This window comes from Notamacropus eugenii, chromosome 2, assembly GCF_028372415.1.
Source record: "Notamacropus eugenii isolate mMacEug1 chromosome 2, mMacEug1.pri_v2, whole genome shotgun sequence".
Taxonomy (NCBI): Eukaryota; Metazoa; Chordata; class Mammalia; order Diprotodontia; family Macropodidae; genus Notamacropus; species Notamacropus eugenii.
Window position 1 is genome coordinate 520,452,372 of NC_092873.1, and position 144,179 is coordinate 520,596,550.

The 144,179-nt window shown below is 37.9% G+C and overlaps 2 protein-coding genes and 1 pseudogene across 4 annotated transcripts in view; all 3 read right to left on the reverse strand.

The window, feature by feature from the left end:
* Nucleotides 1-15,633: 15,633 nt before the first annotated feature.
* On the reverse strand, nt 15,634-67,605 carry LOC140530241 (cytochrome P450 2J2-like). 3 transcript variants are annotated; one of them, XM_072649674.1, is made up of 9 exons: nt 67,153-67,605; nt 64,806-64,968; nt 45,333-45,482; nt 38,676-38,836; nt 36,658-36,834; nt 28,514-28,649; nt 23,360-23,547; nt 20,343-20,481; nt 15,634-16,965 (listed from the first exon to the last, which is right to left on the reverse strand). In XM_072649674.1, exons 1-9 carry the CDS (start codon nt 67,363-67,365, stop codon nt 16,784-16,786), a joined length of 1,509 nt encoding a protein of 502 aa, XP_072505775.1. In that variant the 5' UTR covers nt 67,366-67,605; the 3' UTR covers nt 15,634-16,783. The 3 variants fall into 3 exon arrangements, with proteins under 3 accessions (XP_072505775.1, XP_072505776.1, XP_072505777.1); XM_072649675.1 differs by lacking the exon at nt 20,343-20,481; XM_072649676.1 differs by lacking the exon at nt 64,806-64,968 and having other exon boundaries at nt 16,646-16,965; nt 67,153-67,278.
* On the reverse strand, nt 62,382-63,261 carry LOC140530243 (ras-related protein Rab-28 pseudogene; annotated as a pseudogene).
* Nucleotides 67,606-105,985: 38,380 nt separating the features above from the next.
* Nucleotides 105,986-144,179, reverse strand: part of LOC140530242 (cytochrome P450 2J2-like) — a 44,128-nt gene continuing 5,934 nt past the window's right edge. The window contains exons 3-9 of the mRNA XM_072649677.1: nt 137,437-137,586; nt 135,370-135,530; nt 131,946-132,122; nt 120,024-120,159; nt 115,401-115,588; nt 111,882-112,020; nt 105,986-107,394 (exon numbers count right to left, since the gene is read on the reverse strand). Coding sequence (XP_072505778.1) covers nt 107,213-107,394; nt 111,882-112,020; nt 115,401-115,588; nt 120,024-120,159; nt 131,946-132,122; nt 135,370-135,530; nt 137,437-137,586 — 1,133 coding nt within the window. The 3' untranslated portion in view covers nt 105,986-107,212. The remainder of the gene's footprint in view (nt 107,395-111,881; nt 112,021-115,400; nt 115,589-120,023; nt 120,160-131,945; nt 132,123-135,369; nt 135,531-137,436; nt 137,587-144,179) is intronic.

Sequence of the window (144,179 nt, forward strand, 5' to 3'; positions counted from 1 at the left end):
AAATCCTTTTTGAGTTCTTCCATGGTCTGAGACCATTTCATATTTTTTCTTGAAGGTTTTGAATGGAGGAGCTTTGAACTTGATACATTCCTCTGGTTCAGAGCCACTCTTGGCTACATCATGACACTGCTCAGCCCTGTGTGCTGAACTCTCCCCCCATTTATAACACCACCCCCAGTACCATGGAAATATAATGGGCATAGGAGTCAGCTTTTTAGAAGGTGATTATGACACCCAGGGACTTTTCTATCATCTGACCAGGACAGATACCTAGTGTGCTAGAATCATAGAAGTTTGTATTGAATTTCCATCTGTATTTGTGTTGAATTCTTTCACATCCTCCTCTTCCTTTTTCTCTTTTTTCAGCTTTTCTCTCTCCTCCTTCACTTTCTGTCTTTCATTCTCTTTCTCATCCTCTCTTTCTTCTTCCACCTCTTTTCTCTTGTTTTTCCTTTCCTTCTTCTTCTTATCATTTTCATTATTTTTATTTCCCCTTCACTAAAGGCCTATCCACATACCTGTTAATAACTGCTGATATTTCTTCTTCTGGCAGGAATAAAAATGATTGTAATGAGGAGAAAAATAATAGCTAGCATTCAATATGGCACCTGCCATGTGCAAACACTGTGATAAGGGTTTTTATAAATATATTTTCATTTGTTCCTCACAACAATTCTGTGAAATAGAAAGTATATGAGGAAAGCAGAGATTGGGAGACTTTCTGGGTCACACAGATAGTGTCTGAGATCAGATCTGAACTCAGATCTTCCTGACTCCAAGTCCAATGCTCTATTCATGTGCAATGTATTTGCCTAGATGACCTTACTTTAGTTCTATATTCATTGTGCACCTATTTCATGCTCTCAATATAGAGAGCTCAATCAAAAGAGTAGAGTTCATGTGTCCTTGATCCATGAGTGTTGGAAGAAATCATTTATTCTTTTTTGATTTCAGTTTTTTCATATATGAAATGGAGTAAATACTTGTGGTAGCTACCTCATGACATTGCTTGGAGGGGAAAAAACCCAAAACATTGTGTAAGTCTTGCGCTACCATATGCATCTAAGCCGTAGTTCTATTGCCATTTCTTAGCATTATTATTTTTCTAGGTAAGAATTTATATTTTACTGGGTTGATTCATTCTTTTAATAAGAAGAAAGTCAATTGTAACAAAATGCCTCGCAAATTGTCAACTATTTTTCCCCATAATCCTGTGTGGTAGTTAGTGCCAATGATATTGTACCCATTTTTCAACTGAAGATGCTGAAACTTAGAGAAATGATTCACTCCCAGTGAACTTGGCTGATGAGTCCAGGATATGGAATCTAAATAGAGATTAAGCATTCTTGAACTGTGTAAGACATAATTACAAAATCTTGGAGTTGGAAAGGAAATTAAATTGTGTCAAACTCAAAATGAAATGGAGCAACTAACCCAAATGTAAGGATCCCAGGGGGCTATATATTGACTGAAATTATCTATGTTCTATTGTACTTTTTTATTTTGTTAAATGTTTAATTTACATTTTAATCTGATTCTACAGTACTGAGGAGTGACATGGGCTACATGCTGCCCACATATTTGACTATTGTGCATATTCCCAAAAGGTGATTGTATTTTGATTGTATAAAATTAATTTAACTTATGTATATAGTGTTGTGAATATACAAAAAATAATTCTGGATATGATAATGATTTGATACATATCTTCCTGTTATTTATGAAAAAAGTGATATGCAGAGAGATGAATTCATAGGGATGAAATGCCAGGACCAAGACTTAATCTCAATACTCCAACAATAAGTTCTAAGAGAAGATAGTAACAGTGATAGGGTAAAAAGAAAGATTGAGAAAGAAAATAGTTAAAATAAGATCGAGGGAAATTCACAGAGAGTAATTATAACTTTGAATGTATATGAGATGAACTCACCCACTAAATGGATATAAATAGAATGGACTAAAAATCAGAATCCTATGACAGATTCACAAACAGTTGAAATGGAGGATTGGAGTACAACTTAACATACTTCAGCTGATAGAAAAAGAGGCAGAGTTAGCAATTATTATCTCAGAGTTATGGTTAAAATAAATTTAAGTAAAAGAGATAAAAAGAGTACCTACATTTTGGTAAAAGGTACCATAAACAATGAAGCAGTATCAATACTGAATCTATATGCACCAATTACTATAGCAACTAACTTTCTAAAATAAAAATTAAATGAGTTATAGGTGGAGATAGATAGTATTGCCTAATTGTAGGGGTCTTTAAACTTTTCCTCTCAAAAATAGATAAATTGAACCAAAAATAAGTAAAAAAGAAGTTAAGGAAGTAAATAGAATTTTAGATAAACTATATATGATAGGTATCTGGAGAGAATTGAATGGAAATAGAAAGGAATCCACCTTTTTCTCAACATAGTACCTTTATAAAGATTGGCTATATATTAGCCAATTTTACATTCAACAGCAGAAATATTACAAGTATCATTTTCATATCATAATTCAATAAGAAGTATATTTAATAAGGTGACAGGAAATATAGATTCAATACTAACTGGGGATTTAACAACTTAATCTGAAAGAATGAGTTAGAGAACAAATCATAGAAACAGTTAATAATTTCATTAAAGAGAATAACAAGTAATGAGAAAACATATCAGAACCTATGGGATACAGCAAAAGCAGTGATCATAGGAAAATGTATATCTCTAAATGATTACATCAGTAAAAATAGAGAAAGAGCAGACTAAAGAATAAGTCCTGCAATTAAAAAAAACTAGAAAAAGAACAAATTAAAAATCTTCAATTGAACACTGAATTGCAAATCATAACAATGATGAGATTAATAAAATTAAGAGTAAAAATTCATTCAATTAATCAACAAAACTAGGTGCTGGTTTTATAAAAATATAAAGTAGATAAAATGTCCAATGTGGCTAGACAAGAGAGAGAAGAAAACTAAATCACTAGTATTAGAAATGAAACAGATGAATATACTACTAACAAAGATGGAACATAAGCAAAATAAGAACATATTTTACTCAATCATATGTCATAAAATTTACCAATTTAAGGAAATGGAAGAATATTTACAAAAAATATAAATTGCCTACAATAGCAGAAGAGGTAATAGAATATCTAATCAGACCTATTTTAGAAAACTAAATTGAACAGGCCCTCAATGGGCTTCCTAAGAGAAATGCACCAGGACCAGATGCATTTACAAGTGAATTCTATTAAACATTTAAAGATAAACTAATTCCAATATTAAATAAATTATTTGGAATGATAGGTAAAGAAGAGCTCATATCAAACTAATTTTATGAAACAAATATGATACTGATATCCAAACCACAAGGGGCAAATACAGAAAAAGAAAATTGTGGACCCATTTCATTAATGATTATGATTGCAAAAATCCTAAATAAAATTCCCACTTAAAGATTACATCAATGTATTGCAAAGATTTTATATCATGATCAAATAGGATCTATACCAAGAAAGCTAGGGTGGTTCAGCTTAAGGAAAACTATTAGTAAAATTGAGTATATCAATTAAAAAATTGAAAAAAAATCTTAGGTTTATATCAACAGATGTGGGAAAAGTTCTTGATATAGTACAATACTCATTTCTTTTAAAAACATTTTAATATATTGGTATAAATGAATTTTTCCTTAAATTGATAAGCAGAATTTATTTAAAACTATCAGCAAACATTATTTAGAAGGCCTTTCCAAGAAGATCGTGTATGAAAGTAGAATGCCCACTGTCATCAATATTATTCAGTACTGTGTTGGAAATCCTAGCAATAGCAATAAGAGTAGAAAAAAGAAATGGAAGGAATCAGAATAGGGAATGAGATGATAAAACAATCCCTTTTAGCAGAAAGCATAAGTGGAAAATACCAAAGAGTCAATTAAAAAGTTATGTGAAGTAATTAATAATTTTAGCAAAGTAGGAAGATTTAAAGTTAATCCATATTAATCATCAGCCTTCCTATATATCTAAACAAAACTATGGAAGAAGGGACAGTAAAAACTGCCTATTTAAAATAACTCTAGAGGGGCAGAGCCAAGATGGCAGAGTAGAGGGATGAACCTCATCTAGCTCTTCCCCCATAGCCCATAAAATACCTGTAAAAAATGAGTAAACAAATTCAAGGGAAGTAGAAGCCACAAAATGACAGAGTGAAACAGATTTCCAGCCCAAGACAGCCTGAAAGGTTGAAAGGAAGGGTCTATTGCACCAGGCTTGGAGCAAAGCACAGCACAGCACAGCCTGCTGTGTTGACTGGAGCAGGCTTCAGGGCATGTAATCATGGGTAGCAGCTACAGTTCCCAGGTTTCTCAACCTACAAATGGCAAAGACAGCTTCAGAGGTCAGTGAGAAAGCTCTTTCATCTGGGTGAGAGGGAGCTTGATCCAGCCTGAGGTCTGGGTGGCAGCAGCCACTGTGGCAGCAGCACAACTTCTACTTTTGTAGCCCTCAGCCTGAAGATCCAGGTGGAATAGAGCAGCCGATCTGGGTCTCAGTCCTGAGTGGTGGTGCTGGGGTGAGAGGGAGCTCTGGCATAGTGGAACTGGTGGTATCTGTTGAGAGGCAAACTTACTCGCAGTTCCAGGGTAGAAAAGAGTGCTTGTGGTTGTTCATAGACCAGAGCAGGAGTAAACTACTCTTCTTTGATTGTGTCACCTTGGAGGAACTGAGAACTTACAGGTCCCTAGAGATATCTTAGGGAACAGCTGCACAAAACCTCTGAAGCCTAGGGTAGTATACCTTCCACTTGACAAAAGACTCAAAAAGTCAAGTAACTGGCTGGGAAAATGCCCAAAAAAGGGAAAAAAATAAGACTATGGAAGATTACTTTCTTGGCAAAAAGGCATTTTATTCTGTTCTTTCAAATGAAGAAGAACAAAATATACCATCAGAAGTAGACATTAAAGTCAAGGCTTCTGCATCCAAAACCTCCAAAACATGCAATGGAGTGAGGTCATGGAAGAGCTCAAAAAGGATTTTGAAAATCAAGTAAGAGAGGTGGAGGAAAAATTGGGAAAAGAAATGAGAGCCATGCAAGAAAATCATGAAAAGCTAGTCAATGGCTTGCTAAAGGAGACCCCCAAAAATGCTGAAGAAAACATCTTTAAAAATTGACTAATCCAAATATCAAAAGAATCCAAAAACCTAATGTGGAGAAGAATGCCTTAAAAAGCAAAATTGGCCTGATGGAAAAGGAGGTTCAAAAGCTCACTAAAGAAAATAGTTCTTTAAAAATTAGAATGGAGCAGATAGAAGCTAATGACTTTATGAGAATTGAAGAAATTATAAAACAAAACTAAAAGAACGAAAAAATAGAAGACAATGTAAAATATCTCATTGGAAAAAACAACTGACTTGGAAAATAAATCCAGGAGAGATAATTTAATAATTATGGGACTACCTGAAAGCCATGATCAAAAAAAAAGAGACTCAGAGTGATTATAAATAGCAATTCTTCTGTTTTTTTCCAGAAACTCTGAGGATCTTTCCTACTTCCCCTACCCCACTGATGTTTTTTTCTTTTCATTTGACTAGGTAAAGCCATCCTTCTCTGCCTCATTTTTACCTAGCCTTACTCACTGAGTGGGCATTGTTTCAGTCAAACTGAGACCTTTTAAAATCCTTAGCTTAAAAAGGCCAAGATCTCCTATTGCATCCTGGGCCATCTACAGTCACTCTTATCTATATTTTGCTACTGGACCCAGATGGTTCTGGTGGGAAAAGTGAGGCTGATGACTTTGCACAGAAATGCCTCACTTAAATCCAAATCACTTGCATGTAGTTCCATCATTTCCTGATGTCATGGCCTTCTTTGAGAATGAAGGACAAACACAATAACAGATAGTTTAAAATACCACAGAATTCATCTGCCCAAAAATTGAGGAACCATATAAATAAAATTATAAAAAACCTTTTTATTCCAATCAAATCAGATTTAAATAATTGGAGAGATATTAATTGTTTATCACTAGGCTCCAGTATAATAACAATTACAATTGTACACAAAATTATTCATATGTTCAATGCCATTCTAATTAAATTACAAAAAGTGCTCTAGTGAGTCAGAAATGAATCATAATTAAATTCCTTTGGAAAAACAAAAAAGTCAAGAATATTAAAGGAAATAATGAAAAAAAGTACAAAGGAGAGGGATTTGGCAAAATCAGATCTTAAACCACATTATAATGCAGTAAATATTAAAACTATCTGGTACTGGCTAAGCAATAAATCAATGGAATGGAGTAGATATACAACTTACAGCAGCAGATAAACACAGAATATTGTATTTGACAAGTGTAAAGCATTAGGAATTTGGGGGTAAAATTGATACTGCTATTTGATAGATTATTTGATAAAGATTGTTGGGAAAGTGGCAGCTAGGTGGTGTAGTAAACAGAGCACCCAACCTGGAGTCAAGTCAAATTTGGCCTCAGACACTTGACCCTTCCTAGCTATGTGACCTTGGGCAAGTAACTTAACCCCAATTTCCTTGCTCCTCCCCTCCACAAAGATTGTTGGGATAACTGGAAAGCAGTATGGTAGAAACTGGGCATGGACCAACCAATTTATCACACAGTTTACCAATATAAGTTCAAAATTGATATGTGATACAGATATAAAGGGATATCTTTTTAAAGAAAATTAGAAGAACATGGAATTAGAAAATTTTTAAAGCACATTAGAAGGACATGGAATATTTACTTATCAGACTTATGGATAGAGAACAATTTATGAATAAATAAGAGACAAAGAGAAAGATAAAAATGGACAATGTTGATTACATTAAATTAAAAAAAAAATTTAGTACAAGTAAAATCAATGTAACCAAAACAAAAATGAAAACATATAATTGGAGAAAATCTTATAGACAGTTTATAAGATAAAGGTCTCCTATTTAAAATTTAAAAAAGAAGTTTGTCAAATCTAAAAGAATATGAGTCATTCCCCAACTGATAAATGGATGCGAACAGGCAGTTTTTCAATGAGGAAATCAAAACAATTTATAATCATAGGAAAAAATGCTCTAAGTCATTATTGATTAGAGAAATGCTGATTAAAACAACCTTAAGGGAAGGTGACCTACCAATACCAGGTGTTAAATTGTATTATAAAGCAACAGTCCTCAAAACTGCTTGGTACTGGCTAAGAAATAGAGGAGTGGATCAGTGGAATAAGTTAAGTACACAAGGTAAATTAGTCAATGACTATAGTGATCTAATGTATAATAAACTCAAAGACCCCAGTTTCTGTGATGTGTTCACTATTTGACAAAACCTGCTAGGAGAACTGGAAAATAGTATGACAGAAATTGGACATAGACCTATATCTTACATCGTATACTAAAATAAAGTCAAACTGGTGCAGGATTTAGATAATAAGACTGATACTATAAGCAAACTGGGAGAGCAAGTAATAGTTTACCTGTCATATTTATGGAGAATGGAAGAATTTCTGACCAAACGAGATAGACAGCACTATTAAATGAAAAATGGATAAATTTGATTGCATTAAATTGAAAAGATTTTGCACAAACAAAGCCAATGCAACCAAGATTAGGAGGGAAACAGGAAATTGGGAAAGAATTTTTACAACCAGTATCTCTGATAAAGGCCTTACTTCTAAAATACATAAAACAACTGAGTCTAATTTATAAGAATACAAGTCATTCCCCAACTGATAAATGGTCAAAGAATATGAACAGGCAGTTTTCAGATGAAGATATTGAAGCTATCTATAGTTATATGAAAAATGCTCTAAATCACTACTGATTAGAGAAAGGCAAATCAAAACAACTCTGAGGTATCATATCACATCTATCAGATTGACTAACACGACAAAATAGGAAAATTATAAATGCTGGAGAAGATATGGGAAAATTGGAACACTAATGCATTGCTGGTGAAATGGTGAACTGATTAAAAAATTTTGGAGAGCTTTTTGGAACTAGCCCAAAGAGCTATAAAAATATGCATACCCTCTGATCCAGCAATACCACTTCTAGGGCTGTATTACAAAGCTATCATGAAAATGGGAAGAGGACTTACGTGTAAAAAGATATTTATAGCAGCTCTTTTTGTGGTGGCCAAGAATTGGAAATTGAGGGGATGCCCGTTAATTGGGGAATGGCTAAATAAGTTGTGGTCTATTAATGTAATGGAATATTATTGTTCTAAAAGAAATGATGAGCAATAGATATCAGAAAATCCTGAAATTTAGATGAACTGATGCTGTTAAGTGAGCAGAAGCAAGAGAACATTGTACACGGTTACGGTTACGTTGTGCGATGACTGACTTTGATAGACTTAGGTCTTCTCAGCAATGCAAGGTTCTAAGATAACTCTAAAAGACTCATAATGAAAAATGCTATCCACATCTAGAGAAAGAATGATGTAGTCTGAAGCAGATTGAAGCATGTTATTTGTTCACTGTCTATCTTTTTTTCTCTCTCTGGGTTTCTTTTATTTTTAATTTTGTTTCTTTATTTCTGTGGTTCCTCCCATTGGTTCTAATTCTTTTTTAAATTCATTAATTAATTTGTTTTCAGTTTTTTACAATCACTTCCATAAATCTTAGATTTTTTTCCCCCTCCCTACTCCCTCCTTCCCCACTCCCTCCCAGAAATGGCATGCATTCTTATTTGGGTTCTACACATACATTCTTACTAAATAGATTGTCACCTTAGTCATGTCGCATAGAAGAATTAAAATGAATGGGGAAACCATGAGAAAAAGTAAAACAGTTTCTAATTCTTCTTTACAACATGACTTTTGTGAAAATATGTTTAATGTGAATGTGTGTACAAACATATATACATATATATGCATGCACATATATGCATGCATACATATACACACATACATATGCACATATATACTTGCACATATTCACATGCATGCAGACACACATACATATATATACACATATATGCAAGCATGTACGTAGGTATATATGTTCATCCAGTGCAACTTCTACCCAGCAAATAACACCAACAAAATATACTGAACAGCTTTTGCTTGAAGACATGAGGAGGAGGAGGAATCATCTCTGAAGGAAAACCATGTCATTTTTGGACAGCTCTGATGGTTAGGAAGTTTTCCCTAGCATTAAGTCAAATTGTATCCCTCTGCAACTCTCACCCTGTGCTGCTTGTTCCAGGGCTGAGGCCTTTCCTATTAACAGGTCTTCAAACACTAGAAGACAGTCAACATGCCTCTCTTCACCCTTCCCCCCCAAATAAGTTTTCTTTCACCAGGTTAAACACTCCAAGTTCCTTTAACTGATCCTCTTATGGGAGGAATTTGAACCCCTTCACCATCTTCATTGCCCTCCTCCTACTCCTTTCCTTTCCCCCCACTCTCAGACATGGAGGAAGAAAACTTCAAAGATCTATTTTTTCTATCATATTTCTTCTGGACACAAGACCTTTATAATGGGCTGGAATTCTTCAGGAATGATAAAGTACAGGATTCAAAAATATCTTTAAAGAATCTTGGAGATGAAAAATATTTATCATAATTCAAAGAACTCACCAAAAGTTTGAAAGACATTGAAGTGGATAGGAATTTGAGGGTGATCAATGAACACATGGCCTTGGCTGACCAACACCTCCTTGATCAGTGGCAATCCAGTTACCACAATAAAGGTAAGACTGCCCACACGCATGCAGAAAACATTTCCATATTTCCTAGCAAACTGAAAGAAAATTAATTTGAGTTGCAAACTTCCATTGCCTTTCAGGCTATTTTTTTTGTCTCTATTGTCATCAGATGACATGTAAAACATCAATTCTAATGGAGTCCACTCAATTCAGTCTCACTTTCCATTGAAATCAGTTCAGCTCACCCCAACAAACACTGAATCATCCAACTACATCCCAAGCCCTGTCCCATGAGTTGAGCAGACAATCACCAACACCAAGCAGTTCTTTCCCTTGAGAAATTGACATTGGAAGGAAATGATCTGTGCATATATAAGTAAATGCAGAACACATATAAAGGAAATTCTAAGTGATTTGAGCAGAGATCAGCACTGGGGAGGGATCTGGAAGGTTTCCTACAATAGATGGCTCTCTAAAACTGAGCTTTGATGGAATTAGGTATTCCAAAAGCTTCAGGGGAAGAGGCAGTACACTCCAGGCTCTGAAGTGACTACTACATTCAAGGCATCATGCAGGGACAGGAATATGTGACAAAGAACTCAGAATTTAATATGAGGGAAAGACCTAGAGGTCAACACTTGAACCATTAGTAAGTTCATTGGAGGCAAACTCCCAGAGGGCAGGGCCAGTTTTATTTTGTTTTCTTAATCTCCAGCACCTGGCATAGTACCTGACACTTAACAGGTGCTTATGAAATGATTGTTAATTGATTGATTGGGTCTTTCTTCCACTGATATCCATTAAAGCCCATTCAAAACTCAGTACATGGTCTTTGAGAGGGACTAGAGGAAGAATCAATCCATGCTTCTGCCAACATGTTCTGGAGTTTCTCTGATCTTTGGAAGACTTGCCCTCAGGTCACAGATACTCCAAGTCTTTCACTACACCCTTATCTGATGTCATGAGAGACTGGAAGGGCCCAAGAATATTGTTTTTCTGCTTCAAGGACCACAGATAGTGAGGGACCTCAAGTAGATAGGATATGGTGACTATTTTCAGGAATCAGGGTGTTTTAGATTTCAAAGAGAAAAAAAAATGAGGTGAAAATAAGGGCTTATAACTTGAAATCTAATAAGATCTGGATTCAGGTCCTAGCATTGACCCCAATTTGGAACCAGTTACTGAACCTTTCTCCAAGATTTAATTTCTGCATACATAGCTATTTCAAAGGGGTGTTCTGAGGTTCAAATGGGATCATGCATACAAATTTCTCTTCAAATGTGCAAGGATTATATTAATTTCACCTGAGAGGCAGCATGAGCTATTGCCTAGAGACCCAACATCAGCATCATAAAGACCTGGGTTCACCTCCCATTCCTGAATCATGAAAGCTCTGTGATTCTTGCCTAGATACTTAACTTTTGAACCCAGGTAGGAGGTCACCTATCACTTTATAGAAATGATAGTAGTAGTTATGGTGATAAAAATAATAGTAATAGCTGACATTTCTATAACGCTTACTGTGTACCAAGCACTGTGTGAAGCACTTTACAACTATTATGCCATCGGATCAGAATCACAGAAATGGAATTAGAAGGGATCTCAGCAACCAGCTAATCCTGACCACATACAATGTCAACAATGACACACCCCAGAGGTGATGAACATGTGACTTTCTCCAGGTCCTATAGGTCAGAAGGGGATGTTAACCCAAGACCTCTAAGCTCCAAACGAGATGTTTAAAGCTGCTTCCCAGCAGGGCCAGACCAGTGATGGACACCCAGGCTTGTGGCTGCCCAATCCAGTACATCCCCAGGGCCCTAGTTCCCATGCTCTCCTCAGAGCCAGTGGATTCTCACCCTCCCTTCTCTCTCCTTGCCTTTTCGATGGTGATTTGGGGATTTTTTAAGTCCATCTGGAACAAGTTGCCCAATATGGGCAGCCCAGCAGGGCCAGGGGGGTAGTTGGAATGCTGCTTCCTCCTCTGCAGATACTGTGTCAGGATCAGGAGGATGGCAGAGAGGAGAAGGAGGGTCTGCAGGGGGGCTCTTTCCCAAAGGGAAGGGAGAATGGTTCCCAGAGAGAGCTGCATCTTTCCCCAGCTCTGGCCCTAAGGCCAGACAAGTCAAGCTCCTCCTTCCTCTTCCTCTTCCTACAGCAACAACAGCAGCTATGGTGCCAGCAGTAGCAGCGTTCATGTGAGAGAGAAAGGTCAACTTTGTCCCCTTGGAGCTGCTGCCCAGGCTGGCTTTATAGGCCAGGCAGTGAGAGCTCCAGGGAATGTTAGCCTCTCCTCTGTGCTCTAGCCCTCTGCCAGGGCCTGCCTGCTGGGGGCAAACATGTGCCTCCCCCCCCGCCATGCTTCCATGATCCTTCTCACCCCCATAAAGAAGACTGGGCTTGTCTGCTGAGAATTAGAGAGGCAACTTGGCCAGAGCAGCCTGGGAAGGCTCCACACACAGGCAGACCCACGCAGGGGGACCCAAATCACAGGGCCAGATCTATGGGGCAGGAAATGACCTAGAATATCATTCCCCTTGTTTGGGAGAGCAGCAAGCTGAGGTCCAGGGAGGCCAGGAAACTGACAAGCTTCCAAAAGTTTCAGAACCTTCTTTGGAACCTGTCTCAGCTGGCTTCAAGTCAGAACTCTTCTCCCTATGACAACCTGCCTCCTAACGGGCTTGAGAGCTAACACAGAGGGGCTCTAATTCTGGGGTACAGGGACCCCCAAGGGGCATGTGCATAGATTTCAGTGGGTCTGTGAACTTGTATGGGAGAAAATAACTTCAACTTTATTAGAGTAATTAAAATAAAATTCCAATAGATTTGGAATCAATTGGGATAACTAGAATAAATTTCTGAGAGAGTTAGAATGAACTGAAATAAAACTGAATAATTAAAATAAAAATACAGTATTCTTTGAATAAATGTAATAAAATGCCAATATAATTGAAATAAATGGAATAAAATTATAGTATAAGTAGAATAAATTGGAATAATTTTAACAAAATGCCAATACAATTGGAATGACAGAAATGAAAGTCTCAAATAATTAGAATAAATTGGAATAATTAGAATTAAATTCTAATATAACTGGAATAAACTGGAATAAAATTTCAATAGAGTTGGAATAATCGGAATGAAATTCCTACATAATTGTATTAAATTGGAATTGAAGCAAAATTCCAATGACACTAGAGAAAAAAATTGTATAATTTGAATACAATTCCAATATAATTGGAATGAATAGGAATAACTGGAATAAAATTCCTATACATTTCAATATAATTGAAATTTCATTTGTAATTGTACGTATGTTATTTTACATGTTTACTATTCTAAGAAAGGATCCACAGATTTCAGCAGATGAAGAGGTTCAGGACTCAAAAAAGTTGGAAACCAACTTCTCTTATAGGCAGGCACTTTCAAGTGCTTGGAACTACTTTTCAAACTTCCTTAGTCTGTGAGGTTGGCAGCAGGAGCCAGGGGTGAATGGAAATCCTTGCATTTTACCTTCCAGTGGTCTTCATGAACAAGTGTCAACCCACTAGGTTTCAAATCAGAGGTCATGGGCTTGAATGTCAGTTGTTCCAAATTTGCTTCCCTGGGCCTCAATTTCCTCTTCTGTAAAAAAGGAATTTGAACCACCAGCAGTATGAAGCACAAGACTCCTGCCTGAAGCATCATAACTCATCACTCTTGAGTAGGAAGAGGGACAAATTAAAATATAATTTAGAAATATTTAACAAAATAAAGATAACATGCAACATAGATAATGCCAGTATGTTGTTTTCTAAGCCTGCAGGTTGACACTCCTGCACTAGATAACTACTGAGGTCCCTTTCTACTCAAAAGCTATGCTCTTTCATTATGGAATGAAAGGCTGTGTCCCCTGTTCTCAGGTATTGTGTAAACTAGGTAAAAGATAGGTATTTGTGACAAAAGACTAATCAATGATCCACAGTTTATTAATGAATCATAGAATATTTTGTCTGGAAGAAGTCTTAGAGATCATAGGATAAGAGGGTCATAGATTTGGAATTAGAGGAATCTCTAACATCATCTAGTCCAATGTTCCCATTTTACAGAGGAGGAAACTGAGGCACAGAGGAGATGGGACTTGAGAGTGGGAACCATCATCAATCACCATTTGCTTCCACAAAATTTTGAATTTCAAATTTCTCCCCGTCTCCCTCTTCCCCTCACCAGGACAGCATCCATTCTGATAACCCTTTCCTCCAATCTGCTCTCCCTTCTATCAAGTCCCTATCCCCTTCCCTTCCATTTTCCTGTAAGGCACTCTCTTTTTAATGCCTTGTAGAAAGGAAAACCTTCCCTCCCCTCCCCTCCCCTCTCCTCTCCTCCTTTCCTTTCCCTTCCCTTTCTCCCTTCCTCTTCCAAAACCTTAAACCTACTGCACTCCAAAACTGGTACTTCAATGGGCCCCCGCCTGAGGGCTCCTCTGGAGACTCCTAGCTTTAGAGTGATTATCAATAATAACTGTTGCTGCTTCCCACACAGACTGATGTCTTTCTTTTTCTTGACCTCATTAAAGGGGCCATGCCCTGGCTACTTCTTAAACAGGCCTATTGAATGAATGGCATTGCCTCAGCCTAAGTGAGTACCCACAAACACCTTGGCCTAAAAGGCCCAAAGTCTCCCAGTGCATCCTGGGTCATCTCCAGTCATCCTGAGGAATATCAGGTCACTGGATTCAGATGGCTCTGGAGGAGAAGTGAGGCTGGTGACCTGCACAGCCCTCCTTCACTCAAAACAAAGTCAAGTGCAAGTCATGTCATTATTTCTCTGATGGCATGGTCTTCTTCGTCAATGAAGAATGAACACAATCCTTTATAATCGAGCTTCCAATCTTATCTTTACCCCAAAACTGCTTCCTCCAAATAACTTATGATCTCCTAGTCATCAAATCCAATGGCCTTTTCTTAATTTTTATTCTCATTGACCTATATATAAATGGAAAATGTATATCTAAGATTGCTATTAGTAATTAGATAGTTTGTAAGAAAGATTGGGGTCGACCTGAGTATGATATGATTCTAAAAAGTAAAACCATTAAGAACAGTTAGAAGAATAATTATCTTATGCAAGAATAAGAACTGACACAGAGGAATATATATATGAATGCATGTATGTATACATATTTGGAAGAGTGTAAAAGTCTTCTAAATTTAGAAAGGCATAAAATACTAAGGGGATAGGGAAAGAGAGGATAAGGGAGGGTTCTTTAGAAGGGAGTGAGAAGGAACAGGTTAAGGGAGGACAGAAAGGTGTTTAAATTAATGGGAATGGCAAGATAAGGGAAGGATTATTGGAGAGGGGTAGGTTAAGTAATAGTAGGACAAAGTAGAAGCTAGAAGGAAAAGTATATCTTTGTGTTTATATATTTATAGATGCATGTATGTGTATATATACAAATATGTATATATGTGTACATATACATATATACATATACATGTACATATATAAATACACACAAATATATATTATAGGTATACATATTATACATATACATATCTATATATCTACACACACACACACACACACACACACACACAGACACAGTCATACCTGCACTTAATTATAGCCTTGTGGGAGGGGTAGAAGGGAGTAAAAGAAAAAGTAAAAAGTTCACAGCAGAGAACAACAGAAAACTTCCAAGGAAGCAAAGAAAAGGTGACCAGCTCTCACCATAGTGCGTAATATCCAGTACATAGACTTTCTTGAAGTAGACATTTACTGCAGTATTGTTTGGATCCTCTCTCACCTTCTGTTGTGCACAAGGCAATGTTTCTTTTTCTTTTCTTATTTTGAATAATTTTAGTTTTGCTTTTCCAGAATTTTTTTTAACTTTCAGGCTCTGATTTGGAAAATTTCTTTTCATTTCCCCATTTGTTAACTGGGCTTACCACTACTTACCTTAGAGGGCTACTGTGGTCTTGAGTAAAAATATGCAAATAAGAGAAAGTGAAGCAAAAGAATTCCAAATGTGATTACTTTATTAGTGATGCCTAGCCACTTGACAACAAAATGGGTTCATGGCAAATGCATTTGGTACAAGCACCTCATGGTAAACTCACAGAGCATTTGTATAGGTATAAGTGAGGAACATTCGAAAAAAAAAAAAACAAATAATAAATCAAGAACACTGATCATAATCATTCAAATGATTGTTCACATACTCTAATTCTCTGAGGTATCATAATTATATCATAATTGTATTATCATCATGGAAATATACCATGTGTAAGTATTTCTGGAAAGTACAGGGAACCTTTACAGAAATAGGAAACCTTAACAGATTGGCAGTTCTCAATGTGTGAGCATTCACTATAATTAATACTGGAGTGATTATGATTTATCTATAACAAGGCTGTTAATAGTAATGAGGAACCCAGCTCATCAGCTGAAGGAGTACTATTTCACACTGTGAAAGTCAAGGGAAATAATGAACATAAAAGTGAGTGATTTGGAGATGCAATAATCAGAAAGTATATTAGTCCTTTTCCACGTCAGGCACTTGGTTGAATTCTGTAGATCCAAACACATAAAGAAAATAGTCTCTACTCACAAGGAATTTACAGACTCTAAGAATCTCTAAGGATCACCCTCATAAACCTGTGGATGCCTCCTAAAACTCACAAAATCTCTCTGAATCCTTTGCTAAAAATCACATCCAATATATGAATTATAAAAGCAGGAGACCAAAAAAGTAGCCAAGCAAACAAAAAAAAATCCATCTGATCACCCTGCTTGATACAGGGGAGGAAAAGTATTGGTTCTCTGTTTATAGCTTCACAAAGTTTTAGACTTAAAGTTAGATTTAAAGATCCTATTTCTCTTCATTTTAGATGAGGAAACTGAGGCGAGCCTTATCTAAGTCCTGTAAGGATTCTTTATGCTTTCCTTTTGGTGGCATTGATGCCTCTCTTTCTTGAGAGTGAGAAGATTCAAATTGGGTGACAGCTACCCTCCATTTGTCTCTTTCTCCTCTCCTCCCTTCACTTCTCTCCCTTTCCCCACCCACACTCTAAAGGGCAAGGTGGTGGACCCCTGTGAAGATGAGGGATGGTTTGAAGTCTTTCCCCATCACCTCTTAGAAGACCACCCTATCGACAGTCCTAGCTTGGACTACATCACTCGAGGAATGGCGCAGATTTGGTAGGAAACAGGAGAGATAGTTATGCCAGCTCGGAAGTCGAGGCTCAGCTCCGTGTTTGGGGGAGCCTGGAAAGTGAATTTCTGAAGCAGGCTGGTGAAGAAAAGGAAGAGCTCAGTACGAGCTAGCTGTTCTCCCAGGCAGACCCTCTTCCCTGAAAGACAAGTAGATGAGAAAGGAGTAAGTCCACTAACGCTTGGCACAGACAGTGGGTCAAGATAAGGGATGTCAAGGGCTTGGTTCTCAGTCCTAGCATTGGGATGGACCTTAAGACTACTCAGTTATTTTTCCACAGCCACAGTGGTAGTAACAGTCAGAGGTTGAATCTGAACCCAAGTTTTCCTTGCTCCATGCCAGGCACCATTTCTATCATGTCATGCTGTTGCCAACACCAGAGACTTAGTACAGATGGAATACCACATCAGGGAACAGAGGATCTGGTTCATCTCCTACCTTGGATGCTTCTCACCCAGGTGACCTTGGACAAGTCACTTAACCTGACTTGGCCCAAGGTTCTCATCTGTAGAATGACAGAGTTGGAAAAAGTGACGCAAGGCTGCTTCCAACTCTGGGTCTAAGATCCTGCTTCTGTGTAGCCTTAGGAAGAACAGGTCCCTTCTCTAAATTTAAACCAGACAGGTTCAGTGGAGAGAGTGTTGGATCTGGAGACAGAAAGCCCTCAGTTCACTGATACCTAGGAATTGTGTGGCCCTGGGCAAGTCACATAACTTCTCTCAGCCTCAGTTTACTTGTGTGTGAAATGGGGATATCTCATAGGGTAAGGTGTAAAAGTATTTGTCAGCCTTAAAGGACTAAATAAATGCTAGTTATCATCATTACTGCTGTGCCTCGTCCTCGTCATTTTGCTCCTATCTGTTGGCATGTGCCTCACTGGGGTGATGAGAAAGCTGAATGGGATAGTATAGATCAGGTCTTTGTTAGACTTACAGTATCATTGTACTCTGATCAGCATCATGAAAAAAACCTCTGATTGTGGATTCAGAGAACCCAGCTTGGGTCTCACCTCTGAAACTCACTAACTGGGTGATATTGGGCAAGTCACAGGCTCTCAGGGCTCAAAGAAGGTCTGTAAGACCTGGGCAAACAGAGAAAGTTCCTGCCTGTCTCTGGCAGGTCCTATCAAGGAGGAAGATTGTGATGGATAGCAGGTCCATTATCTCAGAAACAACTGGACTTGAAGCTATACACTCTGCTGAAGGAGAAAGCTTAGGAAGAAGCAGACAGAACTGAACAGACCCCATTATTTGTGAAACCAGCCTTGATTATGTCTGGATACTAAGTGAACACCTGGTCACCTTTTCCAAAGGCATGAAGGAGCTGTCTTCACTCCTTTGTTCAGGGAATCCATTGTCAGGAAACTCATGTTATTTGTGATGGGGGAAAGGGCCAGTTTGGCCATCAGGAGACTAAGGCTAACCCCTTCAGTGCCGTGACAAGACCTGGCCAAATCAGCTGTTTGACATCAGCAAGCTATGGCTTAATGAAATGATCCTGAGACTTCTCAATATTCCCAAGATGCCAGCCTTTAGTCTACTGTTCATTTTCTGAGAAACTTCAGGCAAGCCGCTTGCCTCCTTGCACCTTCCTTTTGGTTTATAGAGAAAAAGAGATGACGCAGACTCATATCCAAATGGACAGAGGGCAGACCTTGGAGCCAGGAGGATCAGAGGATCAGAGGTCTCAGAAAATCACTGAGTCCAGCTTTCTCATTTGACTGATTTGGAAACTGAGTCTCAGAGAAGTTCAGTGATATGATCATGTCTTCCTCTCACCCTTTAAATAATAAACACAAGATCTTCTAGAATAACAAGAGATGATCTCTTTTATGATTTCACATTTACAAAGTACTCTACATTTCATTCAGATTTTACCACGGTCAGGTGAGGCATTAACTAATTAATTCATTAAACAAACCCTCAATAATAATGAGTTAATGCTTCGGAAGCACTTTAAAGCTGGCAAAGCCCTCTAAAAACATCATCTGATTTAATCCTCAAAACACCCCTGGGAGTTAAGTGTTAACCATTATCCCTATTTTACAGATGAGAAAATCGAAGCAAGCAGAGGTTAAATGACTTGCCCAGCTAATGAGTGTCTTAGGCCAAATCTGAGCTCAGGTCTCCCTGACTCCAAGCCCAGCTTGGCCAGGCCAGGGGGAGTAGACAGTGGAAGGGAAAGGCAAGATGAGGCCAGGTCTGGAAGAACATTCAATGTCAGGGCAGTTAACATTTGATTCTAGAGGCAATAGGGAGTCCTCAGAGCTCACTGAGTGGGGCTGAGAGCAGGGGTAATTTGGTGAGGCCTACACATTAGGAAAATCACCGTGGCAGCTGGATGGAGGAGGGATTGATTCAAGGAGTGACCTGAGGCAAGGATAGGAGCCGATTGCAATGGTCCAGGTGAGAGATGAGAAGTAGGCCTCAGAGGGAACGTGGGATTTAGGAAACTATGAAGCACTAAAGAAATCATATCATTTTAATAAGATCCAAATGTATTTTAATATTTAAAAATAAATCTATTAAATTTTATATTTTATTAATAAATTAAATTTACCTAATTAATTTTTTATTAATAAATTAAATGTATTAATTTTTAAATCATTTATTTTTTATAATTTTAAAAATAAATTATTATTTATGTTTGTAAGTGAAGGAAATAAACAGAATTTGATGCCTCAGGAGTCATCTAGTACAAGTCCTGAAGGAAAGACTCCCCCAAATAATGCTCGACAAGTGACCATGTTGCTTCCAAGAAGGATACAAGGCCTCCCAGCTTGTCTGGGACATTGTTGTTCTAGTCTCCATCCCTTTGCACGTCCCAGCACCTTCTCCTCCCTCCTGACCATTCAAACCCCCAACTTCCTTCCAGGCTCAGTCCAGAGCTGCCTCCAGTTGCACAAGCCCTCTCCTGTGAAATTCCTTTGTATTTACTTAGGGTCAAAATTTCACAGATTTCAGAGTGTAGGGGATCTTTCAGGACACCTACTCCAAGCCCCTGACTTATTAGAGATGAAAAAAACATGTCCTGAGAGAGTCTGAGTCACTGCAAGTCAAATAACTAAGAAGAGGCACAATTTCGACTCGGAGCTTCTGGCTTTGGGTTCCTGAAGTTCTTTTGTCATGGCTTCAGAAGTGGAAGGAAGCTTATTGGCCCTTTAGTCCAATCCCCTCATTTTATAGATGAGGACACCGAGGTCCAGGAAACTTAAAAAAGTTTGCCTGAGTATACCCAGAGAGTGAGGACTAGAGCATGTGGGTGGTGGCTGGGCCTATGAGAATTCCAGGATCCTTGCTGAGGGCAAAACTGGACCTTAGGATGATTTTTCTCATTCAACCACATTGCTAGCCAAAGGTCTGCTATTTTAAATTTAGTTCTGCGTGTTAATAGTATATGCCCCATCACATGGTTTTGGGTGTCAAGAAGTAGAGGCTGCAAAGCTTTTTAATGTTAAAAATGTTGAAGCCTCCTGACCTAGGCCCCCACGCCCCCTTCCTACTGAGTGTGTCTCACCTATTGAGAAAGGCAGAAAGGACTCTCTCTTCTTAAATTGTCCGTTCTCCAGAAAATGTTCTGGATTGAAGTTTTCTGGGGTAGCCCACTCCTTGGGGTCTCTGTGCAAGGCATGCAGGTTAGTTATTAGCATGGTCCCCTGGAAAAAAGAGGAAAAAATAAGAACAAGCAACTTTGAGGTGTTAGGGGCCTGGCCCACACTCTCATTTTACGGAAAGATAACTGAGGGCTAGAAAGTACAAAGATCCACCCGAGGTCCACATAACTCTTTAGCTGCCCAGCCTGTTGCAGAACTCAAGACTTCTTAGAGCATGGGCTCCCAATGTACTTGGGGTCACAGACGTCTTTGAAAGGGTGGCAAGGTCTTTGGACCCCTTCTTAGAGTCATGTTTTAAAATGAATCAAATAAAACATAGGATTACAAAGGAAATTGATTATATGGGAATAAAACTGTCAATCTAAACAAAGCAAAATAAAAAATTGAGTTCATGGACCCCAAGCTAAGGACCCTGTCCTTAGAGAGCCATAAATTTAGCATTTGAAGGCATTGTAGAGGTCATCTGGTTCATCCCTCTCATTTTACAGATGAGTACACTTAGACATGGAAAGGTAGCTTCACTCAAGTTCTCCCAGGTAGCATCAGAAAGGAGAGTTGACCCAAACTGTCTTATTCTAAATTGCCACTTTTAGGCAAGGTTGATGCCCAGCAGTACTGAGCAATTTTTTTTTCCATTTGACCTCTGTCCCATCTGGAAGCATATCCTATCTGATATCTCCTTATGAATTAGATGGAAAATGAGTAAGCTGAACAGATAGCAATATGCCTTAAATTTATAAATTCCTTTAGATATCTTGTAAGAAATGATATCAGATACCATGACAGACTGATGGGACAGGATGCAAGGGTGCTCATTCAAAATCCCTGATATAGGTTGGTTAAAAGACAGGATTATAGATTTAGGGCTAGAAACCTCCTCATTTTTACATTTGAGGAAACTGAGGCTGATAGGTGAAGTGATTTATCCAGCTGCATAGGAAGGTTCTGAGGGTGGATTTGAATACAAATACTCCTGACTCCAGTTCCAGGTCAGCATCCCCTGGGCCTTGCTGGGTTGGAACCTCCAGCTTCCTTGTATCTAACTATGAGGACATACCTGGGTGCCTTTCCATAACCTGATTTAGAAGGAGCTTTCTCATGGGAAGAGCTCGGAGGGTTAGGCAAATATGAGGGAAGAGAAGAAGACAATGATGTAGGTGGACCCAGTCCTTCTAGTATTCTGTCTATATGAGGGAGTGGACATGGTCTTGTTTCTGGGTCTGAAGTTCCAGCAACAAAAATGACCTTCAAATGACATCTTAGGAGTAATCTCTGTTTTCCCAAGTGGATGATATCATGGTGTTAGGTCCAGGACAGACTTGGAGCCCATCCCCATCATTTTGCACCACAAAGGGGTTAGGTGACTTGCACAGGGACACACAGCTCAGCATTTGAACCCTGGTCTTCCAGCCACCAAGTTCAATACTCTCCCCACTTTTCCAATTTGTCTCTCTGCTTCCATATTTAAACTAAGTCTTAACTCTTAAACACAACTTATTGCATTTCCCTGAAATGTTCCCTTTCTTCTTATCTCTCAGGACTCTTTAAATTCCATCAGTCCTTCTTTCAAAGTCCACCTTGCTCACCTCCTCTTCTGTGAAGTAATCCTTGATTGCTTCATCCTCTGATGAGCTCTCTCTCCTCCTGATTCATCCAACAACTATACCTGATACTAATTATCTGTGTGACCATGGGGAAGTCACTTCCCCTCTGCCTGACTCGGTTTTCTCATTTGCAAAATGGGAGTGATAACAGCAACTCCCCCAAGTGTTGTTGTGAGAAACAAGTGAGATATTTCTAAAATGTTTTGTAAATCGTAATGTACAACATACATGTGCCTATTTCTATTATGCTCTATATTTTTCATAGGGCCTTACACATAGTTATCAATTCAGTAGATGAAAAAGAAATGAAACAGGCAGAAAACTTATATGTTAAAGTTCAGCAGAACTTAGCCTGGCACGTAGTAGGTGCTTAAGAATTGTTTATTGCATGGAATGGTGAAACTGTTAGGAAGGAAATTCTTTGGATTTAATGGAGCTCTATGAAATTGACAATTGTTACAAGGATTTGTCAAGCATGATTTTCATTTAGTCTCCAGGGCCTAAAGTGATTTCTTTAAAAGTTGTCTCCAAAATTAAAGGCTGGGCCTTAGGAAAGAGTGTTGGTTGAACTGCCCTGATCTGGTCCCAGGAATGAAGTCTGGGGTATAGTATATGCAAATAATTCCTTCAGAATTCTGTGCTTAGTGTCTATGTGAGTCTATTTACCTACTGTGACTGAGAAACCATTGCTGTCAGGGCAAATCTGATTTATTTTGTCCAGAACAAGTATGGGAAAGTCCATGCTAGACATATCATGCTCATATGACTATAGAGTCCAGAACAATTGGAAGGATCATCGAGTCAAACCCTCTTATTTTTCAAATGAATAAACTGAGGCCCAGAACTGTGTCATTCACAGGGATGTTACACATAGAGAACCTAAGTGGACATAAGTAATTCAAACACAGGATTAAAACTAAGCTTTAAACCCAGTCCCTCTGCCTCCAAATCCAGTGCTTTTTTTTCCTCATTCAACTGTGAGAATCAATGATTTTAAGATTCTAATTCAATGTTTTTCATGCTGTTTTAAATCATAGATCCCTTTGACAGTTATGTGGTGAAGCTGATGCTCCCTTTCTTAGGGTAATTCCTTTTAACGTATAAAACACCATACATAGGGTTACTAAAAATATATAGATTTATGTGGAAATAAATGACCAAAATAAGTATTCTTTAAAGATTGCCTTCATGAAGCCTAGAGCAAGACCTTTGTTCTACTATTTATGTTTTTTGTTTCACCTTCTGTTGCCCTCCTCACCCCAGGGAAGATGAAAGCCATGAAACCCCTTCAGGTTCATGGGAGGAAAAGGCATTACCTTTGGCACATGGTATCCAGCCACTGTGGTATCAACCCTGGCCTCCCTGACCACATTGAAAGGAAGAATATCACCCATTCGCTGAACTTCATGAACAGTTGCATTAGTGTAGGGCAACATTTCCTTATCTGCCATGGTGGGCGGCCTGGATTGGCCAATCACTCTGTCAATCTCAGCTTGTATTTTGCCTGGAAAGAAGGAGAGTTTTTGGAGTTGCAGTTATTGCTCACATTTAGATAGTGATTTGGAATTTGCAAACTTATAAATATTAACTCAGTTGGTCTTCACAACAATGCCCAGAGGACAGTGCTATTATTATCCTCATTTTGTAGATGAAACTGAGGCAGACAGAAGTTGTGACTTGCTCAGATCCATAAATCAATACCAATCCAATCAAATCAGAAGAATTGACCATGGCTTCCTTTCCCTTCCCATCTAATTTTCTCTTTTATGTGGTAGAATCACAGCCACACCTATGGTTGGATGAAAGTAGTTGGATGAAAGTGGTTGGATATAAGTTTTGGTAGACACTTCACCAAAGGTGACTAGAAAGGTGGAGACTTAAAAAGGGAAGGGGGAGCTGATAGAAGGGAGGGCAAATTGAGGAAGGTTACAGTGAGAAGCAAAACCTTAATGAGGAAGGACAGGATGAAAGGAAAGATTTAAGTATAGAATGGAGGAAAATAGGATGGAGGGAAATACTCAGTATGCATAACTGTGAATGTGAATGGAATGAACTCTCCCATAAAGTGGAAGCAGATAGCAGAGTGGATTAAAAACCAGAATTCTACAATATTTACAAGAACAAGAAGGGAGTTACACATTTTATTTTCTCTCTTGTGTTTCTTTTTCTTTTTGTTCTGATTCTTCTTTCACATCATGACTAATGTGGAAATATGTTTAACATTATACATACATATATATATATATCACATTGCTTGCTGTATCAGGGTGGGAGGATGAAAGTACTAAGTAAGAAAAATTTGAAGTTCAAAATCTTACAAAAATGAATGTTGAAAACTATCTTTATGTTTAATTAGAAAAATAGTATTAAGTGTGAAAAAAAGGAAGTGGACACATCTCCTGGTGATGGACTTCTCAATGAGTTTAGTCACTAAAAGGAGAATGAATATTTCACAATGGGTAAGGGGGATGGATCAAGTGAGTTTTTATTTTTCAGGACAGTGGGACATGGGTATGTTTGTAGGCATTAAGGAAGCATCCAGGTGACAAGGAGTGATTGGAGATAAAGGACAGAGTGATAAAGATAGAGATGGCAATCCACTGAAGAAGATGAGATACAATTTTTTGTGCGTGTGTATGTATCTAGAGGAGTTGACCTTGGCAAGATGAAGTGTAATCACTTCATGTGAGATAGGTGTGAAGGAGACAATAGTGGGAGAAGGCATCTGGGTGATGTGAGATGTTGTTATTTGTCCTTCATTCTCAAAGAGAACCATGGAATCAGGAAGGTGATTCCATGGCTTAAAAGTGAATCAAATTGAAGTGAAGGAAAGCTGTGTAAAGTCACCGGCCTCACTCTTTCCTCTGGTGCCATCTAGGTCCAGTGGCAAGATTTAGAGCAATGAGACTAGAGATAACACCGAATGCAGTGGGAAACCTTGGTCATTTTTTTATGTGAGATGAGGAAGGGAAAAGAAGGAGCTCACAGTGAATGACCTCCAGATTTACAATAAAATGACCTTATACAAAGTGAATTGAACAGAAGCAGGTTAATGCTGTACACAGTAACAGCAATATTATAAATAACTGAATGACTGAACTATTCTCAGCAATATAATGATCCAGGACATTCCCAAAGGACTCATAATGAAGCATACCATCTGGCTCCAGAGAAAGAACTGATGTTGTCAGAATACAGACTAAAGCATGCTATTTTAACTTTATTTATTTCATTATTTATTTGGTTTCTTATACAAAATTACTAATATGGACATGCTTCACAGGAATGCACATGTATAAGCTATGTCTGATTGCTTACCATCTCCAGGAGGAAAAGGGGGAGTGAATGAGGGAAAGAATTTGAAACTCAAACCTTTAAAAATGAGTGAAAATTGTTTTAAACATGTAATTGGAGAAAAAAATGAAACATTATATATATGTACATAATGATTTGCAATAAAATATGGGGCAAGTTTCTCAGCTGAAAATGTTGGAGGAGAGTGAGCTATGCTCCCATGAGAAGTGTTGAGATGGTTTGGAAGAACTACTGCAGTGAATGGGAAGTAAAGAAATTGGGGAATTATAAAAGGATTGTCTTGAAGAAAAGTTATGAGACTTTGCAAGATAAATTTGTAATGGACACAGTCAATATGGTTTTATGACTTTACTTACATTCATTTCACAGCACATGAGAGAGAGTTAAGATCAGAAATAGCAGAAGTGAACTGAGCCTGAGGCTTGAGAGGGCAAGAGAGATGATACCATAGTGGGGAAGTGTTGACTGAAATGATTCACCAAAAGGTCAAGATGGAAAAAAGAGGTGACTGTGGCTAGTGCAAAGATAATGGCCTGGAAAGACACTAAGGAGTAAAGAGACTGGCAGTCAAAGAAGGCAGAGGGAGAGGTGAAATATCAACAGATTACGATCAGATAAAGATATTTCAGAATGCATAAATTCATAAAGTGGTATATTTGTGGACAATGATCAGATTACCCATTTAGAATAGCTTATAATTATATGTTAACATATAATGAACACCATATAATATTTTATAGTAATTGTATGCAATATAAACTATATTAGAGTAGTTGTAATTAGTTTGTAAGTTCATATTTAAGAAACATGTACTACTTGTGCCTGACTTGGGGTACAACATCCCAAGCTTGTACTGAGCTGATCAGTCATAGTCTTATGCATTGTAATGTTTTCTTTAATATTTGATGTCAATTTGGTCCTCTTTGAGAAGGAAGGACAACAGCCATTATAAGGAAGTTAGTGCTCGTTGACAATGTGATTTGAAGCACCAATGTGATCCTTAGCCTATTTCCCATTATTCTGCCATGGTCGTTGTAGAAGCAAGAGGTGACCACAGAGGGCTGAGGGTCATTTTCTATCATTCTTTGTGTCATGAGATGCTATGGCCTTGGAGTTCAGCTCCAAGTATTCAGCCTCCTGGGATGAGTTATTTGGTACTTAGCTAAGATGGCCTTCAGCATAAGTGTCCCAACTGTTGGGACTATGCTCTATGCCTTCTAATTCAATTCAATAAACACTTAAGAACCTACTGTATCACAGGCACTATGCTAAACCCTGGGGATGCAAAAAGAGGGTGCCATTGAGGAACTTACCTTTCAACATGGTAGAACCTGCTAGAGCCAATCATTCCACTGACATAGACTTTGAGATTTGGGGTCACTTCTGCATCACAGTGTGGCATTAAATGAGGACTTTGTAAAGGTCTTTCTTACCTCAAACTCAAATCATGTTTCCTGCAGCTTCCATCCATTGAAATCACTTGTACCCACAAGGGCCAAATGCAATAAATTTACTCTTCCTTTTACACAAGAGTCCTTCAAATACTTGAAGACTGCCATCATGCCTATCTTAAATCCATGATATTTTTGGCCTCATTTTCAGCACTGGAAAACTGAGACCCAATGAGTTATTTTACTTCTGTTGATTTTCTCTTATTTATTCTGTCTATATCCTGTTTATCCATAGCTGTGTGAATGTTTTCTATCTCATTACACTTTGAACTCCTTGAGAACAGACCCTGGTTGGATTTTGTTGTTATTTGTTTGTTTGGATTTCTTTATATTCATATTACTTAACACTGTGTGTGGCACATAGTAGGTACTTAATACTCATTAACTCACTTAAATGCCTTGCCCAAAGTGTCATGACTAATTAGATGGGAAGTGTGAACTAGAAAATGAACTTCTGACTCTTATCTTCTGTCACCCCCAGATCCTTGCAAAAAGGGATTACTTCATTCTTTGTACTTATGTCCCCAGTGCTTGGCATATAGTAGACACATAATAAAGTCCTTGATTTGATTTCCATGATGACAAATATCTGCTTAGAAGGATACTTTTTTATTGTCTCAGATGGGTAGAAGGGATGTTCAGTTCTGGGTATTACTTTAAAGGGAACAACAATATGTCTAGTCCAAGGGTTTCCAAATTAGAACTGTGGATTTCTCCAGGAAGTAATTGCTAGGGATCTACAAATCCATATTTGGTCACTGGGTCCCTATTCTGATCTTTGGATCAAGGAAGATATGACATGTCACAGTATATTAGGTAAGAAAATAGAGCTTTTGACCATGCCTGGGCTTTGATAACATGGAGCTCTTGAGGGAGAGGCATTCCTAGAGATGGAGCCCTGGGCTGGAAGTCAAGATGACCTGCATTTAAATCCCACCTCAGAAATGCCCTATCCCTGTGACCCTGAGGACATCACTTAATTTCTCTCAGCCTTGGCTTTCACATCTGTAAAATGAGGGGATTGAACCTGATGGCTTCTAAAATACCTTCCCACTCTAAGTCTAAAGACCTTAGGAACTTCTATAGAATGAATTAACTATGCATCCTTCACTTCAACATTTCTATTTTGAAGTCTATGGAAATTTATCATATTTAATAGCATAAAACACATTTTAAAATGTTTTTGTTATCATATGAATTTTCAATAAAAAATAATCAGTGCACCAAAATAATAACTAATAATAATAAAATAATATGTGATACTTAAATAATACTTTAAGGTTTACAAAGCACTTTGCGTTTGTCGGCTTATTTGATCCTCAGGACAATTTTATGAGGTAAAGTTTACTATTACCCCCTTTTTTATAGATGAGGACATAGAGGGTGAGAGAAGTTATGTGATTTGCTCAGTCGCATGTTTAGTAAGTGCCTAAGGCAGGATTTGAACTAACGTCTTCTTGATTCCAAATTCTGTACTCTTTCTAGGACCCTAGCCAGCAACCAACATCAAAAGGGGAGCTGAAAGAAATTTTGATATTAAAAAGCAGTCCACATGATTTTGAAAAAGGATAATCATTGCTCTATTCCAGTGAGAATTAAAAGAAAATGATGTATGTACAATGCCTGACAAAGTTTCAAGCTCTTAGAGGGAACATTTCTGGGCAGAATTCTACAGGAGTGCATAGTCTGGAGCCATCACTGTACCTTGGATCTCTGGATGAAGGGCCATATACAGCAGTGCCCACCTCAAAGTGGTTGATGTTGTTTCTGTTCCAGCAAAAAATAGGTCCAGGGTGCAGAAGATCAAGTTTTCTTTTTTAAAACTAGAATGGATGTCACCCTCAAATTAAAAAAAAAAAAGCAAGAATCAGTTGATTAATGCAAAAAAGTATAATAATGGCTCTCTATAGGCATGAGAAACTACACCCTCATTGGAGCCTTGGAAAGGTCAAGGTAGCAGATACTGGGCTTCCCTTTAACCCCAAGAATACAGTAACTCTTCCTAAGAATGAGAGCTTATATTTCTTTTTTCTTTGAAATATTATTTTTAATTACACGTAAATAATTTTAACACATTTTATATAGAACTTAAATTTCCAAATTTTTTCCCTTCCTCCCACACCTCCCCCTTCACTAAGGTGGTGAGCTACTTGGTGTAAGTTGTGTATTTGCATTCATTTAAAGCATATTTTCATAGCAATCATCTTGTCAAAAAAGAAATAGAACAAAGGGGAAAAAATGAAATAAAAATAGAGTGAACAAAAGTATTCTTTGATCTGCCTTAAAATTTCATCCATTTTTTCTCTGGTTATGAATAATGTTTTCCATCATGAGTCTTTTGAACTTGTCTTAGATCACTGTCTTGAAGAGAAAAGCTAAGTGAATCATAGTTGATTGCTGATACTGTGTACAACATTCTCATGATTTTTCTCACTTCATTTTGCATCAGTGCATATAAATGTCTTTCCAGGCTTTTCTGAAATCCACCTGTTCATCATTTCTTATAGCACAATAGTGTTCTATTACATTCATATACCAAAATTTGTTTAGTCATTTTTTGACTGAGAGGCAACCCCCTCCACTCAATTTCCAATTCTTTGCCACCACAAAAAGAGATATTATAAATATTTTTGTACATGTCCATCTTTTTTCACTTTATTTAATGATCTCTTTGGATTACAGTCCTTCTAGTGGTATTAGTGGATCAAAGGGTATCCCAAGATTGATTGCATTGGGAATAGTTCCAAATTGTTCTCCATATTGGGTGGATGAGTTCCCAAGTTCACCAACAGTGCATTAGTATCACAATTTCACCCCATCCTCTACAGTGTTCATCATTTGCCTCTTCTTTCATATTAGCCATTCTGATAGATGCTGCAACTCTGCTTTAATTTGCATTTCTTTAAGCTATCATGACTTGTAACATTTTTTCATGTCTATCTTCCATTATAAATAATCCTTATTGATGGTTTTGGATATATGCGACTAATCATTTTAAGGAAAGCTCAATCAATTCCTATGCTTTTTAATGTTTTTAACTGGAATGGCTGTTGGATTTTGTCAAAAGTCTTTTCTGCACCTATTGAGACAATTATGTGATTTCTGTTAATTTTATTATTGATATGGTCAATTATACTGATAGTTTTCCTAATACTGAATCAGTCCTACATTCCTGGTAAAAATCCCACCTGGTCATAGTATATGAATTTTGTGATATACTATTGTAATCTCCTTGCTACTGTCTAAAATGTTTACATCAATATTAATTAGTAAGTTGGCCTATAGTTATCTTTCTCTGTTTTGCTTTCTTCTGGTTTACGTGTCAGAACCATATTTGTTTCATGGAAAGAACATGGTTGAACTCCTAAACATATTTTCCTGAATAGTTTATATGGCATTGGAATTGGTTCTTAAATTCTTTCATGAATTCAGTTGTAAATTCATCTGGACCTATGGATTGTTTTTTTTTTTCCTTAGGTGTTCTTTGATTGATCATTTTATTTTTCTAAAATGAGTTTAAGGAATTTATTTCATCTTCTTTTAATCTAGGCAATTTAGATTTTTTTGTAAATATGTATACATTTCACTTAGATGATCGGATATATTGGCACACAATTTGCAAAATAATGCATAATTATTGCTTTAATTTATTTATCATTGGTGATATATTCAACCTTTTCATTTTGATATATTTAATTAATTTTCCTTCTTTTTTAAACAAATAAAATTATATTTTACCTATTTCGTTATTTTTCTTCTTCATAAAGTCATCTCTTAGTTTTATTTATTAGTTTCTTACTTTCACATCTTTTTATCTCTTATATTTGCAGGATTTCTAGTTTGGTGTTATTTGAGGATTTTAATTCATTTTTGTCTAACGTTTTTAGAGGCATGCCCAATTCATTGATTTTTCTTCCTCACTTTTATTGATGTAAGCAATTAGAGATACAATATTTCATACAACTACTGCTTTGGTTGCATCTCATAAATCTCATAAATTTTATCATGCTGTCTCATTACTGTCATACTCTTTGCTGAAATTTGATGGTTTCTGTGATTTGTTCTTTAACCCACTCATTCCTTAGGATTAGATTATTTAGTTTTCATCTTTGTGTGTATGTATATATACATACATATACATATATGTATGTATGTATGTATGTATGTATGTATGTATCAATCTGTCTTTCCATAATCCCTTTATAATACAGTTTGTATTATATCACGATCTGAAAAGGATGCATTTAATGTCTCTGCTTTTCTGCATTGAATTCTAAGGTTTTTATGCTGTAATACATGGTCATTTTTTGTGTATGTGCCATATAAGTCTGAGAAAAACACGTATTGTTGTCTATTCCCATTTAGTTTACTCCAGAGATCTGTCATATCTAACTTTTTCAAAATTGTAGTGTGTGTGTGTGTGTGTGTGTGTGTGTGTGTGTGTGTGTGTGTGTGTAATCCCTCCAACTACTCAAATACTGAGAAAAGTTTCAAGAGTTATAAATATAATCTTTCCATGTAGGAATGCAAGCAGTTCCACTTTAGTAAGTCCATTAGGATTTCTCTTTTCTGTTTATATGTTCATGCTTCTCTTGATTCTTGTGTTTGAAAGTAAGATTTTCTATTCAACTCTGGTCTTTTCACCAAGAATGCTTGAAAGTCCTCTATTTCATTGAATGACCATTTTTTCCCTTGAAGTATTATGCTCAGCTTTGGTGATTTTAGGTGATTCTTGATTTTAATCCTAGTTCCTTTGACTTCTGAAATATCATATTCTAAGCTCTTCGATTTTTTATTTTAGAAGCTGCCAGATCCTGTGTTATCCTAATTGTATTTCCACAATACTCAAATTGTTTCTGACTGATTGCAATATTTTCTCCTTGAACTGTAAACTCAGGAATTTGGTTATAATATTCCTTGGAGTTTTTCTTCTCTTTCAGAAAGGTGATCAGTGAATTCTTTCAATATTTATTTTACCTTTTGCTTCCAGAATATCAGGGCAGTTTTCCCTGATAATTTATTAAAGATGATGTCTAGGCTCTTTTTTTATCATAACTTTCAGTTAGTCCCATAATTTTTGAATTGTCTCTCCTGGATCTATTTTCCAGATCAGTTGTTTTTCCCAATGAGATATTTCACATTATCTTCTATTTTTTCATTCTTTTGGTTTTGTTTTGCAATTTCTTGGTTTCTCCTAAAGTCATTAGCTTCCATCTGCTCCATTCTAATTTTTAAACAACTATTTTCTTCAGTGAGCTTTTGAACTTCCTTTTCCATTTGACTAATTCTGCTTTTTAAAATCTTCTCCTCATTGGCTTTTTTTGACCTCCTTTGCCATTTGGATTATTCTATTTTTAAAGGTCTACGTTAGCAAGCTTTTGATTTGCTTTTCATGAATTTCTTGAATCGCTTTCATTTCTCCTCCCAATTTTTCCTCCAACCCTCTTACTTGATTTTCAAAATCCCTTTTGAGCTCCTCCATGGCATGAGATCATTGCATATTTACTTTGGAGGTTTTGGACCCAGAAGCCTTGACTTTTAGACCTTCCTCTGATGGTATGCTTTGTTCTTTCTCCTCCAAAAGGACAGAAGAAAATATCTGCTCAGCAAGAAAATAACCTTCTATTGTGTTATTCTTTTTACCTTTTTTGGCATTTTCCAGCCAGTTACTTCACTTTTGAGTTCTTTGTCAAGAGGAGAGTATACTCTGGGTACCTGTAAGTTATCAGTTCTTCTAAGTTAGCACAATCAAGGGAGAGGAGTTTACTCCTGATTCTTTTCTGCCCAGGATCTGCCAGTAGAATTCCCTCTCCACAACTGCTTCCAGCTCCACCAGACCAGTCAGCATTCCTTCTCACCCCAGGGCCACCACTCAGGGCTGAGATTCAGATCAGCAGCCCAATTCTGCTTGGAGTCTTTAGGCCAGAGCTCCAACAATGGAAGCTGCTGCCACCTTGGGCAGCACTAGATTGCTGTGTTCCCTTCTCATGCAAGTGAAAGAGCTTTCTCACTTTCCTTTGAAACTGCCTTTGGTGTTTGTGGGTTGAGGAATCTGGGAATCATAACAGCCTCTGGTGGTGCCTTGGAGCCCGTTCTGGTCCTGTCCCTGCTGCTCAACCAAGACCAGGCTGTGCTCTGCTTTACACCCAGTGTGATAGACCTTTCTTGTCAGCCTTCCAGGATGCCTTGGGTTTGAAGTCTCTTTCAATGTCCTTTTGTGGCTTCTGCTGCTCTAGAATTTGTTTAGAGTTATTTTTTGCAGGCATTTTATGAACTGTGGTCTGAGAGCTTCTAGAGGTAACTCCTTTTACTCCACCATCTTGCCTCCACCCCCCAATATTTTCCCTTTAACCTAGGAATTTTGAAAATTGACTATGACATTCCTAAAAATTTTCTTCTTGGCATTGCTTTCAGGTTATGATCAGTGGATTCTTTCTTTTTCTACTTGATTGCCTTTGGTCAGAGTTCCAAATTGTTTCCCAGAATGACGGTATCAGTTCACATCTCCACCAACAGTACATTAGTGTCTCAATTTTTGCCCATCCTCTATAGTATTCATCATTTGCCTTTTCTTTCACGGTGGTACCTCAGAGTTGTTTTAATTTGCAATTCTATAATAAATAGTGATTCATATAACTTTTCACATGCTTATAGACAGCGTTAATTTATTCTGTCCGTATCCTTGTGGCATTGATGAATTAAGAAATAACTTGTACTGATTTTTAAATTTCAAGGAATTATTTTCTTTAGTTAGCTATTTTATCTTATTCTATTTGGCCAAATTTTAATTTTTAAGGAATTGTTTTCTTCAGTAAATTTTTATTCTTCTTTTTGCATCCTTATTTTTTCATGATTCTCTAACATAGCTCTCATTTCTTCTCTAAACTTTTCTTCTACCTATCTTATTTGATTTTTAAAATATTTTCTTAGTACTTTCAGGAGGACTTTTTGTCTTGAGATCAATTCATATTTCCCTTTGAGGCTTTGTATGTCAACATTTTGATGTTTTTGTCCTCTTCTGAGTTTCTATTTTGTTCTTCCCTGAAACTATAGTAGCTTTCTTTGGTCAGAGTTTTTTTGCTTGTTTGTGTGTTTTGCTCATTTTTCAGTCTATTTTGTGACTATTTAAAGTTGAGCTCTGGTCCTGGGGCTTTGCCCCAAGCTTCTTGTACTGAGGACCAGGTATTTTGTCCCTGGTTTACCTGTTTCACAAGGACTCTGGGGCTCTCAGCTTCTGTGTTGTAGTGGAACCACTTGGCCTATTAGTGTCTGTTGCATCAGATTTCAGGGCCTGGTACCTCATCTGTTGCATCCTGGCTGCAGGCCTCACAGCTTTTCTGTTGTGCCACTACCCTGTTGAGCCAGGTATCTGATCTGTGCTGGGGCTAGGACATCCCATTGGCTTGTCCTTACAGTGTCTGCAGTGAGCTGTGCTCCCATTTTATCCAAGAGAGACAAGCCTGTCCTGCAGTTCTTTTTTTTTGGGGGGGGGGGGGAACCTGGAAACTTTTCCTTTTGTGGATTCTGTAACTCCAGAATTCATTTTAAGAAACTTCCAGCTTTTTCTCTACCATCTTGGTTCCACATCTGAGAGCTCCCATTTCCTTTGGGTTTGGAGGCTTATGCTGAATACTTTTCTCACCAAAACCACATAGATACATAGGATCTGTGTTTTACAGGTGAGAAGACTGAAGATCAGAGACAATGAGTGAATTGGCCAAAGTCACAAGGCTAATGAATGACAAAAATGGCTCATGTGTCCTGTCCCCTGACCAAAATCTACAACTCCTTGTTACATCATGCAACTGCCCAACCATATGTGTGTGCAGATTCCCACCTTTCCAACCCCCTCCAATGCCACACACACACACACACACACACACACACGGGATTTTTCTACCATCTGGCCAGGATATGTGCTGAGTGTGCTAGACCCGTAGAAACTTGTATTGAATTTGCATTTATATTTGTTTGTATAAAATTGTTTCTATATTATATTATTTTTATTATATATATTATTAATATATATTATATTCCTTCTCCTCTTACTCATTTCTCTTCTCATTTTTTCTCTCCACCTCCTTTAATTTCTTTGGTTCTCTTTTTCCTCCCTTCTCATCCTGCTCTACTCCTCCACTTCTGTCTCCTTCACATTGTCTTTCTTCTCTTTAGTATCATTCTCATTTTTATTATGCCGCTACCCAAAACTACATGTCTATTATTAGCTGGGGACATTTATTTGTCTTCTGGCATGAATAAAGCTGGTTACAAAATAGAAAATAATAATAGTTTGCTTTTCTTATGGTACCTACCATGTGCCAAAAACCAAGATAACATTTTCCAAAGTATAATTTATTTGATCCTCACAACAACCCTGTGATATAGGATTTATTATCAGACTCATTTGAAGTTGAGGTAACTGAGGCAAAGAAAGATTCTGTGACTTTCCCTTAGTCACATGGCTAATGTCTGACATCAGATTTGAACTCAGGTCTCTCTGACTCTAAGTCCAGTACTCTATACATGTGCAATATAGTTTTCATGCTTTTAAAATAGAACACTAAGTCAAAAGAGCTGGGTTTATATGCCCATGCTCCATGATTGCTGGACAAGTCCTTTAATCTGTTTTGGGTTCAGTTACTTCATTTGTGAAATGGAGATGATGCCTGTGCTAGCTATTTCATGGCATTGGTTGGAAAGCAAATAAAAAATCGAAATATTTTGTAAGCTTTGAACTGTTATAAGCATCTAAGTAGCGGTTTTTCTTGTCGTTTCTTAGCATTATTATATTTCTAGGTAAGAACAGATATTTTATTCCACTGGTTCATTCTTTTAATAGCAATCAAACCAATAGTATCAATATGCTTTACAATTTGTCAGATACTTTCCCTGTAATACTATGAGTCAGGTAATGTCAATTCTATTGTACCCATTTTTAAAATGAAGATACTGAGACTTAGAGAAATGGTTTGTTCCTAGGTAAACTTGGATTATGAATTCAGAATCTGGAATTCAAACAGAGGTCCAGTATTCTTGAACTATACAGGACATAATAAAAAAAATCTTGAAGTTTGAAAGGAACTTCAATGGTGTCAAACTCAAATAGAAATGGGTTCTCTAAACCATACAGAAAAAAGCCTGGGGCTATATATTCATTTACATTATTTTTGTTCTAATAATTTTTATTTATTTTGTCAAATATTTCTAAATTATACACACACACACATTTGATACTACTAGGAGTGACAAGGGCAACAGTGCTGCCCACATATTTAACAGTTGTGCAAATTTCCAAAGGTGGTTATATTATTAGTAAAAGATTGGTAATTTAATTTATTTTCATAGTGTTTTATGCTTACAAAGAATATACTCACCTAATTCTTGATAGATTAGGAGGTACATAGGTGATACAAGTCAAGTACAGAGAGATGAATTCATAGGGATGAAATATTAGTGCCAAGACAATTCCAATCAGAGTAGGTTCTAATGAAAAAGATACTATGCTTGGAGACAAAAAGATATGGATTTACATCCAGCCTCAGATTCCTAATAGCTTTGTGGTTGGAACAAGTCAATTAACCTCTCTATGCTACAGTTGCCCTTTCATAAAATCAGGGGATTAAACTCAATGAGCCCTCTGCTCCTTTCCAATTCTAAATCAAAATTGTGGGTTCTCTACTAGCAAGCTCAATTATTTATACTCTTTACCTCCCCGTGTGGTCATTGAGGGAAGATATTTACATTATGAGAGAGATGTAAAATTTGTAACACACTTATCCCCCCAGTTCTATATTTTATTTTTTTGGTTTTAAACACACAATACCCACTTTCTGTGTTGTTTTCATTACCTTGGACAGCTCTTTCAAGTAAGCATCAATGAAGTCCCGGGTCTCCTCTGGGTTCAGGTCTTCCTTATGTTGTTTGATCACATCTTCTACAAAAGACTCAAGCTTCTTCCATTCTCTAAAGAGTTTCTGGTGAGATCCTGGCAGGAATTTCATTATCCGAGGAAACACATTGAAAAGCTAAATAACATAAAAGGGGGCAGAGTGGGGAGATATGAGGGTCATTTCCACTTAATCTGTCTTATCTTTTCATCTTCCTTCACTCTAAGTCAAGTAAGCTTCTTGACCTTATTTTGTGTTGTGGAATTTACATTAATTCTGTGTCTTAATGATTTAATGACTTCTGAAGACCACTCCCCATGTATCCACTGTCTATCCTCTCACACTTTTGCTCTCCTAACACCTTACCTGACATTCAACCATCTCTTGTCTCATACATCAGCACTTTATCCATACCCTGATGCACCTAAATAGTTCTTTCAAGATGTCACCATTCTAGGCAGCATCATAACCTTCAAAGAAGGCAGGGGAGAGATACTTTCTAAGGAAATTGATAGCATTTGGACTCATATTTCCTTATTAGCCCCACAGTATTCCCTTCTGAATTTCTATTTTTTCCTCTTAGTAAAATGAGACCTAATGCTATTCCCCTTTTCCACAATTTTATTCCATAGCCAGATTCCTGAGGTGTTAAGTGAAATTGTGATCAGTGACTCTTTGGCTGAGGCTTACTCTAACCCTAACCTACTAGGAAAAAGAGTAGGTGATGTCTGAGGAGGAAGGTCTGAATTATAACTCTGCCTCAGACTTTTATTAGTTGTGAGGCAAGTCATTAACCTCTCCCAGCATTAGGTTCCTAATCCACAAAATGACTCAAAGGGTCATTGTGAGGGATGTAAAGAAATCAGTCAATTCACAAGCATGCATTAAATATTATATACCAGGAACTGTGCTAAGTGATGGTCATACAAAGGAAGGTCATACAAAGTCCATGTTCTCAAGTAGTTAAAATTGTAATAAGAGGGATACAATGGAAATAATCACGCATATGTAAGATATATACAGAGTGGCTGAAAGATAATCTCAGAGAGGAAGTCACTGGCAGTGGAAGGGACTATGAAAAATATCTTGCAGTAGAAGGTGAAATTTGAGCTGATTCTTGAAGCTAAGAAGGGAAATTGAGGAGGGAGAACATTTCAGGCATGAGGGACAACCAGTGCAAAGGCACTTAGGTGGGGGATAATGCATATAAAACTGTTTACAAAGCATAAATAAAGGCATTTAAATTATCTGTGTCTATCTGATTGTGTCTCTCCTCTACATCTGTCTCTTTCATTCTGTTTCTCTAGTTGTCTATGCCTCTTTTCTCTTTCTCTAAACTTTCCTCTCTCTCCTTTCTACCTTCAATGCCTCTTCCACATCTCTCTCTCTCTCTCGCTCTCTCTGTCTCTCTGTCTCTGTCTCTCTCTTTCTGCCCCCTCTCCCATCCCCTCAAACTCTGCACATCATACAGCTTTTCCATGAAGGTTTTCTTGGTTTCAAATGTTAACCCAACCCATTTTCCCCAATGGATTTATTAATTTACCTATACACTTATTTGAGAGCATGTTGTCTCCTCCCACAGAATATAAACCACCCAAGATCAGGGACTGTCTCATTTTTGTCATTGTATCCATATCTCCTAGCCCAGTAGCAATGGACACCCAATAGGTGCTTAATAAATGTTTGTAAATTAATAATCTTGGTAAAGATCTTTAAAAAATTAAAACTATGGAAATGTGTTTCTTATTATTTGGAAATAAGAGTGATCTGGAAAAGCACTGAGTCCTCCAAACATATTCTTTCATGTCACTATTTAGAAAAATCTTAGCTCTTTCCTCTTCCCTTTTCACTCTCTTTTACACAAGCTGACTCAGCTCCTATCAACCTCTCACAGTAATGCTTATTTCCTTTCCCATGGAGGAAGTATGTGGTCATATTGAGATTCTGTCAGCTATGCTCAAGAGGGGATGGTCTATTACCTGACACTCCCACTTGTTTGTGAGGATCATGGCATTATCCAAACTCTTCAGCAGATCCCGGAACTGAGAATCATGATACTCAAAGCGATGTCCAAAAGTTATGGAGCAGATGATATTGGAAACTGCATTGTTGATCTGAAATTGGGGATCAAAGGGCTGTCCTGTGGGGTGGAAGATAAAGGGGATATGATACTCATCATTTCACCTATATTCTTTAAAGGAAACCAATAGAACTTTCTACCTTTTTTTAAAATTAGTTTTATTTATTTTCAGTGTTCTACAATAACTATCATATAACTTAGATTGTTATTTTCCCCTACCTCTCCCCTCTCTCTCTGAGATGGCCCACAATTTTGTATATATTCTATACATACATTCCCATTAAATACATTTTCACTATAATCATACTGTGTTGAAGAATTAAAATGAGTGGGAGACATCATCTAACAAACCAAAACGCAACACATAGACACACACACAGACAGACACACACACATACACACACATAAAAATGATCTGCTACATTCTACAATTGAATTCCACAGTCCTTTCTCTGGATGTGGAAGGCATTTTGCCTTAGAAGACCATCGGGAATTTTTTTTAAGTCCTTGCATTGCAATGAAGTTTCAAGTCTACCAGAAAAAAACCTCTCGTACATTGTGGTTGTTACTGTGCACAAAGTTCTCCTGGTTCTGCCCCTTTCACTCAGCATCAAATCATGTAAGTCTTGCAAGACCTTTCTGAAGTCTTCCTGTTCATCATTTCTTATAACACAATAGTATTCCATTATATTCATATGCCCTAATTTATTCAGTCATTCTCCAATTGATGGGCATCCCCTTGATTTCCAGTTTTGGGCCACTACAAAGAGTGCTGCTATAAATATTTTGTACATGTAGGACCCTTTCCCATTTTTATGATCTCTTGGGGATACAGTCCTAGAAGCACTATTGCTAGGTCAAAGGGTATGCACATTTTTGTCACCCTTTGGGCATAGTTCAAAATTGCTCTCCAGAATGGCTGGATCTGCTCACAGCTCCACCAATTTGTGTGTTAGTGTTCCAACTCTCCCACATCCTTGCCAACATTTATTGTCTTCCTGTTTTATCATGTTTGCTAATCTGATAGGTGTGATGTGGTACCTCAGAGTTGTTTTAATTTGCATCTCTCTAATCAAAAGTGATTTAGAGCATTTTTTATATGACTATAGATAGTTTTAATTTCTTCCTCTGAAAATTACCTGTTCATATCCTTTGATCATTTGTCAATTGGGGAATGAATTGTATTTTCGTACATTTGACTCAGTTCTCTATATATTCTAGAAATAAGACTTTTATCACCTATATTAGCTGTAAAATTTTCTTTCCCCAATTTTCCACATCCCTCTGAATTTTGATTGCTTTGGGTTTGGTTGTGCAAAACATTTTCAGTTTAATGCAATCAAAATTATCCATCTTGCACTTCATAATGTTTTCTATTTCTTGTTTATTCAAAAATTATTCTTTTCTCCATAAATCTGATAAATACACTATTCCTTGCTCGACCAATTTGTCCATAGTATCAATCTTTATACGGAGATGGTGTACCCATTTGGATTTTATTCTTGTATATAGTGTCAGTCATTGGTCTATGTCTAGTTTCTGTCACACTTTTATCTAGTTTTCCCAGCAATTTTTGTCGAACAGTTAGTTCTTATCCCAGAAACCAGGGTCCTTGGGTTGATCAAACAGTAGATTGCTATATTCATTGTTTACTGTGTCTTGAGTACCTAGCATATTCCATTTATCTTCCTTTCTGTTTCTTAGCCAGTACCAAGTGGCTTTGATAATTGCTGCTTTAGAAAACAATTTGAAATCTGGTAGAATTAGGTCACCTTCCCTAGCATTTCTTTCAATTAGTCCCCTTGATGTTCTGGATCTTTTGTTCTTCCAGATGAATTTTGATACTATTTTGTCCAGCTCTAGATAATAATTATCTGATAGTTTAATTGATATGGCACTAAATAAGTAAATTAATTTAGGCAGAACTGTCATTTTTATTATATTGGCTCAGCCTACCCATCAGCAACTGATGTTTTTCCATTTACTCATATCTGACTTTATTTGTGTGAAAAGTGTCTTGTAGTTGCGTTCATACAGTCCCTGGATTTGTTTTGGCAGGTAAACTCCCAAATATTTTATATTGTCTACCCTAGCTTTAAATGGGATTTCTCTTTCTCTCTCTTGCTGCTGGGTTTTGCTATTAATATATAGAAATGCAGAAGATTTGTGTGGTACCTTTTTCTCTTAAATGTTTTTCCTCACCCTTGTCATACTCAACAGCACATATCTGCTTTATTATTATTGACCATAATCAGCTTCTTCTTAATGAGATGTGAAAAAAGAAAAGAACATGCCCACTTTTTAATGTTTCAGTCAAAACTGGTGATTTAACTGGCAAATTTTGTTTCAGGGTAGCTTACCTGTTTGTCTTTGGGCAAGTTACTTCAGCTGTTTTAGCCCCCATTTATTCTTGAATAAAATGAGAGGGTTGGACAAGATGACCTTTGAGGGCCCTTCTGGTCTCTCTCTATGGTTTTATATAGGATTAATCACTTGCAAAGGTGTTCCCATCTATGTGGAAATGAGCATGTGCACACATATGCATGTATGTCCACATAGATAAGTGTATATATACCAATACCTATGATCATATACACCTGTAGGCTACTTGTATGAATGTGAGTAGTAGAGGTGATATTACAGTTGAAGATACTGAAATGAAAAAAAAAAAAGATATGAGAAGGTGAATAAGGAAGGAAGGCAGTAGAACATAGTGCATAAGGTACTAGACCTGGGGCCAGGAAGACCCAGACTAACTCAAGACATTGACTGTAATCCTATCTCAGACCTTTACTAGCTGGTAGAACTTAGTTCTAGTGCCTTCCCACTGTGGATTATTTCCAGTTTCTCATGGTTACATCACATTTTCACACAGTTGTTTGTATTTTGTTTCCTGCCTTACATTAGGAACCCCTTGAGAACTGGAACTCTCTTTTTATATATTCCCATGATTTAGCACAGTGACTGAAATGGAGTAAGACTTGATAAATATTTGACAGATGGACCTTGGGCAAGTCACTCAACTGCTCCACTCCTTAGTTTTCTCATCTGCAGAATGAAAGGAAAGATTGGATTGATGGGCTCCAAAGTTCATTCTTAGTCTAAACCTATGGTAATAAGAAGAAACAGCAGAAGAGGAGGAGAAGGGGAAGTGGAGGATGGGAGGAGAAAGTGAAGGAAAAACAGAATCATAGAAAGAGGAGGAAAAGCAGAAGAATGAATGTCTACAATAACAAAACTGTGAAAAGTAAGGTAACTTGGATAAACTTAAAAACTTGGATCAATGCAATACCAACCAGAATTCCAGAGGACCAATAATGACAGCTGCTACTCGTCTGCTGACAGAGATGTGATGGACTTGGGTTACACAATGAGATGTATGTTTCTGGGCATGGCCAATGTGAGAACTTATTTTGCTTGACTATGTATATTTCTTACTTGGGTTTTGTTTTAACAAGTTGGAGGAGGAAGAAGGATAAAAATAATTAATTAAAGAAATAATCAAACTTAAAAATTGAAGACAGTATACATATATGTACATATACATGCATACACATGTATATATATATACACATATACACATACACATATGCATATACTTGTGTGTGTGTTTTGTTTCACCAAGGAGTAGAAAGAGGAGAGCAAGGCAGAAAAGAAAGAAGAAAAAGAGGAATAAGAACAAAAATACCAAGAAAAGGAAATAGATGATTTAGTAAGTAGAAAAGAAGGATGGTTATGAAGAAAATAAAGTGTTAGAAAAGGGCAGCAGGAGAAAATAGAGGCAGGATTTGTATACATGCATATGTGCAAGGAGTTCCTAGATTGGCCTGGGATAGGCAGGACTCCAGGTGTGACATTTGAATAGTTGAGGCTTTGGGGGTCTGTGTAGTGATGGAAGAAAATGGTTATTATGGCATTCAAGAGAATGAACCATCAAGGGCTCGTTTCTTTGCTTATTGTCTCTTCCTGGAGAACAATATTGGGTCTTTGAAAACCTTCCCTGCAGGGGATTCATGAAAGATGGCAGGGTAACTCAGAAAACTTTAGACTTTCTAAGTTTCATCCACAAAAAATGACAGAACTTTCCCTAAGAGCAGCAGAAATTAACACAGGGTAAACAAATTGTTCTCCTAAAACAATTTGAAAAGACTCAACCTCCAGGAGCAGAGATTGGGCTTGAGTGAAGTGCAAACACCTCAAATATGACTCTGCAGAATCAACAAAGGATGAAGCCCTAGGGGAAGTTGGGTTGAGGAGCAGCATCAGCCTCAGAAACTTTCACTTTGCCCAGAGTTGTGTGTGTTTGTGGGATTGGGGGTGGTGTGGTATGATGACTGAGTAGACATAAAGCAGAAGAGTGAGGAGAGATCAGGGAAATAGGGTGAGACGGATAATGAGGGAAAAATAGGAAGAAAAATACACAAGTGCTGGGGATGGAAGCTCAATTCCAGGTGGACAGTCTCGGGCGGGTAAAGGTGGGAACTTCTAAATCTTAGAGTTCTCACGAGGCCCCCCCAGGAAACAACTGGGAATCGAGGTGAACCGAGCTATCTCATGTATTTCCACCTCTTCCCGTGAGAAACGTGATGGGAGAGAGCTCTCCCCGCCCTCGAGATTGTCCCGGATCTGGGCACACTATTGTTATCTAACAGCACGGTATTCAGATGCAAACTATGCTGCTGGAGAGTTTAAGTAGGATCAGGAAAGCCTGAAAGCTCTCTTGGGCGGAGGGGCGCGGAGCGGACAGGACAGAAGGCTCCACTTTTCCTCTCTCTTCTCTCCCCTCCCCCTCTCTCCCCACTTGTACTTCTACTTCCAATCTCTTATTGTAAGATCTTTGCCTCCTTGGGAGATTCTTTGCTCCCTCCTAAGGAAGAATTCCCCTGCACTTGTAACTAGACCCTGAAATAAAGCTCAACCCTTGTTCGACTCTGGAACGTCCTTTCTCTCATACGAGCATCTGGTTTGGCCAACTGAAGACCTCCGATAGAGGTAAGGGAAGACTCAGGTAGCCCTCAGGCCTCTAGGCCTGGCACACAAGTAATGGTGGCTTAGAATGGTAATGGAATGCATTTAACTATAAAATAGAAATAGATAGCAGGTTAAAATTTTGATTTCAACAATATGTTGCTTTTAGGAACATTGTAAAAATGAGAAAAACACACAGTGATAAGATAAAGGGCAGGAGTAAATTGAATTATTTTTAAAAAGCAGGGATGGCAATCATGGTCTTAGATAAAGTTAAAATATACTTAAGAGTGAAAAACAGAGAAATCACACTATTTTTCAGCAATATTATTCAGTATAGTTTTAGACCATTTAAAATTCCTAGACAGTATAAAATATTGAGCTTATTTCTGCCAAAACAGACAAGAGAATGATATGAACATAAATATAAAACACTTTTTATACAAATAAATTCAAATTTAAATAATCGAATTAATATTTATTGTTCATGGGTAGTTACAGGCAACATAATTTCAAAAATGACAGTTTTTAAAAATCTATTTATTCAATGCCATTTCAATTATATTACTAAATTTTATTTTAGTATTTGGAAAAAAATAAAGTTCATTTGGAAGAGCAAAATGTCAGGAACTTTAAAGAAACCAAGAAAAAAAGATGTAAAGAAAATAGATTCAGAAATATCAGACACTAAACTATATTATAAGGGAGATCATTGTTGATGTGCAAAAGGAAATTTTGATTATTTTAAATTAAAATTTTCATGTATAAATAAAATACATGTAGTCAAGAATAGAAGGAATGCAGAAACTGGGGGGAGGGGATTTCATAGAAAAGCTCTCAGATAAGATAAGATGTGATTGGTTTGGAATACTACTGTGGTGTAGGAACTGATGAGCTGGGTGATTTAGGAAAAAAACAAGGAATAACTTGGAACTATGAAGTAAGATGTTAGATGAGAGAAATAGATGATGAGTGGAAATAAGATTAGTATGGTCTTACATATATATGTATAAGTATATATGTGTGTGTGGGTATGTTTATCACTGTGTATATGTGTATATGTATATACATACATATATATTTGTGTGTATGTTTCTATGTGTATATATATATATATGTATGTGGACATACATATATCTGTGTATATAATTGCAGCTGTCTTTAGGATGTGTGGAAGGGAGGGGGTAAATAAAGCAAAAAGTCCACAGCATAGAATAAAAGAAAACCAATAAGGAAGGAAAGAAAAGCTGCATAGCTTTGAAAACAAGATGTAGAACTAATTATATAGGTTTGCTTGAAGTGGATTTTATTGTTTTATGTTGAATCCTCTTCTATGGTTTTCTTTGTACATGGCAATGTTTTTCTTTTCTTTGCCCATTTTGTATTTAAGTTTAAAATAAATTAGAAATTATACTGAAAATGTTCTGGTGGGGGGGGAGTATGGGGAATATTTTGTCAGTCTCCAGTCGATGGATGACCTCTCTTCCCCTACCCCTCCCACCCATAGTGACAGATTCTCTTTAATGATCATTTGGCCAAAAGGACAATCAGAAGCGATTGCAAATATCCCTGCCTTCCTGGTGCTCACCTTTTTCTTCTTTGATAGCCTCAATGAGATACCTGGCCTCCTCCAGGATCCGGTCCTCCAGGGTCTTCTTTCCCAAACCAAAGTTCCTTAGGGTCATTAAGGCAAATCTTCTTTGTTGTCTCCACTCTTGGCCATTAGACATGATTAAGCCTTAATAATGAAAATAATAATAATAAACAACCTATATCAATATTTCAAAAGATCTGTCATTTTACCAATGTGGTTATTACCTCTACTGACACTGGAATTCAATTGAACAAGCACTTTAAAAAGAAATCAAAATACCTACTATATGCCAAACACTGTACTGGGTATTGTACTGTTAATGTATTTTTGTTTCTTAATGAGAAGATTTTTTCCCATCCATTAATAGGTCCGTGTGACCTACTAGAGTCACATGGAAGCACAAGTCACATGAGTCTTTGGTGGGAGGACCTGGTCGAATCAGTGGAACAGGAGAGGGTGGAGTGGGAAGGGTGGAGCAGAGCTTAGAGGAAATTGGTCACAGCAGGTAGAACTGAGAGAGAGAATGAACAGACAGATAAATATGAGTTTTTGTTTGTGGAAAAGCCCTGACTTGGGGATGGTGTTGCCTGTGCATTGTTATTGTGTATAGATTTGTATATGATGGATTTAGCTTTCTGGTGTTGGGATTCATCTTTACGGCATTTGAATAAATGTTTTGGTTATATATTTCATGTGCAGATTTGGTTGTATTTTGTGATTCAGAATTACACTGGCATAATCATAGCTCCCATAGGCACTGTGAATATTGCTTTGGTGCTACAATAAAGAAATAGAAAGGAACTTACACAGTAATTGGGGAAATAAAACTTAAAGTTTAATTGTAGGGTATATGAAAATACTTGGAAATCTTAAAGGCAAAGCAGAGGGAGATGACAAAGACCAGAGGTCTTCAGGGTTTATACATACATAGTCCATGTGCCTTGGGGTCTGTAAGTATGGGCTTCTGATTTATTCAGAGAAGACTGGCTATTAGACAACCTTCTGCTTTGGAGAGGCCATCTATGGACAGGGGGAGGAGTACAAGTCTTGCTCTGGTTGGCCAGATCCAGTATGAGCAGCCTAAACCATCTCATTTCTCCCTTGCTCACTTTATCAGTGTCATAGAGCAGACAAGAGCAGTGATGTCTTGGCCTATGGGTGTGGAATATGCCATAAACAGGCTAGTTCTCCTCTGTTTGCTCAATGTCTTCTGGCACAGATAAGTCCCTTCAATCTTGCTGACAATACAGTATTAAACAGTCATCCTTATTTATCTCTTCCCAAGAATGGGAGGGGGTGGTAGTAGAAGAAGGACCTTGGAATACTTCTTTCCCAGGAAGTATCTTTGCTATGAAGAACTTAGGGACCAAAGCACAGAATTTTTTGGCAAGTGCTGAAAGATGAAATTGTTTAGACATGGGGAGGGGTAAGACTGGTTCTGTATAATTACCTAAACCCACAGGAAAAAAAAGAGAGGGTGATCCTTCCACAGTGGAGTCTAACTAGGTAAAGAAAAGGGGAGAGGAGAGAATAAACATTTATTTAGCACCAAATATGTGCTAGGCACTATGCTAAGCATTTAAAAAATATTATCTCATTTGATGTTCATGACTACCTGGGAGGTAAATTCGGTTATTTTCTCCACCTTACAGTTGAGGAAATAAGTTCAGTGCCATGCCCTGGATCACACAGATAGTAAATGTCTAGACTAGAGAGACTAGATTTGAACTAAGGTCTTCCTATCCCAGTTCTCTCTCCTCTGTATCAACTGAGTGCCTCCTTCCACCTGATGGGGCTTCTAGGCAGCAGGAGGTCTTACCTGGTGGGTCAATTAACACTGAATAGATAGTGGCTTAGTGAAACTACCATTATAATTACAGGCCCTGGGACAGGTTGAATGCAAGGGGTCAATAACCCCTTAACCAACTTACTGAAGAGATTCATGACCTACAATTTAGTTTAGGTATTGGACTTCAAGTGTGACCATTTATACCACATTTCTAATCTTTATGGCACCACTTTTGTTTATCGTTAACACTTTCCATCAGAAACTTCATAGTGAATGATAACATTGCTACTACCCATGGACTTCACATGCTCAGGGGACTGGGACGTTGCCTGCTATCTGTGTGTGTGTGTGTGTGTGTGTGTGTGTTTGTGTTTATCTATGAGAGAGAGACAGAGAGAGAGAGAGACAGAGAGAGAGAGAGATTTTCTTCGCCCCTAGTTGAACCTGTTCAAGGCTTCTCACATTCTTATGGTCATTGTTGTCCTGCATGTGCCCTAAGGCCACTTAAGTGTTGGGGAGTCTATTAAAAAGGTTTAGGATTTTGCAATCAAGGGGTGAGATGTGATAGGAGCAACATCTATTCAATTGGAAAGTCCCTTCCTTGTAGCTGAGGTCAATTTTCCCCTAAAAAGACAATGATCTTCTCTATATATCTGCCTGTTCTAAGAGAATAAGGCTCAAACCTTTGATGTAACTTTGAGTTTTCCTGATGGTATTCATACATGCTGTATGAATCAGAAGCCTCTACTAACTGGATGTCCTCTATATTGAGAGGAAATAAACTCCATCTAATAAGATCAATGCTTTATATTTGCTGAATATTCATCCTTTTGTAAAAGGTTGTATCTTCTATGAATGAATATCTCATTTTGCTTTAATTCTAGGCCTCAACTTCTAGACTCTTCTGACTATTGAAAATTACTAGGGTACTAATTACTAAGATCCAAACACACACTCAAAAGAAGACAAAAAAGTCAAAGCTCTTACATTCATAGTCTCATTGAAAAATATAAATTGGTATCAGGACATGGAAGGTCTTATAAAGATTTTTGAAGATTAGGTAATTGAAATAGAGGAAAAATTGGGAAGAGAAATGAGAGTGAGGCAAGAAAATAATGAAAAATGAGTCAACAGCTAGGTAAAGGAAACATGAAAAATATAGAAGAAAACAGCATCTTAAAAAAACAGACTGTGTGTGTGGGGTGGAACCAAAATGTCTGAGTAAAAGCAGGGACTTGTTTCAGTTTTACACCCAGCGCCCTCCAAATACCTGTAAAAATGACTCTAAAACTGTTCTAGAGCTACAGAACCCACAAAATAACAAAATGAAAAAATCTCCAGCCCCAAAAAACCTGGAATATCAACAGGAAAGGTGTATCACACCAGAAAGGGAAGAGAGTTCAGTCTGGCATGGGCCAAGCTGGCACAGACTAGCCAGAGCAAGCCTCAGGGGACTGAATCCCTGCTATCTGTGGCAGTTTTCAGACTTCTCAACCCACAAATGCCAAAGACAGCATAGAAAATCAGTGGGAAAGGTGAAAGAGGTGTAGGTGAAAGAGGAGAGTGTGGTCTGACTGGGGTTCACCTCAGTGCTGGAATGGTGGTGGTGGTGGGATCATTGGTAGTGGCAGTGGTGGTAGCAGTGGTGGCAACAGCAGCAACACTGGCTGTTTCTAGGGTTCTAGGCACATAGAGTATGAGGGATCAAGCAGTTGATACAAAAGCAATGAAGTCTTGGACAGTACACCCACCCACACCAACACCCCTACTAGAAACAGAGTCTTATGTTGAAAAAGCATTAGGAAGCCAATTATTTGGCAAAAAGATGAGTAAATCGCATAAAAACACAGACTATAGAATTTTACTTTGGTGACAAAGAAGATGAAAACTACAACCAGAAGAAGACAATGAAGTCAAAGTTCCCAGGCCATGGAAGAGCTCAAAAAGTATTTTGAAAATCAAGTAAGAGAAGCAGAAGAAAAATTGGGAAGACAAATCAGAGTCATACAAGAAAAACAAGTCAACAGTTTGCTAAAGTAGACCCCAAAAATACTGAAGGAAATAACACCTTTAAAATAGGCTAACCCAAATGGCAAAATAAGTTAAAAAAAAAAACAATGAGGAAAAGAATGCCTTAAAAAGTAAAATGCTCCAAATGGAAAAGGAGGTCCAAAAGTTAACTGAAAAAAATAATTCCTTAAAAGTTAAAATGGAGCAAATAGAAGGTAATTACTTTATGAGAAATTAAGAAATTATAAAACAGAAACAGTGAAAAAAAAAGAAAATGCTAAATATCTCATTGGAAAAACCACAGATTGGAAAATATATCCAGGACAGATAATTTAAAAATTATTGAACTACCTGAAAGCCATCATCAACAAAAGAGCATAGATATTATCTTTCAAGAAATTATCAAGTAAAACTGCCTTGATATTCTAGATCCACAGAGTAAAATAAAAATTCAAAGACTAAACTGAGCACCTCTGGAAAGAGATCCCAAAAAGAAAAATGCCTAGAAATGTTTCAGTCAAATTACACAATTCCCAGGTCAAGGAGATAACATTATAAACAGCTGGGAAGAAATAATTTGAGTATTATGGAAATATAATCAGGATAACACAAGATATAGCAGCTTCTACATTAAGGGAGTGAAGGGTTTGAACTATGATATTCCTCAGATCAGAGGAGCTAGATTAAAACCAAGAATCACCTCCCCAGAAAATATAAGTATAATCCTTTAGAGGAAAAAATGGATATTAAATGAAGTAAAGGCCTTTCAGGAATTCTTGATGAAAAGACAAGAGGTGAATAGAAAATTTGACTTTAAAATATAAGACATCCAATACAAATACAAGAATCAAGAGAAGCATGAAAAGATAAATAGGAAAGAGAAGTCACAAGAGATTTATTAAAGTTGAACTGTTTATATTCCTACATGAAAGATGATATTTGTAACTCATGAGACCTTCCTCAATGTTAGGTTACTTGGAAGAAATAGTAGATAGATAGATAGATAGATAGATAGATAGATAGATAGATAGATAGATAGATAGATAGATAGATAGATAAATGGCACAGGGTGAGTTAAATACAAAGGGATGATATCTAAAAATAAAATTAATGAGTGAGAGATGAATATATTGGGAGAAGGAGAAAGACAGAATGGAGTAAATTGTCTCATATAAAAGAGGCAGGGTCAAAGGAGAAAATAGAATAAGTGGTGGACTGGATAGGATGGAGGGACATACACTTAGTCTTTCACAACATGACTATTACGGAAGTGTTTTCCATAACTAAACATGTATAACCTATATTGACTTGCTTGCCTCATAATGAGGATGGTTATGGAGGAAAGAAAGGAGAGAATTTGGAACTCAAAATTTTAAAGACAAATGTTAAAATATATTTTTATATGCAACTGTGAAATAAGATATCCAGGCAATGGGGTATAGAAATCTATCTTTTCCATCAAGAAAGTAAAGGGGAAGAGGATAAGAGGGGGGTGATAAAATGGAGGGAAGTCTAGGGGAAAGGATAAGCAGAATATACACCATCTTGGGGTGGGGGAGGGGAGAGATGGGGAGAAAATTTGGAACTCACAATCTTGTGAAAATAAATGCTGAAAACTAAAAATAAATAAATTATTTTAAAAAACAACAACATACTAGGTCAAATGATAAAGGAAACTGAAAAGCTCAATGAGAAGAATTCCAAAAAGCAGAATTAGCCAAATGGAAAAGAAAGTCCAAAAGTTCACTGAAGAAAATCAAAAATTAAAATTGAGCAAATGAGGGGGCAGAGCCAAGATGGTGGAGTGGAAAGACATACATATAGTAGCTCTTCCCACACAGCCCATAAAATACCTGTAAAGAAAGACTCAACAAATTCTGAAGCAGCAGAAGTGGAGAACAACAGAGTGGAGGAGATTTCCAGCCCAGGATGACCTGAAAGGCCCCTGGGAAACGTCTATCGCACCAGACATGGAGTGGAACCCAGACCAGTCTTGGCCGCATGGCACAGCTCTGGGAGGAAGATGCGAGTAGGCCTCAGGGATGGAATCCCCAGTTGTAGTAGCAGCAGTTCACAGATCCCTCAACCCACAGGAGGCAAAGGTCAGTGACAGGGCTTTTTTCAACTGGCCAAGAAGAGAGAAGGGCATTCCCATAACTCCAGCCTCAGGCACATCCACAGAGGCCACATCAGGCAGGCAGCAGCAGTTCCCACAGCAGCCCCTACAGCAGCCTGCATCCATTGTTGGATTGTAAAACCCCTGGGGGCACTGAGCAGCTGATTCTTACCTCAGCCCTCTGTAGAGGCCCTGCAGCAGCTGATCTTTATCTCCCACTCAATGGCAGCCCTGCCCCCGCAGCTTATCTGAATCTCAGCCCCCAGTGCTGGCTTGGCAGAACTGGAGGAGAGGTAGTTGTGAAGAGGAAACTCTACTAAGATTCTGGGCACAGAAATCTCCGGTTGCTCCCAGAAGAGTGTACATGCTTGATTGTGTCAGCTTGGAGGAACTGAGATCTTACAGATCCCCAGAGTATACCCTACTCTTGACAAAGGACCCAAAAGTGAAGTAACGGGTTGGAAAAATGCCCAAAAAGGGGAAAAATATGACTATAGAAGGTTACTTTCTTGGTGAACAGATATCTTCTCCCATCCTTTCAGACGAGGAAGAACAATGCTTACCATCAGGGAAAGACATAAAAGTCAAGGTTTCCGTATCCCAAACATCCAAAATAAATATTCAATGGTTTCAGGCCATGGAAAAGCTCAAAAAGGATTTTGAAAATCAAGTAAGAAAGGTGGAAGAAAAATTGAGAAGAGAAATGAGAGAGATACAAAAAAATCATGATAAGAGGGTCAACAACTTGCTAAGGGAGACCCAAAAAAATGCTGAAGAAAATAACACCTTCTAAAATAGGCTAACTCAATTGGCAAAAGAGGTTCAAAAAGCCAATGAAGAGAAGAATGCTTTAAAAAGCAGAATTAGCCAAATGAAAAGGGAAGTTCAAAAGCTCACTGAAGAAAATAGTTCTTTCAAAATTAGAATGGAGTAGATGGAAGCTAATGACTTTATGAGAAATCATGAAAATATAAAACAAAACCAAAAGAATGCAAAAATGGAAGATAATGTGAAATATCTCATTGGAAAAACAACTGACATGGAGAATAGATCCAGGAAAGCCAATTTAAACATTATAGGACTACCTGAAAGCTATGATCAAAAAAAGAGCCTAGACATCATCTTTCATGAAATTATCAAGGAAAATTTCCCTGATATTCTAGAAACAGGTGGCAAAATAAATGTTGAAAGAATCCACCAATCACCTCCTGAAAGAGATCCCAAAAGAGAAACTCCTAGCAACATTATAGCCAAACTCCAGAGTTCCCAGATCAAGGAGAAAATATTGCAAACAGCTAGAAAGAAACAAGTTGAGTATTGTGGAAAAACAATCAAGAAAACACAAGATCTAGCACCTTCAACATTAAGGGATTGAAGGGCATGGAATATGATATTCCAGAAGTCAAAGGAACTAGGACTAAAACCAAGAATCACCTACCCAGAAAAACTGAGTATAATGCTTCAGGGGAAAAAAATGATCTTTCAAGGAAATAGAAGACTTTGAAGCATTCTTGATGAAAAGACCAGAGCTGAAAAGAAAGTTTGACTTTCAAACACAAGAATCAAGAGAAGAATGAAAAGGTAAATAGGAAAGAGAAATATAAGGGACTTAGTAAAGTTGAACTGTTTATGTTCCTATGTGGAAAGACAATATTTGTAAGTCTTGAAACTTTTTTCGGTATCTGGGTAGTTGGTAGGATTACAGAAACACACACACACACACACACACACACACACACACAAAAGAGACAGAGAGCACAGGGTGAGCTGAATAGGATGGGATCATATCTGAAAAAATGAAATTAAGCTGTGAGAAAGAAATATATTGGGAGGAGAAAGGGAGAAATAGAATGGGGAAACTTATCTCTCATAAAAGAGGTAAGTAAAAGACTTTTCCATGGAGGGAAAAAGAGGGGAGGTGAGAGAGAAAGCATCAAGTTTACTTTCATCACATTCAACTCAAGGGAGGAATAAAATGCACACTCACTTTGATATGAAAACCTATCTTACAGTGCAGGAAAGTGTGGGAGAAGGAGATAAGCAATGTGGGGGGGATGATGGAAGGGAAGGCAATGGGAGGAGGGAGCAATTAGAAGTCAGCACTCTTGGGGAGAGACAAGGTCAAAAAAAAGAATAGAAGAAATGGGGGGCAGGATAGGATGGAGGGAAATATAGTTATTCTTGCACAACATGACTATTATGGAAGTCATTTGCAAAACTACTCATATATGGCCTATAATGAATTGCTTGCCTTCCCAATGGGGATGGGTGGGGAGAGAGGAAGTAAGAGAAGTTGGAACTCAAAGTTTTAGGAACAACTGCTGAGTATTGTTCTTGCATACAACTAGGAAATAAGAAATACAGGTAATGGGGTATAGAAACTTATCTTGCCATGCAGGACAAAAGAGAAGATGTGGATAAGGGAAGGGAGGGAAGTTAGAAGGGAAGGCTGATTGGTGATAGGAATAATTAGAGTGCTTGGAGTTTTGGGGTGGGGGAGGAGAGAGATGGGAGAAAATTTGGAAATCAAAATTTTGTCCAAATTAATGTTGAAAACTTAAATAAAAAAACTGCCTAAATGAAAGCTAATGATTTTATGAAAAATCAAGAAACAGTTTAACAAAACCTAAAGAACGAACACAAATAGAAGACAACATAAAATGTCTCATTGGAGAAACAGCTGACAAAAAAATAGATCGAGGAGGGATAATTTGATTATTATTGGATTATCTGAAAGCCATCATCAAAAAGACCCTAGATATCTTTTAAGAAATTATGAAGGGAAATTGCCCAGATATTCTAGAAGCAGAGGCTACAACAGAAATGGAACGAATTCACTCACCACTTCCTGAAAGAGATCCCCAGAGGAAAACTCCTAGGAATATTATAGCTAAATTCAAGAGTTCTCAGGTCAAGGAGAAAACATTCCAAGGAGACAGAAAGAAACAATTCCAATATTTCAAAGTCACAGTTAGGATAACACAAGATTTAGGAATTTCTACATCTGAAGACTGCAGTGCTTGGAATATAATATTCCAGAAAGTAAAGGAGCTGAGATTACAACCAAGAAACACCTACCTTGCAAAAATGAGTATAATCCTTTGGAGGGGTGGAGGGGTGGAGGGTGGCATAGGGGGATGGACAGTTCACAAGATAGAGAACTCTCAAGCATTCTTGATGAAAAGACCAGATTTGAGTAGAAAATTTGAGTTTTAAATACAAGACTCAAGAGAAGCAGGAAAAGGTAAACTAGCAAGGGAAAGCATAAGAGACTTAAGATTAAATTGCTTCAATTCTTACATCGGAAGATAATATTTGTAACTCACAAGTTGTTTTGCTTTTCATTAGTAGGGAAGTTAGAGTATATAGAGATAGAGGGCACAGGTATGAGTTGAATATGAAGGGATTATATTGAAAAAAATAAATTAAATACGGAGAGTATTGTACTGGAAAAAAGAAAAATGGAGGGTAAGATGGGGTAAATTATCTAACATAAAAGGGGTAAGAAAAAGTAGAGGAGAACATGGGGGAGTGAAGGGAGTGATATTTATCTCAAAAAGGGAATGACATACACACTCAATTAAGTATAGAAATCAATCTTACTCTACAGGAAAGTTGTAGGGTAAAGGGCATAAGAGAAAATGAGGCAAGATGATAGAAGGGAGTGCAGATTAAGAGTGGAGGAAGTAAGAAGCAAAACACTCTTCAGATGGAACAGGATGAAAGGAGAGAAAGAATTAAAAAAATAGGTCAGGGGAAGAGGATGGAAGGAAATACAATTAACAATAATAACGGGAAAAACTGAAACAAATTTCTCTGGAAAAAGTGTCATTTCTCAAAAATATAGAGAATTGAGTCAACTTTATAAAAATAAGGGTCATTTTCCAAGTAATAATGAATAAAAGATATGATCAGATTTCAGATGAAATAATCAATGGTATCTATAGCCATATGGAAAAAAAATAGTCTAGTTCACCATTGATTGAAGAAATGCAAATTAAAACAATTCTGAAATACTACCTCATCCTTATTATATTGGCTTACAGGACATAAAAAGTAAGTGACAAATGTTGAATGCATTGTTGGTAGATTTATGAACTGATTCAACCATTCTGTAGAACAATTTGGAACTTGGTCTGAAGGGATATAAAATCATGCATACTCATTGACCTAGCAATACCACTAGCAGGTATGTGTCTCAAAAGAGATAATAAAAAGAAAACAAAAGAAGAAGGCCCTCCATGTATATAAATATAGCAGCTCTTTTCTGGGGGGAAAGAATTAGACAATGACGAGATGTCTATCAATTGTGGAATGACGGAACAATTTGTGCTATGTGATGATGACAGAATACTATTGTACTATAAGGAATGATAAGAAGGATGCTTTCAGAAAAAAACTGGAAAGACTTGCATGGGATAATGCAAAGTGAAATGTACTGAGTACAAAGTAACAGCAATATTGTAAGATGATAAGCTATGAATGACTTAGCTATTCTTAGAAATGCAAAGATCAAGACAACTCTGAAGGAATTATTATAAAAAATGCTATCCATCCCAGAGAAAGAACTGATAGTGTCTAAATACAGAGTGTAGTCTAACTTTAAAATTTTTGTAAATTTTTCTTGAATTTTTTTTGTACGTGTGTCTGTTTTCTTTTTTCCACAACATTACTATTATGGATATGTTCTGCATGACTATACATGTATAACCTATAGGGAATTGCTTGTCTTCTCAAGGGGGAAAGTGGGGACAATGAAGGGAAATAATTTGGAATTTAGAGTTTCAAAAATGAATAGGGGGGTGGAGCTAAGATGGCAGAGTAACAGCATGGACTTTCTAGGGTGCTTCCCACAAGCCCAGCCAAATACCTGTAAACAATGGCTCTAAACAAATTCCAGAGTGACAGAACTCACAGAATAACGGAGTGAAGCCACTCTCCAGCCCAAGAAAGCTGAAAGGTTGCCAGGAAGTGTCTATAACACTACACTGGAAGCAAGGTGCACTAAAGTGTGAGCCATGCAGGCACAGAGGGGAACCTGAGCAGGCCTTGGGGGGATTGAATCTCTTGCATCTGTGGCAGTTCCAGGCTTCACAATCCCAAAACACTGGGAAAAAATTGTAAAATCAGTGGAAAAAACATGTGGAATGAGTGTGAAAGAGCAGAGTGGTCTGGACCTGGTCCCGGGGGGGGGGGTGGAGGGGGAGGGGCAGAGTAATCAGCAGCAGCCACAGAAGCAGCAGAGGCAGCTGCAGCAACTGTTTCTGGAGCTCTAGGCCCACAGATTTTGGGGGGGACCTAGCAGCTGACAATACACACCCCACCCCTACAGCAAGCAGAGAACTACCTTGACAAAGAGTTCAAAAGTCAAGTAAATGGCTAGGAAATTGAGGAAAAACTGGGAAAAAAAATCAGACTATAAAATCTTACTTTGGTGACAAGAAAGACCAAAACATGCAAACAGAAGACAACAAAGTCAAAACTCCTTCATCTAAAGCTTCTAAGAAAAATATGAATTAGTTGCAGGCCATGAAAGAGTTCAAAAAAGATTTTGAAAATCAAGTAAGAGAAGTACAGCAAAAGTTGATTAGAGGAATGAGTGATGAAAGAAAATCATGAAAAAGGAGTCAAGTACTTACTAAAGAAGACTGAAAAAATGTTCAGGAAAATAAGACTTTAAAAAATAGACCAACCGAAATGACAAAAGAGACACAAAAAGCCAACGAGGAGAAGAATGTTCTAAAAAGCAGAATTGGCCAAACAGAAAAGGAGGCCTAAAAGTTCACTGAAGAAAATAATTTCTTAAAGAATTAATTTCTTGAAAAATCAAGAAATTATAAAACAAAAAATAATGAATGAAAAAATAGCACACAGTGTGAAATATCTCATTGAAAAAACAACTGACCTGGAAAATAAATCCAGGAGAGACAATTAAAAAATTATGGGACTACCTGAAAACCATGTTCAAAAAAAGAGCTTAGATATCATCTTTCAACTAATTATCAAGGAAAATTACCCTGATATTCTAGAACAAGAAGTTAAAATAAATATTGAAAGAATTCACTGATCACCTCCTGAAAGAGGCCCCAAAAGGAAAACTCCTAGGATTATTGTAGCCAAATTCCAGAGCTCCCAGATAAATGAGAAAATAATGCAATTAGCCAGAAAGAATCAATCTGAGTATTGTGGAATTACATTCAGGATAACACAAGATCCAGCACCTTCTACCTTAAGGGCTTGAAGGGCATGGAATATAATATTTCAGAGGTCAAAGGAGCTAGGATTAAAACTAAGAATCACCTACCCAGAAAAACTGAGTTTAATACTTCAGGGGAAAAATGGTCATTCAATGAAACAGAGGACTTTCAAGAATTCTTGATAAAAATACCAGAGCTGAATAGAATATTTGACTTTCAAACACAAGAATCAAGAGAAGCATGGAAAGGAAAACAGGCAAGAGAAATCATAACTGTTGAACTGTTTACATTCCTATGTGGAAGGTCATATTTGCAACTTGAGGCTTTTCTCAGTATTTGGTAGTTGGAGGTATTATATACATATAGATAGAGGTTGGGGATGAGTTGAATAGGAAGGGATGATATCTAAAAAATAAAATAAATGGTGAGAGAGGGATTTATTTGGAGAAGAAAGAAAGAAATAGAATGGGGAAAATTATCTCTCACATAGTAGACACAAGGAAAAGCTTTTTCAATGGAAGGGAAAAGGGGGGAGGTGAAAGAGAAAAAGTGAAGCTTACTCTCATCATATTTGACTTAAGAAGGGAATAACAGGCACACTCAATTTGGTATGAAAATCTATCTTACATTACAGGAGAGTAGGGGAAAAGGGGATAAGCGAGATATTGGGGCGATGATACAAGGGAGGGCAAATACGAGGAGGAGGCAATTAGAAGTAAACATTTTTGAGGGATAAGAACAAAAGACAGAATAGAACAGATGGGGGGCAGGATAGGATGGAGGGAAATATAGTTAGTTTTTCAAAACATGATTTTTATGAAAGATTTTTTATTATTTTTTATGGAAGACCTGCATAATTACTCATGTTTAACATATATTGAATCACTTTTCTTCTCTGTGGGAATGGGTGGGGAGGGAGAAAGGGAGAGTAGTTGGAATTCAAAGTTTCAAAAAACAATGTTAAAAATTGATTTTACATGCAACTGGAAAATAGGATATATAGGAATGGGATTTGGAGATTTATCTTGCCCTATGAGAAAATAGAGGAGATGGGGATAAGGAAAGGGAGGGGTTTGATAGAAAGGAGGTCAGGTTGGGAGAAGGGATAATTGGAATGCACTCTGTGTTGGGGTGGAGGGAGAAGAGAGATGGGGAGAAAATTTGGAACTCAAAATCTTGTGGAAATGAATATTGAAAACTAAAAATTGATAAATTATAAGAAGAATGTTAAATTGTTTTTATATTTAACTGGGGGAAAATAAAATACTAAATAAAAGTAGAATGGAAAATAAATAGGGAAAAAAGTTAAAAAGATGCTTAACAATGGTGGTACCCTAAAAGAGGAAAGAAGCAAAGAGATGTGTCTGGGCCAAGAGAATCATGGGAACTAATACTGGTTGTAAATTTCATATTATATATTCTGATAGACAGATTCACCCCACTAAGTGTATTAAGACATAAGTTATTGGTAATGTAAAACGAGGGGAGAGGAGCTAGTCGAAAGTTAGCAGAATTGTTTTGATGGTGTCATATGGAAGAGTAACCCCATAGTCATGGTACAGCTGGTAAATGTTGATCAAAATTGATAAAGCAATCTTACCTGAGTTTTACACAATACATAATGACAGCGATACAGTAAAAAAAAAATACAATATCAAATATTCACTATCCAATGTGTTTCAAGCTACAATATGAACAATTTAAGACCTTTTTTAAATGAAAAAATACTCCTATTAGAGCTTTATTTTAAGCATTTTCAATTAGATAAAGCTTTGTACAATTTTGATCACTTTGTATATACCAAAACAATTCCTTGTAAATTATTTCTAGAAAAAATACATTATGGGGGGAGAGCCAAGATGGCAGAGTAGATAGACACACATACACTAGCTCCGAACCAACCGCCCATAAAATATCTGTAAAAAAGAACTTCCAACAAATTCTGGAGCAGCAGAAGCCACAGAACAACAGAGCAGATGAGATTTCTGTTCCAGAGAGCCTGAACACCTTTTGCAGAAGGTCCTCACGCTTCGGACCCGGAGCCCAGCTCTCCTTGGCCACACGGCACCGAGAGGAGCGGATCTGAGCAGGCTTCAGGGATGGAATCTCCAGTGCCCACACAGGTCCTTCCACCCACAGGTGACAAGGGTTGATGAGAGAGTCTCTTTGGCCGGTCGAGAGGGGAGTGGGGTGCCCCCATAACTTAGGCTCCCTCAGGAAGCAGCAGCTGAGGCAGGAGCAGACCTGGGCTCCCCAAGCAGGCAGGAGCCTGGATCCATTGTTGAAGGTCTCTGCATAAATCCCCTGAGAGAACTGAGCCCCAAGAAGTGGCCCTGCCCCCACCCAAGCACCTGAACTTAATCTCACACTGAATAGCAGCCCTGCCCCCGCCCAAAGCCCTCAGGCTGGGAAGCTGCATTTGAATCTCAGACCCCAAGCACTGACTAGGCAGATCTGGAGGCAAAGTGGGTGTGAAGAGAATATTTAGAAGTCAAGTCACTGGCTGGGAAAATGCCCAGAAAAGGGAAAAAAAAAATAAGACTATAGAAGGCTACTTTCTTGGTGAACAGGTATTTCCTGATGAGGAAGAACAATGCTTACCATCAGGGAAAGGCACAGAAGTCAAGGCTTCTGTATCCCAGCCCACTCAGTGGGCTCAGGCCATGGAAGAGCTCAAAAAGGATTTTGAAAATCAAGTTAGAGAGGTGGAGGAAAAACTGGGAAGACAAATGAGAGACATGCAAGCAAAGCATGAAAAACAAGTAAACACCCTGCTAAAGGAGACCCAAAAAATGCTGAAGAAAATAACACCTTGAAAAATAGGCTAACTCAATTGGCAAAAGAGGTTCGAAAAGCCAATGAGGAGAAGAATGCTTTCAAAAGCAGAATTAGCCAAATGGAAAAGGAGATTCAAAAGCTCACTGAAGAAAACAGTTCTTTCAAAATTAGAATGGAACAGATGGAGGCTAATGACTTGATGAGAAACCAAGAAATCACAAAACAAAACCAAAAGAATGAAAAAATGGAAGATAATGTGAAATATCTCATTGGAAAAACAACTGGCCTGGAAAATAGATCCAGGAGAGACAATTTAAAAATTATGGGCCTACCTGAAAGCTATGATCAAAAAAAGAGCCTAGACATCATCTTTCATGAAATTATGAAGGAAAACTGCCCTGAGATTCTAGAACCAGAGGACAAAATAAGTATTCAAGGAATCCACAGATCACTGCCTGAAAGAGATCCAAAAAGAGAAACTCCTAGGAACATTGTGGCCAAATTCCAGAGTTCCCAGGTCAAGGAGAAAATATTGCAAGCAGCTACAATTCAAGTATTGTAGAAGTACAATCAGGATAACACAAGATCTAGCAGCTTCTACATTAAGGGATCGAAGGGCATGGAATATGATATTCCAGAAGTCAAAGGAACTAGGACTAAAACCAAGAATCACCTACCCAGCAAAACTGAGTATAATACTTCAGGGGAAAAATTGGTCTTTCAATGAAATAGAGGACTTTCAAGCATTCTTGATGAAAAGACCAGAGCTAAAAAGAAAATCTGACATTCAAACACAAGAATGAAGAGAAGCATGAAAAGGTAAACAGCAAAGAGAAGTCTTAAGGGACTTGCTGAAGTTGAACTGTTTACATTCCTACGTGGAAAGACAATATTTGTAACTCTTGAAACTATTCAGTATCTGGGTACTCGGTGGGATTACACACACACACATGCACACATGCACGCACACATAGAGACAGAGTGAATTGAAGAGGATGGGATCATATCTTAAAAAAATGAAATCAAGCAGTGAGAGAGAAATATATCGGGAGGAGAAAGGGAGAAATGGAATGGGGCAAATTATCTCTCATAAAAGAGGCAAGCAAAAGACTTATTAGTGGAGGGATAAAGAGGGGAGGTGAGAGAAAAACATGAAGTTTACTCTCATCACATTCCACTAAAGGAAGGAATAAAATGCACACTCATTTTGGTATGAAAATCTTACAATACAGGAAAGTGGGGGATAAGGAGATAAGCAGGGTGGGGGGGGATGATGGAAGGGAGGGCATGGGGAGGAGGGAGCAATCTGAGGTCAACAGTCATGGGGAGGGACAGGATCAAAAAACAGAATAGAAGTAATGGGGGACAGGATAGGATGGAGGGAAATATCGTTAGTCTTATACAACACGACTATTATGGAAGTCATTTGCAAAACTACACAGATTTGGCCTATATTGAATTGCTTGCCTTCCAAAGGAATGGGGTGGGGAGGGAGGGAGGAAAAGAAGTTGGAACTCAAAGTTTTAGGAACAACTGTTGAGTACTGTTCTTGCCACTAGGAAATAAGAAATACAGGTAAAGGGGTATAGAAAGTTATTTGGCCCTACAGGACAAAAGAGAAGATGGAGACAAGGGCAGAGAGGGATGATAGAAGAGAGAGCAGATTGGTGATAGGGGCAATTAGAATGCTCAGTGTTTTGGGGTGGGAGGAGGGGACAAAAGGGGAGAAAATGTGGAACCCAAAATTTTGTAAAAATGAATATTAAAAGTTAAATAAATAAATAATTTAAAAAAAGAAAAAATACATTATTCATTTAACTGATTTTCTGTGACAAAAGCATCTGAATTTCACTTTGCTACATCTGAATTTAGACCACAGAACCACACAGGATTGCAGCAAAATATCTTGCTTGGACTTGGGTGGTTTTCAAATATAGGCATCCTAATTAATGGAAATATTGGTTAAAGATATGTAGACATTCTTAACGAATATAGATAGACATCACTATATCCAAAAAAGCAACATAATTCCAAAGAACAGACTCTAGATTTTGATTTCAAAATGTGTGGTCCAATGTCTGAATCCTTGACAATTCAAGAAACTGCCTGCTGCTTTGCAACACACGTAGTGTAGTGGTTGGTTTTTTTTGTTTTATTTCTTTTGTGCTATAGCAATGGCCACTGTTAAAAGTTCTTAGCAGTCCTTGAGCCCTTTCATGTAAAAGGTGTGCACCCTGCCAAATTGATCATTACAAAAAAAAAAAAAAAGAAAGAAAAAGATGTGTTCCCTGAATAGTACACATTGAGCTTCTAGAAAGGTTCACAGTTTTCGACACAGGCTCCTGATCGTAGTTAACAGTATCTGCCTGCATAACCTTCTGTGACTCTTCAATTTCTGCCTTGTTTAATTTGATCCCAAGAATTTCAGAAGCAACTCTCTAAAAACACAGGAAGATAGTCTCCTGTCTTTGCTGACACAAAATGGCTGCTGAGGACATTTTCTTGGCAAAATCGTAGGTCTTTATCATGTTTTAGTGTTCTCATATGTTCCAAATTAATTTTATTGTCCACCAAGGCCACCAATGGTTGTGTTTCTGATTCTTCCTTCACTTTCTTCACCATTGTACCAGTCTTATAAATTCTGAAATCTTTGGTAATTTGTAATGTCATATACCAAGAGAACTCCCTGTGCACCATTGATATATTTATCCAACATCTTGCCACCTATTGATTGCCCATTTATATCCCAAACTTGTAGAGTAACATTAAGGTTTCCTGGCAATGTTATCCTTTTCAAAAAGAAGTCGAGTCCTACAGTTTGTTTGTACTGTTTACCAAAGGCTTCCTGAGCAAATCGCTTAGCTAAGGAGGTCTTTCCAGAGGTGCTGTCACCCAGCAAGACCATTTTGAGCTGCTGTCCTGACATTCTTCCTCCGAGTCGGACATGGTGACCCAGGGAACAGGCCTGCATCTGGCTGGAGAGTGAGCTGGGGAGGAAGTCCACCCTCTTGGGGGCTTTAGCAACTACTGGTGGAATCCGGGAACAATCTATCGCAGGGCACCATGTTAAGGGCCCCCCTCAGGCCCTGATACCCACCTCCTCTGGGCTGCACATCCTTAGCAGTCTTCAAGTAGAGTCTGAATTACCATTTGATGAGAATGTTGAGAGGGAATTCCAATTCATGTCAAGGCAGTCTTGGGTCTTATGCCTCTGAGATCCCATTATTCTCTCAAATGTCAAAGTACCAACCCTGAGTCCTTTCACTTATTCATCCAACAAATATTTATTTGGGATTGAAGATGGTCAAAGCCTTGCATAATGTGATGATAAAGATACAGGCAGTATTAGGCTGGCTGAGCTCTAAGGGAAATAAAATTTTCTTCTTATAGGGAAGGTAAGCTAGAAACTTCTCCCTAAATGTCAATCAATAAATATTATAATTATATATTGGTCACTGCACTAAGCACTGGTTATCATAAATTAATGCATAATTTCAAGACTAGTGCAAAATTCCTTGATATTGTGATATACAGAGGAGAATTTATTGTTGACAACGGAAAGCTTCATGGAAAAATTAACTAAGTGAATTGGTTCTTGAAAGATTTTTAGAGATTCAGAGGGGGAGGGAGAATATTGTCTAATAGTAGTCATCTCTAGAGAGGGGAGTGAAGAAAAAATAGAAAGACATTTAAATAATAATTTTTTTCTATATTTGAAAGAAATATTGTTTTGCATGGTAGATAAACAGTTCATGTCCTATTTTGTTGTACTATTTTCAAAAAATGGATTTTTATTCAATGAATTAAAAATAGAACAATTAAAAAAATACAACAAAGCAAAACAAAAAGATTTTGACCCTGGACTTTGATTTTACTGAATTCCTCCAGATGCAGGTGCCACTGCTGGCACCTGCAGTATCATGTGGGTCAAAGGCCTAAAGGTAGAATCATAAAAACTTCTAAGCTGGAAAACATCTCAGAGTTCATCCAGTATAATTTGTACCCAGCAAACAACACCAACATAACATAATGAACAGTTTTTTTAAAGACCTATAATGAGGGGGAATCTACCATCTCTGAAGGAAAACCATTTCATTTTTGGACAGCTGCCATGGTTAGGCAGGTTTTCCTATCATCAAGCCAAATTGTACCCCTCTTCAATTCTTATCCTTTGCTGGTAGTTCTTGGGTGAAGAAAAACAAATTAACAGATTTTCTATTACCAAGTATTCAAACACTCCAAGACAGTCACCACACCTCTCTTCTTCCCGTAACTGAGTTTTCTTGTCCTTAAGTTAAACATCCAAGCTCCTTTAACTTCATCCTTCTATGGGTTGAATTTGAAACCCTTCATGATCCTCATTGTCCTCCCCCTCTATCCTATTCCTCTCCCCTCCACTCTCAGGCATGAAGGAAGGAAACTTCAAAGGCCTATTTATTTTTCTATCACGTTTCTTCTATACATAAAACTTCTATATAACAGGTTGGAATTCGTGAGGAATGATGAAGTACAGGAGTCAAAGCTCTTTCAAAGAATCCTGGAGATTAAAAATATTTATCAAAATTCAAAGAACTCACCAAGCGATTTAAAGATTTGGTGGTTGATAGCCATTTGGGGACGATCAATAAACACCTGGTCTTGGTTGACCAGGACCTCCTTTATCAGTGACAATCCAGTTACTATCAGAAATTTGTAACTGCCCAGATGAATGCAGAAAACATTTCCATATTTCCTGACAAGCTGAAAAAGAATCAGTTTGAGTTGCAAACTTCTATTGTCTTTCAGGCTATGTTTTGTCTATACTGTTATCAGATAACATTCTAGCAATGTAAAACATCAATTCCAATGGAGCCTACTCAATTCAATCTGATTCAATTCCACTGAATTCAGGTCATCTCAGTTCAACAAACATTGATTGAATCATCCATCCATATTCCAAATGCTGTGCTAGGAAGTGAACAGACAGTCACAAATACCAAACAATTCCTGTTCTTGAGGAAGTGATATTTGAAGGAAATGACCTGTGTATATGTAAATAAATACAGAAGATATATAAAGGAAATTCTAAGTGATTTCAGGGGATACTAACACCTGGGAGGGATCAGGAAGGCTTCCTACAGGAGATGGTCTCTTGAAGCTGAGCTTTGATTGAAACTGGGAATTCCAAAACATTCAGAGGAAGAGGGTTCCAGAGTGGCTGCCACATTCAAGGCAGCATGTTGGGCTAGGAATATATGACTAAGAACAAATCAGAATTTAATACCTGGAAAAGACTTAGAGGTCAACACTTGAACCATTAGTAAGTTCATTGGAGTAGGTAGAACATAAGCTTTCAGAGGGTAGGAGCAGTTTTATTTTTGTTTTCTTAATCTCCAGTATCTAGCATACTACCTGGCCCCTAGCAGGTACTTATAAAATGCTTGTTAATTGATTGATTCATTAATTGATTGGGTCTTTCCCCCACTGACACACATCAAAACCCTTTCAAAACTCAATAGGTGGTCTTTGAGAGAGACTAGAGGAAAAAATCAATTAATGCTACTGCCAACATGGTCATGAGCTTCTCTGAACTAGCAAGGCTTGTCCTCAGGTAACAGATACCCTGAGAGTTCATCACCACAACTGTTACAGCTCAGCAAGGCCAGAGAATGCTATTCTTCTGTTTCAAGGACCTCAGACAGTGGAGAGCCTCAAGTTCATAGCATATGATGACTATTTTCAGGAGTCAGGGATATTAGATTTCAAAATGAAAAAAAGTGAGGTGATGGGTTGGTTATTATAATGATTTATGACTGTATTCAGATGCTACCTTTGACCCCTCTCAGGAAGCAGTCACTGAACCTTTTTCCAAGATTTAGTTTCTACATATAGAGTAGCTATGTCCAATGGAATAATACATGCAAAGTTCCCTGCAAATTTGCAAGGGCCATATGCATCTACCTGAGAGGTAACATGGGATAGTGAAGAGACCCAGCATCAGTATCATAAAGACCTGGGTTCACCTTTCACCCTTGACACATGGCAGATGTGTGACTTCACAAAGCACTTAACATTTGAATGCCTCAGGTAGAAGGTCTCCTGGATCTGGGCTTGGCCATGGGCTGTCTAACGTGTTTTCAATGGCACAGATGGGCTGCTCATCTGATTTTCAGTCAACACTAAGTTGGGAATGGAAGCTAGGTGATGGAGTCAACCCAAAAAGTTTTGATGGCCTATGGTTGGGCTGAATGCAATAAAGTGCAATTTAAAAGGCATAAATGTAAAGTCTCACACTAATTATAAAAAAAATTAAACAAACAATTTCGCAACTATACTTACTCTGAAAAAGATCTGGTTCTTGGCAACTTGGTTTTCTTTCTTTGAATTTTGATAACTGTATTTTGTTATAACTGGTTTTCTTTATAGTCTTATTTTCCTCATTTAAAACTATGATTCTGAGGGAGTGGCCATTGATTTCACCAGAGTGACTTCCAGAAGGATCCAGGACACAAAAAAGGAGAAACGCTTCTTATGTAAGGATTGAGCAGACTCTACCTAATATGAACTTAATTGGAAAGAACTCTACCAGAATGTTGTCAATATGCTTTTAACAACACCCATAACTGACCAATAAGGCAAGTGAATGTCAGAGACATGACATGTCTTGTCCAGAGTCTTAAGATCAGAATCACTGACCATGGATCCTTAACCCTGCCCCCCTCTCTATCTGTCTTTGTTTCTCTCTGTGTCTTTCTATGTCAACTCAGGCCCTCTAAGCCCCAAATCAGGTGTACTTTTCATTTCATGAGGCTGTTTCCCAGGTAGGGCTATAGCAGGGATGGACACCCAGGCTTGTGGCTGCCCAATCCAGCACATTCCAGGGTTCCAGTTCCCATTCCTCCCCTCACCACTAGTGGATTCTTGCCCTCCCATCTCACTCCTTACCTTCTGCATGTTGATTTGGGGATTTTTAGAATCCATCTGGAAGAAGTTGCCCAATATAGGCAGCCCAGGAGGACCAGGGGGGTAGTTGAGATGCCGTCTCCTCCTCTCAAGATACTGTGCCAGGATCAAGAGAATGGCACAGAGGAGAAGGAGGGTCTGCAGGGGGGCTCTTTCCCAAAGAGAAGGGAGCACTGTTCCCAGAGAGAGCTGCATCTTTCCCCAGCTCTGGCAACAAGGCCAGATAAGGCAAGCTTCTCCCTCTTCCTCTTTTTCTTCCTCTTCAAACAGCAACAACAGCAACTGTGGGGCCACCAGGAACAGTGATCATGTGAGGGACAAAGCTTGAGCTGTGTTTTTCTCTGTGGAGCTGCTTCCCAGGCTGACTTTATAGGCCAGGCAGTGAGAGCTCCAGGGAGTGCCAGCCTCCCCTCTGTGTCCCAGCCCTCTGCCCTCTGTCAGGGCCTACATCCTGGTACTAAACATGCCTCACCACTACAATATTCTGCCCTGAAAAGAAGACTTGGTTTGTCTCCTGAGAATCAGAGAGACAGTGTGGCCAGAGCGGCCTGGGAAGTCCCCACATACAGACAGACGCACCCTAAGGGCCCGTAATCACAGGGCCAAATTGGTGAGGCAGGAAGTGACTCATGCCCTTGTTTAAGAGAGCAGAAAGCTGACGTCCAGGGAGGTCAGGAAACTGACAAGGTCCCACAGTTCTTTGTGAGTTTCAGAGTCTTCATTGGAACCTGGCTCAGCTGACTTCAAGTCAATACTCTTCTACCTTTTAAAAACTGCCTCCCAATGGGGTTGAGAACTGAAATAGAGGGGTTCTGCACCGGAGGTCCATGGATCCCCAGGAGTATGTAGATAGATTTCCGTGGGTCTGTGAACTTCAATGGGAGGAAATCATTTAAAATATATTGGAATAGTTAGTATAAAATTCCCATAGGATTGAAAAAAATTCCAGTATAATTGGAGCAAATTAAATAAAATGTCAATGTACTAGGAATAAAATTCTAATAAAGTTAGAATAAGTTGGAATAATTTGAATGTAATCCCAGAAAACTGGAATAAGTTAAATAAAATTCCAATATAATTTGAATAAACTGAAATGAAATTCAAATGACATTAGGAGAAAATTGGATAACTGGAATAATATTTCAATATGATTTGAATAATTGGGAATTATTGGAATAAATTGGAATGATTGAAATAAAATTCAATACAATTGGAATTTCCTTTTCAATTTTACACATTTTATTTTATGCATCTAAAATGCCATTCTGATACTTTCACCTAGCAATACCATGACTAGGTCTACATCCCAAAGAGATCATAAAAAAGGGACAAAAATGTTTATTGCAGCTCTTTCTGTGATGGCAAAAATCGGAAACTGAGGGAATGATCATCAGTTTCAGAAATGGCTGAATAAATTGTGGTGTATGAATATAATGAAATACCAATGTGCTATAAAAAATTATGAGCAAGGAGATTCAGAAAAACAAATCGGAAAGGCTTTTATGAAATGGTGCTGAGCTAAGTGAGCAGAACCAGGAGAACACTATACACAGTAACAGCAACATTGTGTGATATCCAACTTTGATAGACTTAGCTCTTCTCAGCAATGCAAGGACCTAAGACAATTTCAAAAGACTGTTGATAGAAAATGGGATCTAAATCTAGAGAAGGAGCTATGGAGTCTGAATGCAGATTGAAGCATAGCATTTTCTCCTTATTTTTCTTTCTCATGATTTTTCCCTTTTGTTCTGATTCTTCTTTCACAACATGATTCTTTTGTAAATATATTTAGCATGATTATCTATATATATTCTACATCAGATTGTGTTCAGTCTTGGGGAAGGAGTAGGAAGGAAGGTGGAGAATTTTAAAACTTAAAATCTTAATAAAAGTGAATCTTAAAAATTAACTAAATAAAATTTTTAAAATATGTCATTCTGAGGCAGAATCCATAGGCTTAAAAAGACTGACCAAGGTTTTTCAGGAGACAATGAAGGTACAAATCACCTTCTCTGGTAGGTATATTTTTAAAACTTTCCTCAGTCTTTGAGGTTGGTACCAGGAACCGAGGTGAATGGTTATCCTTGTGTTTTGCCTTTTAATGCCTTCATGGAGCAGTGGGTAGAAAGCAGGATTTGGAGGCAGAGGCCTGGGTCTGAATCTTAGCTCTTCTACTTTTCTTGCTCTGGATATTTTTTCTTCTGGAAAAAGGAGGCTGGACTATCAGGGATGTCAAATACAAGACCCCAGCCTGAAGCATCATGGCTCATCACTTCTGAGCATGGCCAGGCCAAAATTAAAATGCAATGGAGAAAAGTTTAACAAAATAAGGATATCACGTAACATAAATAATGCCAGTATTTGACTTTCTAAGCCTGTAGGTTGGCACACCTACACTAAGTGACTTCTGAGGTCCCTTTCCAATCAAAAGTTCTGATCTCTCCCAATAGAATAAAAGGTTGTGTCCCTTGTCCTCACGTATCATGTAAAGGAGAGGTAAAGGTTAGGGAGACAGCCTTTGTAGGTGAAGAACAATCAATGACTCACAGTTTATTTATGAATCATAGAAGATTTATAAGGACAGATTCCTAGAGAAGATATGGAGCTCAAGGGATCTCTGAGGCTATCTAGTCCTATGTTCTCATTTTTACAAAGGAGAAAACTGAGGCACAGAGGAGATGGAACTTGACAATGAGGATTATCATCAATCACTGTTATCCTAATATTCTGTAGGGATTTAAGACTTACAAGGAACTTTCCACGTATTATCTCATTTGCTCTTTAAAACCCATCCTTTAGAATAAATGTGATTATTCTGTCCATTTTACAATGGAGAAAATGAGGATGAGAAGTCCAGAGACTTGCTGAGGCTTGCATAGCTAGTAATTGTCTGAGGAAAGATCTGAATTCAGGTCTTTTGACCCAAAGTGAAGGGTTCATACATTGCAAGAGTATGTAGGTAGTCATTTACAGGAGTGGGATTCAAACCCAGGTCCTCTGAACATTTTCTCACTACATCACTCAGCCTTTCATAAGTGATAACTACATTGGAGATAATGAATAGGATGTCTCTCAGTCTCCCTGGATCTCTGCTGTGATTCCATCCTGCAGCTCAGAATTCTATTGGCATATATATATATATAATCTGTGTGTGTGTGTATAGACATATACATGTACACGTATACATCCATGCATGTATACTTATAGAGAGATGGACAGAGGGATGAGACAGATCAAGAGACAGAGAGAAACAGAGAGAGACAGAGAAAGAGAAAGACATACATATATGTACATATGATGCAAAAATTCAATTTCAGAAACACAAGCTAGACAAGGAATGACTAGAGAGAGTTTGTTTGAAAAAAGAGCTGCTAATTAAGTTGGCAGTAAAGTCAATATTAGTCTCTGTTTTTCTCTGGCAGCCAAGAAGGTTGTGACACCCCTAGGGTATATTTAGAGATGTGCAGGATCCTGGGCAAGGAAGATCATGCTGTGCTATCTTCTCTCCTGCTCCAACTTCCTTTGGGACATTATCTTCAGCTCTGGGCACAGCAGTTTTTGAAATGGCATTGGGTAATCTATAGAGGATATAAGGAAGACTCATACCTTTATAGCTTTAGAACCAGGAGGTGTGTTAGTGATTGTCTAGCCCAAACCCTTTATTTTATAGATGAAAAATGAGGTCCAGAGAGGACAGTGCGTGGTTCAGGCTCACATCTGTACTGTTAGAGCAGATATTTGAACCCACGGTCTCTGTTCCAATCACAGTGATCTTTTCACTGCACCACCATACCTCCAGATAAAACAACCCTTGAATTCATGCTATAGGAGAAACATTTGGAAGACCGGGGAATACTTAGCTTGTAGGAGAGTGTGTGTATTTAGGAGGAGAGGGTTGGGCATGAAGCTGTATTTAGTTCTTTGAAAGATTTCTAAATGGAAAAGGATTTAACTCTGTCCTGGTTGATGCCAAAGTGCAGAATGAGAAACAGTGGGGTATTTAGGCTTGATACAATTGGGGAAAATAGAATCTTACAATGAGAACTGTCCACAAGTGAAAGAAATTGCTTCTCTGAAAGTCACACCTACTCAGTAACCCTGACCAGGGGAATCTCACTCCCTCTGATTGGAAAAGGTGGAGGGGGAACATCAAGGAACTCCTCTTAGACCCTACATTTAAGGAGGTGGCCCAGGACAACCATCTTATCATTTCACACCTGACTACAGGACTTCACCTCCTCTTCCTTCCCTCTTACTCTCCACCCTTGTCTTTCAGCTCTTTTTAATGGACTTTCTTCCTCAGTTAAATTGTCTTTTTTTTTGCATCTGTAATTGTGGTACCTGGCACATAGGTGACACTTCATACATGTTCATTGACTAAGAGTGATGGATACTTTCTCATTTGAGCTGTTCAAGTAGAGACAGAATCACCATTCCACAAGTCTGCTGTGTTAGGGGCGCTTCAGTCAATTAATAAACATTTATCATGGGCTAAATACTGGGGATACAAATAGAGACAAGGGACACTCCCTGCCCTCCAAGAGTTTACAATCTAACAGGGTAGAAAACACACAGATTAATATATAGATATGTGTGTGTGTTTATGTATGTGCATATGTGTGGTGTATATGTACATATGTATACACACGTATATATTTGTATATATACATATATATCAAGTTATTTATAGAACAAATAGGCCATCATTAACAGAGGGAAGGCCCTAGAATTAAGAAGGGTTGGGGCAAGCTTTCTGTAGAAGATGGGATTAAGACCTAGCTATGGCTAACTAGAGGCCCCAGAGGTTTCTTTCAGCTTGGAGATTGTGTTATCTTGTGACTACTTTGATTTCGTCAATACATCTGTTAATCAATCAACAAGCTTTATTTATTGCTAACATTTACATAGTGTTTTTTTTTTTATTAATTTTTAACATTTATTTTCACACAATTTTGGTTTACAAATTTTCTCCCCTTTTATCCCCTCCCCGCCCCAAACCCGAGCTTTCTAATTGCCCCTGTGACCTATCTGCTCTCTCCTCTATCTTCCCTCCCTGCCCTTGTCTCCATCTTCTCTTTTGTCCTGTAGGACCAGATAGCTTTCTTGACCCCTTAACCTGTATTTCTTGTTACCCAGTGGTAAGAACATTACATTTGGTCCTAACACTTTGAGTTCTAACCTCCTTAGCTCCCTCCCTCTCCACCCCTTCCCCTTGAAAGACAGGCAATTCAATATAGGCCATATCTGTTTAGTTTTGCAAATGATTTCCATACTAGTTGTGTTGTATAGGACTAATTATATTTCCCTCCATCCTATCCTGTCCCCCTTTACTTCTATTTTCTTATGGTCCTTTCCCTCCCCATGAGTGTCGACCTCGTATTGCATTCTCCTCCCCATGCCCTCCCCTCCATCCTCCCCCCCACCCTGCTTGTGCCCCTGTCCCCCACTCTCCTGTATTATGAGATAGGTTTTCCTATCAAAATGAGTGTACATTATATTCCTTCCTTTAGTGGAATATGATGAGAGTAGACCTCATGTTTTTTTCTTGCCTCCCCTCTTTATCCCACCACTAATAAGTCTTTTGCTTGCCTCTTTTATGAGAGATAATTTGCCCCATATAACTTCTCCCTTTCTCCTCCCAATATTTCTCTCTCACTGCTTGATTTAATTTTTTTTTAATATATGATCCCATCCTCTTCAATTCACTCTGTGCACTCTGTCTCTATGTATGTGTGTGTGTGTGCATGTGTGTGTGTGTGTGTGTGTACTCCCACCCAGTGCCCAGATACTGAAATGTTTCAAGAGTTATAAATATTGTCTTTCCATGTAGGAATGTAAACAGTTCAACTTTAGTAAGTCCCTTATGATTTCTCTTTGCTGTTCGCCTTTTCATGGTTCTCTTCATTCTTGTGTTAGAAAGTCAAATTTTCTTTCCAGCTCTGGTCTTTTCATCAGGAAAATTTGAAAGTCTTCTATTTCATTGAAAGACCATTTTTTTCTCCTGAAGTATTATACTCAGTTTTGCTGGGTAGGTGATTCTTGGCTTCAGTCCTAGTTCCTTTGACTTCTGGAATATCCTATTCCATTCCCTTCTATCCCTCAATGTAGAGGGTGCCAGATCTTGTGCTATCCTGATTGTATTTCCACAATACTTGAATTGTTTCTTTCTAGCTGCTTGCAATATTTTCTCTTTCACCTGGGAATTCTGGAGTTTGGCCACAATCCTCCTAGGAGTTTCTCTTTTTGGATCTCTTTCATGCGGTGTTCTGCGGATTCCTTGAATATTTATTTTGCCTTCTGGTTCTAGAATCTCAGGGCAGTTTTCCTTGATAATTTCATGGAAGATGATGTCTAGGCTCTTCTTTTGATCATGGTTTTCAGGTAGTCCCAGAATTTTTACATTGTCTCTCCTGATTCTATTTCCAGGTCAGTTGATTTTCCAATAAGATATTTCACATTATCTTCCATTTTTCGAATCTGCACGGTATGTTCTGAGATATCTGTCTTTCTCGAAAAGTCCTTAGCGTCCATCCGTACCATTCCAGTTTTGAAAGATCTATTTTCTTCAGTGAGCTTTTGAATCTCCTTTTCCATTTGGTTAATTCTGCTTTTGAAAGCATTCTTCTCCTCATTGGCCCCTTGCACTTCCCTTGCCAGCTGAGTTAGGCTGGTTCTCAAGGTGCCAATTTCTTCAAGATTTTTTTGGTTCTCCTTTAGCAGGGAGCTGATCTGCTTTTCATGCTTCTCCCTCATCCCTCTCATTTCCCTTCCCAGTCTTTCCTCCACCTCTCTAACTTGATTTTCAAAATTCCTCTTGAGCTCTTCCATGGCCCGAGCCCGTTGGGTGGGCTGGGACACAGAATCCTCGATTTCTGTGTCTTTGCCTGATGGCAAGCATTGTTCCTCCCCATCAGAAAGGAAGGGAGGAAGTGTCTTTTCTCCAGTAAAGTACCCTTCAATAGTTTTATTTCTTTTCCCTTTTCTTGGCATTTTCTCCAACCAGTGGCCTGACCTCTGAATGTTCTCCTCACACCCACCTAGCCTCCTGGTCCTCCCAGCCAGCGTTTGGGGACTGAGATTCAAATGCTGCTTCCCGCCTTAGGATTTTTGGCAGGGGCAGGGCTGCTATTCAATGTGAGAATTAAGTTCAGGTGGTCAGGGGCAGGGCCGCCTCTCAGTCATAGTTCCCTCTGGGGGTTTATGCACAGACCTTCTACAATGGATCCAGGCTCCTGCCCGTTTGGGGAGCCCCCGTCCGCAGCCGCCTCTCAGCCCCCACCTCCCAGGGGGGCCCGAGCCTTGGGGGCACCCCACTCCCCTCTCAACCCGCCAAAGAGACTCTCTCACCCACCCCCGTCAGTCACCTGTTGGTGGGGGGGCCATGCCGCTGCTGAAGATCTCGCCTCCGGAGCCCTCTCAGATCTGTGCCTCTCGGAGCTGTGGCCGCTGCCGCTGCCACCGCAGGTCCGGGCTGGGCTCCGCGTCTGCAGCGCGACGGACCTTTTGTGAGAGGTTTGCAGGTCCCTCTGTGGGTGGGGGGACCCGCGTGGCCGTTGGAGATCCCGTCCCCGTAGCCCTCTCGGATCTCCTCCCCTCAGTGTCGCGGCCGCGGCAGGGCCGCACTCCGCTCCCGGTCCCGGTGCCCAGTCCGCGGCACGGAGGACCCCCCGCGAGAGGTCCACAGGTCTCTCTGGAGCAAGAATCTCCCTCGCTCCAATACTCCGTGGTCTCTGGGTGCAGAATTTGCCCTGGCTTGGTCCCCTCTAGCCGTTCTGTGGTTTGTGTGTTCGGAGCTATGTGTATGTGTGTCTTTCTACTTCGCCATCTTGGCTCCGCCCCATATAGTGTTTTAAGGATGACAAAGTGCTTAACATACATTACCTCATTTTATATTCACACTAAACTTAGAGGTAGGTGTGATTATTATTCCCATTTTAAAGATAAGGAAACTATGCATTTAGCCCTGTCTTACATGATAATGCTGCCTTACTCCTTATCAAGGCTGACCCCTCTGCTTGTTCAACTGGCCCCATTGGATCCTATCTCTCCAAGAATGTTGTCCCCACTGCCTCACTTATTTTCAGTCTCTCTCACTCTTTCTTTGCTCTTTCTTAATGTCAACGAGCACACCATATCTTCCATCCTCAAACAATTTTACGTATCTTCTATCCCACTATCATCTCAGATCTCTTCTGTCTATGTAGTTAAATGCTCAGAAAAGCTGTCTGAAATAAGGTCTTCCACTTTATCTCCTATTCTCTTCTTAACCCCTTATAAGCCAGCTTCCAATCTTATCTTTCTCCCCAAACTGCTCTCTCCAAGTTACTTATGATGTCCTGCTTGTCCAATCCAATGGCCTTTTCTTAATCGTTCTTCTCATTGATCTCTCTTGAGCCTTTGATACATAAATGTAAAACATATATCTTAGGTAGTTGTTAGTAATTGGATAGTGTGGAAGAATGATTGGGGTCTACCTGAGTATGATATGATTTTTTACAATTAAAACCATTAGGGTCAGCTAAAAAGGGTAATTATTTTATACAAATGAGATGCAAGAGTGAGAACTGATGCAGAGTAACTAGCTGGGGAGGAGGGCTGGCTACTTTCATTGGGAATAGGTTCAAGAGGGAATGATACATACTAGTCTAGAAGAACGCAAAACTCTTCTAAATTCAGAAAGACATAAAGTATTAAGGGGATAGGGACTGGGGGGAGGGGAGAGCATAAGGACATGATCTTTAGAGTGGAGGGTGAGGGAACACATTAAAGATGGGATAAAAGAGTGTTTCAATTAATAGGGATGGGAAAGTCAGATACATGGAGTGTGACAAGTTAAGTAATAGGAAGGCAAGGTAGCAGATAAAAAATAAAGTATCTATGTATATTTTTGTGTCTATATGTCTATAGATGTATGTATGTGCGTCTATACATAAATATGTATGTTTATAAACATATACATAGAAATGTACATATAACCATATACACATATGCATCCATATGCAATCTTGCATACACATACATATATGTATATAAATACATATGTATGAACACACACTTAAATATACACACATATCCACACTTAGTGATGTCCTTCTGGGGGTTGGAAGGGGGGAAAAGAACAAAGTAAAAAGAGCACAGCAGAGAACAAAAGAAACTTACAAGGAAGGAAAGATGAACTGCTCTCAACACAGCGCATAATATGTATTATAGAGTCTCTCTTGAAATGGAAATTTATTAATATATTGTTTGAATCTTCTCTCACCTTCTGCTGTGCACAGGGTGATGCTTCTTTTTCTTGTCCTGTCTTGAATAATTTCAGTTTTAGTATTTTAATGTTTCCTTTTTCATTTCTTATTTAGTACTTAAGTTTAAAGTAAAAGAGAAAAAAAATTAAAAAAGGTGATCTAGCCAAACCAGATCTTAAAATGTATTATAAAGCAATAATTGTGAAATCAGTCTGGTGCTGCTAAGAAACAGAGTGGTGGATAAGTGAAATAGATTAGGTGTAAATTATATTACAGTAAATGATAATAGCAATCCTGTATATTATCAACCCACAGATCCAGGATTTGGAGACAAGAACTCATTATTTGACAAAAACTTGTGGGAAAACTGGCCAACAGTACGACGTTCATTAGGTGTAGATCAAGATCTTACACCACGTAACAAGATAAGGTCAAAATACATACAAAATTTAGACATAAAGGGTGATAATATGAACAATTTAAGAGAGCATGGAAAAGTTATCTGTCAGATTTATGAAGAACAGAATAATTTAGGGTCAAAGACTATATAGAGAGCATTACAAAACATAAAATAGATCATTTTGATTATGAATTTTTTTTAAATTCCACAAATAAAACCAGTGCCACAAAAATTATAAAGAAAATAGGAAAAATTTTATAAGAAAATTAAAGGCCTTATTTCTCAAATATATAAAGAAGTGAGTCTTATTTATAAAAAAATACTAGTCATTGTACTGATAAATGATGCAAGGATATGAACAGGCAGTTTTCAGATGAAGAAATCAAAGTTATCTATAGTCATATTTGAAAAAAAACACCTCTAAATCACTATTGATTACAGAAATGTAAATTAAAACGACTCTGAGGTACCATCTCATACCTACTAGAGTCATTAATATGACAAAAAGGATATTGGAGAACAATTTGAAACTATTCCCAAAGGACTATAAATCAGTGCATACTCTTTGATCTATTAATGCCACTGCTTGGTCTATATCTCAAAGACATCCAAACAGAGGGAAAAGTAGGTATTTGTATAAACATATTTATAGCAACTCCTTTTTTTTGTTGTAGGTAAGAATAGGAGATCAAAGGGATGCCCATTAATTAGGGAATGACTAAATAAGCTGTGACATATGATTTTTAACATAATATTATTGTGCTATAAGAAATGACAAACAGGATTATTTTAGAAACATACCTGGAAAGACTCACTTGAACGGATGCATAGGGAAGTGAATAGAAGCAGGGGAACATTGTACACAGCAAGAGTGATATTGCATGTTGAAACCTGTCAATGGCTTGACTGTTCTCAGCAACACAATGATCCAAAACAATCCTAAAGGACTAAAGATGAAGGTAAAAATCTGCCTCCAAGAAAGAACTGATGCTGACTGAACACAGACTGAAGCATGCTATTTGTAACTTTATTTCTTTCATTTTTTTCCTTTTGAGTCTTCTTGTACAAAATTGACTAATATAGAAATGTTTTACTTAATTGCACATGTATAACGTATATCTGATTGGTTACCATCTCAGGGAAGGTGAATGGGAGGGAAGGAATGAGCCATAGAATTTCTAACTCAAAACTTTAAATACAAATTTTTAAAATTGAAAAAAATATAAAGACTGGCAGACTTTGTTATTGCCATTGTTTTTCCCGGATTTTTTTTCAGACTTTGATTTGGAAAACTCCTTTTACTTTCCCATCTGTAAACTGGGTTTACCCCTCCTTACCTTAGAGGGTTGCTAGGATCATGATTAAAATATGCAAAGAAGAGCAACTGAAGCAAAAGAATGTCCAGTGTAACTACTTTATTAACAATGGCTAGCAATTTGCCAGCAAAATGGGTCCATGGCAAATGTATTTGGTACAAGGACCTCCTTGTGAACTCACAGAGCATTTGTATAGATATAACTGAGGATTATTTGAAAAGACAACATAAGTAATAAATGATGAACATTAATAAAGATCACCTAAATGGGTGTTTCTATTTTCTGATTGGCTGGAGTATTATAATTATATTATCAGCTTGGAAATGTACCTTGTATGAGTATTTCTGAAAAGTACAGGTAACCTTCCCAGGAATATGGAACCTTAACAAATTGACAATTCTCAGAGTGTGGGAATTCGTAGCCCCATGTCACTAAAATCAGTAGTGGAGTACTTATGATTTATCTATAACAAGGCTTTTAACAGTAATGAAGAGTTCAACTCATCAGCTGAAGGATTACTATTTCACACTGTAAAAGTTAAGGGAAATAACGAACGTGAAAGTGAGTGACTTAGACATGCAGCAAGCAGAAAGTACATGTTATGCTCCTTTTTCACCTCAAGCACTTGGATGGATGCTGTAGATCCAAATACATAAAAAAAGCAGTCTCTGCCCACAAGGAATTCATCACCTCTAAGCATCTCTAAGGATCATCCTCGTCCACTGTGAATGCCTCCTGTAACTCACAGAATCTCTCTAAAGCCTCCTCTAATGTCCTCTAAAATCATACCAGTATATGAATTATAAGAGCAGGAGACCAGAAAGGAACCAAGAAAGCAAAAAAACCTCATCTGTACAGACTTCTTGGGCACATGAGGAAAAGCATTGGTTCTCTGTTTATAGCCTCACAAAAGATTAGATTCAGAGTTAGAAAGGTCCTTTGAGATCCTCTTTCTCCTCATTTTAGAAGAGGAAACTGAGGCAGAGGCTTTACTTTCCCAAGGTCACCCAAAAAGCAAGTAACAGGGTTGGGATTTCTGCTTTCCTTTTGGTGGCATTAATGCCTCTCCTTTTTTTGAAAGGGAAGTTTCAAACTGGGTGATAACTACTCTCCATTTATCTCTTCTCCTATTCTCCACCCCCCTCCCCTTAACTTCTCTCCCATTCCCTATGCAAACTCTAAAGGACATGCTGGTGAACCCCTTTGAGGGATGAGGATAATTTGAAGTCTTTCCCCATCACCTCTTGGAAGACCACCCTACAGGCCTAGCTTGGCCTACTTCCCTCTAGGAAGGGCACAGATTTGGTAGGAGGCAGGAGAGATTGTCATGCCATATCGGCAGTCCAGTCTCAGCTGGGTATTTGGAGGAGCCTGGAACATGAATTTCTGAAGCAGGCTGGTGAAGAAAAAGAAAAGCTCATCATGGGCCAGATGTTCTCCTAGGCAGACTATGTTACCTGAAAGGCAAGGAGATCAAAAGCATTGAGTCAGTAATGTTCAGCAAAGACAGTGGTAACAGTTCTCAAGGGTTTGATTCCTAGTCCTAGCATTGGGATGGACCTTTAGAATATTCAGTGATTTCTCCACAACCACAATGATTATAACAGTCAGAAATGGAATGTGAACCCAAGTTTTCCTTACTCCCTGGTTTGCATGGTTTCTACCATGCTATGCTGATCAGAGACTCAGTACAGACAAAATACTGCATCTGTAAACAGATGACTTGGGTTCAGATCCCACCTTGGATACTTCTAAACCAGGTGCCCTTGATATGTCACTTAGCCTGTGTGGGCCCGAGATTTCTCATCTGTAAATGATGGAATTGGAAAATATGCCCTTCTAACTCTGGATCTAAGATCATGTTTCTGTGTAGAAAATAGGTCCCTTCTCAGAATTTAAGCAGGCAGGTTCAGTGGAAAGAATGTGAGATCTGGAGTGATGAAGCCCTCAGTTCAAGTTCACCTCTAATACTTAAGAATTGTGGCCCTGAGCAAGACAGGTAACTGCTCTCAGCTTCAGTTTACTTGTATATAAAATGGGGATAATAATAGAACTCACCTCACAATGTAAAGATGTAAAAGTATTTGCCAGCCTTAAAGGACTATATAAATGCTAGTTATTATTACTACTGCTCCTCCTCCTCATAATATTGCTCCTACCTGTCAAATGTAAACAGTACTGGTATGTACCTCACTGGGGTGATGTGAGGACTGAATGGGATGACTTTGTTAACCTTACAGTATCAATGTGCTCTCATCAACATCATGGAAAAAACCCTCTGATACTGGATTCATCTTGGGTGTCTCTGAAATTCACTAGCTGTGTAATATTGGGCAGATTACAGGCTCTCAGGGCTCAAAGCAGCTCTGAAAGCCTTGGGGAAACAGAGAAAGTGCCCACCTGTCTGTGGCCAATCATACCCAGGAAGAAGATTGTAATGGGGAGCAGGTTCATTATCTCAAAAACAACTGGACTTGAAGCTACAGTCTCTGTTGAAGGAGAAAGCTTAGGAAGAAGTAGACAGAACTGAATAGACCCCATTTTTTTGTATAAAGTCTTGATTATGTCTGGATACTAAGTGAATACTTAGTCACCTTTTCTAAAGACATGAAGGAGCTGCCTCACTCCTTTGTCCAGGAATCCACTATTAGGAAGATCACATACTTTCTTTCTTTCTTTTTTTTTTTTTTTACACTAAGTGACATTGGCCTTTTTCAAATTAATTTATTAATTTTTTGTTTTCAACATTCATTTTCATAAGGTTTTCAGTTCCAGATTTTCTCCTCATCTCTCCCCAATCCCTCACCCTGATATGACATGCATTCTGATTATCCTTTCCCATGACCTACCCTCCCTTTTACCACACCCACATCTCCTTCCCCCCTTACTTTGTTGTAGGGCAAGATAGAAGACCATGTTCATAAATAGATACATGTGAGATCCACGTGGAGGAGAGGGACCATGAAGAATTTCCTGGAGAAGGGGATGTTGGACCTGAGTCTTTAAGGGAGACAGAGATCCCAAGAGGTGGAAGTGAGGAGGGAGGGCATTGCAGCAAGTGCCAAGAAAGGGAGATAAGTGTGAGGTGGACAGAATATCACTGAGTCCAGGAGGTGGTAGAGAGAAAAGGCAATATGAGGGCAAGTTATGAAGAGCATTCAATCTCAGGGCAGTTATCATTTGATCCAAGAGGCAATAGGGAACCCTCAGAGCTCACTGAGTGGGAGTGAGGTCAGGGAATGTGGTGAGACCTACATATTAGGGAAATCATTGTGTCAGCTGGGTGGAGGAGGGATTGGTTTGTGTAATGACGTGAAGGAAGGAGATACTTAGGTGTCTCCTGAAATGGTGTAGGTGAGACATATTGAGAAGTAGGCCCATATGGATGAAAATATTTTAAAAACTGTAAAGCACTATAGAAATCACATGCACATTTTTTTAAAGTTAGACAAGAGTAGTTAGGCAAAACACTTCCATAACAGTCATATTGTGAAAGACTAACTATATTTCCTTCCATCCTCTCCTACCCTGCATTCATTCTAGTCCCTCTTTTGAATCTATCCCTCTGCAAAAGTGTTTACTTCTAATGACCCTTCTTCCCATTTGCCCTCCCTTCTATCATTCCTCCCACCCCCACTTATCCCTTCGACATGACTTTCTATAGTGTAAGATAGATTTTCATACCAAATTGAGTGTGCATGTTATTCCCTCCTTAAATCAAATGCGATGATAGTAAGGTTCATTCTTTCCCTCTCACCTCCTCCATCCTCCCCTCCATTGAAAAAGCTTTTTCTTGCCTCTTTTATGTGAGATAATTTGTCCCATTTTATTTCTCGCTTTCTGCTTCCAATATATTACTCTCTCATCATTTATTTTATTTTTTTAGATATCATCCCTTTCAATTCAACTCACCCTCTGCCCTCTGTCTGTATTATATATATAATGTATATATCTGTTAAGGTAAGCTCAGTTCTCACGTGAACAGCCTCAAGTGAGGCAAAGGTGAACGCTCTTGAAACCTCCGAGTTCTCACGAAGCCCCCCCAGAGAACAGCTGGGAATTGAGGAGTGAGACACGAGTTATCTCATTTTCCACTTCTTCTCAGTCGAAACTTGCTGGGGAGAGCATCCCACCCTTGATATTAGTCCGTGGTCTAAGCACACCTTTTGTTAATTGGCTAAGGGGCTGAGAGCATGTGGTCCACAAGTGAACTAGCAGGGGGAGAGCTTAAATGGGGACAGGAAAGCCTGAGGGGCTGCTGTTCTTCCTTGCTCCTAGGGAGGGAGAAGGGGGCTCCCATGGGGGGCTCCCGTGGGGAGCACTTGCCCTGCATGCTGACATGTAACTTGTATCTGGAATAAAGCCTACACCTCTGTTTGACTCTGGAGGTCTCTTCTCTCATTCATTTATCTGGCTGGCCACTGAAGACTTGAGATAGGTAAGATGATCCGGGCAGCCCACAGCAATTAGGCCGAACAAAAAAGAGGAGTGAGGGATAGAATTTGAAACCGAAATCTTTAAAGAAATTTAAAAATTATTTTAAAAAGTAATTGGAGAAAAGAAACATCACATATAATGATTTGGAATAAAATATGGGGCAGGTTTCTCATTTGAAAGTGTTGGAGGACAGTGAGACATGCTTCTGTGAGAAGGGATGAGAAGGTTTGGAAGAGCTACTGCAGTGAATAGGAAATCAATTAATTAATTAGAGAAACCAGGGAAAAATTGCCTTGAACAATAATTATGAGACTATGCAAAATAAATTTGTAAAGAACACAGTTAATATGTTTTTGTGATTTTACTTACTTTAATTTAATAACTCTGAGTGAGAGTGAAGGCCAGTGATAATGGAAGTGAACCAAGTCTGAGGCTTAATAGGGCAAGACAGATGATAGCATAGTTTGGCAAGTGTTGATTGAACTGATTCACCAAGGGGTCAAGATGGAAAAAAAGAAGCAAGCATGACTAGTGCAAAGGTGATGGCCTGGGAGGGAAGTAAGGGTTCAAGAGATTGGCAGTCAGTGAAGGCAAAGAGAGAGGTGAAATGTCAAGAGATTAAGAACAGATAAAAATATTTCAGAATGTATGAATTCATAAAGTGATATATTTGTGGACGATGGCAAGATCACCCATTTAGATTAGCTTATAACTGTGTGTCACTATGTAAAATATATAAGTAACATATCATAGATATAACATAATACATGGTAATTATATACAATATAAACATAGAGTAGCTATACCTAAGTTATAAGCTTAGAATTAAGAAACATGGGCTATTTGTGTCTTACCTGTGGTAGAACATTCCAAGCTCATATTGGCCTGATCAGTCATAGTCTAATGCTTTTGTAACTCTCTCTAATTAGTGATGTTAGGTTGTGTGATGTCCAACTTTGATTGACTTAGCTCTTCTCAGCAATGCAAGTATCTAAGACAATTCCAAAAGATTCTTGATGGAAAATACTATCTACCTCGAGAGAAAGAACTACGGAGTCTGAATGAAGATTGAAGCATACTATTTTCTCATTTTTTTTTCTTTCTCATGATTTTTCCCTTTTATTCTTATTCTTCTTTCACAGCATGACTGGTGTGGAAATATATTTAATGTGATCATACATATATATTCTGTATCAGATTGTGTGCAGTCTTGGGGAAGGGGTAAGAAGGAAAGTGGAGAAACTTAAAATTCAAAATCTTATAAAAGCAGATGTTAAAAATTAAAAATAAATTATTAATTTTTTAAAGATATCCTATTCTGAGAAAGGATCCATAGGCTTAAAGAATATTGACCAAGGGTTCCAGGAGAAAATGAAGGTAGAATTCACCTTCTCTGGTAGGTACTTCTAAGTGCTTGGAAGTGTTTTTCAAACTTTCCTCAGTGTGAGGTTGGTACCAGAAACCAGGGGTGAAGGAATATTCTTCTGCTTTCCCTTTCAACGGCCATCATGGAGCAATGAATAGAAAGCAGGATTTGAAGTCAGAGGGCCTAAATCTGAATCTTAGCTCTTCCTTGACCTCTGTTTTTTGCTTCCATTGACCTCTATTTTGTCACCTCTAAAAAGCAGGTTGGACTAGCAGAGATGTCAAACATAAGACCCTGGCCTAAAGCATCATAGTTCATCACTCTTATTTTTTTTTACACATTAACCAACTGAGACACAAATAATATTTACGCTTCTAACTTCAAAAGCTCTTGACCTAATTGTCTCTATGGTATTATTAAGAATTAAAGGACCCTAACATATTGTTGTTGGTCTAAAGTCCTAAGCCTAATAGCTTAATTTTAGACTTAACCTCAGATGTTCCGCTACCAATAATCTATAATTGAATAGATCTGGTATTAAGCTTACAAACCTTTTGACTATAGGAAATTGCCACCAAGAGTAGGGACATTGCAGGGAAACAATATTGCCCCAACTTCCTGTCAATTCCAGGCAGGATTAGATTATCCACTTGCATTCAGTCAGGCTTAAAGTCTGCCAGGTGTCAGTGGGGAAAATGAGTCAGGAGAATCCTACCTCAGCCCAGGCTGAACAGCCACTCTCCCACCCTTCCCATGAGATCACCTTATGCAGTTTATACCAGCATCTCACCAGTTTATTGACATTGTGGATTGGAGGCTTAGATTGCCTTTCTTGCTACCCATACCTGGAGTTAGACTCAAAAGAACAGTCACTAAATAGTCTCATAGCATCTAAAAATGGCAAGTTCCAATAACCAGGTTTCAAATATGATTATAATTTCACTTTGTCTAAGGAACCTCTTTTGAGGCAAGTCTTAAGTGGCTTACATGCCTTTCTATACATGTTCTAGTTCCTGATTAAATTGCAATCATAAAATCAAATTTACCATTAAAATCTTAACTTTGCCATCAATGCCAAATTTTGCCCAAGGTTACCTTCTTCTAGGCAATTTAGACCGAAATTCTTTTCCCCAAACTAAAGATGCCATTGATTTATTCTCAGCAATTAATTCAGTCCATTGTTTAAATATTATTTGCTTTTATCTCACTTTGTAACATGTCCAATTTTTCTCCCCATCACTTCCTTCCCCCCGCTTCCTAATACCTTGCATTCTGATTATTCCTTCCCTCAACATACCCTCCCTTCTATCACACACACACCCCTTTCCTTATCCCCATCTTCTCTCTTTTCTTGTAGGGCAAGATAAATTTCTATAACTCATTCCCTGTGGTTCTTATTTTCTGATTTTATGCAATAAAAATTTGTAACATTCGTTTCTAATACTTTGAATTCCAACTTCTCTCCCTCCCTCCCTCTGTCCCCAGCCCCACTGAGAAGGGAAACAATTCAGTATAAACTAAATATGTGTTCTTTTGCAAAAAACTTCCATAATAATCATGTTGTGTAATACTAATTATATTGCCCTCTGTCCTACTCTATCCCCTCTTATTTTTCCCTCTACAATTGACCTTGTCCCTTCTCAAAAGTGTTTATTTCTAGTGACTCCCTTCTCCCATTTGCCCTCCCTTCTAACATTCCCCTCACCCCACTTCTCATCTCCTCTCCTACTTTCCTGTGGTGTGATATGAATTTTCATTTCAAATTTATTGAGCATGTTATTCCCTCCCTCAGCCAAATGTGGAGAGAGTAGCTTTATTTTTGTCCTCTCCCCTTCTCCTTTATCTCCTCTATTGAATAAGATTTTTCTTATCTCTTTTGTGAGTTATAGCCTGCCCCGTTCCCTTACTCCCTTTCTCTTCCAGAAATTTTCCTCCTTCACCACTTGATTTTTATTTTATTTTATTTCTGTGTGTGTGTGTGTATCATCTCTTCTGATATAACACACCCTATACTCTCTATTTATATATGTGTATGTGTGTGTATGTGTGTGTGTGTATATGCACAATCTCTCCAACTATCCAGATACTGAGAAAAGATTCAAGAGTTAAAAATATTTTCTTTCCATGTAGTAATGTAAACCGTTCAGCTTTAGAGAGTCTTTTATGATTTTTCTTTCCTGTTTACCTTTTCATGCTTCTCTTGATTCTTGTCTTAGGTAATCAAATTTTTTTATACAGATCTGGTCTTTTCTTCAACATGAATGATTGAAAGTCATCTATATCATTGAATGACCATTTTTTCCCTTAAAGTATTATACTCAGATTTACTGGGTAGGTGATTCTTGGTTTCAATCCCAGTTCCTTTGACCTCTGAAATATCCCATTCCAAGCCCTTTGATCCCTTAATGTTGAAGCTGTCAGATCCTCTGTTATCCTGATTATATTTCCACAGTACTCAAATTGTCTCTTTCTAGCTGGTTTCAGTATTTTCTCCTTTTTCTAGGAACTCTGAAATTTCACCACAGTATTCCTAGGAATTTCTCTGTTCAGGTCTCTTTCAGGAGGTAATCAATGAATGCTTTCAATATTTATTTTGCCCTCTGATTCTATAACATCAGGGCAGTTTTCCTTGATAATTTTATGAAAGATAATGTCTAGGCTCTTTTTTTGATCATGGCTTTCAGGTAGTCCAGTAATTTTTAAATTATTTCTCCTGGATCTATTTTCCAGGTCAGTTGTTTTTCCAATGAGTTGTTTCACCTTATCTTCTATTTTTTCAGATTTTTGGTTTTGTTTACTAACTGCTTGGTTTAACTCAAAGTCATTCATTTCGCTGAACTCAATTCTCTCTTTCAATGAATTATTTTGTGCAATGAACTTTTGAACCTTCTCATCTGGCTAATTCTGCTTTTTAAAACTTCCTTCTCCTCATTGGCTTTTTGGACCTCTTTTTCCAATTGAGTTAGCCTCTTTTTAAAGCTGTTATTTTCCTCAGCATTTTTTTGGTTCTCCTTTAGTAGCTGCTAACTTGTTTTTTAAGGTCTTCTATTGCCTGAGTCTACTTTAAGTTCCCTTTGGAAGCAGAGGCCTTGACTTCCTCTGACAGTATGCCTTGTTCTTCCTCATCTGAAAGGATGGGAGGAGATACTTGTTCCCCAAGAAAGTAACCTTCTATGGTCTTATTTTTCTTCCCTTTTTTGGGCATTTTCCCAACCAGTTACTTGACTTCTGAGTTTCCTCTCCACAACCACCTTGCCTCCAGTTCTGTCAAGTCAGCACTAGGGGCAGAGATTCAGATGAGATATCCCAAAACCTCAGGGGCTTTTGGTGGGGGAAGGCTGCTATTCAGTGTGAGATTAAGATCAGCTGCTCAGGACGGGGCAGGGCAGCCACACAGGGCTCAATTCCCTCAGGGGGCTTATCATGAGACCTTCAACAATGGATGCTGGCTACTGCCTGCTTTGGGAACCCCCTCTGCTATTGCCTCTACTGCTGCTTCCTGAGGGGGCCTGAGTTATGGGGACACCCTGCTCCCCTCTCGGCCAGCCAAAAAGACCCTTTCACTGACCTTTGGTGCCTGTGGGTTGAGGAATCTGCACTGCAGCTGGAGATTCTGTCCCTGAAACCTGCTTGGATCTGTTCCTTTCGGTGCCACATGGCCAAGGCAGCGCTGGTCTCTGCTCCATGTCCATTGCACGACAGACCTTTCCTGTTGGTTTTTTCCAGTCTCTCTGAGATAGAAATCTCCTCCACTTCATTGTTCTGTGGCTTTTGCTGCTCTAGAATTTGTTGAGAGTTCTTCTTTATAGGTATTTTATGGGCTATGGGGTAAGAGCTAGCATATGTGTGTCTTTCTACTCTGCCATCTTGTCTCCTCCCCATTCATCACTCTTGGGTATGACCAGAGCAGGATTAAAATGTAACTGAGAAATTTTTAACAAAATAAAGATACCATACAACATAGATAATGCTACTAAGTGGCTTTCTATGTCTTCAGGTTGACACACCTGCATTAGAAGACCTCTGAGGTTTCTTTCCACTCCAAAGCTCTGCTCTCTCACCATGGAATAAAAGGCTGTGTCCCCCATCCTCAGGCATCACGTAAACAAGATGTATGGGGTAGGGAGATAGTCTTTATGGCACAAGACCAATCAATGACCCAAAGTTTACTTACGAGTCATAGAATTTATCTGGAAGAAGTCTTAGAGATGATAGGATGATAGGGTAACAGATCTGGAGTGTGGGGGATCTCAAAGGCCATCTGGGGCAATACTCTCATTTTACAAGGGAGGAAACATATTGAGATCAATCACCATTATCCTAATGTTCTATAGGGATATAAGGTTTCAAAGGAATTATCTGTATGTGTATGAGTGTGTGTGTGTGTGTGTTATCTCATTTGCTTTTTACAGCAACCATGCAAAATAAATGTGATTATTATTCCCATTTTGCAGACAGAAAAACTGAGGCTGAGAGAGGTATAAAGACTTGATTAGTATCACAAAGATAGTAAGAGTGTGAGGCAAGATCTGAATTTATGTCCTCTGAGAGAAATGATTACTAATAACCAATGATTTGGGGAGATCCAGGGTTGCTCCTTTCTTATAAAGTCCAGATTTTAAAACTTCAGTCTCTTGAAAGACATTGCCAATAATGAGACTGGACTAACTTTCTTGTTCAGACCCCACCCAAGGAAGGTAGCTATTGTGTCCTGTTCAGGCTTAGGCAGGGTATAAATTATTTGAAAAGTGGGCCCAAGGCTGGGTATGGTTAGGGTATAGAAGTAGTTTCTCTGTCTAGTGGTGACAGGCTGTCACTCTCAGCCCCTCACTGAATACTTTCTCTTCAAAGGGTATATAAACTGTGAACCTGTTGCCACAATTGCGTTTGGTCTAAAAGAGATGACCAAATGACCATCCTTTTATTTAAAAATTATGCTGGCCATATTAATAAAATGATTAAATTACCCAGAAACTATGTTTCTCAAGCTTTTTTAGTCACCACAGACCCCCACGCCAGGACTCAAAATAGTCAAGGTTGCACAGGTTTGAAAGTCTGGGATTCAAGGTCAGATCCTCTGACTGCACATTTTATTCAGTATATCACTCTGCCTCCCTGTACATGATAAATATATTAGAAATGGTGAACAGGATGAAAAAGTTTCTAAGCAGTTCTCAACTCAGCTGAATTTCTGCTGATTCCATCCCACAACTCAGTAGACTCCGTATGAATATATACATACATACAAATATACATTCACATCTAATATGGAAAAAAACATAGTAACACACACACATATAAAACAAGTTCTAAATATGATAAATAGAAAATTATTAACAGAGAAGGCACTAGAATTAAGGACTGAGGAAAGCTTTCTGTAGAAGAGAGGATTAAGACTTAGGTATGGCCAACTGGATGCCACTGAAGTTCCTTCCAACAGATTTTGTTATCCTGTGATTCCTTTGACTTCATTAAACCATCTGTTAAGTAATCAATCCACAAGCGTTTATCAATAGCTAATATTTCTATGATGCTTTCATGTTTACAAAGTGTACATGTATCTTCTCATTTCATCCTCACAATTATGCTATTATTAGATGCTATTATTATTCCCATTTTATAGATGAGGAAACTATGCACTTACCCCTGCCTCACATGAAGAAGTGACCTTTCACCTTACCAAGGCTGTCTACTTGTTTAAGTGACTCTATTACCCCGCATATCTTCCAGGGGATTGTCCACACTGTCTCACTTATTTCAATTCCTCCCTCTTTTTTTGCCCTTTCTTACTGCCTACAGGCATTTAATGTATCTGCCATACTCAAACAACTCTCATGATCCTTCTACCCCACTAACAATTAAACTATGTCTCTTCTTCCCTGTGTCGCTAAACCCTCAAAAAGGCTGTCTACAGCAGGAAATTCACTTTGTGTTCTTTCACTCTCTTCTTAATCCCTTATAACCCAGCTTCCAGTATTTCCCTCTCCCCAAAAATTGTTTTCTCCAAATTACTAACGATCTTCTCATGGTCAAATCTTTTTTTTTTAATCCCTGAAAAGGTTTAACATTTAAAAAAATTATTCACTATTTTATTTTTTCCCCAGTTACAGGTAAAAGCAATTTTTAATATTTGGGTTTTTTTAAGCTTTGAGATCCAAATTCTCTCACTTCCTCCCTCCCAATGTCACTATTCCCATTAAGAAGACAAACTATTCCATATAGGTTATACATGTGTAGTAATGTAAAACATATTCATAAGTCATGTTGTGAAAGAAAAGATAGAAAAGAATAAAGAACTCAAGAAAAATAAAGTAAAAAAAACATACCTCCATCTGTATTCAGACACCCACAGTTCTTTCTCTTGGCATGAATAGCCTCTTTAATCGTAAGTCTTTCAGAGTTGTCTTGGATCATTGTAGTGCTGAGAATAGTTCAGTCATTTGTAGCTGATCATCATACAATATTACTGTTATTTTGTACACAGTACATTTCACAGTGAATCATCCCATGTATGTCTTTCCAGATTTTTCTGAGGGTATCCTGCTCGTCATTTCTTATAGTACAACAGTATTCCATCATAATCACAAATCACAACTTGTTCCATCATTTCCCAATTGATGGGTATCCTCTTATCTTCTATTTCTTTTACCCCTAGAAAAGAGCTGTTAAAATATTTTTGTGCATATAGGTCCTTTTCATTTTTTAAATTAATTTTGGGATACAGACTTAGTGGTATTATTAGGTCAAAGGATATGCATACTTTTATAGCCCTTTGAAAATAGTTCCAAATTGCTCTAGAGAATGGTTGAATCAATTCACAACTCTACCTGCAAGGCACTGAAGTCTCATTTTTCCTACATTCCCTCTAACATTTGTCATTTACCTTATCTATCAGCCAATCTAATAAGTATGAAGTAGTACCTCAGAATTGTTTTAATTTGCATTTCTCCAATCAATAGTAAGTTAGCGTATTTTTAATAGGACTATTGGTAGATTCATCTGAAAACTGATCATATCTTTTGATCATTGATCAATTGGGAAATGACTGTTAATTTTTGTAAATATTACTCAGTTCTCTATGCTTTAGAAATAAGGCCTGTATCAGTGAAACTTACTTCAAAACCTTTTTTCACAGTTACTATTGCTACCTCTATTTCCCTGCATCTTAAGTCACCTCCTATTTATTCTATCCTCTCTCTCCATCCACCCTGTCCTTCCTCAAGTGTTTTGCTTCTGACTATCCCTCCTCCAATCTGCCCTCCTTTCCATCACCACTCCCTTCTCTTATCCCCTTCCCCTCCTATTTTTCAATAGAATAAGTAAGATAGATTTCTATACTCCACTGAGTGTGTATATTATTCCCTCTTTGAGCCAATTCTGATGAGAGTAGAATTCACTCATCCTCCCTCACTTCCCCCCTTCCCTTTAATTGAAAAAGCCTTTTCTTGCCTCTTTTATGAGATAATTTCTGGTGGCCAAAACTAATGGCCTTTTCTTAATCCTTATTCTCATTGACCTCTTTGGAGTCTTTGATCCTAGGCAAGTCACTTAAACCATGTTTACCTCAGTTTCCTCATCTGTAAAAGGAAGAAATTGGTGTAGATAGCTTCTGAATTCCTCTTAGTTCTAAATTTATACTTCTCCCCATTTATTTTTGTTAACAAGGATACTTTAGTAGGTTTCACTTGTGGTTTAGAGTATGTGACTTTCACTTAGACACCTGCCAAGCAAATTAGCCTCTTTTTATCACCATACATTCATCTGTAAATCGAGGGAGTTGGAAGAAATGTCTCCAAGAAATTTTCAAAATCAGTGATTTTATAAATCTAGAATTTGTGGTCAATAGGAGTGGAAAACTAATATGCAAAATACATAAAGCAACGAAAAATATACAACAAAATCTTAGCTACCTACCATCTGGCCTTTTGGAATCCCCTGGTTTCCAGAGTCTGAAAGTATTCCACAAAAGTCTTTGGCAGTGAAATAGGCCAAGAACCCAGGAATAATTAACGTAGCTGAGAACTTACCAACCAAAGCTTATACCTAGCAAGCTTCAATTGATTATATAGTTGCAGGTTCTTTTGAGAACCCACCAACTAGACTTTTCTGTTTAATTGCAGACTCAGAACGGTACCATTCAGATAGGCCCCATCTGTCAAGGCTCTTTCCTCATTATCCCCAAGTTTTGGAGTCACTGGAGCAGAAGGCACTAACAACTGATCAGCACACAATCTCACTGGGAACTCCATGTTGGCCCCACTCTAATTCTCCACCCTCTCCATTTATCCTAAATCAAAGTTCACTGTAGGAGCAAATAAGGCAATCTCTCAGGGATCAAGGTGCAGACTCACCTGTCAGCTCACAAACCACTTCTGTTGTCCACACTCAACATCCACTCAATAATGCTCACTATTACTCTCTTGTTTTCATACCAATATTCAATTTTAGTTTTCTACAGTCACCCAGAAATGTATACATACAAGTCCAGGGAATGTCTTGACTTCTTCTTAATGGATTTTGGAGTGAGGAAGGGGGGGATACAGAATTAATAGTTTCATTTCTAAATATAAGGCCCAGTAACATGTTTGCACATTTTTTGAGCTGAATCTGTGATTTCATTGCTATAGGAAACTCTCTGTATGTAAAAGCAAATGAGGACCTGATCTGGAGATTCTAACCATAGAGAGCTAATAGAGACACTGAACGTTTAAGGGACTTGCCCAAAGGACAGGTGGATGCTCCTGTTCTGAGTCCTCTTCTCTTTTCTCCCTAGACTATTTCACTTGTTGATCTCGTCAGTTCCCATGATTTCAATGATCATCCCTAAGCTGAAGGTCCTCAAATCTGTTTATGCAGCCCTGACCTTTCTCTCTTGACTTCCATATCCCATATCTCCAAGTATCTGACAGAGGTCTGAAACAGAAAACCCCTAGACATCTTAGATTCAACCTATCCAAAATGGTGCCCATTATCTTTACCCAAAATTCTTTTTCTCTTCTTAATTTCCCTGTACTGCTGAGGGTGTCACCATCTAAGTTACCTTGGTTCTCTACCTGGGCATCTTCCTTAACTCCTCACATTTTTACTCCCACATCCAATTTGTTCCCAAGACCTGTTGTTATCTTCTTAATATCTCCCATGTGTACACCTGTCTCTCTTCTGACATTGTCAGCACCCTAGCACAGGTAAATATCACCTCATATTATTGAGAAGAGCAATTGCAATAGCTTGCTGGTTGGTCATTAATGAGAAAGCACAGTAGATTAAGTGCTAGATATGAACTCAAGGCAACCTGAGTTAAAATCCTGCTTCAGACACTGAATCCCAGGAAAAATCACTCAACCTCAGTTTTCTCATCTGCCACCCAAAGTTGTTGTGAAGATTAGATGAGATCGCTTGTAAAGCACTTTTTAAACCTTAAAGAACCAAATAAACGTTAGCTGTGAGTCTTTCTCCACTCCAGCCCATCCTCCACTCGGTTGTTACATGGCAGCTGGGTGGTGCAATAAATAGAATTCTGAGCATGAGGTTAAGAAGACCCAAGTTCACATCTAGTTCAGAGGTTAGCTGTGTGATCCTTGGCAAGTGACTTGATATCTATTTGCCTCAGTTTCCTCATTTGTAAGATGGGGATAAGAATAGCACCTACCTCTCAGGCTATTGTAAGGATCAGATGAGACAACAATAAAGTGCTTAGCCCATTGCCTGGCACATAGCAATCACCATGCAAATGTTAGCTTCTATTATCTTCCTAAAGTGTGGGTCTGACCAAGTCACTCCCTACTCAATAAACTTCAGGGGCTCCCTATTGCCTCCAGGATCAAATACAAATCCCTGTTTGGCATGCAAAACCCTTCTTACCCGCAGCATCTTCCACCTTTCCAGTATTCTAACTTGTCATTCATTTCCCATATGCTCTTTGATTCAGTGACATCGACTCACTAATTGCTCCATGAACAAGAGACTCCCTCAGTGGGCTCCAGGCATTTTTTGAGGGATGAACCCTTTACCTGAAACACTTTTCCTCTGCTACTCAGATTATTGATCTCCTTTCTTTTTTAAGTCCCAATTAAAATCCTATCTTCTACAGGAAGTTTTTCCTAACACTTCTGATTTCCAGTGCTTTCCTTCTACTAATCATTTATCATTTTACCCATATTATTTCACTTGATCCTCTTTATAACCTTATGAGGTAGATGGTATAATTATCTTTATTTTACATCTAGAAAACTGAGACAGGCAGTGTTTAAGTGATTTGCCCATGGTCACACATCTATTAGATTTTTGAGGCCAGATTTGCACTCCATTAGGTCTTCCTGACTTCAGACTCTGTGCACTCTCGTGCCACCTAGCGGAAGAGGTGTGAGGCGTAATAAACTTCCATCTTTATCATACTGGCTGATCACCTGCACTAACAAGGTTCTCAGCTGTTCTGTCCAGTCTTCCCACTCCATACTTTATCTGGGTAAATGCATCAGTTGTCATAGACTTAGTTATCTTATGGGTACAAATGACTCACTTCCCTATCTATGGGACACCAGTTTTTCCCCTGAACTTTAGTCCTGGATCACTTAATTATCCCTTGGATATCTCAAACAGGATGCTTTGCATGCAATTCAAACTCACTATCTCAGAAATGAAACTCATTACTTGCTTTTCCTCTCAACCATGCCCCATTCACAATTTCCCTTTTGTGGCCGAGGTATCACCATCCAGTGATGAATGAAAGTCTGAGAGACATAATTTCTGGTTAATTAATAATCAGTTTATTAATTATGTTTAGGAAATAAATAATAGATTGAAGTCAATGATTTTCTCTCATAAACCAAAGACAAACCTTGGAGGTTGCTGGGTGTTTAAAAACTTTTAGAAGAAGGGGTGTTCCCAACATATGGAAATCAAATTAAATTAGTTAACAATGAGAAAATCAATATCATGATAAAAAGTGGGTTTATTCTATTGAGTGACTGAGGGAAGTGACTGATTATGTCACTCTTAGACAAACATACTCATTTCTACCCAGACCACCTAATTGCCTCAGGCAATCTAGACAAAAGGATCTATTCTTCACCCAGTATTACCTGAGCAGACCAAAGATGAGTTATGATAAAAATTCACCTAGACAGGAGGTCTTCACCTAGGCAGGAGGTTAGGTGGATCTTGCCCAGAATTGACTCTAATCTCATCATCAGCCCTTTCCTTCAGAGGAAATGCAGAAAGAGAAAAGGAAAAACAAACAAACAAACAAACAAACAAAACCTTTGAATCCCCTATGTTAGTAATTATTATTAATAATTATTTCTAATTCTCTCTTCAATTTTATTGTGAGATACAATCTCTTTAATGAATCACTACTGATATAGTAAACACTTCCTCAACGGTTTTGTTTTGCTTTTTCACCTATGGGGCTTATGAGAGGAAACAATGTGTGGGAAAAAAGGAAGAGGAATTGACAGACACATTGACACGACCCATTCAAGTAGTCCTTTTTGATAAGGAAGCCTTACAGATAAAAGACATGGAAAAAATAAGCAATAAGAAATATATCCATTGCTTAGGTCCATCATGTCTTGAAGCTCAGGCATCTCATCTCATGCAGCCATCTGGTTCTCTGGAAATATCTCCTCATGTATCTCTCTGAGCTGGTTGTACTCCCAGAGCAGTTTCCAGCTGACTGGCTTTTCTGGTTCAAGTCACTTGTAGAGAGTCCCTTCTCTACTAAAATTTTCTTTTAAAAATTCTTCTTAACACAATTTTAAATTTACTATGACAATAAACAGTTTATGTACTGAAAGTTAGCTGAAGTCCCATGCCCCAACAAATAAGAAAATCAAATTGGGGATTTATTTTAGACTAGGTAATTGGCATTTTTAAGTTAGCCAATTTTTGTATTGATATAGTCAAGAAAATGAAAGACAAATTGAAAAATTAGAAACATATGAACCCATTTTTTGAACCCATTTTTAATATGTAATTTATTTGTGAAGAGAATGAAGTTAGTGAAGACTTCTCAGTGCTTAACAAAAGGCTTTTACTAGTTGGTTAGCCCTAAGTTTCAGTTTCCCAGAAATCATATGCCACATCAACATGACACAACTCCCCTTGGGTTGCCATCACAACCCCCCCTTACCCCCTTGGGTTGCCATACCAGCATAACACAACCCCTGCTTGGATTGCCACATCAACATAATGCCTATTGGTTATTCACAGGGTGGATTGTCGTGTTTAGATTGTGAGCCTGCCTCCCAGCCAATGGGAACAAAAGGCCAGTGGGGGGTGGGGGGTGGATCTGCATTAGGGCTATATAATCTCTATTTTTGCCTTCTGTAATTGCCTCACTCTCCTGTACCTGTCAGAGAGGAGATGCCCTTTCTCACAAGATCGTAATAAAATCTTACTGTTTTGCTTCTACTTTAAGAAGTATCTGATTTTTATTTGAGTTGGTGGTCTCTGACCCACACATTTATTTTTCAGTTCTTAACATTCACTTCCACAAGAATTTTATTTCAAAATTTTCTCCCTATCTCTCCCCACCTCCCACCCCAGGACAGCATGCACCTTATCCATCCCTTTCTCCAGTCTATCCTCCCTACTATTAGCCATACTTCTTGCATTCCCCTTCTCCTCTATTTTCCTGTTGGGCAAAATAGATTTCTATACTCCATTGCCTGTAAAGCTTAATTTTCAGTTGCATGCTAAAACAAATTTTAACATTCATTCATAAAGCTTTGAGTCCCATATTTTCTCTTTCCCTCCCTACCCACCCTCATTGAGAAAATAGGCAATTCAATATAAGTCACACAAGTGTAACAATGCAAAGAACTTCCATAATAGTTATGTTGTAAAATACTAAGCACATTTCCCTCTGTCCTATGCTGAACTTCATTTATTCCATTCTCTCCTTTGACCTGTCCTCCCAAAATAGTGCTTACTTCTGATTACCCCTTTCCCCAATTTGCTGTCCCTTCCATCATCTCCCCTCTTTTATCCTCTTCCTCCTTGCCTTCCTGCTGACTAAAATAGATTTCCATATCCAATTGAGTGTGTGTTATTCCATCCTTAAGCCAAATCCAGTGAGAGTAAGGCTTAATTTCCTTTCATCTCCCCCCTCTTCCCCTCCACTGTAGAAGCTCTTTCATTCCTCTTGTATGTGAGAAGATTTGCTACATTCTACCCCTTCCTTTCTCTTACTCTTAGTACATTCCATTCAACAGTAAATATTTTCTTAGGTATTGTGCCTTCATATTCAGCTCACACTGTGCCCTCTGTCTATGTGTGCATATATATATACACACACATACATATGTATATATACACATATGTGTACACACATATGCATATATACATATATGAATATACACATGCATATATAAACATATAGATACATATGCATGCATACATGTGTGTACATATACATAGCTACACATATATAATTTACACATATATACATACCCATACACAGCTACATATATATTCCCTCTAAGTACCCCAAATACTGAAAAAGGTCTCATGAGTTAGAAATGTCATCTTTCCATGTAGGAATGTGAACAGTTCAACTTTAAGAAGTTTATTAATGATTCTCTTTCCTGCTTACCTTTTCATGTTTCCCTTGATTCTTGTATTTGAAAGTCAAATTTTCTATTCAACTCTGGCCTTTTCAACAAGAGTGCTTGGAAGTCCTCTATTTCATTGAAATTCCACTTTTCCCCCTGATGCATTATACTCATTTTTCCTGGGTAGGTGATTCTTCTTTTTAATCCTATCTCCTTTTACCTCTGGAATATCATATTCCAAGCCCTTTAGTCCCTTAGTGTAGAAGCTAAATCCTGTGTTATCCTGATTGTAGTTCCACAATACTTGAATTGTTTCTTTCTGTAATATTTTCTCCTTGAGCTGGGAACTCTGGAATTTGGATATAATATTACTAGGAGTTTTCCTTTTCGAATCTCTTTCTGGAGGCAATTGGTGAATTCTTTACATTTTTATTTTACCTTCCATTTCTAGAATGTTAGGGCAGTGTTTCCTCATAATTTCTTGGCAGATGGTATCTAGGCTCTTTTTTTGATCATGGCTTTCAGGTAGATCAATAATTTTTAATTTATCTCACCTGGATCTATCTTCCTGGTCAGTTGTTTTTCCAATGAGATATTTCATATAGTCTTCTATTTTTTTTCATTCTTTTACTTTTGATTTGTGATTTCTTGGTTTTTCATAAAGTCATTAGCCTCCATCTGTTCCATTCTAATTTTTAAAGAACTATTTTCTTCAGTGAGCATTTGAACCTCCTTTTCTATTTGGCTAATTCTGCTTTTTAAAGCCTTCTTCTCCTCTTTGGCTTTTTGGACCTCTTTTGCCATTTGGGTTAGTCTGTTTTAAAAGATATTATTTTCTTCAGCAATTTTTGGTTCTCCTTTAGCCACCTGTTGACTCACTTTTCATGATTTTCTAGCATCGTTCTTATTTCTCTTCCCAATTTTTCCTCCATCTCTCTTACTTGATTTTCAAAATCCTTTTTGAGCTCTTCTATGAACTGATACAATTGCACATTTTTGGGGGACGTTTTGGATGTAGAAACCTTGACTTTGATGTCTTCTTATGATGGCATGATTTGTTCTTCTTCATCTGAAAAGATGGAAGGAAATACCTTTTCACCAAGAAAGGAACTTTCTATACTCTTATTTTTTACTTTTTTGGGGCATTTTTTCAGCCAGTTACTTGACTTTTGAGTCCTTTGTCAAGTAGAGGGTACATCCTAGGGACCTGTAAATTTTCAATTCCTCCAAGGTGGAGCAATCAAGGGAAAAGAGTTTACTCCTTTTCTGGCCTGCATTCTGGTCTGGGAGCAATCACAAGCACTCTTATGCCCAGAATCTGTGAGTAGGATTCCTTCTCCAGGGCTTCTATCTGCTCAACCATGCCAGTAGTCCTCCTCACCTCAGTACTGCCACTGAGAACTGAGACCCAGATTAGGCACTCGATTCCCCCAGGGTCTTTAGGCCCAGGGCTCCAAAAGTGGACACCGCTGCATTGATTACCTCTGCTCTGGTGCAGGGGCTGGGACCAGACCTTGCTCCCCTCTCACCCAGGTGAAAGAGCTTTCTCACAGACTTTTGAAGCTGTCTTGGGCATTTGTTGGTTGAGAAGTCTGGGAATTGCAGTTGCTACCCATGATTCCATGCCCTGAAGTCTGCTCCAGTCCTGTCCATGCCCAGCAGTAAAGGATGAGCCGTGCTCAGCTCTGAGCCTGCTGTGATAGACTCTTCCTGTTGGCCTTCCACGGGGTCTTTAGCTGGAAATCTCTTTCACTCTGTCCATTTGTAGCTTCTGATGCTTTAGAATTTGTTTTGAGTCATTTTTACTGGTATTTTATGGGTTATGGGAGTAGAGCTAGAGCAGGTCCCATCTTGACCCCACCCTCTCAACCCATTTTTTTCCTTGGCATTATTTATTCCCCCATTTGGAGGATGAGATTCTGCTAAGGATCTAATAACAAAACATTTATAAGATGACTTTTATTAAAAGAATAAATTGTTTTCACGGTCGGCATATTAACCATAGCAGTAGCAAAAGGTGTTGGAATGGAATGAATAAATACGTAAAGTAACCCTATATTATCTGCTATACCCTTTGGTGCATATATGTTTAGTATTAATATGGTTTTATCATTAGCATTACCTATTGCTATTATCATAGCGTTATCTATGGTAACTTTCAGCAAGATATATTTCCCTTACTTATGCCTTTTAATTAGATCTATTATTTTTGTTGATTTCTCTGAGATCATGATTGTTACTCCTGCTATTTTGGCTTCATGTGAAACATAACAGATTCTGCTCTAGCCTGTGTGTATCCCTTTGATTCAAAAATGTTTATTGTAAACAACATATTGTAGGATTCTTATTTTTAATCCATTTGGCCATCTACTTCCATTTTATGGAAGGGTTCAGCCCATTTGCATTTATAGTTATGGCAACTAACTCTGTGATTTCCTCCATGCTATTTTTCCTTGTTTATCCCTCTCCATCTCTCTTACACCCATCCAGTTCCTCCTCCCAAGTATTTTACTTCTGATCACCTCTGCCAATCTTCCCTCATTTCTATCAGTCACCCATACTATTATCTATATCCCTTTAAACTTCCTTATAGGGTAAGATATATATCTGTATCTGAGTGTCTATTCTATTCCCTCTTTGAGCAAGTTCTGATAAAAGTAAAGTTTAAGCTTTGTCCACCACTTCCTCATCTTTTCTTCCATTATAGTAGTTTTCCTATGCCTCTTTTATGTGAGATAATTTACTCCTTTCTATCTCTCTCATCTCCTGCTTCCAATATAACCATCTTTCTCACAACTTTATTTTGATTTCTTTGTGGATCATCTCATCAGTATCACCTTATATTCATACCCTCTGATCTACATACTTTTCTAATTGCCCTTTTAGTAATAAAAAGCTTAAAAGTTACAAATATTGTCTTCCAATATGGAAATATAAAGTTTAACCTTAGTGAAGCTCTTATGTTATCTATTTGTTGTTTCTTTTTTTACCTTTTTGTGTTTTCCTCACTCCTTGTATTTGGATATCGAAGATTTTACTCTGCTCTGCTCCTCTGCTTCATTAATTATTCATTTTTACCCCAAACTACTATATGCAGTTTCACTAGATGAGCGATTTTTGTTTGCACTCCTAACTCCTTTCCCTTCCAGTATATCATATTCCAGATCCTTCAGTTCTTTAATATAGAAGCTGCCAAATCCTATGCAATCCTGACTATAGCTGTGTCATATCTGAATTGTTTCTTTTTTTTAATTAACTAATTTATTTTTCATTTCCAACAGAAACTTGAAGAAGATTTTGAATTCTGAATTTTCTTCCCATCTCTCTCCTCTGCCTACCCCAAGACAGCATCCATTCTGATTACCACTTCCCCCAATCTGCCCTCCTGTCTGTCACACTATTCCCTTTTCTTATGCCCATCCCCTCTATTTCCTTGTAGGGCAAGATAGATTTCTATATTTCATTGCCTGTGTGTCTTATTTTCCAGTAGCATATAAAAAAAATTAACATTCATTCTTAAAACCTTGAGTTTTTACCACTCTCCTTTCCTCCCTCCCCATCCAACCCTATTGAGAAGACAAACAATTCAATATAGGTTACACATGTGTAGTTATGCAAAACACTTCCATAACAGTCATATTGTGAAAGGCTAACTATATTTCCCTCCATCCTATCCTGCCCCTCCATTTATTCTATTCTCTCCTTTGACTCTATCCCTCCTCAAAACTGTGTACTTCTAATTACCCCCTCCCCCCTTTTGCCCTCCCTTCTATCATTCCCCATGCCCCCACTTAGACCCATCCCCTCTACTTTCCTGTGGTGTAAGATAGATTTTTCATACCAAATTGAGTGTGCAAATTATTCCTTCTTTAAGACAAGTGTGATGAGAGTAAGGTTCACTCTTTCCCTCTCACCTCCCCCCTTTCCCTCTCCATTGAAAAACCTTTATTTCTTGCCTCCTTTATGGGAGAAAATTTACCCCATTCTATTTCTCTCTTTCTCCTCCCAATGTATTCCTCTCTCTTCCTTAATTTTATTTTTTAAGATATTGTCCCTACCTATTCAAGTCACCCTGCGCTTTCTGTCACTGTATATAAAATCCCTCCAACTGCACTAATACGGAGAAAAGTCTCAAGACTTACAAATAAGGTTTTTCAATGTAGGAATTTAAACAGGTCAACTTTAGTAAGTCCCTTATGATTACTCTTTCTTTTTCATGATTCTCTTGATTCTTTTGTTTGTGTTTCAAATTTTCTATTCAGCTCTGGTCCTTTCAAAAAGAATGTTTGAAAGTCCTCTATTTCATTGAATGACCATTTTTTCCCCCTAAATATTATATTTAATTTTGCTGTGTAGGTGATTCTTTGTTTAAATCCTAGCTCCTTTGACACAAGAATATCATATTCTAAGCCCTGTGATCCATCAATATAGAAGCTGCTAGAACTCTTGTTATCCAGATTGTATTTTCACAATACTTGTATTGTTTCTCTCTGGTTGCTTGCAATATTTTCTCCATGACCTGACTACTCTGAATTTGGCTATACTATTCCTAGATTTCATTTTGGGGTCTCTTTTGGGAGGTGATCAGTGGATTCTTTCAATATCTATTTTACCTTCTGGTTCTAGAATATCAGGGCAGTTTTCCTTCATAATTACTTGAAAGATGATATCTAGGATCTTTTTTTGATAATGGCTTTCAGATAGTCCAATAATTTTTAAGCTGCCTCTCCTGGATCTTTTTTCTAGATCAGTTGTTTTTCCAATGAGATATTTCACACTGTCTGCTGTTTTTTTTTTCATTCTTTTGCTTAGTTCTCTAATTTCTTGATTTTTCAGAAAGTCATTACCTTCCCTTTACTCCATTCTAATCTTTAATGAATTACTTTCTTCAGTGAGCTTTTGAACCTCCTTTTCCATCTGACCAGTTCAGCTTGTTAGGGCATTCTTCTCCACATTGGCTTTTTGGATCTCTTTTGCCATTTGGGTTAGACTATTTTTTTAAAGTGTTATTTTCTTCAGCAATTATTGGGTCTCTTTTAGCAAGAAATTGGCTAGTTTTTTTTTTTTTATGATTTTCTTGCATCACTCTCATTTCTCTTCCCAATTTCTGTTCTACTTCTATTACTTGATTTTCAAAATCATTTTTGAACTCTTCCATGACCTGAGACAAATTCAAATTTTTCTTGGAGGCTTTGGATGGAGGAGCTTTGACTTTGTTGTCTTCTGTTTGCATACTTCGATCTTCTTTGTCACCAAATTAAGATTCTGTAGTGATTTCTTTTTCCAGTTTTTGCTTATTTTCTCTGCTACATACTTAACTTTTGAGCTCTTTGTCAAGGTAATTCTCCGCTTCTAGTGGGGTTGGGGAGTGTACTGTCACTGATCACTTGATCTCCCCACAATCTGTGGGCTTACAGCTCCAGAAACAGTCACTGACATTTCCTGGTGACCTTCTAGGCAATTTTGGGCCAGAGATTTGCTTCACTCTGTCGTTATGTGGGTTCTGCAGCCCCAGAATTTGTTTAGAGTCATTTTTACAGGTATTTATTTGGGACTGGGGGCAGAGATAGCAAGTATATGCTGTTACTATACCTTATTTTTTTCTTTCTTTCTTTTATGCTGCTTGAAGTACTTTCTCATTGATCTGTGAGCTCTGGAATTTGTCTATGGTGTTCCTCGCAATTTTCATTTTGGGATCTCTTTTATGTGGTGATGAAAGAATTATTTCAATTTCTATTTTGTCCCTGATTTTAACATATCAAGGCAATTTTTCCTTGATAATTTCTTTGCCCCTCAGTCCTCATTTTTTTTTTTTTGCTTAATAGCATTTTATTTTTTCTAGTACTATCTAAAGATAGTTCTCAACATTTATTTTTATAAGATTGTAAATTCAAAATATTTTCTCCCTTCCTACCCCCTCCTTAAGATGGCAAGCAATCTGATATAGATTACATATGTACAATCATGTTTAACATTTCCGTATTAGTCATGTTGTGAAAGAAGAATCAGAGCAAAAGGGAAAACCATGGGAAAGAAAAAATGAAAATAATATTCTTTGATCTGCATTCAGACTCCATATTTCTTTCTCTGGACGTGCATAGCATTTTCCTTTAAGAGTCTTTTGAAGTTGTCTTGTGTCATTTTATCGCTTAGAAGAGCTAAGTCTGTCATAGTGGATCATTACACAGTGATGCTCTTATGGAGTACAATATTCTTATAGTTCTGCTTGCTGCACTGAGCATCACTTCATGTAAGTTTTTTTCAGTTTTCTTTTTTCTGAGAGCACCTTGTTCATCACTTCTTATAGTGCAATACTTTTCCATCACAACCACATACTACAACATGTTCAACTTCATCACCTCAAATTCTAATTCTTTATACCCAGAGAAGAGCAGCTATAAATATTTTTGTAAATGTAGTTCCTTTTCTTTTGATTTTTCCTCATTTGGGATATAAACTTAGCAGTGGTATTGCGAGGTCAGAGGGTATGCAAGGCTTTATAGTCCTTAGGACACATGGAACAAAAAATTTGGAAATGGATGTTGAAAATTGTTTTTACAGGTAACTGGGGGAAAATAAAATACTAAATATGTTTTAAATTTTAAAAGTGTTTGAAAGAAAATAACATAGAAACAATCAATAATTTTATTAAAGAAAATGATAACAGTGAGACAACAAACCAAAATTTGTGGGATGCAGTCAAAGTCATTCTTAGTGGGAAATTTATATGTCTGATTATTTATGTCACTAAAACAGAGGAAAACAAGATTAGCTACAAATTAAATTATAGTAAATGATTAATTTAGTTTTAATCTAGTATATAATAATGTTAATCTAGTATATAGTCTAGTATATAATGTTAATTTAGTATATAATAAATCAAAAAATACAAACTTTCTGAACAAAAACACATTATTTGACAAAAACTGCTGTGAAAACTACTGAAAAATATGAGAGAAACTAGTAATATACCAACAACTCACACCATTTACCAAGATAAGGTCAAACATAAAGGGTGGCAGCATAAGTAAATTAATAGAGCATGGAATAGTTAAACTGTGAGGTTCATGGAAAAGGGAAGATTTTAAGACCAAAGAAGATATAGAGAGCATTGGAAACTATAAAATGGATAATTTTGATTGTATAAAATTAAAAAGTTTTGTTAAATGAAACCATTGGGGAAAAGCATATAAAAAGTATATTTAAAAAGTATATAAAGCAGAAAACTGAGAAAAATTTTCTTAAGAAGCATCTCTGGTAAATGCCTCATTTATCAAATATATGGTAAAAGACTCTAATTTATAATATATATATATGTGTATATATATATATATATATATATATATATATATATATATATATATATATATACATATAATTTTCCAACTGAAAAATGATCAAAGAATATGAACAGTGTTCAGATGAAGAAATTGAAGCTATGTTCAAACAAAAAAAAATGTTCTATATCACTATTATTAGAGTAATGCAAATTAAAACAACTTTTTTGTACCACCTCACAGCTATTAGAATGACTAATGTGACAAAAAAAGAGAAAATGTTGGCTGTTGGAGGGAATGAGGAAAAATTGGGGCACTAAGGCATTATTGGTGGAGTTGTGAACTGATTCCATTTTGGAGAACAATTTGGAACTATGCCCAAAGATTTATACAACTGTGCATACCCTTTGATCCAGCATTACCATTACTATGTTTTACCCTAAAGAAATCATAAAATGGGGAAAGAATTCACATGTATAAAAGTATTTATAGCAACTCTTTTTGTGGTGGCAAAGAATTGTAAATGGTATTGATGCCCATCAATCTGGGAATGCCTAATAAGAATGTGGTATATGATTGTCATGGAGAATTATTGTGCTATATAATGACAAAGAGAATGTTTTCAGAAAAGTCTGAAAAGACTTATATGAACTGAAGCTGAGTGAACAGAACCAGAACAATATTGTACACAGTAAGAACAATATTGTATGCTGAAGAATTGTGAATGGCTTAGCTATTCTCCTCAGTACAATTCAAGGCATTTGCAAAGGACTAATGATGAAGCATACTATTCAACATGAGAGAAAGAAGTGATATTGATTGAATACAGACTGAAACTTGCTATTTTTTTCATTTTCTTTCTTTTGTTTTCTTTTACTGAGTCTTCTATGGAAATATGGAATTGTTTTAAATAATTATCCATATATAACCTATATCTGGTTTCTTACCATCTCAGGGAGGATGGATGCAAGGGAGAAATCAAATTTGGAACTCAGAATTTTAAATAAGAATGTTAACAAAAATTGGTAAAAAAAAATTAAAGAGTGGAAAAAATTGTTATCACCATTCCTTTCCCAGGATTTTTTTTAGTTTTCATCCTTTGATTTAGCAGATTCCTTTTTTTGTTTCCCCATCTGGAAACTGAGCCTCCCTCTACTAACCTTAGCAGGTTGAAGTGGTCATGATTAAAATCAGCAAATAAGAGAAACTGAAGCAAAAGTGTTCCAAGTGTCCTTATTTTATTAGCAATGTCTAGCAATTTGTCAGCAAAATGGATTTATGGCAGCCTCATTTGGTACAAGGATTTCATAGTGAACCCAAAGAGCATCATTATAGGTATAATTGAGAAACATTAGTTAAGTGAACATAAATAAAATGAGGAACACTGATCACATTGATTCCCATGGATATTTACATTTTGTGATTGGTTGGGGTATTCCAGGAATTTCATTATCAGAATGGAAATGTACCTTGTGTGACCATCTCTGAAAAGTACAAGGAATATTTATAGAAAAAGAAAATCTTAACAGATTAGCAGCTCTCAAGATGTGAACATTCCTAGCCCTATGTCACTATAATTAGTGAACTGATTATGAATGATCATCTATAATATCGTTTTTAACAGGAATGAGGAACCCAGCTCATCATCATGCATTAATAGTCAAACTGAAAAAGTCAAGGAAAATAATGAACATGAAAGTGAGTGACTTAGAAATGCCACAATCAGCAGGTATACATTGGGCTCCATCTCTGTTCTGAGCACTCATCCAGATGCTACAGATGCAAAGAAAAAAAGAAAACAGTCTCTGCCCACAAAGAGTTTACAATCTCTAAGGATCTGTAAGAATCATCCTCAAGAACCTGTAGGTGCCTCCTGTAACTCATAAAAATTCTCTGAACACATCTCAGTAATCACAACCAGTGTATGAATTATAAGAGCAGGAGACCAAAACCTAACCAAGCAAAAAAAAAAAAAAAAAAAACAAAGAATGCATCTGGCCATACTGATTGAGGTAGGGGAGGGAAAACATGGGTTCTCTGTTTATAGGATCACAACGTTTTAGATTTAGAGTTGTGGGGGTCCTTAGAGATCCTCCTCCTCCTCATTTTAGATAAGAAAATTGAGGCAGAGGTTTTACTTGACCAAATTTATACAGTTTGTAAGTGGAAAGGTTGGAATTTGAACCAAGATCCTTGGAATCTAAGTCCAGGAAGAACTCCTTTTGCTTTCTTTTTGGTGGAATTAATGCCTCTCCTTTTTCTGAGTGGGAAGGTTCAAATTGTGTGACAGATACTCTCCCTTTGTCTCTTTCTCCTCCTTTCCTCCCCTCTTGATTTCTCTCCCTTTCCCCATCCAAATTCCAAAGGTAATCCTCCCTTGTAGGATGAGGATGATTCAAGATCCTTCCCTAGACCCCTCAGCAGACCACCTTACAGAACTAGTTTGACCTACATTGCTCGAGGAATGGCACAGATTTTGTAGGGGACAGGAGATGTGGTCACTCGAACTTCGGGGTCTAAGCTCAGCTGGGTGTTTGGGGGAGCCTGAAATGTGAATTTCTGGAGCAGGCAAGTGAAGAAAAGGAAGAGCTCAGCCCGTGCCAGCTGTTCTCCCAGGCAGACTCTCTTTCCTGAAAGACAAAGAGATAAAAAGGCAGTGAATCTACTAATGGTTGGCACAGGCAGTGGTTTGTAGTAAGATGTCCCCAGGGCCTGGGTCTGCATCCTAGCATTGGGATAATACTTCAGGCTATTCAGTGACTTGTCCACAGTTACAACCCTAATAACAGTCAGAGGTGGAATTTGAACCCAAGTCTTCCTTGCTTAATGGCAGGTACCATATCTATCATGCCATGCTGCTGCCAGCTTCAGAGACTTTATACAGTTGAAATACTGCAACTGTAAATAAAGGACCAATTTGCAGATCTCTAAAGGTATTAAGAAACACCCTGTTTTCCTGAGCTAAGGCTTAGAAAGCACACTGTGCCCTGAGCTTGACATAACAGCAATCCTTTGTGCTCTAGATGATCTCACCCTCTGGCTATGTGTGTTACTTTGACTAGTTCAAGGTGTTCCCTGTGGGATTTATGCATTTCATATTAATCAATAATTGCTTAGATTTGTTGGGGCCCACTGTATTTCTCAGGAACATGGGACTCAGCTGTTGAAGTCTATAGTTGTCCATCACATCTCTTGACATGTTCACAATCCCTGTTCTTCCAAGGGAACCAGGCACAACACTTCTATTTCCACCACACTAACACTGGTTCTATGTCCCACTAAATAATTGCAAAGGTCAACAACCTTTAAGACTTGAGACAATCAACTTAAAAACTGTTCCCACAAGAATGCCTGCATTGTCCACTCATGAGCTACTGAACACCTAAGAATGATTGTGCTGTGGTCCAGCCCACCTGTGTGTGTGCTTGTGTGTGTGTGTTTTTAATGTGTATAAGACCTACCTTTGCCCCAGCAATGTTAAGCCCTCCTTCTCAGGAAGGGGAACTTCTGCTTGCAACTGTTTTCCTTACTTTGAAATTAATTAAACTTCTGTTTGTGTCCTGACTCTCTTGTCTCTAATCTGCTCTGTTCAGCTCTGGCCATTCCCAGGTTAGATTCTAATTCTGGAACAGCTGAAAGATCCCACATTGCATACATCTTACCTGGATGACATTGAACAGTCACTTAACTTGAGTAGTCCAAAGTTTCCTCATATGTGAAACAATGGAATTGGACCATGTGGCACCAAGGACCTTTCTGACTTTGGATCTAAAATTCTGCTTTGTGTAGCCTTAGAAACTACAGGGCCCTTATCTAAATTTAAACCAGGCAGTTTCAGCGGAGAGGATGTTGAACCTGGAGTCATGAAGACCTCACTTCAAATCCTAACTTTGATACTTAAAAGCTGAGAGACCCTGGACAAATCACCTAACTGTTTTCAGCCTCAGTTTCCTTATGTGTAAGATGGGGATAATAATAGCACCTAGCTCACAGAGTAAAGATGTAAAGGACTTTATGAACCTTAAAGGACCATATGAATGCTACTTATCATCATCATCATCACCATCATGATCATCACTACTATTACTACTGCTGTTGCTGCCATTACTATAACAATTAAAATTTTTCTTCTCTATCAAAAGCAAACAATATTGGTATTGTTACCAATATGTTACATGATACCTCACTGGGGTATTTTGAAGTCAGAATGGAAGAGTGAATGTCAGACCATTGTTAGTCTTACAGTATCGATTTGCTCTCATCTGAAGAAAGAAAGGAAGGAAGGAAGGAAGGAAGGAAGGAAGGAAGGAAGGAAGAAAGGAAGGAAGGAAGAAAGAAAGAAAGAAAGAAAGAAAGAAAGAAAGAAAGAAAGAAAGAAAGAAAGAAAGAAAGAAAGAAAGAAAGAAAGAAAGAAAGAAAGAAAGAAAAAAAGAAAGAAAGAAAGGGAGGGAGGAAGGAAGGAAGGAAGGAAGGAAGGAAGGAAGGAAGGAAGGAAGGAAGGAAGGAAGGAAGGAAGGGAGGGAGGGAGGGAGGGAGGGAGGAAGGAAGGAAGGAAGGAAGGAAGGGAGGAAGGAAGGAAGGAAGGAAGGAAAGAAGGAAGGAAGGAAACAAGCAAACAAACACAAAAAAAAAGACTTCTGATCCTGGATTGAGAAAACTCAGCTTGGGTCTTTACTCTTTCACTCATTAGCTTTGTGATATTTAGCAAGTGACAGATTCTTAGAGTTCAAAGTAACTCTCTAAGATTTGAGGACACAGAGAAAATGCTAAATTGTCTCTGGCAGGTCTTACCAAGAACTACTATAATGGTCAGCAGGTTCATTATCTCAAAACAAACTTAACTGGAAGCTGTAGATTCTCCTGAAGGAGGAGGTTTAAGAAGAAGGAGGCAGAACTGAACAGTCCCCATTAGCTAGGTAACCAGCCTGGATTATGTCTGGATGTTAACTGCTCACCTGGTCACCATTTCCAAAGGCATGAAAGAGCTGTCCTCACTCTTTTGTCCTAGGAGTCTCTCTCAGGAATTTCACATTATTTCTAATGAAAGAATGTGCCAGTCCAGCTGTCAAGAGACTAAAGCTGTGTGTCAATTCCCCTTAGTGCCATGACAAGAGTTGGCCAAACCAGCTTTTTGGTATAATGGAAACAACCAATGGGTTAACTGAATGGTCCTGTGACTTTTCCACATCTCCAAGGTTCCAGTCCTCAACCTTCCGCTTACTCTTCCACTGAGAAATGCCAGGAAAGCAGCTCCCTTCCCTCCATCTTCCTTTTCACATATAGAAGAAAGGAGATTATGTAGACTCATATCCAAATGGAGACAGGGAAGGCTTTGGAGCCAGGAGAATCAGAGGATCAGAGCATAAGAGTTAAAAGGAACCTCAGAAAACCTTCCAGTCCCACTCTCTCAGTTTAAAGATTTGAAAACTGAGCCTCAGCAAAGGTAACTGATATGACTATGTCCTCTTCTTCTCCTTCTAAGGATAGATGCAAGATCTTCTAGAGAAACAACAGATGATTTATCTCTAGTGAATTCAGGTTTATAGAGTACTTTGGTATAAGCTTTATCACATCCACCGGAGGCATTAACTAATAAACTCATTCAACAAATCCGTAACAATTGTGATCACTAACATTTATAAAGCATTTTAAAAGTTGGCTGTCCTTAACCACATGCTTCATTGTAGACCTGGGCAAAAAGGCATCCTTCAACAGCCAGAATTCCATGAGCTTCAGTGTATCCGTGGGGAAATGCAAAATACGCCAATGACCTCTGCTCATTGAAGACACCAACACTAGCACCCTAGCTCAACACCAAGTAAGTCGCAATGTGAGACCCATATGGCCTCTAGCAGTGCTAGCCACCCCCACTCAACACAAGACCAGAAATGAAGGTCACCCATTGGCCTCAGACCAAGACACAAACTTAGTAGAGGACAACAATGTCAAAGCACCTATGGACAAAACCCTAAATAAAATGGGAAGTGGTGTCATGCCCAGAAAAAAGAGCTCATGGAAGAGCTAAAAAAGGAGCTTAAAAATCATAAAACAGAGGTAGAAAAGAATGGGAAAATAATGCAAGAAAATTACAAACAAAGGAGTAAACACCTTTGAAAAAGAAAACAATTGCTTAAAATAGAATTGGTCAAATGGAAAAAGAGTTACAAAAATCCATTGAAGAAAATAACTCCCTAAAAAAATACAGTTGATCAAATGGAAAAGGAAGTACAAACCTAACTAAGGAAAACAACTCCTTAAAAGTTAGAATTTGTCACGTGGAAGCTAATGATTCCATGAGATATCAAGAATCCATAAAACAAATTCAAAAAAGAACGAAAAAATTGTAAAATTATAAATTTTCTACCTCAGGAGAAAAACAAGTGATCTGAAAAACTGATCCATGAGAGACAATGTCAGAATAATTGGACTACATGGAAGTCATAATCAAAGGGAGGACTTGGGCAGCATTTTTAAAGAAATTATCAAGGAAAATTGACACAATATCCTGGAAGCAGAGGACAAAATAAGCATTGAAATACCCCCTCACTTATTAGAGATGAAAAAAAAAAGCTGGCCCAGAGAGAATCTGAGTCACAGTAAATCACACAACTAGGAAGAGGAACAATTAAAACTCAGATCCTATTTCTCCAAATTCCTAGAGTTTGGGGATCATGGTTTCAGAATCGACAGGAATGTTATTGGCCCTTTAGTTCAATCCCCTCATTTTATAGATAAGGCAACTGAGGCTCAGGATGTACAGGGACATGGGACTGATTTCATCTGGGACTTTTCAAAGCTATGTGACAGAGGGCAGATCACCTAACCTCCCTGAGGTTTACTTTCTTCATCTGTAAAATAGAACCCTGTACTACTTACCTCATGGGATGGTCGTGAAATTCCAAAGGAAAGTTAAGGGTCTTGTAGACTTTAAAAAGCTATCCAAAGGTCTGCTATTTTTAATTTTGTTGCGATGTGTTTTCTCAATGAATGAATGTTACTAGTACATGCACCATCACATGATTGTGGGTTTAAAGAAGAAGAGTCTTCAAAGTGTCTTAATGTTAAAAAGTTTAGTGCTTCCTGGCCTAAGGTTCCCTTCCAACTGAGTGAGACTCACCTACAGAGAAAGGCAGAAAGGATTCTTTCTTCTTAAATTGTCCATTCTCCAGAAAATGTTCTGGGTTGAAAGTATCTGGGGTAGCCCACTCCTTGGGGTCCCTGTGCAAAGCAGTCAAGTTGGTCATCACTATGGTCCCCTGAAACCAAGAGAAAAGAATTAAGGCCAACGCATTTGAGGTGGAAGGGAACCTGGCCCACCCTCTCATTTTACAGAAGAGAGAATAGAGGGTCCTTGGTGGAGGGAAACCGGCTAAGCCTGGTAGCCACGCCTGTTGTAGTATTCAATACGTCTTAGAGCACGGGCTTCCAAAGTATTTTGGGGAGGTCGTCAAAGCCTTCAGACCCCTTCTCAGAATCATGGCTTAAAATTACACAAATAAAACACATATGATTTCAAAAGAAACAAATTCCATGGAAATGCAACCATCACAATCCAAATAAAACTCAAAAACGGGCTTTGTATCTCAAGTTAAGGACTCCAGCCTTAGAGAGTAGTAAATATAGGATTGGAAGGGGTTGCACAGGTCATCTGCTCCACCCCTCCCATTTTACAGATAAGTAAAGTAAGACATGGAAAGATAAACTCACTCAAGGTCCCACAAGGAGCATCAGAAGGGGCAGATGAACCCAAACTGCCTCATTCTAAACTGCCACTTTGGGGAAAGATTGATACTCAAAAAAACTGTGTGATTTTTCTTCCAATTGTTGCCTACCCCATCTGGGACCACATTCTACCTAATACCTACTTATAAATTAGTTTGTAAATGAATGAACTTCCCAGATTGCAATGTGTCTAAAAATAGTAAATTCCTTCAGAAGTCCTGTAAGAAATTATTGTTAGAAGTGTCAGTTATGTGAGACTGGTGGGACTGGAGGTAAAGAATCCCATTCAAAATCTTTGATACACATTGGTTAAAATACAAGATTAAGGATTTAGGACTAGAAGCCTTCTCTTTTTTACAAATGAGGAAACTGAGGCTGACAGGTGAAGTGACTTGTCCAGTTACATAGCAAGCATCTGAGGGTGAATTTGAACCCAAATCTTCATGACTCCAGTTCCAGGTGAGTATTCACTGGTGCTTGAAGGGTTGTAACCTCCACCTTCCTTGTTTCTAACTATAAAGACATACCAAGGTGGCTTTAAACAACCTGATTTAGAAGGAGTTGTCCTCATGGGAGAAGCTTAAAAGGTTTGGCAAAGATGGGGGCAGAGAAGAAGGCAGTCAAGTAGGTGTGCCCAGACATTCTTGTATCCTCTTTGTATGAGGGAGTGGCAAGGCCCTGTTTCTGTGCTTGGAGATCCTGGAACAAACATGACCTTCAAAGGACATCTGGGTAGTGATCTCTGCTTCCCAGGATGTATGAAATCATACTGTTAGGCCTGGGAGGGATCTAGAGTCCATTCCCATCATTTTACATCAAAAAAGGTTGAGTGAATTACGCAGTCACATGGCTCAGCATTTGACCCCTGATTTTTCAGATTCCAAGTTCAAAACTCTCCCCAGTATTCCAGTTTGTCTCTCTGCCTCCATACTTAAACTAATTCTTGCATAACACTTAAGCCCATTTCATTCCACTTCCCTAAAATGTTCCCTTGCTTCAACGTCTCAGGACACTTTAAATCCTATCCATCCATTCATCCATGTTTCATAGCCTACCTTGCTCACCTCCGCTTCTGTGAAGAGATCCCTGTTTGTTTCATCCTATCATGAGCTCTCCCTCCTCCTGACTCATGCATCACCTAATTAGCTGTGTGACTCTGGGCACTTCCCCTCTGCCTGCCTGATTTTTTATCTGTAAAATGAGAGGGATAATAGCCCCTCCTTCCCAGGGTTGTTGGGAGGAACAAGGGAGATATTTCTAAAGTGCTCTGCAAACCTTAAAAGGCAACACACATGGTATTGTGCTCTGTATTCCTCCCAGAGTCTTGCACACAGTGATCAACTCAGTAGATTAAAAAGAAATGAAATTAAATCAGAAAACCAAAGTGTAAAGTAAAGCAGCACATAGCACCATCTCTAGCACACAGTAGGTGTTTAAGAAATGTTTTTGATATGAGATAATGGAACTTTATGAAACAGGGAGTGGTTAAAATTATTTGTCAATCATGGTTTCAATTTAGTCGCCAGGGCCCAAAGTGACTTCTTTGAAAGGTGCAACCTGGATTAGAGCCTGGACCTCAGGAGAAAGTGTTGGCTGAGCTGACTCGACCAGGTTCCAGGAGTAGAATCCAAAGGATGGGAGATGGAAATAACTCCTTCAGAATTCCGTGCTCAGCTTCTTACTCTATTTACCCACTGTGACTGAGAAACCATTGCTTTGTGGATAAATATGATCTCTTCTGGCCACAAGAAGTTGGGAAAGGTCCACACTAGAGTCATTATATTCGTACGAATATAAAGTTCAGAACATTTGGAAAGAATTTTAATGATCATCTAGTCAAACCCTTTCTTTTCCAGATGAGGAAACAGAGTCCCAGGGAGGTGTCACGCGTAGGGAACTTAAGCGGACCTAAGTAATTTAATCATAAGATTAAAACTAGACTTTAAACCCTATTCCTCTACTTCCAAATCCAGTGTTGTTTTTTTCCTCATCCAACTGTGAGAATCTATTATTTTAAGATTCTACTCCAAAGTTTCTTCACCTTTTTATATCAGGGAGCCCTCTGAAGTCAGTATGGTGAAGCTGATGCTCCCTTTCTTAGAATAATCCTTTTTTAAAGTGTAAAATCACATACATAGGCTTGCAAAAAAAACCCTCACTTATACAGAAATAGATCATATACCTATGTGTATGTTTATACATATAAGTGTATGTATATGTATGTATATTTATATATGTGTATAGATACCTGTGTAAGTATATATGCATATGCATATGTATATATATACACGCATATATACATATGTCTACACATGCATATACATATATATACATGTGTGTGTATTTATATATACATATTATATATGTGTGCATATATATATAGACCAAATTCATGCACCCTAGACCAAGAACTTTTGTTCTGTAGTATGTTTTTTGCTTCATCTTTTAAAAAAACCTGTTCAATTGTTTTTAGTTTTCAACATTTACTTTCATTTGATTTTTATTTCTCAATTTTTCCCCTCCCTCTCCTCCCTCCTTCCCAAGATGCCATGCAATATGGCATAGGCTATGCATATACGATCATATTAAACATATTTCCATAATAAGTATATTGCGAAAGAAGAATCAGAAGAAAAGGAAAAAAAACCACAGGAAAGAAAAAAAGAGAAAATATTATGCTTTAATCTATGTTAAGACTACATAATTCTTCCTCTGTATGTAGATAGAATTTTTCAACATGAGTCTTTTGGAAATGCTTTAGATCATTGCCTTGCTGAGAAGAGCCAACTCTATCATTGGTATCTGCACAATGTTGCTAAAACTGTGTACAATTGTTCTACTTTTCCTACCCCACCCCCCTGGGTATTTGGAAGCCATAGAGCCCTTCAGGTTCATGGGAGAGAAAGCAGTTTACCTTTGGCACGTGGTATCCAGCCACTGTGGTATCAATGGTGGCCACCCTGGGCACATTGAAAGGAATAATATTACCCATTCTCTGAACATCATGAATGGCTGCATTAGTGTAGGGCATATTCTCCTTATCAGCCAGGGTGGGCTGCCTTGATTGGCCAATCACCTGGTCAATTTCAGCTTGTATTTTGCCTGGAAAGTAAAGATAGAGATTTTTTGGGACCAAAATTATAGTTCACATATATAGAGCACTTTAAAGTTTGTGAAACATTTCACACATGTCATGTAATACTCACAGAAATGCCAGGAGCACAGTGATATTATGATCTCCGTTTTTAGATGAAATAGAGGCAGGCATAATGTAAATGACTTGCTCAGAGACACAAATCTAGGTAGATTTGAACTCAGGACTTTCATTCCTCTACTATCAACTTTTCCCTAATTCTATGGGAGAAATACAATCACACCTGTGGTTGGATAAGTGTTTCTCTTGACATTTCACCAAAGGTGCCAATGTCTATAGCCTGGAAAAGTGCAGACTTGACTGATTAAGGGCAAATAAAGATGTTTATGTTGTTGGGAAGGCATCTGGGGATGTGGTACTATGGGAAGCATGCTTGAGTTAGAATCAGAAGACCTGGATTCAAATTTCAGCTTTACCTCTCACTATATGTGTTCATGGTCAGGTTGTCGAACCCTTTGGGGATTTGGTTTCCCTATCTCTGAAATGATGAGATTGGACTAGACTTTCTCTAAGGTCTTTACATTTATTTACATGCATTATATTTGTTTATATAGCTTTATTTTTAGTGTCCATTGATCCCTGACTTCAAGATGACCGGATGTAGAAAGTACTTTCTGAAGAATAAAATGAATAATGAAAATTTGTCTCCCTATGTGTGCTTATCCCTAAGAAAGTATTTGTGATGAACTATGTAGGGAGAAAAAAAGTATTTCAAGTCAAGTTAACAAGCATTTATTAAGCACCTACTGTGTGTTAGGCACTGTACTAAACACTAAGAAGATGAAGGAAGGCAAAAGACAGACTCGACTCTCAAGAAGCTTGAAATCTAAAGGAGACAACATGCAAACAAGAAATCTTCAGGATAAATTGGGGATGATCACACAGGGAAGGCACTAACACTAAGGAGGATTGGGAAAATCTTTTCACAGAAGTTAGGCTGTCATCTGGACATGGTGATGCTAGGAAAGCAAGGAGACAAAGATAAGGAGGGAAAGCATTCGAGGAATAAGGGGACAGCCAGAGAAAATGCACAGAGGTGAGAGATGGAGGGTTTTCTTGGTGGGACAGCCAAGACGCCAATGGAACTGAATCAAAGAATAGGTTTCAAGGACTAAGATATAAGAAGACTGGGAATAATGGAGGGGGAAACTCATAAAGGACTTTGAATCCCAAAGAGTATCTTGTATTATCCTTGAGGTGATAGTGTGACACTGGAGTTTATTGAGTGGGGGAAATCACTCCGTAATGATTGAATGGAGGATGGTTTGGAGTGGGGAAGAGACTTGAGGAAGGTCAGCCTATCACAGGTTAAAGCAATAGTTTAGGTGTGAGGGGATGTGGGCCTGGATCAGGGTAGGAATAGTGTCAGAGGAGAGGAAATATTCAAAAGATGTTTCCAATGGGAAATAAGCAACAGATTAAATGTTTGTGTGTGTAAGAGAGATTATGGATAGTTGAAGGGGACTCCTAAATTTTGAGACTGAGAAACTGGCAGGATTGTGTTATCCTCTATAGTAATAGGAAAGGTAGGAGAGGAGGAGAGTTTAAGGGGAAAAGAATGAGTTCTGCTTTGTACGTATCAAATTTAACATGTCTCTAGGACATACATTTTGAGATGTCCAGTAGGTAGTTAGAGATGAGAGGCTGGAGGTCAGGAGAGAGTTTAGGGCTGGATAAATAGACTTGAGAATTATTAACATAAAGATGATAGTTGAAGCCAAAGAGGTGAGTGAAATCTCTAAGTGAAATAGTCTAGAGGGAGAAGAGAAGGTCCAAGAAAATGTCCTTTGGAATAACTAAATGCATGACCTGGATGCAGGTGTGACCTGGACTAAGATTCAGCAAAGGAGACTGAGGATTGGCCATATGGATAGGAGGAGGACTCAGAAAGAGTGCGCTGAAAATCTAAAGAGATGAGATAAGGTGATGGGCAATGGGAAAAAGAGGTCAAAGTGGATAAAGACTGAGGAAAGGTCATTCTATTTGTCAACTAAGATATCATCAATTACTTTGAAAAGACTAGTTTCAATTGAACGATAAAATTGGAAAACACACCAGAGAATTAAGAAGAGTGAGATGAAAGGAAGTCAGTATATTTTTTATAGATAGCCTTTTCAAGGAGTTTAGCCACAAAATGCAGAACCACTATGGGGTAATAGTGAAGATGGATCAAGTGAATTGCTTATCTTTTTCTTTTTTAACGAAAGGGGAGAAATGGTTATGTTGGAAGGTGGTAAGAAAGCAGGCAGTAGTCAAGAGGAGATTGGAAATAAATGAGTGGGAAACAGAGATGATAGTCTGCTGAAGAAAATGGAATAGAATGGGATCATTTGTGCATCTAGCAGAGTTGACCCTGGCAAGGATATGAGTCACTTCTTAATGTGAGATAGGGGAAATGAAGGAAGTAGTGATAGAAGACATCTGGGCGATGTGAGAGGAGGAGGAAGGGAGAAGAGGAAGACCAAGGAGAATGGCCTCAAGATTTGCAATAAAATGAACTGATAGAAATTGAAGTGAGCAGAACCAGGAGGATGTTGCAGACAGTGACAACAATGTTATGTGAGGAAAAAGTTGGATGACTGCAATTCTTAGCAATACAATGATCTAAAATAATTCCAAAGTATTAATGATGAAACATACTATCTGCCTGCAAAGAAGAAAATGATTTTGTCTGAAGAGACATTAAAGGTTTTGATTTTTCACTTGTTCATTTCTTTTATTTTTATACAAGTTTTCTTGCACAAAATGAGTAATAGAGAAATGTTTTACATCTAACCTGCATCTGATTGCTTACCATCTCAGAAAGGAAGAAGAAAAAGGAGGGACGGAATTTGAAATTTACACCATTAAAATGCTGAAAATTGTTTGAAATATGATTGAAGAAAAAATAAAATATCATATATCTAAAGATATCAATATACAGTAAAATATGAGGCAATTTTTGTGGCTGAAATGGTTCAGGTAGAGGGAGTCATGCTCCTGTGTGAATGGATGAGAAGATTGGAAAAGGTGGTGCAGTCAATAAGAAAATTAATTAATTAAGGAAATGTAAAGTGATTGCCTTGCAGCAATATTTATGAAATTATATAACCTTGTAGTGGACACAGTCAATATGATTTTGTGGTTTTCCTTACATTCATTTAAGGCACAGGAGCAGGATTAAAGACTTGTGAAAGTGGAAGTGAGCCACACCTGATATTTGATAGAGCAAGAGATACCATAGTCAGGGAAGAGAAGATGGAACTGGTTCACTAAGGGGTCTAGAGAAAAAAAGGAGGAGTGTACGACTAATTGCAAGAGTGATGATCTGGGAAGGAACTGAGAAATCAGAAGATTGGTAGTCACAGAGTGCAGAGCGAGTGGTTGAATATCAATAGATTAATACCAGATAAGACATTGTCAAAATTCATGAATTCATAAAGTTGTATATTTGTGGCTAATGGACAAATATGTATATGTATATTTATAAATGTACACATATATAGTAATGATATGCAATGTAAATATATACTAGAGTAGCTTATAATTAATTTAATGCTTGTTGACAATGTGATTCTTAGCACCATTGTGATTCTTAGCAAATGTCCCATCATTCTGACGTGGTCATTGTAGAAGTAGGAGATGACAGCAGAGGGCTGAGAATCATTTTATATCATTCTTTGTGTCAAGAGAAGGGCTGGACTTTGTGACCTCTAAGACACCTTCCAACTTGAAATCTAAAGACCTTATGCCTTTCTCTAGGTTGAATCCATAAGGTATCCATCACTTGGGTATTTTTATTTTGAAACCTATGGAGATTTATCATATTTGATCATATTTATCATATTTGATACAAATAGATTTTTAAAATGTTACTTTTTATTATCATATACTTTTTCAATCAAAAAATTTGTAGTGAAGTAAAATAATAATAATAATAAAATAATATCTGATATTTATACAAAATTTTAAGATGTTCAACACATTTCATGTTTGTCAATTTGTTGATCCTCATTACAACCCTTTGAAGCAAGGGCTATTATTATCCCCATTTTACAGGTGAGAGCACAGAGTCTGACAGAAGTTATGACATGCTTTGCTCAAAGTCACATGGTTCGTGAGTTCCTGAGGCAGGATTTGAATTCACATCTTACTGACTCCAAATGCCATACTCGCTCTACTGCACAAGCCAACAACTACCATCCTATGGGAATCTAAATGAAATATTGATGTTAAAAATAAGTCTCCATGATTGTGAAAAATGATAATTACTGATCTTTTTCAATGATAATTGAAAGAAAATAATGTATGCAAAGTGCTTAGCAAACTTTAAAGCTCTCTATAATTGGGAACACTTTTGGGCATAGTTCTACAGGGGTGCATAGCCTGGATCTATTACTGTACCTTGGATCTCTGGATAAAGGGCCATATACAGCAATGCCCACCTCAGAGTGGTCGATGTTGTCTCTGTTCCAGCAAAGAAGAGATCCAGGGTGCAGAAGACCAAATTTTTTTCTTCAAAACTAGAATGGATGTTATCCTTAAATTAAAAGACAAGCATCAAATGGTTAATAAAATATAATAATGACTGCCTCCAATTGTGAGGAGCTACACCCTCAGTTTGTCCTTGATAGGGCCCAGATCCTGGGTTTCCCATTAACACCCAAGAATACAGTAACTGTTCATAAAAGTATTAGACCTCCTATTTTTTCTTATCTATGAAATACTATTTTTTCCAACTACATGAAAAATTTGTAACATTCTTTTTTCTATAAAATGTTGAGTTCCAAATATCATCCATCTTCCTCAATCCCCCTCAATAAGATGGTAAGCAGAGGCACAGCCAAGGTGGCGGAGTGAGAGCAAAGACTCACCTAAGCTCTTAGACAAACTCCTTCAGATATCTCTAAAAAGAGAATCTGACCAAATTTTAGAGTAGCAGAATCCATTAGGAGACAGATTGTGGCAGATTCACAGCCTAGGACTCTGGAGAGTTGATGGGAAGGATCTGTTCCATGGGGCTGGAGGAGCACACAGCCTGTACAAGTGAGTCCCTGCCTCAGTAGGGCAGAGCAGGAAGCCCTGAGTGGTCTGAGGCAGTGGCTGCACTGCAGAATCTTGGGCATATCAACCCAGGATGGGAGTCCAGAGGAACCAAGCAAGTGAAAGCAGCAGATACCCAGGTATCTGCAGCAGTTGCTCTTGAGACTATCAGTTCACAGATTAAATGTCTGCAAGTCACCTACTTATACTTCCTGGAGCTAAAATGGCAGAGCGATCAGTAAATGTTCTCTCTCCATCTCCTGGTTGGCTTTAAAATATTTCCCTGGAAAAATTCTGGAACAATGGGATCAGCAGAAGGGGCAAACAATCACTTAGCACAGGAGGCTAGGAAAGACTCTAGGACAGTCTCTCTTGCTGTGGCAGAAGAGGACCAGTGCAGGACCAGAGCTGTCCAGGCCAGCCCCAGCTCAGTAAAGTGGGAGGTGATCTGGATACCCAGGGGGGTGGAGCCCTACTACCATCAACACCAGGACCTCAGGCATGCCTCAGCACCTCAGAGGAATTGAGAAGGCACTAGGGCAGCTGGGATCATCAACCACTGAGCTTGCTTATTCTCCAGCCCAGCAGAGGAGACCTCCTATGGCCAGACCACCCATCCCCTACACTTAAGAAGTTAGCTCAAGGGCAAAGCCAGGGAAACACAAAAAGATTTCACCTGGCCTCTGCTTTCTCACACCAGTCAGCTCAGCACCAGGGAAGCTGCAGTACTTCAGCTTCTAGCTGAAAGAACCACAGGCCACAACACACAAAGCCTCAAGTTCAAGGCACAAGAATTGTGGCACAGAGTCTCTCGTGCCCCAGAAGCAGAGATTTACTTTAAAAGCCAGGAAACGGGTGATTATTATCATCAAGAGTAAGAAGCAGATACTTATTATGAGAATAAAGCATTATGACCAAGAAGGATTTATACCAGGAATGCAGGGCTCATTCAACGTAAGGAAAACTATTAGCTTTATTTATCATATCAACCACAAAACTAACAGAAAACATCTGATTGTCTAATTAGATGCAGAGAAAGCTTTGGACAAAATACAACACCCTATTGAAAACACTGGAGGGCACAGGAATAAATGAAACTTTCCCTAAAATAATAAGCAGCATCTACCTAAAATCTTCACCAAGCATTATATGCAATGGGGATAAGCTAGATGCATTTCCAATAAGATGAAGGGTGAAACAAGGATGTCCATTATCACCACTAATTTTCAATATGGTACTAGAAATGTTAGCTATAGCAATTAGACAAGATAAAAAATAGAAGGAATTAGAATAGACAAAGAAGAAACTAAGTTATCACTCTTTGCAGTGACATGATGATATACCAAGAGCATCCTAGAGATTCAAGTAAAAAACTATTGGAAATAATAACGAACTCTGACAAAGTTGCCAGTTACAGAATGACCCCACACAAATCTTCTGCGTTTCTATATATTACTTACAAAGCCCAACAACAAGAGAAAGAAAGATAAATCCCGTTTAAAGCTAGGGGAGACACTGTAAAATATTTGGGAGTTTACCTGCCAGAACAAACCCAGAGACTATATGAACACAATTACAAGAATTTTCACACAAATAAAGTCAGGTCTAAGTAAGTGGGAAAACATCAGTTGCTTGTGGGTAGGCTGAGCTAATATAATAAAAATGACAATTGTAGCTAAGTTAATTTACTTATTCAGTGCCATACCAATCAAAGTATCAGATAATTATTTTCTAGAGTTAGAAAAATAATTTCAAAATTCATCTGGGAGAACAAAAGTTCTAGAATACCAAAGGAAGTAATGAAAAGAAATGCTGGGGAAGGTGGTCCAGCTCTTCCAGATCTCAAATCACATTATAAAGCAGTAATTTTAAAAGCCACTTGGTACTGGCTAAGAAACAGAAAGACAAAGCAGTGGAATATGTTAGATACTCAAAACACAGTGGCCAATGAATATAGCAATCTTCTGTTTGATAAACCCAAGGACCCCAGCTTCTGGGATAAGAAGTCACTGTTCTACAAAGATTGCTGGAAAAACTGGATAACAGTGTGGCAGAAACTAGGTCTAGTCCAATGACTGACACCGTACACAAGAACAAAGTTCAAATGGGTATATGATCTTGGTACAAAGATTAGTACTAAAAAAATTGGTGGAACAAGGAATAGTGTATTTATCAGATTTATGGAGGAGGCAAGAATTTTTAACTAAACAAGGGGTAGAAAACATTATGAAGTACAAAATGGATAATTTTGTTTAAATTAAAATTGAAAAGCTTTTACACAAACAATCCCAGTGCAATCAAGATTAGAAGGTAAGTCAAAAACTGGGAATTTTGCAGCTAGTGTCTGTGATAAAGGACTCATTTCTAAAATAGATAGAGAACTTAGTCAAATGCAAAATAATAGAAGTCATTCCCCTATTGATAAATGATCACAGGACATGAACAGGCAGTTTTCAGAGGAACAAATTAAAGCTATATACAATCATATGAAAAAATGCTCTAAATCACTATTGATAGAGAGATGCAAATCAGAACACCTCTGACGTACCATATCACACCTATCAGATTTTCTAACATGACAGAAAAGGAAGATGATAAATGTTGGAGAAGATGTGGGAGAGTTGGAACACTAATACACTCTTGGAGCTGTGAGCTTATCTAGCTATTCTGGAGAGCAATTTGGAACTATGACTAAAGGGCTACAAAAATGTGCATACCCTTTGACCCAGCAGTACTGCTTCTAGGACTGTATCCCTAAGGGATCATACAAATGGGAGAGGGTCCCACATATACAAAAATATTTATAGTAGCTCTCTTTGTGGTGGCCAAAAACTGGAAATCAAATGGATGCCCATCAATTAGGGAATGGCTAAATAAATTGTGGTATATGAATGTAATGGAATATTATTATGCTATAAGAAATGATGAACAGGATGACTTCAGAGACCCCAGGAAATACTTATATGAACTGATGCTGAGTGAAAGAAGCAAAACCAAGAAAACTTTGTACACAGCAACAACAACTGTGTGTGAGGATTTTTTTCTGTTGGACTTAAACCTTCACTACAATGTAAGGACTTAAAAAATTCCCAGTGATGTCTTAAGGCAAAATGCCTTCCACATCCAGAGAAAGAACTACAGAAATTTATCTAAGAATGAAGCAGACCACTTTCTATTGTGCAATGTTTTGGTTTTATTTATGATTTTTCCATTCATTTTAATACTTCTATGCAATGTGACTAAAGTAAAAATGTATTTAATAGGAATGTATGTGTAGAATCTCCCTTCTATCACACCCCACCCTTCCTTATCCCCATCTTCTCTCTTTATTTTTAGGGCAAGATAAATAACTATACCCCATTACCTGTACTTCAAATTTCCCTTTTATATGCAATAATAATTCTCAACATTCGTTTCTAATACTTTGAATTCCAGCTTCTCTCTTTCCCTCCCTTCCTACCCATTCCCACTGAGAAGGCAAGCAATTCAATATAGACTATATATGTGTTGTTTTGCAAACGATTTCCGTAATAATCATGTTGTATAATACTAACTATATTTCCCTCTATTCTACTCTATCCCCCCTTATTTTTTATTCCCTCATTTGACCTTGCCCCTTCCCAAAAGTGTTTATTTCTAGTTACTCCCTTCTCTCATTTGCCCTCCCTTCCATCATTTCCCTCACCCTACTTGTCACATTCTCCTCTACTTTCCTGTAGTGTAAGACAGATTTTCTTACCAAATTTAATGAGCATGTTATTCTCTCCTTAAGGCATATGTGAAGAGGGTAAGTTTCACTTTTCCTCTCTCCCCTTCTCCCTTTTCTCCTCCATTGAACAAGATTTTTCTCATCTGTTTTATGAGTTTTGGCCTGCCCCATTCCATTTCTCCCTTGCTCTTCCCAGTATTTTCCTCCCTCACCCCTTAATTTTTATTCTATTGTTTTTGTGGATATTATCTCTTCTGATTCAACACAACTTGTGTTCTCTGTCTATGTGTGTGTGTGTGTGTGTGTGTGTGTGTGTGTGTGTGTGTGTGTGTGTGTACAATCCTTCCACTTAACCAAATACTGAGAAAAGTCTCAAGGTACAAATAATTTCTTTCCATGTAGGAATGTAAACAATTCAGCTTTAGAAAGTCTTTTATGATCTCTCTTTCCTGTTTACCTTTTCATGCTTCTCTTGATTCTTGTGTTAGTAAGTCAGATTTTCTCTTCAGTTCTGGTCTTTTCTCCACGAATGCTTCAAAGTCCTCTATATCAGTGAATGACCATTTATTCCCTTGAAGTATTATACTCAGTTTTTCTGGGTAGGTGATTCTTGGTTTTTATCCAATTCCTTTGACTTCTGGAATATCCTGTTCCAAGCCCTTTGATCCCTTAATGTTGAAGCTGCCAGATCCTGTGTCATCCTGATTGTAGTTCCACAATACTTGAATTGTTTCTTTCTAGCTGCTTTCAGTATTTTCTCCTTGACCTGGGAACTCTGAAATTTGGTCACAATATTCCTAGGAGTTTCTCTCTTCAGGTCTCTTTCAGGAGGTGATTGGTTGATTCTTTCAATATTTATTTTGCCCTCTACTTCTAGAATATCAGGAAAGTTTTCCTTGATAATTTCAAGGAAGATAATGTCTCGGCTCTTTTCTTGATCATGACTTTCAGGTAGTCCCATAATTTTTAAATTGTCTCTCCTGGACCTATATTCCAGATCAGTTGTTTTTCCAATGAGATGTTTCATATTATCTTCTATTTTTTCAAACTTTTGGTTTTGTTTTCTAACTGCTTAGTTTATCTCATAGTCATTCAGTTCTGTGAACTCAGTTCTCTCTTTCAAAAACTATTTTGTTCAGTGAGCTTTTGAACCTTCTCCTCCATTTGGTCACTTCTGTTTTTTAAAGCCTCCTTCTCCTCATTGGCTTTTTGGGCCCCTTTTTCCAATTGAGTTAGCCTCTTTTTAAAGGTGTTATCTTCCTCAGAATTTGTTTGGTTCTCCTTTATCAAGTTGCTAACACACTTTTCAAGCTCTTCTATTGCCTGAGTTTGGTTTAAGTTCATTTTGGAGGCACTGGAGGCAGGGGCCTTGGCTGCCTATGACCATATGCCTTGTTTGTCCTCATCTGAAAGGATGGGAGGAGACACCTGTTCACCAAGAAAGTAACCTTCTGTGGTCTTATTTTTTTCCCTTTTTTGGGCATTTCCCTAGCCAGTTACTTGACTTCTGAGTTCTTTGTGATGAGGATGATCCTATTGCCCCTCCTCTTCCCAAAGTTGAGATTCAGATCAGCTGCTCAATTCCTCCAGGGCTTTGGGTAGGGGTAGGGCTGTCACTGAGTGCTGAGGTTTAGATCAGCTGTTCCCTACAGAAAGAGACTTAAAGCTGAGATGTCTGGACAATGAACCCAGGTTGCTTCCCAGACACCATAGCCTGCAGTCTGTTGTTACTGCTGCTGCCATTGCCTTGGATTATTGCTGTTTTTTAGCAAGTCCTCTAAAAGTCTTTCCTTTATCTATTCACTTGATGCTCTTAATCTTAATTTATATAACCTTCCAACAGCCTCTCCCTCACCTTATTCCCTAGTTTTCTCAATTCTCTAGTTTATAAAATGTCTGAACCTCTCCAGATGAGTGTTTTCTCTTCAATTCAGATGAGAGTAAGAGTCCAATAATACTAGCCCTCTACCCCTACCTGCTTACTCTACATTAATTCTTCCCTTCATATCCCATTTTTATGGTATGCTTTCTGCTTTTCCCCTTTTCCTACCCAATTTTATTTTTAGAATCACCTCATCATACACAATTCAGCCCCAATCTTTCTTTCAAACTATTTCAATAATGATAACAGCTTTAACAATACTGTTACTTCTAACAACTACTAACAATTACTAATATTAATAACATTTTCTTTTATTTTAAGTCAATAGTTTGACCTAAATCATTATTGGTCTTTAATGATTTCCTTATATTTCTTCTAGATCTTTTGTATTAAATTTTCCATTGAATTCTGATCTTTTGGTTACAAATAACAGAAAGTCTTTTTGTTCATTAAATGTCTATTTTTTTTTTTATTCAGGATTATGCTCCTCTTTGCTGGATAATATATTCTTGGGTGCAACTTCAGTTCCTTTTCTCTTTGAAATGTATTTTTTCAAATACCTAAGTTGTTTTAATATAAAAGCTGCTGGATCTTGTGAAGTCTAAATTATTTTTCTGCAGTATTTAAATTGTATTTTTTTCTTGCTGTTCGTAATATTTCCTATTTAACCCAGGAATTATGAAACTTGGCTATCATATTCCTCTAAGTTTTATCCTTGGGATCTCTTTCAGGTGATGATTTGTGGATTTTTTAAAAATTTATACTTTACTTCCGTATTCTAGAACTTCAGGGGAATTTTCTTTGATAAGTTCTTGTAATATTACATCCAGATATTTTTCTAATCATAATGTTCAGGTAGACTGACAAATTTTATAGTTTCTCCCCTTAATCTTTTCCCTAGATCAGTTGTTTTTTCTAATGAAATGTTTCTGATTATCTTCTATTTTTTAAAGTTTTATTATGTATTGTTGTCTTATAATACCATTTGACTCTACTTGCCCATTTCTAGTTTAAAAGGAGTTACTTTCTTTCTTAAGTTTGGAATCCCTTTTTCTAGCTAATTAACTTTCCATAATTTTCTTAGATTATTTTTGCTTTGTTTTTTTTTCTAAATTTTCCTCATCTCTCTTACTTGATTTTTGATTTTTTTTTTAATTTTCTCTTAAGATTTCTTTTTGGACTTGTGGCCATTTGACATTACTTTTCAGAGCAGGAGTAACTTTTTTTTAACCTCACTATCTTCCTCTGAATATGAATGCAGGTTTTCTTTTATAAAAATGCAGCCATTAAGGGTTGGATCTTTTTTTTTTGCTCACTCATTTTTATTTTAAGTTTGGTATATTTTATTTTTCACAGTTTAATATTATTATGTTCAAATTTTAATGCAGAATTGTGGATAATGGTGCCCTAGGCTCCGCATCCTTCTTACCATTGTTTTCTGAATTCTACCTCTGGCTCAATCTCCTCCCTTCCTACCCAAAGTGTTAACCATGTTATCTGGAAAATGTTACTGCTCCATGTGGTACTGCTTTCACCTGTCATGTACTTACTCCTCCTTGCCCACACCCACAGTCAGGGATTGATCATGTCTGGCCATCACTGCTGGACTTCTGGAAAAAGTGAGAGATTTTTAACCTTCGCTCAGTCAGCTTCTGCTGTTATTTAGACGAAAATTTTTGAGGTAAAAGTTCATAACGTGAAATTTCCTGAGGTTAAATTTCTTCAGACTATGAATAATATGAAAATTGAGGTGAAATTTCTTGAGGCCTATTCTGTTTCTCTCAGCACTTACAGTTTGTTGATTCAAAAGAACTGCCTAGAGGTGTTTACACTTCCCTCAGAACAAACCTTAAGCCACTGGATTCTTCTCCAAAGTTCTCTTAAAATGTCTTAGGAGGAAAACCCATTTATTTTTCATGCTCTACACTCATTTCATGGTGAATTTTTGTCTGTGGAGAAAATCATTAGAGCCTGGAAATTCTTGACCTACTCCACCATCTTCCCAGAATGTCTTATTCCTCCTCACTCTATTTTCTAGGTTAATTGCTTTTCTAAAAAAAAAAAATGCCAGTGAGGTATTTTGCATTTTCTTCTAATTTTCATTCCTTTGTTTGACAGAGACTTGATGTCTCACAGAGTCATTAGGTTATATTTGCCCAATTCTGATGTTTAAGGAATGATTTTCTTCAATTACCTTTTGTACCTCTTTTTCATCTGACCAATTTTACTTTCTAAGGAGTTGTTTTCTTCAGTTAATTTTTGTACTTTCTTTTCCCAGGCTGTTGACTGTTCTCTTCATGATTCTCTTGCATGGCTCTCATTTCTTTAAAAAAATTTTCTTCCACCCCTCTAATTTGATTTTTAAAATACTTTTTGAGCACATCCAGGAGGAAATTTTAGGCTTGGGACCAATCAATATTTCCCTTTTGAGCTTCACATGCCAGCATGTTGACATTGTCATCCTCTTCTGAGTCTGTGTTTTGATCTTCCCTGTCACCATTTTATCTTTCTATTGTCAGGTTTTTTTTTGTATTTTTTCTCTCTTGTCACTATTTAAAGTTGAGTTCTACTCCTGAGGCATGGGGGAGATGTCTCAAGCTTCTTGTACTGGAGTTGAGGAGCCTGGTTTGTGACTTGCTGCTGAGATTTGCTCTTGGACTGTTGGTTGCTGTGCTAGAAAGCTTGATATATATCAGTACCTGTTGCACCAGACTTGAGGGGTTGGCAAGTCACTGTTGCATCCTGGCTACAGGCTTCACAGCTTATCTTCTGTGCCATTAGTGTGCTGACTCATGTTGCTGATCTCTGCTGGGGCTAGTGTCTCCCACTTACTTGCCTTTACCCTGCCTACTCTGGTTTTTGCTTCCATTTTATTCAAGTGAGACAGGGCTATCCTGCAGTCCTTCTAAGTTATTCTAGCCTTGGAAATTGTTTGAACCTTTCCTTTTGGGGATTCTGCTACTGTAGAATTCATTTTGTTGTTTGATTTAAGTTATTTCCAGGGAAACTGGTGAGAGTTTAGGTGACTTCCTGTCTTTTGTCCACAATCTTGGTTGCACCTCTAAGATTTCCTATATCTGTTGGGTTGGCAGCCTTGGCAACCTACCATACAGATAGGTAAGATCTGTGCCTTGCATATGAAAAAACTGTGGATCAGACATCATTGAATGAATTTTCCAGAATCACAGAGCTAAAAGTGACAGAACTATCATATGAATCATGGACCCTGACCAAAATCTACTACTCTTTGCTACATCATGCCACTGGTATACCCTGTGTGCATGATCACCTTCCAACCACTCCTTCCAGTGCCAAACACCAAAAAAGAATGGATATGGGGCTTACCTTTTTGGAAGGTGATTACAAGGCCAAGGGATTTTTTTATCATCTCACCAAGATTAAAGCTGGATAGAGATATCTAATGTGTTAAATCAAGAGAAGCTTCTATTGAATTTGCATCTTTTTTTGTACTGAATTCTTTCTCCTCCGCCTCCTCTTTCTCTTATTTCTTCTCCTTTTCTGTCTCTTCCTCCTTCACTTTGTCTCCTTTACTCTCTTCTTCATCCTTTATCATCCACTCCCTCTTCCTCCATCTCCTTTCTTTTCTTTTTTCTTCCTTATCCTTATTATACTTCTCTTTAATTTTATTTTCTTTCTTTTAAAAATGTATCCACTTACCTGTTAGTAGCTGTGGATACTTTTCTTCTGGCTGCAAAAAAGCTGATTGTAAAATGGAGAATAAAATAGTTAACATTTTTGTATACCCCTTATTATGTGCCTACTAAAGTGAAAAATGTTTTGCAAATTTGTTTTCTTTTCATATCACAACTCTTTGAAATAGGAATTATTATTATATCCCTTTCACAGTTGAGGAAACTGAGGCAAATAAGGATTTAGTCACTATCACTGAGTCACATAGCTAGTATCTGAGATCATATTTGAAATCAAATCTTCCTGATTTCAGGTCCAGTACTCTGTGTGCAATGTAATTGACTGGATGACCTTCCTTTTATTCAAGGTTCAACCCTCACCTGTTTCATGCTCTTAAAATAGAGCAGTAAGTCGAAAGAACATGGTTCATATGTCCATGCTATGTGATTGTTGGACGAATCTTTTAATTTCTTTTAGTTTCAGTTTCCTCATCTGTGAATCAGATATGATACCTGTGGTAGCCATCTCAAGGCACTGCTTGGAGGGGAAAAACAAAACAAAACATAACATTTTCTAAACCTTCATGTTCCATATGCATCTAAGTTCCAATGTTTTTTTTTAGTCTTAGCATTAATAATTTTGTAGATAATAATAGATATTTTAGTGCATTGATTCATTTTTTGAATAATGAGAAAACTAATAGTACTGAAATGCTTTACAATTTGTCAGCTGTGTGTGTTCGTCCTTCATTGATGAAGAAGACCATGCCATCAGAAAAATGATGACATGACTTGCACATGACTGTGCTTCAAGTGAGGGAGAGCTGTGCAAGTCACCAGCCTCACTTCTCCTCCAGAACCATCTGAATCCAGTGACCAGGATGACTGGAGATGACCTAGGATGAGGCAATTGGGGTTAAGTGACTTGCTCAAGGTCACACAGCTAGTGAGTGTCAAGTGTCTGAGGTGAGATTTGGACTCAGGTGCTCCTGACTCCTGGACTGGTGCTCTATCTACTGCACCACCTAGCTGCCCAATTTGTCAGCTATTTTACTCATAATCCTGTGAGGTAGGTCATGTCAATAATATTTTACCTCTTTTTTTGTCCAGTGAAGATACTGAGACTTTAAAAATTGGTTTTTCCCCAGGCAAACTTGGTTGATGAATTCAGGATGAGGAATTCAAATATAGGTCCAGCATTTTTGAACTATACAGGACACAGTCACAAAGTCTTGAAAATAGAAAGGAACTCCAATGGTGTCAAACTCAAAAGAAATGGGGCCACTTATGTATGAATCTGTAAGAATCCTTGGGGGCTACATATTGACCTATATAATGCATATTCTAATATATTTTATTTATTTTGTTAAATATTTCTAACTAAAATTTTAAATCTGAGTTTATAGTACTCAGCATGGGTTATATTGCTGCCCATGTGTTTGATTATTGCATAAATTTTGCAAGGTGGTTATACGTTGATTGCACATATAAGACTGAAAATTTAACTTATTTTTGTAGTTTTGTGAGGTTTGCAAAGAATATATGCATAATAATTCTGGATAGGATGGGGGTAGATAGAATATTTTAATAGTATAGATGATAAAAGTGAGGTGAGAGAAATGAATTCAAAGGGATGAAATGTCAGGGCCCAGACAATCCCAATCTGAATAGGTTGAAAGGACACTGGACTTGGAGACAGAAAGAATTGGGTTTAAATCCAACCTCAAATTTCTAGTTGTGTGACTGGAGCAAGTCAATTAGCCTTTTTGTGCCTCAGTCCCATCCACTCCCTTATAAAATCAGGGGATTGAACTCAATCAAACCTATGGTCTCTTCCAGGTCTGAGTAAACATTGTGAGCTCTCTACTAGTAAGCTCCATTACTTATATTCTTTACCTTCTAGGGTTGTCATTGAGAAATGAGACTTACATTAGGAGGCAGAGGTAAAGTATGGAACATTTTAACACACTTCTCCCAACATCAATATCATTTTTTTAAAATTTTAAACACACAATGCCCATTTTCTGTGCTGTCTCCATTACCTTGGACAGTTCCTTCAAATAAGCATCAATAAAGTCCAGGGTCTCCTCTGGGTTTAGATTTTTCTTATGTTGCTTGATGATACTTTCTACAAAGGACTCAACCTTCTTCCATTCTCTAAAGAGCTCCTGGTGTTTTCCTGGCAGAAATTTCATTACCCAAGGAAAAACATTGAAGAGCTAAATAATACAAAAGGAGACAGGGGAAGGAGGAATGAGTTTCATTTCCTGTTAGGCTGCCCTGTCTCTTCATTTTCCTCATCATAAGTCAGACCAAGGTTTTTGAACATTTTTTTATCTCAAGAAATTTACTGTAATTCCATGTCTTATTACTCCTGAAATCTATCTACCCTTTTAGTAACAACTGTCTATTCTTCCATACTAGACTTTCCTGATAGCCATGATGGCTTCTAACCATCTGTTATCTCTCAAACCAGCCCCTTGGTCACATCCTGATGCACCTAAATACCTCTTCCAAGGTGTCACCAATCTAGGCAGCCTCATGACCCCACAAAGAAGGAGTGGAGAGATTATTTCTAGAGTATTTGCTAACACTTGGCACATATTTCCCTGTTAGCCCCACAGAGTATCCTTCTCTTTAATTTCCATTTTGCTCCTCTTGGAGAAATGAGAGTTACTGTTCATCACCCCTTTCCCTCAAATGTCTTCCTTATATCCATTAACATTAGTTAATGGCATATAAGAACTTTCCTGCCCATTAAATGGCCTCACATAGAGCCCTGGTGCAGAATCAATTAGGCTCTGAGCCACAGGGATTCCCACACCTTCTCAGTTAAGGACTGATTTCCAAGCTTCTTGGCTCTCAGTCAATCAAGTGCTGAATCTTTGGTTGAAAACGATATAGATTGTATTGCTTGGAGGGAAAGGTTTGGGCAGAAAGAGAAACAGACAGAGGAAGAAAGCTGAGGAGAAAAGAGAGAGACTGAGGGAAGAACTTACACAGGGGAACTTGCTCATCAGAAAGCTTGAAGGACAGAAATGTTGACTGTTCCCTGGATTGATGAAGAGTACCTTACTAAATCTTGCCTTCTTGTATCCCCATAAGGATGTTTCAAATACATATTTTGATTTTGTCTTGGAGGAGGAGAGTTTGTTATATTTTGCAAACCAACATGGAAATACATATGTATATTCATAGCAACTGCTATGGGTATTACATTGGTGTTACATTTCCATAGTCAGATGCATGAGAAGTTAAGTGAAATCATGAGCTAGTGACTCCTTTGGTGAACCCTACTAATCAGCTAGGCAACAGAGTGGATAGTGAGACAGAGTAAGATTCAGGAAGACCTGAGTTAGAATTCTGCCTCAGATACTTATGAGCTGGAGACAAGTCATAAACTTCTCTCACGTTCAGTTTCCTTTAACTGTAAAAACAAGATAATAATTGAAGCTATATAAAGGGGTAGTTTTGAGGATCTAAAAAGTAATCAGTCAATCAACAAGCATTTAATAAGCACTTAGTGTGTGCTAGGTATTGTACTAAGTGCTGGGCATTCAAAAGAAGGCAAAAAAAAATGCTAATCCCCATCCTCAAGTAGTTCACAATTGGAGTGTGAGAAAGTCCATGGAAATAACCAAATACATGCAAGATATGTGCAGAGTGTTGTAAGATATATGCACCTCCAGGAACTGGGAAAGATATCGTGTAACAGAAGGTAAAATGTGAGTTGATTTTTGAAGTAAGTCAAAGGGCAGAGGTGAGGAGGGAGAATATTCCAAGCATGAGAGACAATAAGTGCAAATGCTCTGAGATGGGAGCTAATATATGTAAAGTTATTTACAAACCATAAATGTAAGCACTCAAATTACCCATGTCACTCTGTGTTTATTCTTTCTGCCTCTCTCATTGTTTTTCTCTAGCTATCTATGTTTTGTCTCTACCTCTGAACTTCCCTCCTTTCTCCCTCTCTTTCTTCTGCTTTTACTCCTTCTCCATCTGTCTCTGTCTCTCTCTCTCTGTCTCTTTTGCTAGCTCTGTCTGTTGCTGTCTCTCCATCTCTGTCTCTCTCTCTGTCTCTCTTCTTCCTCTTCCTCTTCCTCTCCCTCTATCCTTCTCTCTCCTTCTCATGCAGAGGTGAAGATAAGATTCCTAGTTTCCATCAAACTCTGCTGAAGAGACAGCTTTTCCATGAAGCCTTTCATGGCCTTCCTGGTTTCTAATGTAGCTCCTACCAAAACTTGTTCCCATTGTATTTATTTATTGGCATATACACTCTTTTGAGGGCTTGTGGTGACCTCCCACAGAATGTAAACTACCCAAAGTCAGGAGCTGTTGCAGTTTTGGCATTATATCTCCACCTCCTAGCACAGGACTTATTAAATATTTTCCAAACTTGACCCCTTTTCGCTTAAAAAATATTTACGTAATACAAGGCATATAGGTATATAGGTATGCAAATCAAACATTTACTGATAATGAATCATAAAAAATATTTGAAATAATTCTTTGATGTACATATAATAAAGATGAAAGCAAATTTGCATAATAATTAGATGGTTGCCATTTTTTATTTTTACATAAAGAATTAAATCTTGGCAGATTATTTAATACTGCAGGACTTAGAGCATCAACATTTTTCAGAGTTGATCGATATTTTAATTTCATAATTGTCAACACTGAGAATACCACTTCATAAAAAGACATAGTACAAAATGGCAGAAGTACGTTTAGAGCTATTTCACAAATTGTTGGAAATTCTACTAGTTCCAAGCCAAAATTCATTTAACAATTTTGTATTTGCAGTGAAAACACTGCAATTCATAACATACAATACTCTTGAATCTTACCCAAGATATTTCTGCTGTGTTTCATAATGGCATGCACAGTGCAAAGTGTGTATGTTGTGTGTTCAGATGCAAGGCTGCAATGAAGTTGCATGATGCAATATGGGCAACCACTGCAAGAAACACCTCAGATTCATTACACATTTGATTTGAAATTAATTTTTGGTCACTACATGTTCAGAAACTTTTCACCCTTGAGAAATTTTATCAACTTCCACATTCAGTTAAACTACACCCAGTGGGGTTGTGACCAACAGTTTAAAAAGTGCTGTACGTAATACAGTACTTGGCACATAGTAGGTGCTTAATACAATTTAATAAATTGATAATCTCCACAAAGATCTTAGAATATCTTAAAATTGTCCCATCATTTGGATATTGCAGTGTTTTAGAAAAGCATTGGGTATCTCAGGCATGTTTTTTCATGTCACTGTTTATAAAAATCTTGATTCTTTCCTCTTTCCTTTTGAATTCCTTTTAATGTTGAGAGGAACTTACCCAGGAACTGACTCATTTCCTACCATTCTTTCACAGTCATACTCATTTCTTTTTCTGTTTAGGAAGTTCATGGACAAATTAAGGCTGAGTCTGCCCTGCACAAGAAGGGATGGCCTCTTACCTGACACTCCCACCTGGTTTCAAGCTGTAAGATATCATCCAAACTTTTCAGCAGCTCCTGAAACTGAGAATCATGGTACTCAAAGCGATGTCCAAAAGTTATGGAGCAGATGATATTGGAAACAGCATTGTTGATCTGAAAGTGGGGGTCAAAGGGCTGTCCTGTGAACCAGAAGAGAAACATTCGTCACTTCTCCTATTCTTTAAAGGAACACCACACAGAATTCTATCTTTTTTCTCTTAAAACAATGTTTTTCCTCAGCTTTCACACCCACCCACCAGCACTTATCTGTTTTGTTTTGTTTTTTGCTGTTTTCCATAACCAACTACTGCTTAAATAGATGGGAGAAAAAAAAAGAACATGCCCATTTTCTAATGTTTCAGTCAACAATTTTGATTTAATTGTTATATTTGGTTTCAATATAGCTTATTTATGTGGCTTTGGGCAAGTTATTTTATCTGTCTTTGTTTACATTTATTCATCAACAAAAGGAGGGGGTTGGACTAGATGACCTCTGAGAGCCTTTCCAGCCTCTGATGTATCATGTGTATAGGGTCACAAAGGTATGCCCATTTGTGCAATGGGCACTTGTCCATAGATGCATGTGTGCATATACCAATACCCATGAATACATAAACCTGTGGAATACTTGCATACTTGTGAGTATTAGAGCTGAAATGATGATTGGAGGTACTGGGATGAAAAGAAAAGATATGATAAGGTGAATAAGGAAGGGAACCAGTAAAAGGCACTGCATAAGTAATGGACTTGAATCCAGAAAGACCTGGATTACCTCAGACATTTATTCAAATCCTGCCTCACATTAGCTTGGTGACCTTAGTTCTAGTGTCTTTTTACTGTTCATTATTTCCAATTTCTCCTGTTTATAGAGTTTTTGTACATAGTTGTTTGTATGTTTTCCCCCAACCCCCTTAGATTAGGAGCTATGTGAGGCCAGAGACATTTTTCCTTCTTTTATATTCCCAGGATTTATAATAGAAATATAATAGACATTTGAAAAATAATCATTGACTAACTGATTGACCTTGCAAAAGTCACTTATTTTCTCCACTCCTCAATTGGCTCATCTATAAAATGGGATTCACTCTTATCTGAAATCTATAAAAATAAGAGAATACAGCAGAGGAGGAGAAAGGTGAGTGGATGAGGATGGGATGTTTGGAGAAGGAAAATGAAGAGTATAAAAAGAGGAGGAAGTGTAGAAGAATGTATATTTTCAATGGCAACACTGAAAATAGAGATAACTTGGACAGACTGAAGAACATTTATCATGCAATATTAAGCCGAATTCCAGAGGACCAATGATGCACCTGCTGCTTAGATCCTGACAGAGAGGTGGTGGACTTAGGCTATACAATGAGATATATGTTTCTGGGCATGGCCAATGTAAGAATTTCTTTTACTTGACTGTGGATATGTGATACTAGGGTTTTGGTTTCTCCCGTGAGAGGAGGAAAAATATAAATTATTAATTGAAAAAAATCAAAACTTAAAAAATGAAAACACCGGTATGTATACATATATGTATGTATGTATAGTTATATTTGTGCATGAAGAAAAAGAGGAATGAGAGAGAAGGCACTGAGGAAAGGAAATAAGTGATCAGTAAGTAAAAAGGAAGAATGATGATCAGGAAGAAAGTTAGAGAGAGGCAGCAGGAGAGAATGGAGACAGAGGTGTGTACATGTGTGTGTAGGGAGTTCCTGGAGTAGCCAGCCAAAGCAGTGGCATGCATGTGACACTTTAACGAGGAAGCATGAGGGATTTATCTTTTGATAGCTGAACACAATTAGAATGGCATTCATGAGAATGGACCATCAAGGGTTCCTTTCTTTGTTTACTGTCTCATTTCTTCCTGGAGAACAAGCTGGGTCTTTGAAAACCTTCACAGGGATATAGGAATGGTGACATTTTGTCTGTCTGCAGTTGAGGGATGACCTCTCTTCCCCTACCCCTCCCACCCACAATTACAGGTTCTCTTCAATGACCATTTGGCCAAAAAGGCAATCAGAAGCAATTGAAAATATCTGCCTGATTAGTGCTCACCTTTTTCTTCCCTGATTGCCTCAGTGAGGTACCTGGCCTCCTCCCGGATCCGGTCTTCCATGGTCTTCTTTCCCAATCCAAAATTCCTTAGTGTCATTAAGGCAAATCTTCTTTGCTGTTTCCATGCTTGGCCATTAGACATGACTAAGCCTAAATAATAATAATACCAATAATGATGATGATAGATAACACATTTCAAAACTTTTGTAATTTTACTGGTTTGGTTATTCTCTATGAAAAATGGAACTCAGTTGAACTGGTACTGAAAAAAAAACACCTACTATGTACCAAACACTGTGCTGGGCATACAAGTAGTAAGGACTAGATAGTTCCAGCTCCTAAGGAACTTACATACTGATTGGGGAAATATCACTTAAAGTTCAGCTGTATGGTACATGGAAAAACTTAGAACTCTTAAACACAAAGCAGAGGGAGGTGTCAAGGTTCAGAGGCCTGCAGGGTATATAAATAGGTCATGTACCTTGGGATACATACATATGAGCTTTTAATTTCCTCAGTCAGAGATGACAGGGATAGGGCGAGGATCCTGAGTCCAGATCTGGATGACCAGATCCACTTTAAGCGGCCTAGGCCATCTCATGTAATCCTGGCTGACTTCATCAATATCATGTTCCAGGCAAGGCATTGATGCTTGGTTGTACATGTGCTTCATGCGCAACAAGCCAGCTCATGGTCCTCCTATAGCTCAATATCATCTGGACCTGTTAAGGTCTCTCTACCTTGACAGTACAGTATTAAACAGTCAACCTCATTTCTCTCTACCCAAGAATGCGGGGGGGGGGGGGTATGGCAATAGATGAGGGACCCTGGAATGCTCCTTTCTCAGGAAATATCTTTGCTATGAAGAACTTGGGGACCAAGGCATGGAGTTTTTGGAAAGTACCAAAGAACAGAATTGTTTGGAGAGGTGTTACTTTTTTTATGATGGGGAGAGGTCACACTGTTTCTGTGTAACTAATTATACCTCAGAAAAATAGAAAATAGTCCTTCCACAGAGGACTCTAGCTAGGTAAAGAAAATGGGAGGGAATGGAATAGGCATTTATTAAGGACCAAGTATGTGCTAGGCACTATGAAAAGCATTTTACAAATATCATCTCATTTGATCCTCACAACAATCCCATGAGGTAAGCACAATTATTATTTCCATTTTTCAGTTGAAGAAATAGGTTTCATAACTTGCCCAGGATCACACAGGTAGTAAATGTCTGAGGCTAGATTTCAGCTAAAGTCTTCCTGATCCAACTCGTTCTCCACTGTATCACCTGGCTGCCTCCTTCCACTTGATTGAACTCCTAAGCAGGAGATCACAATTAGTGGACCAGTGGCTTGGGGAAACTGCCCACAAAAACTCATGCCCTGGAATAGAATGCATGTAAAAGGGCAATAACCCCTTAGCCACCTCACTAAAGATAGCAATGCCCCCCATTTAGGTCGTGCACAGCAAGTGTGACCATTTAAGACACATTCCTGAGGTTTCTTGGAGCATTCCTGCTTTTTGTTACCACTTTTCATCAGAAATTTCATTGTGGACTATTTCTGAAATTACCACTGCCCATGGACTGCAGATGCTCAGGGGACTGGTACGTGGAAAACTCTGTGTGTGTGTGCGTGTGTGTGTGTGTGTGTGTGTGTGTGTGTGTGTGTGTAGGTGCACATGTCCACTTTTTCTTCTCCTCTAGTTGAGCCCATGACAGGTTTCTCGAATTGTTGTGGTCACGACTGTCCAATTACTGCCCTAAGGTCATTTAAGTGGTAGAAGGTTGAGTAAAAGATATTTAGGATTTTGCCACCAAAAGGTGAGGTGTGATAGGTCCAATATTTATTAAATGGTAAAATCCCTTCTGTGTAGCTGAGGCTCAAAAGACAATGAAGCTTCTTGATATACATCACTATTAAAAGATAAGTCTCAAAACTTTGATGTAACTTTTGAGTTTTCTTGATAATCTTCATGTCCCGTATGAGTCAACGCCCTCTCCTGACAAAGTATGTCTCTGTATTGAGAGGGAAGAAGCCTCATCCAATGGGACCAATGAATGGATCCAATTCATCTTTGATGAATACCCTCCCCCTGTTCTTGTTAAGGAAACTTCCTTGTGGTGCACTGGATACAGCACCAGTGCAGGAGTCAGGAGGACCTGAGTTCAAATCTCACCTTAGACACTTGACACTCACTAGCTGTGTGACTTTGGGCAAGTCACTTAACCCCAGTTGCCTCATCCTGGGTCATCTCCAGTCATCCTGATGAATATCTGCTCATTGGACTCAGATGGGTCTGGAGGAGAAGTGAGGCTGGTGACCTGCACAGCCCTCCCTCACTCAAAACAAAGTCAAGTGCAAGTCATGTCATTATGTCTCTGATGGCATGGTCTTCTTCAGCAATGAAGGACAAACACATACATTCTATGAGTGAATATTTCGTTTTGTTCTAATTCCAAGACTCAGCAACTAGAATGCTCTCCCGATGTCTAGATTTTTAAAAGAGCATTTCAAACACTTTTGAAAAGTGAATTTTCTTGACATATTTTGTTGTCAGGTTATCTACATCTTCCCCTGCATACTATCTCCTCCTCCCTCCCAGATAGTCATCCCACAGAACAAAATTTTTTTTCTAATTTCTTTTAATTTCATTTATATCTCACTACTCTATTGTGAGATGTCTTACCTCAAATCTGTACTTCTCAACTGGATAACATAAGGACTTGCTTTGCTAGTGATGTAGGAGCAGGATCATAGGATCCTATATTTGGCACTGGGATAACGAAACAAAAACTTAGAGGTGAATTTAATTTGAATGCCTTGTTTAACATCGAAGAAATTGAGACCTAGAGAGATTAAAGGACTTATCCAAGTTCACATAGGTAGAATGTGACAGAGCCTAGAATCAAACTGAAACTCTGATACTCCACGGTCTATGCCCTTTCCCTTAATTCATATCTCAAATAAATATGCTTTCTACTCTAATACTGGACAGTTATGCACATCCCATGAAAGCCCTACTTTTAGATAGGTAAATACTTTTGGAATATAGTAGTTATATTATTTTGGTAACTCAAGCGCAGGGAACCTGAGCTGAGATGTCTTTCACCTTCTTGCCTCAAAGGCAGAGTGACTGCCATGTTGACCTGATTCACGAATGTTTGGTCTTCTCATGTCACCATATCCCTGCTTCACCAGCATATTAGAGAAGATCAGATACAGAGAGACAGTTTACAAGAGTGACAAAGTGCTAAAAAGGTGGTACTCTTGACAAAAAAGAATAGAAAGCAAAAAGCAGATTATGGGAATCATGGGGACTCACAGTGGTTGGAGAATTTATATTATAATATTTGATAGACAGGTTCACCTTAGTAACCTTCAGTAAATTATAAATTAATGTTAATATAAAAAGAGAGAAGAGGACTTCATAGAAAGTCAGTAGAACTATATTGATAGTGTCATGTGGAAGAGAGATTAGCTTTTTTTCTTCTCCCTAGAGCAAAACCCGAAGCAATCAGTGAAAGAGGTAAGAAGGATAACTGAATTTGTCAAGAAGGGCAAAGTTCTGACCAGTTAAAATTGTCCTAGAGTGTCATGGGCTACTTTGAAAGGGGATGAGCTTCCCATCCTTGTAGGTCTTCAAGCAGAGTCTGGATGATCATTTGTTAGGAATGATGAGAGAGTATTCCAACTCAGGTCCTAGTAGTCTTGGGCCACTGCTGAGGCCCCTTATGCCTCTGAGATTCCGTAATTCTCTCAAATGTCAAAGTATGCACCATGAGCCCTTTCACTCATTCATTCATCAAGCCTTTGGGGCAGCTAAGTGATACAGTGGATAGAGCACCAGTGCAGGAGTCAGGAGCCCCTGAGTTCAAATCTCACCTCAGACACTTGACACTCACTAGCTGTGTGACCTTGAGCAAGTGACTTAACCCTAGTTGCCTCATCCTGGGTCATCTCCAATCATCCTGATGAATATCTAGTCACTGGATTCTGATTGCTCTGATGGAGAAGTGAGACTGGTGACCTGCACAGCCCTTCCTCACTCAAAACAAAGTCAAGTGCAAGTCATGTCACCATTTCTCTGATGTCATGGTCTTCTTCGGCAACGAAGGATGAACACACACAATAAGCATTTATTATGGAATGAAGATCCACAAAGGCTTGCATTCAGTGATGGTAGAGATACAGGCAGCATTAGACTGGCTGAGTTCTAACGAAAATTAATTTCCCATCTTGTTGGGAAGGTAAGCCAGATATTCCTCCATAAATGAATAAATGTCAGTCAACAAACCTTTATTATTATTACATCTTGGGTGCTGTGCTAAGCACTGGTATGGATCATTATTATAAATTAATGCATAAATTCAAGACTAATATAAAATTCCTTGATATCAGACCCAAGAGAATTTGTTATTGACAAGGGAAAACTTCACTGAGAAGTTAAGTATGTGAATTGGTTCTTGAAAAATTCCAGGATGCTAAGAGGCAGGAAAGAGAACAATCCAAATGAAAGGTATAAAGGCATGTTCATAAACTTGAATTTTTTCTTGGAGTTAAGAAAACTTGCATTTAAATCATGACTCTGAAAATTACATGCTCTTGGCTTCAATGACTTTATCTGTAAAATGGGGCTGGAGGGTTGAACTGGTTATGCTCCAACTTTCCTTTCAGCTCTAAATATGTGATCCTATGACTCTCATAGGGATGGGGGAGGTGCATTTGGGTAAGACTGCCTAGACTAGTTTGGCTAAAGTGTGGAGGACACAAACATGATCTATCATAGATAAAGTTAGAAAGATTGATTGAAGGACTATCAATGTTGTGGTAAAGAAGCACAGACTCACAGAATGTCTAAATGGGCAACAAACTCCAACTTAGCTCATACTATGCCTTCCATTTCTTCTATTCTGCCCTTAATAACTCCCTATCAAAACCTTTACAGTGAATTTTTCAAATCTTAGTCTTCTCTCATCCACTATCAACCAATATAAACTCAGGACATAAGTCTAAGCCTCCCACTTGTCAAAGAAGGTGTTTGGCCATGGGTTTCAGTTCTGTGTCTTCATTTCTTAAGTCATAGCAGTATCAATTCTCTTCCTCATCTTTCATTAAATCCATGGTTACTCCTTCATATTTGTTCCTATCGACTCCCACCATCCCTCCCAAGTCACCATCTACCACTTTCCCCCTTCAAGACTTTGATCTATAAAAATAAGATAAATACAAGAAAATTATGGAAAGAAAGTCAACCAATTAAAAAAAGAAACACAAAATCTTAAGGTAGAGAGGGACTTCTTAAAAACTAAAACTGGACAAATGGAATCAAATCACGTTGTAAGACACCAAGAAATAATGAAACTAGAAAAAATATAATAGAACTTGAAACACCTCATTAGAAAAAAATAACACCTGATCTGGAGAATAGATTGAGGATCCATAATATGTCTTTTTGACCTATGAAAGTTATGATCACAAGAAGAATTGGGATACAATATTACAAGAAAGTATTAAGGAAAATTGCTCTGGAATTTTAGAACAGGAAACCAAATGAGAAATAGAAAAAAATCCACTGAACACCATCTGGAAGACATCCCATGAAGAAAACTTATAGGAATGTCATAGAGAAGTTTCTAATTCCCAGGTTAAAGAGAAAATATTACAAGGAACAAGAAAAAAATAAATACTGCAAAAAAACAATCAGGATTTCACAAGACCTAGTAGTTTTTATACTAAAAGAACATAGGTCTTGGAACATTATATATCAAAGAACAAAGGAGCAGGGGTTGCATCTCAGATTAACTTATTCAGCAAGTTGAGTATAATTCAGAATGAAAAAAATGGATATTTGATGAATTGAAGCAGATATTCATAATGAAAAGATCAAAAATCAATGGAAAATTCAATACAAAAGATCCAGAAGGAAGGAAGGAAATCATCAAAGACTAATTATAAGTCTCTGATTAAGGGTAAATGTTTACTTACGACACATGGAAATGTTATTAATATTAGTTATTATAAGTTATTATTGTTAGTAATAGTATTCTTAAAACTGTTAACATTACTGAGGTGGTTTAAAAGTAAAATTGTACTCAATTTTGCATGATGAGATGACACTAAAAATAAAATTATGTACTTAAAAGGTAAAAGGAGAAAGTATTTCATTAAAAATGGGGCATTAAAAGAAGAATTAAAACAGAAGCATGTGGGAGTGGAGGGCTGGTAATATTGGAACCATAATTTCATCTGGATTGAAGAGAAACAACATATGGATCTGAAGATGATTAGAAATCTTATGAACTAGAGAGATGAGAAAACTGGGGAATAGGATGAGGGAGAGATTTTTAGAAAGGTATATAGTTTAAAATTAGGTGGGTCAAGTGAATAAATATAGGTGAGGGACTTTTAGAGGATGGCTAAAATAAGGAATAAGAGGGTAAGGAGACAAGACAAGGTAGCATGGATACAGTAAAAAGAAAAGTTGAGAAGGAAAGTAGTAAAAATATGAGAAATTCACAGATGATAATTTTAACATTGAATGTGAATGGAATGAACTCAACCATTAAATAGATATGGATAGGAGAATGGATTCAAAATCAGAATACTATAATAGGTTGTTTACAAGAAGCACATTTAAAATTGAGAGATATCCACAGAATTAAAATGGAGGGTTGGAGTAGAATTTATCATGCTTGAACAATGACAATATCAGACTCAGTTATGTCTAAAATAGATTTAATTAAA

What these genes read in the sequence shown, in the direction of transcription:
- LOC140530241 (XM_072649674.1), bottom strand. Translation starts at nt 67,365, where the DNA reads ATGCAGCTCTCTCTGGGAACAGTGCTCCCTTCTCTTTGGGAAAGAGCC. An exon ending in CTGGATACCATGTGCCAAAG is followed by an intron (nt 20,482 to 23,359) that starts GTAATGCCTTTT and finishes TCTTTTTTCCAG; the next exon opens with GGGACCATGCTAATAACTAA. An exon ending in CTTTCTGCCTTTCTCAATAG is followed by an intron (nt 16,966 to 20,342) that starts GTGAGACACACT and finishes CTTGTCTTTCAG; the next exon opens with GGAAGAGGGTCTGCCTGGGA.